The sequence below is a fragment of the Pongo abelii genome, chromosome 2 (assembly GCF_028885655.2).
Source record: "Pongo abelii isolate AG06213 chromosome 2, NHGRI_mPonAbe1-v2.0_pri, whole genome shotgun sequence".
In the NCBI taxonomy this organism is placed as follows: Eukaryota; Metazoa; Chordata; class Mammalia; order Primates; family Hominidae; genus Pongo; species Pongo abelii.
The window spans coordinates 3370772-3514950 of NC_085928.1; the positions used below are offsets into that span (position 1 = coordinate 3370772).

The 144179-nt window shown below is 33.9% G+C and overlaps 1 long non-coding RNA gene across 2 annotated transcripts; it reads left to right on the top strand.

The window, feature by feature from the left end:
- The first annotated feature begins 10514 nt into the window (after window positions 1–10514).
- LOC129058316 (uncharacterized) lies at window positions 10515–63488 on the top strand. Of its 2 annotated transcripts, XR_008523416.2 has the most exons (6): window positions 14129–14210; window positions 16363–16489; window positions 41794–41978; window positions 58200–58288; window positions 62133–62269; window positions 63168–63488. It is a non-coding gene; the product is annotated as an uncharacterized LOC129058316 (long non-coding RNA). The 2 variants fall into 2 exon arrangements; XR_008523417.2 differs by lacking the exons at window positions 58200–58288; window positions 62133–62269; window positions 63168–63488 and adding exons at window positions 10515–10557; window positions 52817–53463 and having other exon boundaries at window positions 14131–14210.
- Window positions 63489–144179: the final 80691 nt, after the last annotated feature.

A 144179-nucleotide genomic window follows, 5' to 3' on the forward strand; every position in this document is an offset into this window, starting at 1 on the left:
GTTACTTATAGATTACGGATATTAGACCTTTGTCAGATGTATAATTTGCAAATATTTTCTCCTGTTCTGTGGGTTCTGTGTTTACTCTTTTGATGGTTTCTTTTGCTGTGCAGAATGTCTTTAGTTTAATTAGGTCCCATTTATCAACTTTTGTTTATGTTGCAATTGATTTTGTTGTCTTTGTCATGAAATCTTTTTCAGGGCCTAGGTCCAGTATGGTATTTCCTAGGTTTTCTTCAAGGATTTTGTAGTTTTTAGGTATTACATTTAAGTATTAAATCCACCTTGAGTTGATTTTTTATGTGGTATAAGGAAGGGATCTAGTTTCAGTCTTCTACATATGGCTAGCCAGTTATCCCAGCATTATTTTTTGATGTGCTGCTGAATTCAGTTTGCTAGTATTTTGTTGAGGGGTTTTGCAACTGTGTTCATCCAGGATATCGGCCTGAAGTTTTCTTTTTTTGTTGTTGTGTCTCTGTCAGGTTTTTGCTATTAGAAAGACGCTGGCCTCATAGAATGAGTTAAGGAGGAGTTCCCTCTATTTTTTTGAAACAGTTTCAGTAGGAATGATATCAGCTCTTCTTCATATGTCTGATAGAATTTGGCTGTGAATCCACCTGGTCCTGGACTCTTTCTGGTTGGGGGCTTTTTAATGCTGATTCAATTTCAGAACTCGTTATTGGTTTGTTCATGGTTTCAATTTCTTCCTGATTCAATCTTGGAAGGTTGTATGTTTCTCAGGAATTTATCTATTTTTTGTAGGATTTCTAGCTTGTGTGCATAGGTGCATAGAGGTTTTTGTAACAGTCTCTGAGGGTTTTTTTGTATTTCTGTATTGGCAGTGATGTCCCTTTGCCATTTCTGATTATGTTTATTTGGTTATTCTCTATTTTTTTCTTTATTAGTCAAGCTAGCTGTCTATTAATATTATTTATTCTTTCAAAAAACAAATTTTGGCTTTGTTGATTTTTGTATTTTTTTTTTTGCATCTGAATTCCTTAACTTCCCACATACAGCCAATTAAATTAAGTTCTCAATTATAAGACCTTCAAAATAATTACAAAGAAGGAAATAATTCATCCAGCGAATCTCCTTTTCTTGATCTCAAAGGAACATTCCTACCTGGCATAGGCATTCTCACTCTGTATATGATTTATCTCAGCTCATTACTTGTTTGCTGCTAGGCTTCAGATTTCGGTTAGTATTTTCCAGGAAGAAATAGAGTGTGGCAAAACAATCAAGCTAAAAGAATCTTCACACTAATTAGTTTTGTAGCCAACAGTAAGTTTGAATAATTAAAAGTGAGGAAGAGATAGTTACCTTCTCTTTGAATATCACTACCAGGTACCATATTAGAAGAAAGTAAATCTAAGATTGATTTTTTTTCAACAAATTTAATCATTTACTTTAAAGAAGTCAAGATGTACAATGCACACACACACATACACACATACAGACACACAGAGAGAGAGAGAGAGAGAGAGAATGTGTTCATTCACTAGCCTTACATTCCCATCTAGAAGCTCCTTGAAGTATCATACTTTGCCTGTAAAGGAAAACATTTTTTGTGACAGGATTCACCAAAATTTCATGAAAATGAGATCACAATATTATCTATAAATTGCTAAATATAGGAGCAAGGAAATGCTAGACTCAGGATGACATTTTGAAGGCTATAGGCTATAGGGCTAATGGGGTTATATTATATTTATGTAACAGTGGTAAATATACTTTAGTTTTAGGAAACTTTCTGTTAATTTGTAGAAATAAGTTTATTCAAGCTTTTGTAAAATCTACCTGTAGAGTTGGCATTTCAGAATCTGTGACTGAGATTGATGTGCCAGAAGTTTATTGGGAATAGTTTCAGGAACAACATCTGTTAGGAAGAAAAGTAACCCAGTTGGGGCAGGAGTTCAATGATGATAGGCATGACCACCATCTCAGCTGATTTCATGAAGACAACTGAAAACTGCTTTGAATTAAGACAAACCTCTGGGCCTTTGTATTGCTTTCCATAGCAGTCTCTGAATGCGTAGAAATAAGGTGCAACTTAAACTGAAGAAAAGGTATACTTCAAACCAAGGGTAATTGCTGTAGAGGAACTCAGTTGTGTGCCCTCAGTAGCTAACAAATCTAGTAGGTGAGGCATGAATACCTCATTTCTGAAAGGAAATCTAGGTGGAGCATAATGATATTCACTATAGCTCATAAAAATATAAAGTTAGAAAAAAAAAATACAGCCCTCACTGCTGTAGCTGGTCTCAAGGCCACAACTGATACTCATTCTGTATCTTCTCTAACATTAATTCTAAAATCACCCAACCCTAGCCTATCATCTCTGCTGATCTAAGTGGCTTACTTGATGGAGTGACCCAGACTCTCATCTCTGCGGTGGCTGAGCCCCTGATCTCCAATCCTTCCTCATGTTTTGACTGCTACATTAAATTATTTAAGATTTAAAATGGCCAAAGGAGTACTAAGAGATGCTCCATAAACTCTCCTGGATGAGTCATATAATGGTAAATGTTTAAGAAGCAGATTTCTGTAAAGAAAAAAAAAAAAGAAAATGTCTTTCTTGAAGGTTTGCTGATTTCTGTAGTGAAATATTTCAACCATGGCTGATTTAGAGCTACTGATATTACCCTAATTGAATGAGGAGTTGAGAAGAGATGTACATAACTGGCTCTGGTGAGCAGGTTTAAGAGCCAATACCAACTACCACTGCCTTGATGCCAACCATATTCTCCTTTGTCCCACTGTGTAACAGCAGCTGTACTTCCTCTTGATGCTGAGTCAATAACCTGCCAGGATGATGTCTTATATCCTTGCCTGCTGGTCCCTTGGCACAAATCCCAGATATTTGTTTGGATGCCATAGCTTAAAGTTTAATTTTGGCTTTATCCACTTATGGAAGAGCTCTTCCTCTGGGAACAAAAACCTTTAAATCTTCTGAACCTAGAATGTAAAGACAAGAAGGACAAATCCCCCAGTGTATCACAAAAAGAAATTATAAGCATTACCTCTCCTACTTCAATCCCTTATTACCAGATCTTCGTGTTCTACTTGGGGACACAGCATCATGCAACTGTCATCTCAAATTTTCATGCAGCTCTCAAAAATTTAACTCCAAGCTTGTATAACAGTAATGCCTTCAAAACTCTCTTCTATGTTATATCAGAATGGCAGCTTCTCAAGAATATGATATGTGGTAGAAGAAGTAGATCTCATAATTATTCATGCAGTACCATACCTCCCTTTAAAAAAACAGTTTGTTGGTCTATGGTGATATCATGTAAGATCCCTTATCAGCAAAACAAATACTCTCTAAGCTCTCAGATTGTGGTACTGTCAAAATTGTGAGAAGAAAAGTCAAATTCATACCTAGAATATGTGTTAATTTCAGTCTGAACCACTCCCCCTTCCAATGTAAAAAGGACACATTACAATAAACTCATCACCGTTTGAAAGCATTTTCACATACTAAGCAAAGCATATTAAATATACCCATATCACAAGAATAGTTCTGCTAGAAAATTTAAAAATAATTTTTATAATTTTGCTTCTGAAATTATTTGGCAGAAAGATTATATTCACAGGGGGTTACCATTTTGGTCACTATTTTGCATATTTAGAAATGTTTTCAAAATAGGAGCCATTATACTAAGACTGGTTTTCAAATATACTGATATTCTTGAAGAATCAAACAATTAATAATGTTTACATCAGATCACTTTCTGTAGATCTTTTATAACCTTAAATATTCTAATTTTTAAACTTTTAGTTTTCTATTATAGAGCAAATTTAAATTCTAAGCAGGGTTTTGTTTGTTTTCTTAGAAGACGATAAAATAGCTCAGAGTCCCAATGCCCTGTGTGACTCATGAGTAAATAACACTTTTTGCAGTGACTATGACCTTTTTTCCAACTTTTTTTTTTTTGGCTAATTATTCACACTTTATTTTATTCATAACAAAAGTTCTCATAGCACTTAACTTTCTAGGCTTTTTACTTTCTGTGTGGTATTATATGTATTGTAAGGGAGGCTTGTTGACTTGTCAAATTTACTAACCCTGAATTTTTTCTTTTTATAAAACATTCTTCATAAACTCCAAAAAGTCATCTCTAAATATACACACTTGGTGAATAATTTACTGCAGTAGAATACTGTTTTTTGAAGTTGTTCATCCGTTATTTAATATTCTTGAGGTTTCTCTATATATGAAAATAAATGTACTCAAAAGTAGGAAGATTTGCTGCAGAAATAAAGTAGGTCTGCTCCCAATTCTTTCTTCCTTTGACTTATCATTTGTTGGTGTCTTTATGATGTAGGTTTGTTGATAGAATTCCACTGGATGACCTACAGCTTATGTGAAGACTTTCACATATATTATAAAACTCTCCATAAAACTGTCTTGAACTCTATAAACTCAGTATTACTCATACACTGAACATGCAAAGATGAATAGGACAATTACATAGGAAGGGTTTACTTTAGGGGGCCATTGAAATGACCAAAATATAAAATGCACAACTCCAGTGTATTTTAAATAGTATTGTGTATAATTAGCAATATCAAAATATAAAAATTAAATAATTAGAGATTATTTTTCTATTATTTCTTATCTGTGGCCGTATATATCATCATATGCTCTGTATATCTATATCTAAATCTATATTATATCTAACTCACCACCGCTGCAGAGTTTTGTGATCATTTATGATGACTGGCATAAGTAGGCATTGACTTTTTGAAGACAACACTTATCTGATTATAATTAAGACAGTCATTATTTATGACAAAGGGAAGGTTTTTGTTTTTCAATTGCTTGAATCCTAAGTTAAAGAGCTTAAAAATGACATTAACTTCAATGTAAGTTGTAATGTAAACTGGTTGTTTACATTAATGTAATATAATGTGATATAAACAATTTTTTTTAAACAACTTGTTTTAAACTAATACGATTCATCTTGTGGAATAACTAATAAAAGACATATCCCTAGGTATTATCCCACATCACGGGATAATCAACAGCATTAGAAACTTGCACTGAAAACAAACTTTATTTCAGGTATAGCTAGTGCAAGAACTAATGCTTTCTATATAACACTGCTGTAGAGATTTGCAGTGTTAAAGCTATGTTTACTAAGGGACACATGCAACCGATTATTTAAGAGCTTCTCTGTCCAAAAAGGCAAACATATAGTTTGTGTGCCTATAAAAATAAAATTATTTGTGCAATTTACATGACATGTATCACCCTATTTATAATTCTAGGTATTGAAGTAATATATTTCAATTCATTTCAATGTTCAGAATTTTTTCATTAAAATAATATTGCTTTGCCATTTATTCATCTGTTTTTCCACAACAAAATCATTTTTAAAAAATACTTTCTAGGTATTTTTTATGTATTTCACATATACAAAACAATAAATTTTGTTCTGGGATGGCTATATAAATGAATAAACTTAGTCCATTCACTTGCATTCCCTATAATAGAGTTGAAATTAAGCAGTAGCTGCTGACTTCATAGCAACATAAGTCAGAATATAATGTATCTCTTAAATAATATGATTATATCATAATGAAAACCATAAATATTTGAAAGAAAGAATTATGCAAGAATAAGGCAAATAATAAGGCTATAAATGAAGACAAAAGAATTTAATTTTGTCTCCAGATAGTTTTTTGATCACAAAGATGTTCTAAGACAAGAACACATGAGTGAATACATAGAGATGCTTAACTTTAGGATGTTTTCTAGAAAGATCAAGTTTCATGATTTGGCTAAGGTATTAGTAATAAGAAAAAAAATGGTAAATAATGGTTGAAACTTGACTACAGGTAAGGGGAGGGGAGAAATCCTTCTAAGTTAAGAATTTATCTTTATTTATTAGGTGTTGAGAAGTCACTGAAATATTCAAAGAAAATATAATGTTCTTTTATATTCCAAAATATTTATTGAAAAGACATCACATTATAGATCTTATATTTTTTTTCTGAATATAGGCAGGGTCACAAATGTAGATGAAATATGTTATTTCCCATAAGAAATTCTTACTGTGTTAGGAAAGCTAATATATTTTGTAAGTGACAATAATATAAGACAGATGACAGAAATCCCAGAAGAGAAACACACAGATACTTTGATGGAAGAAACAGAAAAAGCATCTTGAAGAATGTTTATTTGAGATGAACATTTGAGAATTTCGAAAGTCCTAGATTAGGGATAGAGAGAGGGTACATTCCAGATTCAGTTAATATATGTGTAAGCTGGCAGGAAAATAAACTTGTGTGATGATCTTAGGAAACATTTAATGGCTTATAGTTAGAGCAATGCAATTATAGTTATGTGCAGAGTCCTAGAAGGCAGCTAGTTTGTAAATTGGGATGTGAACGAACTGTAGATTTATATAGATGAGAATAAGGAAACTCACTGATAGTTTGACAGTGACAAAATTTAAAAAGTAATCATAGAAGTTTTTAATGATCAAAGAAAAAAACTATGGCTTAACTTTTTTTAATGAAAATAATACAGTAAAACTGAATCATAAGTTTCCTCTTTCAAAACCAAATGAATTAATGAAAAAATATAGTGATACTACCTCATGGCAGCTACAAATGTCTGCTTACTTTTTAAATAGAGCTCAATATATTAAAACAGTAAAAGAAAAAGTAAGAGAAGAAAAACACAGCAAGTGCAAGGATAATTAAAAAGTGATGGGTGCAGCACACCAACATGGCACACGTATACATATGCAACTAACCTGCACGTTGTGCACATGTACCCTAAAACTTGAAGTATAATAAAAAAAAATAAAAATTTAAAAAAAAGTTATTATCTTGTGCCTTTAGAGAAAGAAGAAAAACTGTTTATAATAGAGAGAAAACAATCTACAATTTTAAAATGTGCAAAGGAAAAAAAATAACTTCGGTCATGGAATAACAGGTCAAAAATAATTTGGACACAGTAATAAGGAGAATAACTACTATGGAAAATTAAATCCATGACAGTAACTAGAAGAAAGGAGACTAAAAATGAAAATGAAGAGAGAAGATATGATAAATGTGTAAGAAAACAAGGAAGATGGAGTATTTTTTAAATAAATATTTACAAAGACAACAAAACAAAAACACAGCAATTGGAACAAAAGAAAAATCGAAGACTATAGGAAAATTTGCCTGAGTTAAAGAAGAGACTTGGGAGGGGAGAAAAGAGGCTTATAAATATCCAGTCTAATTATCTGCAAGTATCAAGATCTAAACAGTCATTTCAAAAGACAAAGGAAGAGGAAATATTGTTAAGTACCAATTGTACTATCATTCAAGTTTTCTGTTATATATGAAAACAACTAAAGAATATTTTTAACATATACAGGGATTGTATGAAACATTCTACACCGGTAAACAGGGAAGTTCTTTGAAGGCACAGACAATATCTACATTATTTATTACTTTATCAACAGCAATTAATGAGGATGCTTACACATAATGCTCTTCACCAAATATTCATTGAATGAATTAAACATTCTTAAGCAAAATTAAATATGCTTGTGTGTGTCTGTGTTTGTGTGTGTGCTTATATGTGTGCGTGAGTTAAAGTTATAAGTCAGCATTATAAGAGGATTTCAGGACCACCAATTAGCTTTGCAAAAATTTAACTCAGCTAATCCTTTACCAGTAAATGAGAATATACAACCACAATCTTCACAATATACAATAGAAAAACGCTGCTATGTTCAATCATCACAAAAAGCAGTAACTGGTACTAAATTTTAAGCTCTATGATGCAAGCATTATGTTTATATTGTTCACCATGCTAGTTACAACATTGATTACAGATTAGTTTCCAGAGCTGATAGCCAGTCCATATTTCCTGAGTAACTGATATAATGAATTATCAGGGACAGAAATTTTAACACTTACCAAATTATTATAACAGCACCAGAAGAATTGCTAAACAATTATATCGATTCATTCATTTGCTAAATGTTTGTTAAATTTACCACTGTGAGTCAAACAATATTTTAGACAACGGAGAGACAGAAATAAAATAGATAAAGTCAATTCTGTCCTCATGGAGCTTACAATCTAGGAATGGGAAGACAAGGCAAGAGACACAGATGAATATTGAGAGATGTGTGTTAATGACCGAGAATAAACCTTTTTCAAGTGTCCTGATGATTCTGGAGTTTTCCCCTAATAAAGGCAGTATATACATTCCTATGAAACATACTCTGCTTGGGAAGTGAAGAGTGTGCTGTTTCTCAGTCTGTTAACAGCCCGATGGATTCTTGCTCCCTGCTGCGCAAACAAAAGCAATTTGCCACAACCGTGGCTTTGACACAAGGCTGGCCATGCCACGCAGGAGACACTTATTACTCAAATCAATCTCATCAAGCTCTCAGAGGTTTGAGTTTTTCAAGATAGTTCGGTGGGTAAGAGACTAGGGTATGGGGAGTGCTGATTTGTTGGGTTGGATATAAAATGATAGGGAGTCAAAGCTGACTAGATTCTTGTGCTAAGTGGTTTCTGTGTGGGGCCACAGGAGGGGTTGGTGGGTCCAGGTAGAGCCATCAGTTTTCAGACATGCAAAAAGCGTGAAAAAAAATATTTCAAAAGGCAAATCTTAGGTTCTACAATTGTGATTAATCTGCAGGATTAATTGGAGAAGTTCCATATCTTGTAACCTCTGGAATAATAGTTGGTAATCATTTACACCGACACTTTAGCAGAATTCAGGCTCCTGTATCCTCCTAGCCTGGTGGTGTCTCATTAGCTTTATTAAAGGGGCTAAGTTTTGGCGAAGAGCTATTATCACTTGAACCATAAATTAAATGGCTCCCGAAGTTAGCTTAGCTAAAGCGTAGGAATACTCAAGCTCAGCCTGAAGGCTAAAGGCAAGATGGGAGTTGGCCAGATCAGATCTCCTTCACTGCTATAATTTTCTTACTGATATAATTTTTGAAAAGGCAGTTTCAAGTCTAAGCCTTCAGAGACCTGGCATGTTTCCCCTTGTCTGTCCTTATGCTTCTGCCATGCTCATCACCATCAGAACATGCCCAGACCAGCCTGATGGAAGAAGAGAGCCAAGTGGACCACAGCCTTGGTCAGCTGAGAGTCACTTGCCACCATCACCAGTCCACTGACCATCTGTAGAACTGTCTAACCAATCCCAGGCTGACCCAGATTCAGGATCAATATCTGCCAATTATGTTATGCTACGGAGATTTTATTTTGTTTATGCTGCATTGTGTGACAATAGATAACTGACAGGAAGTAATTATGCCAAGTTTCAGATGGTGATCATTGCCATAGAGAAAAATAAAGCAAGGCAATGGGGACAGAGAATGGCAAGGGAAGGGGAAAGTTGAATTTAACACAAAGTGATAAGAAAAGCCTCATAGGTGATGTGACATTTGAGTAGAAATATGAAAAAAGGGAAAATTCTGATGAAAATGGCTTTAAAATTTTCTTCAGCCTGACTAAATATTAGAAAGGCTTCTTCCTGCCCCTAAGCCCCTGAACTTCCTTTTCATAGATCATTTGCTTTAGAAAATTGTAAATTCTTTCTCTACTGCTTTGAGATACAAAACCTTTTAAAAGCTTCTTGCCAACCAGTTTTGCAATGCGGAACTGAGTGTCTTTGTCAAGGATCTGGGCATTATCCCTTTGAAAAATAATTATCAAGTAAGACAGTGAAAGTTTCTCCCAATTTCTGTGGGAGGGTAGGAACCTAACTTTGCTCCAAGTTATGAAACTACCTCCTATCTTGAAGATGAGAGCATTTATTTTAAAAGATTCCACCTGATTTGCATATAGAAATTAATTTATTGTTGTTTAGAAACCCATGCTAAATATACATTAATAGTAATAATTCTTAAAGTGCACTGTGTGTTTCTTAATGTTAGAGACATGGAATCAGGGCATGAATGTATTTTTCATTGAAAGTTAAATCTTTCTAATAAGAGACTTAGTATTAAAAATATATATATTCAAGTGCAGGCAAAACTTATAAGCAGTATAGTGTTAGAGCTCTTGTATTGCTCTCTGATACAAACTCTCTTTCACAGAACTTTAAGTCTCCCTCTCTATGGGTGCATATATATATGTACACATATAAGTACACACACTATGTATAATGTATGTAATGTGTACAAATAAATATGCCTTCATATGCTTATAATACATAATAAACATTAATATGATTTCCCTGTGTCCCCACCCAAATATCATCTTGAATTCCCATGTGTTTTGGGAGGGATCCAGTGGGAGGTAATTGAATCATGGGGGCAAGTCTTTCCCATGCTATTCTCATGATAGTGAATAAGTCTCATGACATCCAAAAATGTGGAAGTGACTTTAGAATTAGGTAACAGCAGAGGTTGAAACAATTTGGAGGGCTCAGAAGAAGACAGAAAAATGTGGCAAAGTTTGGAACTTCCTGGAGACTTTTAGAATGTCTTTGACAAAAACACCAATAGTGACATAAACAATAAGGTCCAGGTTGAGGTGGTCTCAGATGGAGATGAGGATTTGGTGGGAATTGGAGCAAAGGTGATTCTTGTTATGTTTTATTAAAAAGACTGGAGGCATTTTGCTTCTGTCCTAGAGATTTGTGGAACTTTGAACTTGAGAGAGATGATTTAGGGTATCTGGCAGAAGAAATTTCTAAGCAGCTAAGCATTCAAGATGTGACTTGGGTGCTGTTAAAGGCATTCCTTTTTATAAGGGAGGCAGAGAATAAAAGTTTAGAAACTTTGCAGCCTGACAATGTGACAGAAAAGAAAATCCCATTTTCTGAGGAGAAATTCAAGGTGGCTGCAGACATTTGCATAAGTAAGGAGCCAAATGTTAATCCCCAAGACAATGGAGAAAATGTCTCCAGGGCATATCAGAGGTCTTTACGGCAGCCCCTGCCATCACAGACCCAGAGGCCTAAGAGGAAAAAGTGGTTTTGTGGGCTGGGCCCAGGTTCCCCATTCAGTGTGCACCCTAGGGACTTGGTGCCCTGTGTTCCAGCTACTCCAGCTGTGGCTGAAAGGGGCCAATATAGAGCTTGGACAGTGGCTTCAAAGGTGAAAGCCTCAAGCCTTGGCAGCTTCCGCTTGGTGTTGAGCCTACCAGTACACAGAAGTCAAGAAATGGGGTTTGAGAACCTCCACCTAGATTTTAGAAGAGATATGAAAATGCCTGAATGTCCAGGTGGAAATTTGCTTCAGAAGCAGGGCTCTCATGGAGAACCTCAACTAGGGCAGTATGGTAGGGAAATGTGGGGTTGGAGCCCCCACACAGACTCCCTACCAGGGAACCACCTATTGGAGCTGTGAGAAGAGGGCCACCATACTTCAAACCCCAGAATGGTAGATCCACTGACAGTTTGCACCGTGTGCCTGGAAAAGCTGCAGACACTCAACACCACCAGTCCATGATGGCAGCCAGGAGGGAGGGTGTACCCTGCAAAGCCACAGGGGCAGAGCTGTCCAAGACCATGGGAACCTACCTCTTGCATCAGTGTGACCTGGATGTGAGACATGGAGTCAAAGGAGATCATTTTGAAACTTTAAGACTTGACTGCCCTGATAGATTTTAGACTTTCATGGGACCTGTATCCACTTTGTTTTGACCAATTTCTCCCATTTGGAATGGTGGTATTTACCCAATGCCTGCATCTCCATGGTATCTAGGAAGTAACTAACTTGCTTTTGATTTTACAGGCTCCGAGGTGGAAGAGGTTTGCCTTGTTTTGGATGATACTTTGGACTGTGGACTTTTGAGTTAATGCTGAAATGAGTTAAGACTTTGGGAGACTGTTGGAAAGGCGTAATTGATTTTGAATTGTTAGGACATAAGATTTGACAGGGACCAGGGGCCAAATGATATGGTTTGGCTGTGTCCCCACCAAATGTCTTCTTGAATCCCCACGTGTTGCCAGAGAGATGCAGTGGGAGGTAATTGAATCATGGGGGCAAGTCTTTCCTGTGTTGTCCTCATGATAGTGAATAAGTCTCAAAAGATCTGATGGTTTTAAAAAGAGCAGTTCCCCTGCACAAGCTCTCTCTCTTTGCTTGCTGCCATCCATGTAAGATGTGACTTGCTCTGCCTTACCTCCCACCATGATTGTGAGGCTTCCCAAGTCATGTGAAACTGTAAGTCCAATTAAACCTTTTTTTGTAAATTTTCCAGTCTCAGGTATTTCTTTATCAGCAGTGTGAAAACGAACTAATACAAATATGTAAGTGTGTGTGTGTGTATATGTATATATTATATATGTATACGTATATAATATATACGTATACATATATAAGTGTATATATAAGTGTGATAGCACGTGTGTGTATATGTATCTGTATATTTGTATATGTATACATATATAAATATGTATATATATATACATATATAAATATACATATACACACACATGTGCTATCACACTTATACATTTATTATTTATTATTATGTATTATGTATAGTAAGTATTTGAAGGAATCTATTGAGACACTGGCTGAGTAAAATTTAAACTAGTTTCAGCCATTCATAGGTAGGCTATAGTGAACTTTAGGTCTGGTAAAAAGACTTATAAGGAGATTATCTTGAAGGAAAGAAAGAGAAGCTGAAATGATTAGAATATATGGTGCATAATTTATAGACAAAAGACTGAAAAGGAGTAACATAGAAGTTATTTTGGGCATTCCAGGATCAGCATTTGGAATAGTTGAGAGAATGAATTAAAGATATTAAAAAGGAGAAGGTAAAAGGAAAGAGTAGAGAATTATAGAGAAAAGCATGTTCTATATGATGGTGTTGTACTTTTTCTATCAAAAACAAAAATAAAAATAATTTTCAATGTAGTCATTAGGCTAGTCAACATATTCACCCTGTTTCTACTTTTAAGTAGTCTGTTTGGGAAATACTAATACCATTGTGCAAATTACTTGCTGGATTTCTTTTTTTTTTTCATAACTACAAATTGGTTTTCTTTCATAATATGATAGCCATTGTTAAATATATTTTTAATAAACACTGGTTATCATTTCTCTCAGCTCAAGGTTACAGATGCCTTTTAATGATATAAACAGCTATTTAATATTGTAGAATAATGAGCTGAACTTGATTCAGTTTAGGCCTCACCTAATGTTCATACACTTATCCTGCTTATTAAGCTACAGCAATTCTCATTAAAGAAACAAAGGATCTCTAGACACAATATGTGCTATGAGGAGAAATGCAGCAGAAGGACCCCTTGGGACACCTGCTCTTATGTACATTTGACTGGATCGATATATCTGTCCCCAGCCACTATGAGTATTGGCTCCTAAGTCTTCTCCTGATTGTTTTTCTCAGTTGACATAGACCACTGCACCTGTGAACATATAATCTAATTTGATTGCCTCTAGGGGAGGAGGGCAACTGTGTAGTGCTTATAGGTTGAAGCCCTCTCCTTATTGATCAGACTAAGTCTAACTCTATCACTTCCCATGTATTTCTCCTTTCATATCTTGTTCTATTCAATAATTTAGAGGTCTATACTGAAGAACACTCCTTCAGTTGATCTCCTATATCAGAATACTTATCTCAGACCCTGTTCTAGGGAACTTCATCTAAAATTATGTTTTTTCTGTTGCTTGTGGAGAGAAGTGTTTCATCTCTCACCTGCTGTGGGAGCCTCTGTGTTTTTACTCTAAGACTTCTTTATTGCTGTTAATGTGCAAAACAATCTGAGACTCACTTCCCACAGATGCATAAAAGACCTTGGAGGTAAAATGTGTGGGAATTAATGGTTTGGGTCAACTTTCACTAGTGGGGGAAGGAATGCTTTAGATAGAGTATTCTTGCTTCCCTCTCCCTCTCTGTCCTTTGCCCCATGGACTGTTGGAAGACAAATTCTTCATTTTGCTCCTCTAACTGTACTTGAAATTCAATGTAAGATCAAGCAGTCTGCTTGTCAAAAGGTGGCTATTTTAGTAATATACCTGCTTATACTCGCTCTTCCTATCACTCACTCATTCAGTCTTTCTCTTTCTCACTCTTCAGCCAGGGATAGCAAACTAAATGATGACCAAGTTTATTTTTCATAACTTTTGTGAGTATAAGAATCACATTATTTTCACAATGATTGTTGTTCTACAGGTAATAAGAAGGTAGAAGAAAAAAAGAAGGAAGAAAATTCTGGGGAAAAGAATTTAAGAATAAAATTGAAGGAAACCAAGGTAGTAAAGAAAATGACACTAATAGAGACAAGATACGTATGTATCCTATAAAAGAAAAGAAAGAGAAACCTGTTGTAGTTCTTATAGATGAAAACCAAACTGGCATTAACATGGATTCAGACACACTTAAAAATAACCAAGGACAGTTGGCTCAGCAGGACTCTTTTTGCATGAGAGATGAATAATATTCTATGTAATGGCCCATTTTTATTGAATGGAAAATTAGTGCATATACCAGCATTATCCAAAGTCAATGCCTTAATATAAAAGGTACGCTACCATTCTGAGCATAGCACAGTATCTGTTTCTCAAACCATAAAAAATTATCTGAGTCTTATGAAGACTCAAAATAAAGTTAAAATAGTCATTTTCTGGTTGGCATTGTTTAGGAGTATAATACTGAATTTCTTTGTAGCTTATTCAAATGCAGCACCATTGGCAATTAATGTATGCTTTCTGTATTGAGGGTAACAATTGCAGGAAGTGGGGAAAGAAAAAGGGTGAACTTAAAGGCTTATGTCATAGACTAGAAATCCAGGGAAATAGGAGAGTATATAAGTTTTAATGAGCTTTAAGGGGGAAATGATTGCAGTCATTTAAGTAGGCAGAGCTAATAACATCTGATAATATTAATAGCATCCTCAGTTGCTAAAGGAATATTTTAAAATTGTATTCTATTTGTTTTGTTGTTGTTACATTCTCTTCTATAGGAAGCATCTATTGTTTAGAGTGATCTGTGCAATAAGAAATTTTGGCCCACAGGAGAGCTTTGAGGTGTCCACTAAGAAACAGGAGACAGTAGTGAAACAACAGACAGGACAGGGGTGACAGAAAGTGATAGGTATCATGCCAAATGCAATAAGATTGTTTATGAATGTAGTGAGACAAATGCAAGAATTCCTGCAAAAGGAAAAAGACTGTTGCATATTATGAACAGAAGCAGTAAAACAGATAGTGAGTGGAAGAGACATCGCAAGAAGAAAAGCCGTCAGCATTGTCCTGGCAATGACTTAGTTTGAATTTTTTCTGTCTAATTTTTGAACACATTTGTTGTCAAAGGAAGATGACTAGATTGTTACCTAAAAGAGGAAGAACTTAACTGATGCTGTCATCAGGTTTCTGGCATGGAGTCAGAAATACAAAAATCTACATTTCTGTAATCAGAGATAAGAAACCTAAATAAAGTAGGCATGGCAACACAGGCAACCAGAGTACAGAATTCCTCATGTGCAGATGCAGTGGTTGGAAAAGAGATACTGTTTAGGCTAATGAAGTAAAAGAGAGTAAAGCCAAAGTAACTTAGCAGAGAGGGTCTCAAATGCACAGCTGTATGTACTGCTGTCTCTTTTCCCACCTGGTCTTCAGTTGCAGGTTAACTTTTTCTCAATGCAATCTGTTTGCTTCCCTACGGAGCCCCTAACATTTTCTGAGTTCAAGCCAAGTTGCTATCAATTATTTGTTTTGAGTGCCCTGTAACTGATAAAATTTGATTTTTTTCTATTGGTGAGCCCTGAGCTGAAATTAGCTGTATTTGTCAAATTCCAAAGTGCATGTAAGATACCTGCATCAGATTAAGTTATAAAAGTCCATCTTAACTATCAAACAGCTAGGCATGGCTTGAAACTATACTGGCACAAAAAATGTAGTTCATTGTAAAAATGTACAATAGGCAAGTTGTGTGTTGGATTTTTAAAAGACAATAAATGAAACACTTTTTTCTTCATTAGATTTGGAACAAATTAAGGAGGATGATATAGGAGATGAACAGATGGCTTTATTGCTTTAACGCTGATTGGGAAATGTGGCCTTAATTTTGTCCAAATGGGCATGTGCATACTTTGTCTCTGAATTAGGAAAACTTACTATGCTCATCACTGGCAGAACTGGACAAACTGGTTTTCTCAAGGATGTCAAAGATCGTATCACATAGTTCATTCCTACTCTGTGTAGAGAATATAACAACAACAATCACAATAACAATAATAAAATCTCACAATGTCCCTCTAGAGCATAAACATGTTGTGGTTACTCCTGTTACAATGAGATAGAAAAGCAGAGTGGAAGGATTTTTCTCCTAAAGTAGAGATGTTCTTCATTCTCTGGAACCTCTGTGAAGAAGGAACAGCTCTGATTTCCTCTCATTCCCCAACAGAGTATCCCTTGAGCATGTCTCCATGCAGAGCCATTGGCACACATGGTGCCATGCAGCAGGTGCAAGGCATGAGAAAGGATGGCTGAATGCAGGAACTCTTTCCGCAGACCTCTCTCCCATCCTCTAGGTGGGTATAGAACAGTTATTCAGGCAAAGCAGCTGACCAAGAGTCATCTTCTTATGGCCATGAGACCTTTTTCCTTGTGAGATGTCTATATGACACAAACTTATCAGCATGGTAAACCTTATTGTACACACATTGTTAGCCCTCCATTAGCATTTGTTTCTACCACTCAGAAAAGACCAGATTTCTTATTCCCCTGAGGTAAAATGAAAGTGCATCTTATTGATTTTTAGAAAGCTCTTTCACATTGAGTTATCTGAATTGTTGAGTTATGATATGGGTTGAATCTGTGTTCCCACCCAAATCTCATGTTGAAATGTAATTCCCAGTGTTAGAGGTGGGGCTGATGGGAGGTGGTTGAATCATGGGGCCAGTTTCTCATGATTTAACACCATCCCCCTTGGTGGTGTTTTCGCGATACTGAGTTCTCACGAGATCTGGTTGTTTAAAATTGTGTGGCATCTCCCCTCTCTCTTCCTTCCTCCTGTTCCGGTCATGTAAATTGTGCTTGCTTCCCTTCACCTTTCATCATGATTCTAAGAAATGTTTCCTGAGACCTCCCCAGAAGCAGAAGTGGCTACACTTTCTGTACAGCTTGTGGAATCATGAGCCAATTAAACCTCTTTACTCAGTTTCAGGTATTTATTTATAGCAGTGTGAGAACAGACTAATACAACTTCCTCAGGATTTAAAGCCTTTATTTAATTTCCTTTTTCATGCTAAAATAAAATTGAATGACTGATGCCACCTTCATTTTCTAGATAACTATCTTAAATTCCAATAGATATATTTCCATAAAAATTGCTACAGTCTATTTTTTTCTAACATTACTCTCTACACTGATAAATATTTTATCAGTTTTAAAATGTTAAAACATTTTAAGTTTCAAATTTATGGAGTTTTTGGACACAGATATGACTAGGAGAATATGAATGATTTTTCCTAAGCCTAATTTTTCTACATTCAGGTATAGAAAATGTAACACTACTTTTGATAATTTAACTTAATGTATTGAGTGCCTATCTCACCTGAGGAAAAAAATTAATCAACTCTAAGCAAATTCAGTCACATTGGTGCTTTCATGAGTATTTCTGTAATACACGGTCAACTGAGACTTTTCCTCTCTCTGTTCTACTGTCCCGGTGCTGCATCTAGTTTTCAGAGGATCACATAATTAGTGTATCTAAAGAAGTAAAGGGTCTACAACCATCTTTGTTTCAAAGCTAGTATCTTATAGAGAGATATGATTTGCTGTGTCTGGTTTTTGGCTATAGAGCCTAACTCAGTGTCACCTTTTGAGACAAATATGGAACTTACTATCATAGCCTCATCTTCAGCCCTTGTACCCTCCTTTATGTATGTAATATACATATACATGTATGTATGATTATGCCTGATGTTATATGATTTCCAACATAAGGATCTTGCAGTTATTTTCCTAATACCTAAAAGTTTTATCACTTTATTGTGTTATCATAATTGGTATTCTTAATTTCAAATTTCGTGCTTATTTCTAGTGTATGAAAATAAAATTGTCTTCTGAATATTATTATTGTTTTCTGCAACCCTCTTAAAGTTGCTTATTAGATTTAAGATATTTTTAATACTTTTGTTGATATTTTCTATTTTGATATTTTCTATGTAGATGATTATGTCAACTGCAAGTAGAAACAATGAGACATTTCTTTTCCAATGTTTATATATTTTTTACATTAAAAAATTACTACATTGTGGAGGCCCAGGAAGAGCTTTCCTTTTGTCCCCTTTGAAGATTTGCTGAAAAGTCAACTTGCCGAAGGTAGATAATTGGGGGAAAGGCATTCAAATTTATTTAATATATACATACAGGCCAGGCGCAGTGGCTCACGCCTGTAATCCCAGCACTTTGGGAGGCCAAGATGGGTGGATCACGAAGTCAGGAGATTGAGACCATTCTGGCTAACATGGTGAAACCCCGTCGCTACTAAATATGCAAAAAATTAGCCAGGCACAGTGGCGGGAGCCTGTAGTCCCAGCTACTCGGGAGGCTGAGGCAGGAGAATGGTGTGAACCCTGGAGGAGGAGCTTGCAGTGAGCCGAGATCGCGCCACTGCCCTCCGGCCTGGGTGACTGAGCAAGACTCTGTCTCCAAAAAATATATATATACATTCACATACACAGGAACCTTCAGAATGAAGACCCAAAGATAGAGGGTAATTGTCTATTCTTATGCTTAGATTCCATAAAATATGGACAGCCATGTAGAAATATGGTTGGACAAACAAGTTATGATCTAACGCTAATAGACTGAGTGGGGAAACCAAGCAAGGCCTGGTTCTTCTTGGCCTATGTAAGCGTGCACTTCTTCCTTCTGGGTATAGAGCAAGACTCTTTCTGGAATGGGAGTCTTATGACCTACAGTCAAACAAAGTAGGTCAAATAATTTCCTTATGATTAATTTTTACATGGAGAGGGTGGAGGGAAAGTTGTTGTAATATTTTTAGGTCTTATGGCTGTCTTTGGGGAAAAGGGGGTTCTGGTTTCTATGACCTGCCTTAGGGAAGAGAGATTCTAGTTTCTATGGCTAGCTTCAATAAACAATGGGAAATTGTGGAAAGGCAGGAGAAGGTCAAATAAAATATGGAAAGGCAGGAGAAGGTCAAATAAAAACTTTTGCTTCTGAGGCCTTCATTTTGGGGTATTGTTTTCTGAGCCCCAACATAGAGGCATGAGATAATTTTACATAATTAATCTCACTTTCTTGTATTTAACTTACTGATTTATTTTCCAGTCATTTTCTTTATTTTTAAAAAGCTTTATTGAGGAATAATTGATATTAAAAACTGCCTATTTAATGTATAACAATTTGATAAATTTGTACCTATGCATTTTCTTTCCTTCCTTCCTTTCTTTTTCCTTCCTTTCTTCTTTTCTTTCCTCCCTCTCTTTCTCTCTTTGTATTTGTTTTGTTTGACTTACTGCGCTGGCCAGGATTTCAGTATAATGTTTCACGGGAGTTTTAAGACAAAAACATTTTTAGCTTTTACCAGATGAGAGAGGAAAAGACTTCAACATGTAATCATATTTTTTTATTGTTTCCTTTCGTCTTATTGTAAGTAGATGATAAATTTTATTCTTCATCAAGAAGGAACTTATTTTTTATTTAGTTTCTTATTATAATAAGTAACCTATTTCTGAATGTTGAAAGTGCCTTGATTTACCCACTGTGGTGATATTGTTTTTATATATTTCTGAATTCTATGTGCTAATATTCTGTTGATGCTATTTCTGTGTATATTAATGAAGAATACTTGTCGGTAACTTTTTTCTCTTAATGTTTCTGTCTGATTTTGTTGTCAGTTTCAGGCTTTCACTCCATAAAAGACAAGGATCTCGGCTAATTTAATACTTTTCAACAATTGTTACTCTTCTCCTCCTGGAGGCCAGTACCACAAGGAGTGCTTTCTTAGGACTCCTGACTATTTTTATGAGTGCTTAATGAAATTTATAAGTAAGAGCCTTCAAATGGGGACACATTTCCCTTATATTTCTGCTCTCTAGGACTTCTATATTCTCTTATTACCCTACATTTAGTCTTCACCAATTAGTTCTTTCTTCTAGCAAGTTATCACCTCCCCTTAGATTTAAGACAGTGATTTTCCTTGAGACCTTGATTTTTGATGGGTAAAAGAAAAGCTGTGAATTTTCAGTTTGTCCAGTTTTTAATTTTATTTTTTTTTACTTTTTATATTTTTTCAACTTTTATTTTAGATACAGGGGGAACATGTATTTCATCATGTACATGTGTCACATTTTCTTTATCTAATACGCTATTAATGGGCACCTAAATTGTTTACATGTCTTTGCTATTGTGAATATTGTCCATTGTGGCAATGGACATACAAGTGCATACATCTTTTTGGTATAATGTTCTATTGTCGTTTGAGTATACGTTCAGTAATGGGGTTGCTGGGTCAAAGAGTAATTCTATGTTACTGCTCTATTTAAAGTTTTTGATAAATCTCCAAGCTGCTTTTCACAGTAGCTGAACCAATTTACACTCCCACCAACAGTGTATAGGCATTCACTTTTCTGCACAGCCTTGCCAACATCTATTGTTTTTTGACTTTATAGTAACAGCCATTCTGACTGCTGCCAGATGGTATCTCACTGTTGTCTGACTTGCATTTTTCTGATTAGTGATGCTGAGCATTTTTTTCATGTTTGTTGGCTGCTTGTATGTCTTTGTTTAAGAAGTGTCTGTTTATGTCCTTTGCCCATTTTAATGCATTTACTTTTTGCTTTTTGATTTACTCATATTGCTTATAGTTTCTGAATATTGGACCTTTGTTGGATGCGTAGTTTGTGAACATCTTCTCTCTGTAGGTTGTCTGTTTAGTCTATTGATAGTTTATTTTGCTGTGCAGAAGCTCTTTAGTTTAACCGGGTTCCACTTGTCAATTTTGTTTTTGTTGCAGTTGCTTTTGGGAACTTAGCCAGAAATTCTTGGGGAAGGCCAATTCTGAGAAGGGAATTTTGGTGGTTTTCTTCTAGGATTTTCATAGTTTGAGGTCTTACATTTAAATTTGGATCCACTTTCAGTTAATTTCTGCATATAGTGAAAGGTAATGCTCTAGCTTTGTTCTGCATATGAGTAGCCAGTTATCCCACTTATTGAATAGGGAGTAGTTTCCTATTGCTTGTTTTTGTCAGCCTTGTCGAAGATCAGATGGTTGTAATTGTGCAGCTTTATTTCTTAGTTTTCTATTCTGTTCCATTGGTCTATGTGTCTGTTTATGTACTGGTACCATGCTATTTTGGTTACTTTAGCCTTATAGTATAGTTTGATGTCGGGTAGGGTGATGCCTGTAGCTTTATTTTTTTTGCTTAGGATTGCTTTGGCTATTTGGACTATTTTTTTGTTCCATATGAACTTTAGAATAGTTTTTCTCTAATTCTTTGAAGAATAACATTGTAGCTTAAATAGCAGTGAATCTGTCTACTGCTTTGGGCAGTGTGGCTATTTTAACAATATTGATTCTTTCATTCCATGAGCATGGGATATTTTTCACTTATTTGTGTCATCTCTGATTTCTTTCAGCAGTGTTTTGTAGCTCTCCTTACAGAGATTTTTCACATCCTTGATTAGCTGTATTCCTAGGAATTTCCTTTTCTTTGTGGCTATTGTAAAAGGGAATGTGCTCTCAATTTAATTCTCAGCCCAGACATTATTGATGTCTCAAAATGCTACTAATTTTTATACACTGATTTTTCATCCTGAGACCTTACTAAAATTGTTTATCAGTTCTAATAGTCTTTTGGCAGAGTCTTTAGGGTTTTCTAGTATAGAATCATATCATCAATGAAGATAGATAGTTTGATTTCTTTTAGTTATTTGTCAGACCTGATTGCTCTGGATATGACTTACAGTACTATGTTAAATAGAAGTGGTCACAGTCTTGTCTTGTTCCAGTTCTCAAGGGGCATGATTCCAGCTTTTACCCATTCAGTATGATGTTGGTGGTGGGTTTGTCACAAATGGCCCTTATTATTTTGAGGTATGTTCCTTTGATATCCAGTTTGTTGAACGTTATTATAATGAAGAAATGTTGAATTTTATTGAAAGTTTTTTTTCTGCATCTATTGAGATGATCATATGGTTTTTGTCTTTAATTCTGTGAATCACATAATGTTGATTTATGTGGTGTTGGTTATGTGGTGAATCACATAATGTTGATTGATTTGTATGTTGAACCAGCCTTGTATCACAGGAATAAAGGCACTTAACGGTGGAATTTTAACTTTTTGATGTGCTACTTGCTGGTCCAGCTCTTTTGCTGTTGTTATCAGAAATAAAGTTATGCACATTTTTATCTTTTTAAATTCTGACTCTAAAAAGAAGTTTTTAAAAGATACGTGGTTAATTTTCTTAGCTCTTGGCATATGCCCCATTGTTTAGGAAGATTGCTAAAACATGGAGGTTCTAGAATGTGAAGGGATCATCAGCTCCCCTCCAGCCTGGATCTTAGATGGGCTAAACAAATATATATCCCTCACCTCCAACAATTGTGAAGTACCCCTCATAGTCACTACTACCAAGTGGCTCGTATTGAGAGGTGACAACATGCTAGCAGCCCTTGCTCACTCTCGGTGACTCCTCGGCCTCAGCGACCACTCTGGCTGCACATGAGGAGCCCTTCAGCCCGCCACTGCACTGTGGGAATCCCTCTCTGGGCTTGCTGAGGCCCGAGCTGGCTCCCTCTGCTTGCAGGGAGGTGTGGAGGGAGAGGTGTGGGTGGGAACTGGGGCAGCGCACAGCGCTCATGGGTCAGCATGAGTTCTAGGTGGGTGCGGCCTCAGCGGGCCCCACTGTCAGAGTGGCCAGCTGGTGCTGCCAGCCCCGGGGACTGAGGGGCTTACCACCTGTGCCAGCAGCTGTGGAGGGTGTCCCGGGTCACCCAGCACTGCTGGCTCACCCACGACATGCTTGAATTCTCACCAGGCCTCAGCCGCCTCCACACGGGGCAGTGCTCAGGACCTGTGGCCCGCCATGCCTTAGCCCCACCTCCCCACCATGGGCCCTGCTCTGTAGAGCCCCATCCCATCAACTGCTCAAGGGCTGCAGAGTGTGGGCATGCTGCGCGGGACTGGCAGGCAGCTCTGCCCATGGCCCCAGTGCTCTTCACAATAAATCTTGCTGCTGCTCACTGTTTGGGTCCACACTGCCTTTATGAGCTGTAACACTCACTGAAGGCCTGCAGCTTCACCCCTGAGGCCAGCGAGACCACGAACCCACCGGGAGGAATAAACAACTCCAGACGGGAGGAATGAACAACTCCAGATGAGCCACCTTAAGAGCTATAACACTCACCACAAAGGTCTGCAGCTTCACTCCTGAAGCCAGCGAGACCACTAACCCACCAGAAGGAAGAAACTCCAAACACATCCGAACATCAGAAGGAACAAACTCTGGACACACCATCAATGAGGCAATAATTCCTCTATATCTAGTTGTACCCAACCCCTATACCTTGCTCTCTCAAATACCAGAGGAAGCAAAATGGTTCACAGTTCTGGACCTCAAGGGTGCCTTATTCTGCATTTCCCTGCACTCTGACTCCCAGTTTCTCTTTGCCTTTGAGGATCCCACAGACCACTTGTCCCAACTTACGTGGACGGTCTTGCCCCAAGGATTTAAGGGCAGCCCTCATCTGTTTGATCAGGCACTGGCCCAAGATCTAGGCCACTTCTCAAGTCCAGGCATTCTGTTCCTTCAGTATGTGGATGATTTACTTTTGGCTACCAGTTCAGAAGCCTTGTGCCAGCAGGCTACTCTAGATCTCTTGAACTGTCCAGCTAATCAAGGATACAAGGTGTCTAGGTTGAAGGCCCAGATTTGCCTAAGGCAGGTCAAATATCTAGGCCTAATCTTAGCCAGAGGGACCAGTGCCCTCAGCAAGGAATGAATACAGCCTATACTGGGTTTTTCTCTCCCTAAGACATTAAAACAGTTGCAGGGGTTCCTTGGAATTATCAGCTTTTGCTGACTATGGATCCCCAGATACAGCGAGATAGCCAGGCCCCTCTATACTCTAATGAAGGAAACCTAGAGGGCAAATACTCATTTATTAGAATGGGAACCAGAGGCATTAACAGCCTTCAAAACCTTAAAGTAGGCCCTAGTACAAGCTCCAGCTTTAAGCCTTCCGACAGGACAAAACTTCTCTTTATACATCATAGAGAGAGCACGGATAGCTCTTGGAGTCCTTACTCAGACTTGTGGGACACCCCCACAACCAGTGGCATACCTAAGTAAGGAAATTGATGTAGTAGCAAAAGGCTGGCCTCACTGTTTAAGGGTAGTTGCAGCGGTGGCTGTCTTAGTGTCAGAGGCTATCAAGATAATACAAGGAAAGGATTTCACTGTCTGGACTACTCATGATGTAAATGGCATACTAGGTGCCAAAGGAAGTTTATGGCTGTCAGACAACCACCTACTTAGATACCAGGTACTACTCCTTGAGGGACCGGTGCTTTAAATACGTATGTGTGTGGCCCTCAACCTTGCCACTTTTCTCCCAGAGGATGGGGAACCAATCAAGCATGACTGCCAACAAATTATAATCCAGACTTATGCCACCCGAGATGATCTCTTAGAAGTCCCTTTAGCTAATCCTGACCTTAACCTATATACCGATGGAAGTTCATTTGTGGAGGATGTGATATGAAGGGCAGGTTATGCCATAGTTAGTGATGTAAGCATACTTGAAAGTAGGACTCTTCCCCCAGGGATCAGTGCCCAGTTAGCAGAACTAGTGGCACTTACCTGAGCCTTAGAACTGGGAAAGGGAAAAAGAATAAATGTGTATACAGATAACAAGTATGCTTATCCAATCCTACACGCCTATGCTGCAATATGGAAAGAAAGGGAGCTCCTAACCTCTGGGGGAACCCCCATTAAATACCACAAGGAAATTATAGAGTTATTGCACACAATGCAAAAACCCAAGGAGGTGGCAGTCTTACACTTCCAAAGCCATCAAAATGAGAGGAGAGGGGAGAACAGCAGCATGAGCAGCTGGCAGAGGCAGCTGAAAGGAAAGAGACAGAAAGTCAAAGAGAAAGAGAGATGGAAGTAGTAAAGAAAAAACTGTACCGTATTCCTTTAAAAGCCAGGGTAAAGTTCTGTCTACCCAGCCAAGGTATATACTTCTTATGTGGAATGTCGACCTATATCTGCCTCCCCACTAACTGGACCAGCACCTGCACCTTAGTCTTTAACATTGCCCCTGGAAATCAGACCCTATCAGTACCCCTCAAAGCTCAAGTCTATCAGCGCAGATCCATTCAACTAATACCCCTACTTATAGGATTAGGAATGGCTACTGCTACAGGAACTGGACTAGCCAGTTTATCTACTTCATTGTCCTACTACCACACACTCTCAAAGGATTTTTCAGACACTTTGCAAGAAATAAAATCTATTTTACAATCCCAAATAGAGTCTTTGGCAGCAGTGACTCTCCAAAACCACCGAGGCCTAGACCTCCTCACTGCTGAGAAATGAGAACTCTGCACCTTCTTAGGGGAAGAGTGTTATTGTTAAACTAACCAGTCAGGGATAGTACGAGATGCTGCCTGGCATTTACAGGAAAAGGCTTCTGAAATCAGACAACACCTTTCAAACTCTTATACCAACCTCTGGAGTTAGGCAACATGGCTTCTCCTCTTTCTAGGTCCTGTGGTAGCCATCTTGCTGTTACTCACCTTTGGGCCCTGTATTTTTAACCTTCTTGTCAAATTTGTTTCATCTAGAATTGAGGCTATCAAGCTACAGATGGTCTTACAAATGGAACCCCAAATGAGTTCAACTAACAACTTCTACCGAGGACCCCTGGACCATCCCACTGGCACTTTCACTGGCCTAGAGAGCTCCCCTCTGGAGGACACTACAATTGCAGGGCCCCTTCTTTGCCTCTATCCAGCAGGAAATAGCTAGGGCAGTCTTCAGCCAAATTCCCAAGAGCAGTTGGGGTGTCCTGTTTAGAGGGGAGATTTAGACGTGAAAACATGCTAGCTGCCCTTGCTCACTCTCAGTGCCTCCTCAGCCTCAGCGCCCACTCTAGCCATGCTTGAGGAGCCTTCAGCCCACCGTTGCACTATGGGACTCCCTCTCTGGGCTAGCTGAGCTGGAGCCGGCTCCCTCTGCTTGTGGGGAGGTGTGAAGGGAGAGGCGTGGGTGGGAACAGGGGCTGCAGGTGGTGCTTGTGGGCCAGCATGAGTTCCAGGTGGGTGCAGGCTTGGCAGGCCCCACTGTCAGATCAGCCAGCTGTCTCTACCGGCCCTGGACAGTGAGGTGCTTAGCAGCGGGGCTAGCAGCTGTAGAGGGTGCGCTGGGTCCCCCAGCACTGCCAGCCTGCCCACGCTGTGCTCAAATTCTCACCAGGCCTCAGCCACCTCCCCTTGGGGCAGGGCTCAGGGCCTACGGCCCACCATGCCCTAGCCCCCCAGCTTCCCCTGTGGGCTACCACGCAGCCCAAGCCTCCCTGACAGGCGCGGTCCCCTGCTCCACGGTGCCCTGTCCCATCAACCGCCCAAGGGTTGAGGAGTGTGGGCATGCTGCGTGGGACTGGCAGGCAATTCTGCCTGCGGCTCTGGGGCAGGATCCACTAGGCAAAGCCAGCTGGGCTCCTGAGTCAGGTGGGGACCTGGAGAACTTTTATGTCTAGCTAAAGGTTTGTAAATGCGCCAATCAATGCTCTGTGTCTAGCTAATCTAGTGGGGACTTGGAGAACTTTGGTGTCTAGCTAAATGATTGTAAATGCACCAATCAGCACTCTGTTTCTAGCTAAAGGTTTGTAAATGCACCAATCAGTGCTCTGTGTCTAGCTAATCTAGTGGGGACTTGGAGAACTTTTATGTCTAGCTAGAGGATTGTAAACGCACCAATCAGCACTCTGTGTCTAGCTCAGGGATTGTAAATGCACCAATTAGCACTCTGTCAAAACGGACCAATCAGCTCTCTGTAAAACAGACCAATCAGCTCTCTGTAAAATGGACCAATCAGTTCTCTGTAAAATGGGCCAATCAGCAGGATGTGGGTGGGGTCAGATAAGGGAATAAAAGCAGGCTTCCCGAGCTAGCAACAGCAACCTGGGTCCCCTTCCACCATGTGGAATCTTTGTTCTTTCGTTTTTCTGGATAAATCTTGCTGCTGCTCACTCTTTGGGTCTGCACTGCCTTCATGAGCTGTAACACTCACCGCAAAGGTCTGCAGCTTCACTCCTGAGGCCAGGGAGACCATGAACCCACCGAGAGGAATAAACAACTCCAGACAGGAGGAACGAACAACTGCAGGCCTGCCACCTTGAGAGCTGTAACACTCACCACGAAGGTCTGCAGCTTCACTCCTGAAGCCAGCAAGACCATGAACCCACCAGATGGAAGAAACTCCAAACACGTCTGAACATCAGAAGGGACAAACTCCGGACACAGCATCTTTAAGAAGTGTAACTCTCACCGCGAGGGTCTGCGACTTCATTCTTGAAGTCAGTAAGACCAAGAAATCACCAATTCTGGACACACTATTCTTAGACAACTTTTTGCCTTCTCCTATATTCGTGACTCATGTTGAAACCTGCATGTAGCAGAATACCCAATTGTTTTTTTGGAAAACATTGGGAATAAAAGGTAAATGTTTTCTGACTGATAAAGATCTTGCACTGCTGAACAACTGTTATCCACAATTTATCACTACTAATAAACTGTGTTAGGGTTCTTCAGAGAAACAAAACCTATATATATATATATATATACACATATATATGAGTTTATTAGGGAGGATTGGCTCACATAATTACATGACAAAGACCCAAAATAGGCTGGGGAAAGAGAGAAGCTGGTACTGGCTCGGTCCAAGTCAGAAAGCCTCAAAACCAGGGAAGCTGAGAGTGCAGCCTTCAGTCTGTGGCCAGAGGCCCGAGAGCTCCAGGAAGGCACTGGTGCAAGTCACAGGGTTCAAAGGCCAAATGACCTGGAGTCTGATGTTCAAGGGCAGGAGAAAAGGAAGCAAGCATCCAGCAAGGGAAGAAAGAGAGAGCCAGAAAAACCCAGCAAGTAAGCTTATCCCTCTTTTTTCATCTGATGTTTTCCAGCTGTGCTGGTAGTCAGTTGGAATGTGTCCACACACATTGAGTGTAGGTCTTCCTCTCCCAGTTTGCTGACTCAGTTAGTCTCCTCTAGCAACACCCTCACAGACACACCCAGAAACAATACTTTACCAGGCATTTAGACATCCCTCAATCCAGACAAGTTGATACCTAATATTAACTATCATAATAACCAAAACGAACATGACATGGGAAGGATAAAGGGTCGTCCTACCATCTTTGAGGTTGTCAGTCCCGCTCCATGAAACCAACCTTGTATGTGAATTTAAACAATTTTACATTTCATACAATTGTATCAATATCCTACACATTGTTTAAGTGATAGAAACAAGGCTTTGGTTTTTAGAACTATGAGTATTTGCCTTTCAAATGTTCACATATGCATTTAAAGGAAAATTGGAAAATGATGTTTTTGAGCTGCTGGCCATATGTTATTTCTAACAAGCTAAATTTAAAATAGGTATAGAAATGAATTTCTATACCATTATTCAGGTTTCTTAATACCTTTTTATTGTCTAAATGTCAGAAGTGAGATAAAATAGAAAGTCTTTTCATTAGTATTTATTTCAGTTGATGAAACATCTAACAATTTATTTCAAATTATAAAAATTATTTTTAAATCCCTAATTTTTCTATATATATTATTTAGATAAATTGAAAAATATGAAAATATTTGAAGTGCAGATGTACTTTAAAATAACTGCACACTTTGGTAGTATATGATTCAAAGGTAAGTTTTCACTGTAAAGCACAGAGGAGGATTTCATAAAATTGTAAATGAGCACCATTTATCTGGGTTAGATTTTGCAGATGCATATAGTAATATTGTATACTTACTGAAGTGTTATAACAATATTTTTTATTATTTATTGCCATATAGTCTTATAAAAACTGTTTTTTCCTATTGCAGAAACATTTTTATTATGAGTGCCAGAAAAAAATGAATATTAAATGTTTATGTATCTATCTTGCTCTCAAGTAGGGTTTTGATAATTTTTTAAATGACATATCAATATAATTCCTAAATGAATTTTTAGTAAGGATGATGGATCCTAGTAATGTACCATAAAGAACAGGGCAATTGAGCAATTAGATTAGTATGTAGATGGTAAAATATTCAAAGTTTTGCCATGCTTCATGAAGGCCTATCATTCTGTAGTGAGTTGTTAATGTAAATTCAACTTCCATGTGGACCTCCATAAAGAATTGCTTCTTAGAATCACAGAATAGTGTAGAACATTTTAAATAATCTGCTATAATTTTCCGTTTTGGAAAAAAACAACTAAATGCTGACACACTAAAAGCATACTTAAATCCACATTGATATTTGTGGTAGAGTAAGGTCTCCCACATATGTAATTTTACAAGTGATAATGTTTTAGATTATTTATTATGCTACTTAAGATATATATGTTAGTATATATAGAAACACTTTGTGAAATGCATATATTGTCGTAATATGCCAATAAAATCTCTCTAGAATATATTTCAATGGATCATTGACTATTTATGAATCAGTGACTGGAATTATTAAAATTAATAAATGCAATGCAACCCTTTAAAAACATATACTCAGTAAAAACTTGATTAATAAAATATACAATATTCATAATATTCATTTATATTTATTTATCTCTACATGTATTATATTATTAATAACCTTCTAAAGTTGTTTTTAACATTTAGATACTTAAAAGTGCTTTTATTCAAAGTTATCAATAAAAATACCCCAAATGCCTATGCATTTAATATTTATTAATCCTTTTGAAAAATGAAATATAAATAGTAATTCAAAAATTTCTAAATTTTCAGCAAAATTAATTTTTGAGATTAGCATGTTTAATATATATTTAAATATTTTTAATATATGTTATAACATGTAGTATAATTATAACATAGTTTATAATGATAACTGAAGGATGTGACTTAAGAGAAATTACTAATTGTGGCTATTAAGTGAATGAAATAGTTGGATTCATTTACTAGTCTATGTACTCACATCCTTGTTTTGTTTGGTAAGTTTTAGTTACAATGTCTATTTTATTTTGTTTTTCTAAAAGATGTGGTAGCCTTTAACAGAGTAGTACATGGTTGTTGTTTTCAGGATGGCCTCCATGTTTCCGTGGATATGGAGACGTCTCATCTCAGCCAACAGAATAATGCAAAAGGAGAAAGAGAGGAAGAGAGAGAGAGAAAGCAAGGGAAAAAATACATTTTTAAGAGGAAGTAGTTATATAACAATGTGAATTATTTTCCAAGAGTATCTCATTGAGCATCACCTGAAATGCAGACATTTCTACTACAATTTGTAGATGCCGTGTGGTGGAATAAGTACTGCAACTGGAGTTAGAGGACCTGCTCCAGAAATACCTGTCATCTTGAGTGTAAATTTGGGCATCTCATGAATTATCCAGTCTCAGAGTATTCATATTAAAATGCATATAATGGTACTGCATTATTTTTACCACAATCTTGTAATTATTGTGTGAAATCAAGGATATGAAAATGCTTTATAAGATAAAATCTGGAACTGTGTTTACCATTAGAAGTTTTATAAATGTTAAAATTTATTCATCTTTCTGTAGATCTATTTAAGACATTTGTATATTCTTGGTCACTGAAAATAAGAAGATAGTGTATGAAAATTTTCTTACTGGAAATATCTGGTTTGATGTTTGGAACATAAGATACATGGTATATTTAGATATATGAAATTCCTGAATCATCTGGTTGTTTTATTAAAGGAAATAACAACATATATAAATTACATCAGCTAATACCTTACACATATTAGATACTCAATAAAATGTTGAAATCACACTAAATATCAGTCCTAACAGAAAAGCAGCTTTTAGTGCTTCTGCCAGTACTATCAGACTACAATTCAGCATTTTATCTCTTTACTACATAAAGCACTTCTTCCTTAATCATTGTTTCCTCTTCATTTAAGACCCTGAATAAGAATTATGCAAGTGTGGTGAAATGTACAAGGGAATTTAAAAATGCCTTCAGTATTTTTTTGTTTTCTTTACTACAAAACAAAAAGCAATACTAGGAGTTAGCTGGCATATGTAATACTTTGACATTTGTAATCACCCTTGTTCTCTAGGGCCAGAATTATTTGGTGAGGGTATTGCATTTTGTGATTTGGTAGGAAAATTAATTCTCTTGAACGTCCTCAAACATATTTTTTTACCTGAAGTGTGAATTTAGATGGCTCTATGTTATGTTGTATCATAAAAAATTTAAGAATACCAGCTGGACCCAAAACCTGCTTAGACTTTTTACTGAGTGTGTTTTCTGTTGTTTACCAGATTATCACCACTTATAAATTCAGTTTATGCAAAACAGAAAGATCTTAAAATGTAAATCAAAGAGACTTAATAGTCCCTACAATTTTCTCGGCATTTGCATGAGAATCGTACATGTTTTAGTGTTTAAGGAAATACAATTTATATTAAATAGGATGCATTCTTAATAATAAAGTTCATCAGTTAATTTTTGAAATAAAAATATCTAGTACTTGTGAAGTTCACATATGCTTTGATATCTAATAAAATAATATGTTTTAAATGCAAACTGTTTTTGAAATAATTAAACATAAAATGAGATTTGGATCAAAAAATGCTTTCGGTTGGTAAAAAAAAAAATATTTCATTACCATAATGTTCTTCCTATATGAAAATCTTATAAGCGTGGGTGTTTTATTTACATCATCTTTTAGTTTTTGCTATTTCTGTGTAGTTACTACATATCTGCCCCCCAGTGATGAAACTTGCTGGGCCATATTCTCCTCTCACAATTAGAAACACACTTGACAATGTAAGTACCTGTTGAAAAGTCATAGGATCATAGAATGTTGTACTCAAAGAGACTTGTAAATTGATGATGTTAAATTTTTTACTTGAATGAAAACATCATTATTTCCATCACATAAGAGCAGTGCAACTGTAATTGCCTAGTTGCCTATTGTTAGAAATGTAATTCTAACAGGGGGGTTAGAATTCACCTTTCTTATTGTTCTCCTTTTTATCCACCTTCTTATCCCCATCTAGTGTGGTCTGAAATGCACCAATTCCAAGAACAAGCACTCTGTGGTAGATTTGATTTAGCTGAAGCTCAGAGAGATAAAGTACATGTTAATAGTCACACAGCCATTAGTGACAACCTTGATTGGAATTCAATTGCCTAGTGTCCAAATATATTATCCTTACTTCTTTATTGCATAATGTTAGCAACCAATACTTTATTCTTGTAGACAGTATGTTACTTCTCAGCACACACTGGCCCCTATTTCAGGTTTCCTGATTTTGACTGTGTGGGGACATTGCAAGAAAGAAACAAAGTAGAAATGAAATACATAGTATATGGCAGAGTTGGTAATACATTCTCTAGAAAACCCCAATTTGCTGCACAGACCAGCATTAGTAATAAGTTAAAAGATAGAACCGTCAGTGTATTTAAATGTCGACACAACTGTCTCTTTTCTATTTGGGCAATTCAATTGCATTCTGTTTCCCAGGTATCATGCTCTAGAACTTACCGCTATATCCCCCAAACCATGTTTCCCAAACTGAAATATCTTCTATGACAGACACTAAATTGTTTCCTATTATATATTTTTTAATCTTCCTTGGTTACAGTATACCTGATTTTTTTTTCTTTTCAGAATGTTAATTGTTCAGGGAAAAAATAACATTCTAATATCACTTAAAAATACATTTGGCCCTGCAACTTAGTTGTAGGCAAACAAAACACTAATAGTAGCTGTTAGGGCTTGGGGGAAGTCTGGCTAAAGAGGGTAAGGAAAGCTGGGTCCTCTCTTCTTCTGTCCTCTCTTCTACTTGCACTTTCTATTTATCTTCCTAATATCACGTGTGTCTTTGTACAATCCATTCTCAACACAGCAGCTATATTAACTGTTACACATGTAAACCAAATGATCATCTCACTTCTCTGCTTAAACACTTTCAATAGTTTTCAATCACACTTAGGTTAAGATCCAAATTCTCTATCTTGGCAAATAAAACCCACTTGCTTTCCCCTTCTCTATCTCTCTGAACCCTTATTAGTCTTTCATTGTCCTGGTTCACTAGGCTTTAGAACTTTTTCAGGTTCTCACATGTGCCAAGATTCTTTCTACTCATTTTGCCCTGAATGATCTTCTTTTGATCTCCATGGCTGGCTCTCGCTTGTGAAAGTCACCTCCTTAGAACTTTCCCTCTGCCCAATTTAAAAAACCACCCAATCACTCTTCTCTTGCACTGTTTTTATTCATTATGCAGTGTGGTGTTCTCTATGGACAACAGTGCTTCATTATGTGCTTATTCACTGTAACTAGTCACAAGAGCAAAGATCTTGGCCATTCTGTCTTCTGCTGAGTCTTAGACCATGGTAGCTCTCAATAAGCATTTGTCAACAAGAGGTATGCATAAATATCTGTGTGGTTTGAAATGGCACTCATCATTTTCTACCTGAAATGTATAGTTATTCGCATGTATCTCCTACCAATGATATTAAGGTATAACTCCAACCTGGAGCCATATTCCATATCTGTTTCATTTTTAGATGCCAGTTTTTTTAGTGGTCAATTATTTTAACCCTTGAGTCGTGTCCCAAAATCATTAGCAGCTGGAATAAGGCAAGAACATTCTGCTGCTTTCTTTCAATATTTTTCAATTACACTTAATTCACACTCTCATTTTCTTCACCCTCTTAGGAGCTCTTTTTAGTATATTAAATGAATGCCCTCCCAATTTGGGAGGTGCTCCCTTTAAATTTAAAATATTTATTTATGTATATATTATATACATAATAAATCTAATATATAATATATTTATTATATTATATATAATATATAATATAATACATAATATATATTACATATTTATTATGTATTTATAAATATGTTTTTATTTATATATTTAAATATTTATAAATAAATATATTTACATATTTATAAAAATATAAATATATATTTTTATATTTATAAATATATACAAGATGTATTTTTATATTTATATTCATGTATATATTTATAGGTATGAAATATATAACACGTATATATCCTTTAATAAAAATAACATCATTTTATACGTTTGTTTAATTTACATAAATTCTATTATATTAAATATCTTTACATTTTCTCTTTGTAATACTCAGAGCAATGCTGTGAGGTCTATCTGTATTACATTAAATAAATCCAATTAATTACTTCATTTTACTGCATGGTATTCCATTGTAAACAAATACCACTTTATAGTTCACTTATCTATAGATAAAAACTAATTTGTGTTTTTCTTTTATACCATGCCATCCAAAATTTTATATCTCAAATTTTTTTCTGTAAGTCCTATACTGGACAAATTATAACTGAAAATGATGGATTTACAACATCAAAAATTAAAGATTTGTGTTCAATAAAGGGCACTATGATAATAATGTGTTATTGGCTGGATAATGGACTAGAAAAAGATATTTGTAACATCTACAATCTGCGAGGAAAGCAAAGGTATAACACACAAGAAATTTAAGCACCCCATAGGAAAAACATTTATAAATGGGTACAGAATTCGTGAGTACCCATCATGAATTCATCAGCTGTTTTGCTTTAGTTTTGGCCTGTATTTTTTACCTAATGCATTGGCATTCCATTAGAAATGTCTCAAATATAACACACACTACACACCACACACACAAACACACACACACACACACCACTCAGTAATAACTGAGTGAATACATGGAAAAATTAATGTACATATGAAATATGTCATTATTATGTAGTCTCTTACATATACACAGGTATATGTAAACCTAGTCTGTAACTCAACATAAATATATATTAAAATTGGATCTATGTCATAAAAAAATCAAAAAATAAAATCTTGGGCTAGAATATCATTCAATTCCACATGACATCCACTTAAAAACATAAATTTTACACATAAGGAGGCCGAGACAGGCAGATCACCTGAGGTCGGGAGTTCAAGACTAGCCTGACCAACATGGAGAAACCCCGTCTCTACTAAAAATACAAAATTAGCTGGCGTGGTGGTGCACGCCTGTAATCCCAGCTACTCAGGAGGCTGAGGCAGAAGAATTGCTAGAATCTGAGAGGCGGAGGTTGCAGTGAGCCAAGATTGCGCCATTGCACTCTCCTCTGGGCAACAAGAGTGAAACTCCATCTCAAAATATACAAATTTTAATGTTTTATTAAAGAGAGCAAAATAGCTTTAAAATTGTTGTTTTCATAAAATGAAAACTGTTCGTTTATTCACCTCCTTCTTCATGATACATAATGCTGTGCATGATGACTCTACATATGCATAATGTTGTGCATATCTTTTGTTGTATACGATTTCGCAATTTAAAACTATTTGGTTTATATGTTATAATTTTTTATTTGTTATCTTTGCCTTGGTACTGTTAAAGTGTGCATGTTTGATGTACAAAATGGACTCCCCATGTCTAACCGTGATGAGTTAAAATAGAACTAGTCTGCCAGAGTTGAGTGAGCAAGTGGTTACATACTCTGTGTTCTCAGGTGTTGTAAAAGTGTAACAGGACTGCCCTTTCTATATAAACAAGCCAACCAGTTTCTGCTGTAGGTGCTAAGAAAAATTACAGCAAAGTCTCTCTCATGATTTTAAGAAAACATCAAGAGAGACTTCTGGTTTAGGGCTTGTAAATCAACCGATCAGAGCTTAACGTGAACCAACCAATCAGAGCTCATCTGAACCAACCAATCAGAGCTCATTGTATTGACCAAACAGGACCCAGTTAGAACTAAGTAAGTTGGATTCTTTCATTTGCATAAACACACTTGATTGGGAACCTGGGTAAGAACTATTGCTTGAAAACCTAAACCCTCTCTTTGTTCTCTAAAATACACCTTCACTTTACTCTGAAGGCTGCATCTGTTTGCTAACTGTTCACTGGAATAAAGCCTCTTTCCTCCAAATTACTTTTCAGATAAATTTGGTTCACTGTATTCATCATATTTTAATTTTATTACTTGATATTGCATTGTATATCCTAATCCTGTAAATGACTCTTTTAAAATAGAATATCCCTTTGTGTTTTACTCCGGCCTCTTGACCTTGGTTCTTTGAATTCATCACTGCTTGATGCTCTTGAACAGAGACACAGAACATTCTGTGGTATATAATGGCACTTGGAATAAGTCTATAAGTGACAGAGTTGATTGTAAGTTATTGGTCCTTCCCTCCCCTCCCAGCAATGTAGTTTGCTGTTAACAAAGCTAAACAAGCAAGTAGCATACAGTAAAAGGAAAAGAAAAATAGCTTCATCTTCGTCATGAAAATGCCAATTTTTAAGGGATTGTATTTATATAAACAAAAGAGCTAAGACTTCTACAGGTAATAGAGCAGGCTGTTAACCTTGGGCTATATCTTTTGTGGTGCTAAAGAAAGTCAGTTTGTTTCAAAATTATTAAGTTCGTTTTTCTACCAACCTTCAAAAACAAGACTGCAGATAAACTTCATAGCATTTTTTGAAGAAAATATATCATGTCTTTAAAAAAGAATCTGGATTCTCAGGTCAGCAGTAAAGCAAAGAAAATTACCTCTGAAGCAAGACCCAAACGGAGGTCACTAGCAATTCTCCTATATGTTTTTCCTAAAATTAAACTACAAATACTATAAATAATCGGTCATGAAACTTGAAGGAAATATTGCTTATCTAACATGGTGACCCCTGAAGTGACTTTCTAGATCAAAGTGGCACTTTATTCTCAGAAATAGGACACAAACCGCATGCTTGTGTTCAAGGGGGAAAAATAAGGTACTCTAGTGTCAAATAGAACCAACTAAAATGAATGTAGCTGTGAATTAAAACTGTTTCCTTAAAGCAGAGAGCCAGGTTTTCTTAGCTAATAGGTTTCTCTGCATATTGAAACTTTAGTATTAATTTTTAAAATTTATGTTTGCTCATTTTAAAAATAGGTATTAATATTCATAGCACAAAATTAAAGGTCTACAAAAAGGTATTATGGAAAATAAATTTCCTTACCATTTCTTCCCCAAGCCATGTAATTCCCTACCCAGAGGCCACTTTTAATACCACCTCTTGTGTATCCTTTCAGAGAGATTCTATCTCATATGTTAGAACAGGGATGCATGGCAGTACAAACTCAGCACTGTACAATCCGGGGACATTATTTATATGTATTAGGATGTAAACGATGCTTCTAAAGTGGTGCAATCGAGGAGCTCTTTTATCAACAGACACATATTTACACACATTGTAGTATAAACTTCACCCTGTTCTCCATTTTTTCCCCTCCACTTACAGTATTTCATAGTAATAGATATAAAGTTACCTCATTTTTAGTAGCTTTGTGGTGCTCCAGTTTATAGATATACTATAACTTATTTAACCAACATTTACTTTATTTATTAATTGATTTAAATTGACAAAAATTATCTATACTTATGGTATGTATAATGTTTTGAGATATGTATACATTGTGGAATGTCTAAATGAGGTTAATTAACGTATGCATTACCTCACATACTTTTCTTTTTTTGTGGTCAAAACACCTAAAATCTACTGTCTTAACAATTTTCAACATATTGTTTCAAACTGTAGTCACTATAATATACAACAGATCTCTTGAACTTATTCCTCCTGTCTGACCAAAACTGTGTATCTTTTGGCCATCTCCCAATCTTCACTCCCTCCAGCTTCTGATAACCACTATTCTGCTTTAACCAACTTTTAAGAAAGGGTTAGTTTTTTATATTTAAAGCAATGCTGTTATAAATTTCTTATACATATTTATTTCACATTTGCTGGCATATCTACAGGACAAATTCTAGTAATTTGAACTTCTGTCTCAAAGAGTATATGTATTTTTGATATTGAAAGTTATTATTAAATTGTTTTAATAGAGCTTACCCAGTTATAGTCCTACTGACCAACAATAGAACATTTTAATTTTTGATCCTCATTCTGATAGGCAAGAAAGTGTATTTCAATAAAGTTTTAAGTAAAAATTATAAAGCAGCACATCCAGGAAATTCAGCAATCCCTCAAGGCAAGAAAATAAAGATAGATGTATATGTATATAAAGAATTACATTTTAAATTATAACTTCACAATTTACAAAATTTTACCAAAAAAAATATACATTTTAAATATATGCAATTAATTGTACATCAAATATATCTTCAGAAGGTGTTATATAAAAAAGAGAATATTCTATAAAATGGTTATTGTAAGTATGGCATTTTATGTAAGAGAACTTACTCTATTTGGCTTGTCTAGAATGGCCTTGTCTCTCATCTTTTACCTAGCTATCCTGGGCATGTTTTCATTTTTGAAGAAGCAAGAGTCACAATAGACCAAGACACTCTCAAGTTCCTGCTTGCATCCTCACTTCTAACATTATATGAGTTAAAGAAAGTCAAATGGATGGGAGAGACCATCCCACTCCCAATGGGAAGAGTGCAGAAAAGAATGACCAAAATTACCTGCTTATTTTGAGGCTGACATTAAAGCTCAAGTCTTACAACCATAATATGAAATGGGAGAATACGTTTATGTGGAAGTCTAATATTTAATTCACATTAATTTAAAATCATGGTGACATGATATATAGTTATAAATCGAGTATACAAATTATAATTGTTCATGGAACTAAAAATTGAAAAAAAATTACTCCATCCAATCTAAATGAGAAACAAAATTTCAATTGGTATTTTTTCTCTTAGATAAAAAAATCAAATGTTTAAGACTATGTCCTTTTCTGTAAAACATCTGTTGATTTCTTTGGACATTTTTCTGTTGAGATGTTTTAACTTTTACTCACTGAATTACTTTGCAAACAAATTTATCTAATTCCTTAGATAAGGATAACAGCCTTTTATCTAGGAGTTTCAAGCATTCTGTTTTTCTTTGTATTATTTTAATTTTGACATTGTGGAGTTGTTTTCTGAAATGTTTTAATCTTTTTAAGTCTTATTTTATAGCTTTTGATGGGTTTTGGATTTGAGTCAAATGCAGAGAGGTATTATCTAAGTTGAGAATATAAAGAAAATATCTCAACTTGTTTCAAACATTTTTATGACATTTTTTACTTTATTTTCTTCATTCTGATTTTTTTAGTAAGATCTGTTGTAAGTATCCAGTTTTACTATTTTTTTTGTATTTCTATTTGTCCCTGAAACTTATTGAATTATGTATATCTTCCTGACATTAATGAGATGCTTTTAAGTATACATTACTTTTAGTACATTTTGTTTTTTTATTGACATTTTTCAGTATTCTTGTACCATATAAAAATATTATCATGAATTTGCAGTTTAGTATATGGTGACAACCGTTCTTACTACCACTTTCTTTTCAGAAAGGTCTTTTTTCTCCTTTTTTAAAATTTTTTTCAAATGAATTTTGTAACTAACTTCCTTCCCTACTTCCCCCAATTCAGTTGTTTTGCTGTTGTTGTTGTTTGGTATTTTTATTGAGATGGAGTTTCACTCTTGTTGCCCAGGCTGGAGTGCAATGGCACAATCTCAGCTCACCGCAACATACGCCTTCTGGGTTCAAGCGATTCTCCTGCCTCAGCCTCCCGAGTAGCTGGGATTACAGGCATGGGCCACCACGCCTGGTTAATTTTGTATTTTTAGTAGAGACAGGGTTTCTCCATGTTGGTCAGGCTGGTCTCAAACTCCCAACCTCAGGTGATCCGCCAGCCTCGGCCTCCATAAGTGCTAGGATTACAAGCCTTGAGTCCGTGAGCCACCACGCCCAGCCTCAATTTTTTAAATTAGACAATGATCATTCATAGAACAAGATAGTGGAAGAGAAATCATTATGATGTTAACACTTTCTCTTCGGATGTTCTTCTATGTGCCCCAGCAGCATTTCAAACAAATCCTTATATACACCATCCACATTTCTTACAAAATTTATTTCTGATTATTTTTGCTAGTTTAATACCCATTTTTATCATTCAAAGAATAGTGCATCAAATTTTGTGTACAAGACACTGTTCTAGGCAACAGTTGAGATTTTAGAAGATAGTCCTCTGATAACCAATGCTTCTGCTCTATTTAGTGTACCACACAACACTATCATTTCCATGCTAAGAAAAGTAAATATAATTCTTTCCATATTGATGGTTTTTAGGAAGTAATGATTAAGTCATTTTTTAAAGTTACACATGCTAATGGAGCCCTAATAAATAGACTTCTTCCGTAGTAAGCATAACTCTAGTAACAATGAGTTAAAAAGAAATTTCCTAGATCAGAGAGACAAAGTTAGAAGGAAAAACACACAAAAAGAAGGAAAAGGATAACTATCCCGTGAAATTTTGTCTTTATTTTTTTAATGTGCCCAGAAAAAAAAATTAGAATAAAAAAGTACAGTTTTTTTGAATTCTATATACAAAATAATTATATAATTAGAATACTTAATCATTCCAGCTCAAATCCAGGAAGCAAGAATATATACCTTCCTAAAAAATGCAGTTTAGGTTCAATAAAGCATATTGACCACTTAATGATGTGCTAACTACCTGTGCTTCAAATACTTATAGTGACTCCTTTTAAAAATATTTTTTAAACTATTAGTTTAGAGAACTGAGAATCAAGGTGATTAAGTAATCTGAGGACATCACACTAAGGGTCTCTGAACTAGAACTGCCACACCTAGATTTTGTTATTATGTTCTAATATACTTGATTTACCATATATTTATACATCTATTTATCCGTTCATTTATTTTGTGGGTTTTTTTTGCATATATATCAGTACATGTTATGCAAAATACTTCATTGTGCATAATTCTATTAGAAATCAGTATTTGCACATGCCTTTTCCTTTTGAACATATGATGAAATAACTAGATAGTTTGATGAACAAAATCCTAACCTCCAATCAAATATGAAACATCGCCATCACCCCAGAAAGCTACCTCATTTTCCTTTGCAGTCAGTCCTTACTCCTAGAGGCAATCACCATCTGATTTTTCTCTTCCATGTATTAGCTTTGCCTGATCTAGAATTTCACATGAATGAAAGCATACACTATTCAGTCCATTCCATAGAGCTTTTTTCAGTGTAAGACTTTTCAAGATTCATGTATGTTGTGTGTGTTTCCATAGACCTTCCTTCTTGTTCAATATTATTTATTATTTTTAGGATGTATATATATATGTGTGTGTGTGTGTGTATATCTATCTATATATATATATATAGATATACACATCACCATTTGTTTATTCGTTCTTCTGTAGATGAACACCTGGAATGTTTCCAGTTTTTATTATAATTAGAGCTGCTAGGAACAATTTTGCAAACTTTTTGAAGATAAAAGTTTGCATTTTTCTTGATAAGTATCTATGATTAGAATTGATCGTGTAGCTGCAAGATGGATAGTCTGACTGCTCACTACCTGTACAAGAAAGCCAAAGTAGCAAGAGCAAGTTATGATAAAAAGAGTGAATTTTTAAATCTGTTGCCAGCAAAGGGTAATATGACTGGAATCCTTTCCAAAAATTGCCACTTTCCAATTTCTGGAGAGAGTGCAGGAGTTTAAGGAGAGGGGCTTGGAATACAGGAGAGGCAAGGGCGCTATGAGGTGCTGGCTGTGTGACTTGTTCCTATGGCTTATCTTGAATTATTGTTTTATCTAGTGAAAGGACCGCATCATCTTGGGCCCAACCAGGTTACAAATCAACTGCAGTCAATTTTGCAGTCGATCCCTAGCCAGAGGTGAACTTTGGCTTTGAAGTAATCTTCTACTAGGGAGAGAACTCTCCGGGTGTCTGGTTCATGTCAGCATTTGGCCCCTGAAGCTTCTAAGGAAACATATGACCAGGTAAGTGAGCATAGTGTGAGCCTAACAAGCATCCAGGTAAATAAATGTGCATAAAGCATGGAAGCATAAGGTGGGAAAAGGAATGCAGCGAAGTTTTAAAACACCTGGGAAGGCTATATTTCCAGACAAAAGAAAATACACGTGTAGTTTGTCTCAAAGCTACATCTTGAGACTAGGGAGAAAGGAGGAAAGATCAAGTATTAAAACACAGCTGGAAGCTAAGCTGCTCTGTTACAGTTGGTCATAGTGTAGTCATAAAAGATTACACCGTGTTACACTCCCACCAACAATGGATCAGAGAAAACCCAAAGTAGTACAGTCTAGAGTAACAGTTATAACTGCCATCCTGTGTGTATATTTTCCAAGTCCGCATGCCCAAACCCATTCTTGTTGTTCAGTTTGTTACTCCCACATTTCAATTTTCTCACAAAAGAAATTCTGTGCCGGGTGCGGTGGCTGACGCCTGTAATCCCAGCACTTTGGGAGGCCGAGGCGGGCGGATCACGAGGTCAGGAGATCAAGACCATCCCGGCTAACATGGTGAAACCCCGTCTCTACTAAAAATACAAAATTAGTCGGGCGTGGTGGCGGGCGCCTGTAGTCCCAGCTACTCGGGAGGCTGAGGCAGGAGAATGGCGTGAACCCCGGGAGGTGGAGCTTGCAGTGAGCTGAGATCGCGCCACTGCACTCCAGCCTGGGCGACAGAGCGAGACTCCGTCTCGAAAAAAAAAAAAAAAAAAAAAAAAAAAAGAAATCCTGTGAGCCTAAGTCCCAAGGCTGGAAAGCCCCCAAAGAGAAAACTACTGCTTGATGTTTCTTGCCCATTGCTTCTCAATAGGTTGCAGTTTTGTTCCCCAGGGGACATTTAACAAGGCCCGAGAAAATTTTTGACTGTGATAATTTGGGACAAAGTGCTACTAGCATCTGGTGAGTGGAGACCATGGATACTGCTAAACATCCTGCTATACATAGAATAGCTTCTGAAAATGTGAATAGTATAGTCTGAAAAATCCCACTTTACTGTGAAGATTATTTCTTCCTAGATTTCTGTCTTAACATGCCCTTTTCTCAGAAAGAATGACATTAAAAACATTGACTGTTTCAGGAAATCGTCCCCTCTCCACCACACATACCATCATACATTGGAGGAAATTAGGATTTCGTTTCATTCTTTGGTCCCCAGGGAACTAATTACTTCAGAAACAGTTCAACATCTGTACTTTGGGGGTCCTGAATTAATACCAATAATTGTATTTAGTTCTTTTTTTAAAATGTTTTCCATCACGAAATAAAGAATGTGCTCTTTGAATTCTCTGTAGCTCCCTTTGTTTTAGCTCTTCTTGTACTGGAAACAATTGCTCATAACGTTTAGAGCACACTCTTCCCCCAATTCAGCTTTCAAAATGAAAAGATTGGGTACAACAATAGAAAGATATTAGCAAAACTAAGAAAACAGTACTGAAGTTTTAGATTTGTTTTACTCCATTTAAATAGGAACTGCATAGATTTTTTTTCCCAAAGCAAGTAAATATGGTTATAATCCTTTATGTAGACCAATCAAGTATTTTTTATCAGAAAAAAAGATAAGTGCATTCCAAGATGAGTTTTTGTATCCTTGCTATTTAGGACTTCAGACTGCCTGATAATATGTGCTAATTCCTGATCCAATTCAATTTTGTCAATCTGTCTTTGGTTGGTGGGAAAGGTGTTTTGACTAGAAAATAGAAAATAGGTGTACCAGCCATACCCTGCTGTCTAACAGACATTCTGATTCTCCATGGTTGGTACTCTAGGAAAACAAACAGGCTATCTCTGCAAAAATGAACTTGCAACTAAGAAGTTGGATACTGAATTCTTTCCATCAGAGAAATTAATACGGCATATAACAGCCTGATGCCCTAACCCTTTAGCTGAAACCCTCTCTCTCTAGTTTACTTAAAAATCAACCACTTAGGCAGTTAGGTTCTGTTAAATACTCTGTTAAGAGTGGAGAATAAAACTTTTAGGGTCTGTAAATCTAAAATCTCTTCTCAATCCCTAATTTTGACTTCTGGTGTTTATGAAAATGGCTTCACAAAACTAATTTCAGCCTTCTCTGTAGCTCTGCTGTTGTACTTCCAGTTTGATAACTTGATTCCAGCTGTTTATCTTGATTTGTTTGTTTATTTGATAATTTGCTTTGGAATTTCAAACCCTAGTGCATGACCTGTTTTCACTTAACCACAACTAAGCTGTGACTAGCAACTTTCTCCTAAATTGCTATTTTTATTCTAAGATCAAGATTCTTTTAGTGCATAGGTTGCAGATGTTACTTTACAACAGTATTGATTACATGTATGGCAAATATAGATAAACGTAGGTGTTAATAAATCTATCATTTTTTATCTCATAAGAGTAAGAAGTAAGATTATTGGTTTTAGGTACTTACAATTTTATATTCAACCTAGTTTTTAATTTGCTAGGTCCTTCTTTGTTTTATTATGATTTACAATCAATTAAGAAATATTGACATAAAATTGATAATGAATGTGAAAATAAATACAGCTTTTTCCACTTAAAGTGTTTTTTTCTAAAATTTTGCATTAGAAAGGAATTTGACATTACTCACTGCATGTTGCTAGCATCGCTGGAGGAAGGTAGCTTGATTAACAATTCTCAGTCTCCACTTGTAATTTATAATCTGACAAAAGCAACAGCAAAAATCAAAAGAAGTTTTTACAGTAGATTGCCTTTTACAAAACAAAGGACTACTTTCCACAGGAAGGATGATAACTCAAGACACCAAGTATTTTTAGCAACCGGTAACTAACATGAGACTTTTCTCCCTGGAGCAAAATAGATTCCTGACCAGATAGGATAGCAATGAACTTCAGATAGAAGACTCAAGGGAATCTAAAATTAACTGCATATAATTTTCACACCTGAACTCAATCTTAGCAATTGATTAGTAGAACACAGAAGACCTTTAACAAAGGATATTAGCAAAGGAATCTAAGAGAGAAATAATGAATATTTATTTGTAGTCTTTTATACCTATTGTTTGTATTCTAAAATTGCACTCATAAAATAAATCCAATATATTTAATGTTAAATGATTAGTAATTCACTATGTGGGAACATGAAGTAAAGGTGCAATGTATGTTTTGTAGATTGTTTCTATTCATGGCAACATATTCACAAAATAAATAATAAGCATTTCAAAAAACACAATAATAATTATTATGAATAACTACTGTTGATTGCTTACTTCACAACTGGCATTGTTCTAAATGCTTCATGTGTATTTATATTCATTTTTCACAGGAACCCTGGTAGGCAAGAACAATTACTACATACAATTTACAAATTAGAACACTGGAAATCACAGACATGGAATTTTAACAAATTCTGATATTGAGTTTTGTTATTTACACAATAAAGGAGTTTATTTGGAAAGCTTGTAATTTCCAATATAAAATGATATTATTTAGATTATATTGTTTTTCTGTTATTTGTTTTTGCAAGTGATTATTTGTAAAGTGATTATTTTAAATAATTTAAATTACAAATAAATAATTGTTCTAATAAAAGTTTGAGGAATTCAAACAATTTTGAAAATAATATTTTGTGTGAATCATGGTAATATAGTGCTTTACTTAATAAAGATATTTTATTCCTAGAATGTGAATCTTACTTTTCACAGATTCAAATTTTAGAATTGGTGATTAGAATAAACAAGCACTAAGTGACAGTGATATCTTACTTTTGGCTTTACTACCTAGTTAACAATTTTATTTTTTTGCTATAAATCTAAGAGGTACAACTGCAACTTTGTTACATGGATCTATTGTGAAATGATGGATTCTGGGATTTTAGTCTAACTATCAACCAAATAATGTTCATTTCACCCATTAAGTCATTTCTCATCCCTCACTCCCCGTCCCACCCTTCCATGTCTCCTGTGTCTATTATTCAACACTGTATGTCTATGTGTGCACATTATTGAGCTCTCACTTATAAGTGAGAACATAAAATATTTGGCTTTATGTTTCTGAGTTGTTTCACTTAAGATAATAATCACCAATTCAATCTATGTTGGTACAAAAAATATAATTTATTCTTTTTTATGGCTGAATAGCACTCCATTACATTATTTGATGTGTGTGTGTGTGTGTATATATATATATTTACATTATATATATATTATTCCATACATATATACACACACGTGTATGTGTGTATGTATATGTATATGTATATGTATATATATATGTATATGTATATGCTGTTTTAGGTTGATTCCAAATGTTTACTATTGTGAATAGAGCTGCGATAAACATGAGTGCCCAGATATCTTTTTAATATAATGATTTATTTTCCTTCAGATAAATATCCAGTATTGGGATTGAGGGACTGAATTGTAGATCTGGTTTTAGTTCTTTGAGAAATCTCTATTTTTTATAGAGGTTGTACTAATTTAAATTCCCATCATCAGTTTCTAAGTGTTCCCTTTTCTCTGCTTTGTCACCAACATTTATTTTTTGACTCTGTAATATTAATTTGTCTTTCTGATTGGTATAAGATAGTATGTCATTGTGGTTGTAGTTTGCATTTCCCTGATAAGTAGTGACATTGAACATTTTTGAGTATGCTTGTTGGCCATTTGTATGTCTTCTTTGAAAACTGTCTATTCATGTTGTTTGCTCACTTTTTAATGAAGTTATTTGTTTTTGTTGTTGTTGAGTTGTTTGAGTTACATATAAATTATGGTTATCAGTCCCCTGTTGAATGCATAATTTGACAATATTTTTCCCATGCTGCAGGTTGTCTGTTCACTTTCCTGGTTATGTGTTTTGCTGTGCAGAAACTTCTGTTAAATGAAGTCCCATTTGTCTATTTTGTTGTTGTTGTTGCTTGTGCTTTTGAGGTCTTAGTCATGTATTCTTTGCCTAGATCAGTGTCCAGAAGAGTGTTCCCTAAGTTTTCTCTCAGGAATTTTAGAGTTTCAAGTCTCATATTTACATCTTTAATCCATTTTCAGCTGAGTTTTGTGTATGGTGAGAATCAAGGGTCCAGTTTTATTCTTCTGCATCTGACAATTCCATTTTCTCAGCATCATTTATTGAAAAGCATGTCCTTTCCCCAGTGTATGTTTTTGTTGACTTTTTCAAAGATCAGTTGTCTGTAAATATGTGGATTTATCTCTGGGTTCTTTATTCTACTCCATTGATGTATGTGACTGTTTTTATACCAGTACCATGCTGCTTTGGTTACTATAGCTTTGTAGTATAATTTGAGGTAAAGTGAAGTGATGCCTCTAGTTTTCTTCTTTTTGATTAGATTGCTCTGGCTATTTGGGGTCTTGTTTTATGTTCCATATTAACTGTAAGATTTTTTTTTTCTAAGTCTATAAAGCATGGCATTGGTATTTTGAAAAGAATTACATTGATTCCAAAGATTGTTTTGGGTAGTATGGTCATTTTAATGATATTAATTCTTCCAACCTATGAGCATGGGATGTTTTCCTATTTGTTTGTGTCATCAACAATTTCTTTCCTCCAGGCTTTTTGGTTTCCTTGCAGAGATCTTTTACATCTTTGGTTAATATAGCCCTTGTTATATTATATTTTTGTAGCTATTGTAAATGGAATGGCTTTCTTGATTTCGTTCTCTGTTTGATTGCTCTTGGTATATAGAAATGCTAATGATTATGTTGATTTTGTGGCCTGAAACTTCATTAAATTCATTTATGAATTTATGAGCTTTGGGGAGGAGACTTTGGGATTTTTTAGTTATACAATAATATCATCAGGAAACAGATATAATTTGACTTCCCCTTTTCTGATTTGGATACTTTTCATTTCTTTCTCTTGTTCAATTGCTCTGTTTAGGATTTCTAGTACTATGTCGAAGAGGAGTGGTGAAAGTGAGTGTCCCTGTCTTGTTTCATTTCTTAGAGGAAAGGCTTTCAATTTCTCCCCATTCAGTATTATGTTGCCTGTAGGCTTGTCATATACGTCTTTTATTATTTGAGGTGTGTTCCTTCTACGCCTAGTTTGCTGTGAGTTCTTATCATGAAGGGATGCTGAAAATTTATTAAATCTTATTTTTGGCATCTATTGAAATCATACTTATTTTTCTTAGTTCTGTTTATGTGATGAATCACATTTATTGATTTGTGTATGCTGAACTATCCTTACTTTCTTGTAATAAAAACTCCTTGATTGTGGTGTATTATCTTTTTGATGTGCTGTTAGATTTAGATTGCTGGTATTTTATGGAGGATTTCTGACTCTGTGTTCATCAGAGATATTGGTCTGTAGATTATTTATTTGTTGTGTCCTTGTCTGGCTTTGGTATCTGGGTGAAAATGGCTTCACAGAATGAGTTAAGGGAGGATTCCCTCCTTCTGATTTTTGGAACAGCTTCAGGAAGATTGGTACCAGTTCTTCTTTGTACATCTGGTGGTATTTGGCAGTGAATCTGTCTGGTCTTGGGCTTTTTGTTGTTGTTGTGGGGAAATTTTTAAATTATTATTACTGATTCAATCTCACTTATGTTATATTAGTCTGATCAGGATTTCTATATCTCCCTACTTCAACCTCAGGAAGTGGCATGCTTCTAGGAATTTAATCATTTTCTCCAGGTTTTCTAGTATATGAGCATATACTTGCTCATAGTAGTCTTTCATATGATGATCTTTTGTTTTTCTGTTGTGTCAGTTGTAATGTTTCCTTTTTCATTTCCGACTATGTTTATTTGGATCTTCTTTTCTCTTTTATTGGTTAGCCTAGCTAGTGGTCTATGAATTTTATTTATATTTTCAAAGAATCAAATTTTCAATTTTATTGATCCTTTGAATTGTTTTCGGTCTCAATTTTATTTAGTTCTGCTCTGATGTTTGTTTATTTTTTGTCAATTGCTAAATTTGAGTTGGGTTTGTTTTTTGTTTTTCAAGTTCCTTGAGGTGCAATAGATTGATAATTTGTGATTTTTCTACTTTTATGATGTGAGTATTTAATGCTATTAAGTTCCCTCTGATCACTATTTTTGTTGTATCTCACCAGTTTTGGTATGTGTGTTTTCATTTTTATTATTTTCAAAAAATGTTTAAATTTCTGTTTTAACTTCTTCATTGACACAGTGATCCTTCAAGAGCATGCTGTTTAGTTTTCATGTATTTGTATAGTTTCTGACACTCCTTTTGGTATTGATTTCTAGCTTTATTTCACTATGGTCTGAGAAAATACTTGATATGATTTCAACTTTTAAAAATTTATTAAGTCTTGTTTTGTGGCATACATGTGATCTATCTTGGAGAATGCTCTATTTGCTGTTGAGAAGAATGTATATTCTGTGGTTGTTGGGTAGGATATTTTGTAAATATCTGTCAGGTTTATTTTGTCTACAGTGTATAATTTATATCCAAAGTTTGTTAATTTTCTCTCTAAATAATATATCTCGTGCTCTGAGTGGGGTCTTCAAGTCCCCTACTATTATTGTATTGCTATTCCTTTAGGTGTAATATTTGTTTTATGAAACTGGGTGATCTGATATTAGGTGTATATATACTTAAGATTGTTATAATCTCTTATTGAATTGATCCCTTTATCACTATAGAATGACTTTTTTTAAATTGCTGTTAATTTGAAGTCTGTTTTATCTAATACAACTATAGCCACTCCTGCTTGCTTTTGGTTTGCATTTGTATGGAATATCTTTTTTCATCCCTTACCTTCAGTCTGTAAGTTTCTTTACTAGGAAGGTCTGCCTCTTCAAAGCAGCATATATCCATTCCATCTATCAATATATTTTTAGTTGATCATTTAATCTATTTATGCTCAAGGTTAGTCTTGATATGTGAGGTTTTGTTTATATCATAATGTTAATTTTTATCTAGTTGTCTTGTAGACTCTGTTTTGTTTTTTTGTATGTTTGTCTTTGAGGTTTGGTAGAGTTCTGTCATGATATCATTTTATTTGTTTTTTATCCTCATTTGTGTAATTGTTTTATAAGACCTATTTGTTTTGTACTTTGTGTGTTTTTATAATGGCAAATATTGACATTTTGTTTCCATGTTAGAACTCCTTTGATCATCTTGTAAGAACAGTCTAGTGGTGATACATTTCCTAAGTGTTCTCTTTGGGACTTTCTCCTTCATTTCTGAAGCTTATTATGATAAGAACAAGTTTATTATGATAAGATAAGAATAACCGTGCCAACCATGAACTTATGATGAGATAAGTTACACTTACCAGGTATTACAATAAGATAAATTCTTGGTTGGCAGGGATTTTTACTTTAAGTACTTTGAAGATAATATTCTGAACTCTTCTGGCTTGTAAGCTTTCTGCTTAGAAGTCCATTGTTAATCTGATGGGGGCTTTTTTTTTTTTTTTGTAATAGGTGACCAGATGCTTTTCTGTCACTTGACTAGATGCTTTTCTCTTGCTGATATTTAGATTTTTTTTTTCTTCATCTTGTTTTACACAGTCTGGTGACTATGTATTATGGTGAAGTCTTTCTGGCAATATATTTATCTGGGGTGTGTTTTTTGAGGGCCCTTGTATCTGGGTGCCAAATATCTTGCTAGACTGGGGAAGTTATCATCAATTATGTTCTTAAATAGATTTTGTAAGCCTTTTGATTTTTCTTCTTCCTCAGGAATGTCAATAATTTGTAATTACAATCACTTTATATAGTTCCATAGTTCCTGAGGGCATTGTTTTTTAAAATTTTTTATTTTTGTCTGATTGAATTAATTCAAAAGATTTGTCTTCACGTTCTGAGATTCTCTCTTCTGCTTGATCTAGTCAATTGTGGAAGCTTTCAACTCGAATTTGTAAGTCCTTCAATACATTTTTTTATTTCCAAAAGTTATATACGCTTTTTTTTCAATATCTATTTTCTTAGTAAACTTCCCATTCATATTCTGAATTGGTATTCTCATTTATTTGTACTGGCTTTCAGATTTCACTTGCATCTCATTGAATTTCTTTAAAATCAATATTTTGAACTCTTCATCTGGCATTTGTAAGATTTCTTTTTTGGTTAGGATCTACTGCTAGAGTACTATTGTGTTCCTTTTGGAGTGTCATAACCCATTGCTTTTTTATATGTCCAGTATTATTCTGCTGAATTATTTGCATCTGGAGAAAGTCACTTCTTTTTGTTTTTGAATTTGTTTTTGTTGGGGCAGTTCTTCTGCTTTTTATTTTCTCCTTGAGTCACAGCCTTGAGGCTGTGACTATGATGTGTGTTGAATAAGGTTGTTTGGCTTTGCTTCTTAATATGTTTAATGGAGAAGATGCCGTATAATTTTGTTACTTATAAATAGCCTTTGTGTGGTGGCTTGGCCTGCTATTTAGCTGAGTGGGTTCTCTCCCTCCTTGGTAGCCAAGTTACTATGGGTAATAATGGTAGCAGAGGTATCAGGAAGCTTGTCTATTTCCTGAGCACTGTGCACTACTGTCAACAGATGTAGTAATGAATTTTGTCAGTGGACCTCCAAGCCAGTAGGTAGAGCTTGGATATGACAGCCAGATGCAGTGGCAGCAGTATGGTTTATACTTAATCTTTGTTAACGAATAGAAGTACCCATGTCTCAGGTGATTAATTGGGCTGTGAAACTCTCAGTTGTCTGGAACATATGCTCTGCATCTAAGGTAGTGGGTGGGGCAAAGATGGTAATGGTTGGGTTGAGCAAGACATCGCTTGGACCCCAATGGTAGGTGCAAGTGTTGGCCCTGACAGGGGTCAGGGAGCAGATCTCAGGCCCCTGGAGAAATGCCCCAGTGAGGAGGAGAACAACAATCACTGTTGTGCCAAAGTTCCAGCTTGGGTAAAGAAGGGCAGTCCTAGCTTCATAGCCAAGCAATAGGAAGTGCTTTACTCTCATGCTCCAGACCCAGGGGATTGCCCCCAGTGGGCCAATTCAGATAGCAGGTGGTGACAGTCAGCCAAGTCACATGCAGTTTGCCTTCAATCCGTGAAACTGCCCCAGGTTGAAACCATGCCTCCCAGGCAAATCTCCTCCCACTCTAATCCCAGGAAGGAAGGTGACCAACTCCAGCACACCTGGTCTGTGCCCATTCTACTCTTGCTTCCCAGTTCTGGCCATGGAGGCCCCTCTCCTGCTTGATAGAATCCAGATTGCCAGTCCTTTTCCTGAGACTCTCAAATCAGCGGCTGCCACCCTGGAGAGGTGACAGGCTCCCGGGAAGCCTGATATGTGCTAGGATGAGAAATGGCTTCCTTCTCTCAGTGCCTACGTCTGGAAGTATACGTGGGACACATCCCAGTACTCTTCTTTCTCACAGTTTCTCTGCCACTCCTCAAGTTAGTTCCAGGGCTTAGGAGTATCAGTGAGCTTCCCTATGGCCTGGGATGCATGATGCTCAGTGGAAAGTTCAATCACAGAGGGACACTCACTCACTCACTGCTGTACTGGGGCTTTACTGACAGTTCTCAGCCAGGCCTTTCCATGCAGCCTGCCTGTCCAGCTTCTTTTCCCCATAATCTGAAATGTCCTTTGCTTCTGTTGAATTCCTTTGCTCTTTATTGGATAAAAGTTCACATTGTGAATCTCTACACACCACTTTGATTCTTCCAAGTGAGTGAGGGATACTAAAAAGCCTCTGTTTTGCCATATTGGGAAAAAAAAAAAAGAAACAACAAAAAAAACCCTACTTAACAATTTTAAGCAGTAGATATGTTTTATAGTTGAGACTATTTTTAATATAATAAAAAATTAAAATAGTCATCCAGAATAATTTTATATTAAAAATGCCAAAGCACAGTTTATTAATATTGCCACTGCCTTATGTGATTTCTTTTTTAATCAAATTTTACCTTTTTAGTGAAAAGATCCTCAGCTGTCTTCTGCCTATTTATATCAAGGATCAAGGACATTCCAACTGTCCTCTCTGGAGAGACATATGCTGGAGGAAGAAGAGCAGGAGGGACAAGCTAAATGAAAGTTAGAATTTCTCCGCCTGCAGTTCACTGTTCTTGATTTTATGATTATCTACCACCAACTAAGAAAGCAAAAATCAGAAAGAAACATATATTATAAATTATTAACATTATACTAACCAATAAGGATTTTGTTGTATTCACCTCTAACTATTCCAGCATTTCATTAAAGTAGGTTTTTCAGGGTTTTAATTCTCTTTTCAGATCTTCTTATGCAGCTCACTTTGCAAATATGAGCTACTGACTCAATATTCCCTTATCATTTTAAAAAGTAAATATTTTATGCAAAAACAAAGATAAATACCAATATAACAAATACTTACATCCACCATAGAGTTTAATAACCAAAACATTGTAGAACATTCTGTAGAAGCTTCTTGTTTATACTTAATTGATCTCAGTCCCCCACAATGATTCCAGAGATAACTACTATCCCAAATTTAGTGTCTATAATTCCTACTGTGTGTTAATTTAAAATATATGTATAAATATAAAGAATATATGGTATTTTAAAAATATATATGGTATTATTTTGCATGCTTACAAACTCCACGTAAATGGAAATCTGATGTATTTGCCTTTTTACCTCTGACATTTTCATGGAATGTCATTGTGTTTTAAGATCTTTTTCATTTTACCAATATTGTTAGTTTAATTATCTTGTAGATTACATATAGGAATATACTTCAATACAAACATTTTTATGGTAGAATTTCTCTAGGGTATATATCTAATAGTATACTTTCTGGGTTATAGGACAGATTCAAGATTCATATTAATACGTATTACTGAATTGTTCCCCCAAATGGTTTTTTCCCTGTATTTATTTTCACTTCTGTCAGCAATATTTCTCGGCATCAAATCTGAAATTTTATTTACGTTAGTAAACTTTTCTTTTTGGTTTGAAGTGAGTAATATAAAATGATATCCTTTTATTACTTTAATGTGTATCTATCTGTTAGACTAGTTAGCTTTTATGTAGCTTCAAACATGTATTGGCTATTGGAACTCCCTCTACAAGTTGCTTGTTGTTATGAGTTGTCCTTTTTTCCTATTTGGATTTTAATTAATTTTTGTAACTTATTTATTTTAGAAAATAAACCTTATTTCTGAGATATTTTATCTATAAATGTATATATGTAACTATCAATATACTCATCTATGAATAACTTCATTAAATGTAACTATTATTTCACAAGTCTGTTACTTTTCACTTTTTTTGGGCATGGATGGGGTGGAGCGAGTCTTGCTCTGTCACCCAGGCTGGAGTGCAGTGGCATGTTCTCCCTCACTGCAACCTCCACCTCCCAGGTTCAAGCAGCTCTCCTGCCTCAGCCTCCTAAGTAGCTGGAATTACAGGCATGTACCACCACACCAGCTAATTTTTGTATTTTTAGTAGAGGCGGGGTTTCACCATGTTGACCAGGCTGGTCTCGAACTCCTGACCCACCCACCTCGGCCTCCCAGAATGCTGGGATTACAGGCATAAGCCACAGTGCCTAGTCAATTTTCACGTTGTATTTGGTGTTTATATTTTAATGTACTGTTATTCTCTTCAGAGCCTCTTTATGTAGGTAGTGTATCTGATATAATTTTCAGGTATTTTGTATTCTAAGGATACCCGTGTTTTGACAATGATGAAATTTAATGTGAATTAAATAAAACTCCTATTATTTCAGGATTTGGACATCAATCATTGCTCCATTTCTTCTTGTGCAACAAACTCCATGGTAGCTCCCAGGGCACTTTGTTTGTTATTTCATTTATTCATTCACCAAACCTATGGGGAGAAACTTAAGAAGAGGGGTCAGAGAGAAGCAAAAGATACATACAGTGACTTTCAAATTCATTTGCTGTGACATATTTTAATTTGAATTATAGAATCAAAATGATAGTATTATTATTACTGGTGATATACATGGGTATTATTTGGAGCCATTGAAAACAACATCCCAGTGGCTCACACTTGTAATCTCAACACTTTGGAAGGCTGAGGCAGGAGGATTGCTTGAGCTCAGGAGTTCAAGACCAGTCTGGACAACAAAGTGAGACCTCTTTTCTACAAAAATATAATAACAATCAAAAACTTAGCTGCATGTGATGGCACATGCCTGTGGTTTCAGCTACACTGGAGGCTTAGGCAGGAGGATCTCTTGAGCCCATGAGGTCAAGGCTGCAATGAGCTGTGATCATGCCACTGAACTCCAGCCTGAATGACAGAATGAGACCCTATCAAAAAAAAATCCCCCCAATATGCATTTCATTCATTATTTCCCCAGATACTTGTTATCTTAATACAAGGTAACGAGAGCTTGGGACACTCTGTGGAATGATAGTAAAAACTAACTGACCATCTGCATGGGTGGGGAGTTTGAGAGGAAATTACTGAACATCACATCAGAACACAGACACTCCAACAAGTTTTTGCAGGTTTACTCCTTTCAAATACAATCTTTAAGGCTGACAATACCTGAATATAACTTTTTTCACTTAAAAATTAAATCTACTTGCATAAATAGGCTGAAAGTGTTCAATTATACTTTGTGATTTAACTTTTACTGTGAAAGTTTTTTATGAGGAACAAATATTATTTCCCAGCTAGACTGTAATGAAGGAAAAAAGAAAGTTGAAGACTAGACTGATCCAACCACAATATTTTATTTGAATATTTAGCTAAATAAGACCTGTTTCGATGTTTCAAATATAACTATTACTAGGTATAAAAACATTTATGTTCATGTAGCAATTTGATACTTAGAACTAGAGTATGATGATAAGTGCATAGCATCTAAGTCATTATTATTTTCAATGATTTTTTTCTTGCCTATATTCAAAAGCATTTTATAATCACAAGTAAATATTTTGCAACAAATGCAGATGATTTTAAATTACTCTTAAAAGTTGGGGCTTCAAACTCTGGTTCTTACTTTTCTAACTGTGGGTCTCCTTCTATGGTCTTGTTCTTTGTAAAAAAAAATTGTGAGCTCACACAACAGTATTAGTGAAATTTAAGTGAAATGTTGTATTTGTTTTGTGTTCATATGTATACATAATTCATTTTGTGTAACAACTTTAACTTGCAATTTGGCTTATTTGAAATCTTTAAAAAGAGTTATAGAAACGTTAATTTAAAATTGTTTAGATTGTCTATCAAAAAAGGAAGTAAATAATTTATAGGTGTTTTTATCTATAAATATTATGCAGCCTAGGGAAAGATATATTTGCAATTAAAGGGAATGAAAATATCTTTCAAACATGAGTGAATCTAAGTTATTCATAAGAACATAATGTGTTTGAATTTAGGTGGATTTAATTTACTTCTCTTATTGTTAATATAATTAAAAAATAAAATGAAATTCTTCTGACGAAAATAATGAATCATTTCTACTTATATAATTTTACATTAAGATTTTACATCACATTACAATTTTACATGAAGAACAATATTCAGTGTGAACTGTGCATACAAAATGTTCAGTAGTGGATATTGACTAAAATACAGTGTAACAAATTTATCTGGATTACAGAAAACCAATTAAATTATAAAAATAAAATATTTTAAAATAAATTTCGAAACCAAGGATCTTTTCTGGCTGGTTATGATTCAAATTCTGGCAATTTGAATTGATGGTACAACAGCACCAATCAATATAGATAGATATTTTTGATTTAGTATTTAAACCATCCACATAGAACATAATGCAGAGTGTACTAAAAAGGCCCTCCTGGAGAGCTTCAGTGATACAAATGCCTTAACTTTAAAATGCACTGCTCTCTTCAAGGGACTTTTATCATGTGTACATACAAGTTACCATACTTTTGTATTTCATATGCCTGCTTCTCCATTTGACTCTAGCCTCTTTGAGGACCTTCTGAGTCCATCAGTGAATAATCTTTGTTTCTCAAGAAACCAGCTGTGTCTGGCAAAAAATTACCAGTAGAACTAAACTGAAGCACATCGTAGCAAGCGAGACTACTACAGTGGTAGATGTCTTCAGAGTTTTCAAGAAAAGATGAATCTGAAGAAAGAGGATGATTTATTGAGTTATATATGTGGGGGGAAATATCAGAAAGAGAAAGTCCAGGAATACTTCGTAAAAATCTCATAATTAAGTCAGGAATTTGAAGGGATGAAGCAATACTAAGATATTGGAAAATATTATTTGAGCTTATAACATTCTCATATTTGTTATATATATTCTCTATTGGTTTCTCTGTAGTGATTGGGGAAAAACCCCAAAAACCTAAAAGCCAAACATGACTTGTGCTCATTTGTAAAGAAAGCAAATATGTATGGGACAGAGTTAGCATATTTAACATTAGACATTTTCAAACTGTGCCACAGAGGACCCTAAGTGGCATCTGAGAAGCCACTGAAGTCCAAAAATGCTGTCCTAAGCCTCTCATCCAACCTACTTAATAAGTTTTACTTACTGAACATCAGAGTTAAATTTCATTTGAAGAAAGCATTCCCTATCTTCAAATTTTGAAATCCACTATGCTTAATGAAAGCAAGTAATTTTGTTTACTTAAAAAAGTTTACTCTTAGTATGCTTTTTCTCTTGTCATTTGTTCTCCTACAGAACTCAATATTGTACATGCATACACACACACACACACACACACAAACACACATAGTATATATATATATGTGTTTAGGTAAAGGTCATTTGACACTGTTGAGTTTAAGAAAAGAATTGCAAATATATGTCATTATTATTGTGATATAAGATCTCAATTTTCTTAAAGCAAATTGTATCTGCAATCCCAAGTGTATTGTTTAATTATATCTTGTAAGACTATTTTCTTCAGATTTTTCTTATATTGAAATAAGAAGAAGCTCATTTCAGTTGTATCAAATCACCTAGTAATTGTCAAATGCAACTGTCTTCATTCGTGAACTGCTGTGGGGTATGTAATCAAGGAACATATATAATTAGATTATGTAGATCTATGTAGATTTTTCTTATAAAAATGACTTTCTTCTCATGGTAAATTGCTACATTTAACCTAAGGAAATAATAAGAATAAAATAGTGCATCTTTATCAGTATCCTCAGAAGAAGTTGGTATCAGCTTTGAAAAACGTTCACATATCACTGATAATCTGCCAGAGTGTTGAACAAATGTTTCCACTCTTAACAGTATTAAACATATTTATGCAAATAATGTAGAGCCTAATGTAATTAATTGAAAATTTAAGTAGGAAATAATTGTCACTCTGCTTAATATACTGCACATATTAATGCAAATATTGTTTTTTCTTCAGCTTCCTATTGTATGAAAAGTGAAATACGAAGTGCTTTAAGAAATCATTGATTGCACCAAATAAAAAGAGAGACAGAGAGGGAGAAGTCAGTATGTAATTTTTTTCCAATGTAAAATTTTTCCAAATTGATTGCAAACATTCAGTGATTATACTAAAACTTAATACTAGTTTATCAGTTTCCTGTGAATGATAGGGTTCTTATTAAGATTATTGGTTTGTCACACGATAATAAAGCCCTGTCAAATTACATTAATAGATTTATTCTTCATTAGATACAGGACGTTCTTTTAGTAGTCATTTAAAGAGCTTTGAAAATATGCACTAAGTGAAGTTGAAACCTATCAGTTACCTCTCTACTACCCCCGCTTATAGGTTATCTCAATATAAGACAACTTGTGTTAACTAATCTTTTATAGTAGCCTCAGGGCATATAACGTAGAGTGAAAACAGGTTAAGTTCATGAATATTTCATTACTTTATACAAAAAATAGAAAATATGCCCTATCTAGAGAACTAGAAATCTGCGTGAATTCAGTGAATGGATAATCCATGACAAAAGAAATATACTATATGATAATGGATGAACTCCTACAAGTTGCTTATTAGTGTTCTCCCCAAAGGGTCTATAATTTGTCAAGACTATCTATTGCTCCATGCCACCTGTCAATATCTCAAAATGAATAGATGGCATCCACAATTGCTGATGGCATTTTAACAGATGAGAAAATTAGAGTATTATAAAGTATTTCTACTTTTTCTTATTTTCAACTAAAACTTGAAGATTTTCCAGGTGATAAAACCAGCCATTTATCTTAATTTGTTCTTTAAAGGTCAGAATAACAAAAAAGGGAATTAGTGACAATATAACACACCATGTAAGAAACAATATTTGGTATATGTCACATAATGCATATGCGCTTATTTGTGTATATCTACATATGCTTATATAAGTGTATATACTTATATGTCTTCATGAATGAATAAGAATAGAACTCATAATTTAATTGACTTTAAAATGTTATTAATACTCTGCAGAAGTAGAAACATGGCAAACTCACACAACTAAATGTAAAAATCTTTCTGATTTCCAGATGCGTAGAGAAACTCTCTCTCTGTGTATAGGCACAGAGAGTTCATAGGTTCAATGCTACCATGTGTCATGGGTCAACAGTAAATTTGGAAAGTTTTTTTTAATTGAATGTTCAATTAAGTAGCTATTCTCATTTCTGGTAGAAGTGAAAACCTTGAGTGATTTGAACTCAAAGTAGAAAAAGATAGAAACAAACAAGGACTAATAAGCCAGGTTTTCTGTAGTCTTTCACCCAAAATAAAATAGATGTCCATAACAAACAGAGCTTACCAGATGTTTAGACCATAAAACCAAATCTTCAATCTTTGCTGCCACCAGTGGAAAGTAATACATCAGTTGTAAATGAATCAAAACACAAACATAATAGAGAAAAGAATTAAAATTAGGAAAACAAAGAACCATCAATATTCTGTTTTCACTTTGGATGAGAAGTTATAAGTGATGTCAGTTGGCTTAAGCAGCTGGTGAGATACAGCACTCTGGAGATAAAGTGTATCTAGGCTTGTCAGGTAAATCTACCACGCCTCTTGGTGCGACCTCCAAACTATTAAAAGGTACATTTCCTTAAAAAACAAAATCACAACACATACATTTAAAAACAGTACATATGAATAATTTCATTTAGCTCAATAATTAATTTGGGAAATTGGAAAGTAGTTACCACTCAGCTAAAAAGAAAAAGCAAATAATAGACCTTTTTATAGATTAGGAATGGACACAAAACTCTTAAGATGGGTGGATTGTCTCTTCGTATTTATAAGCAAGAATAATTTTGCAGTGTTTTCAGTTACCTACGAGGTACAGAGGTTAAAAAAAACTCAAAATGGATAAGTACTTCAGAGCTTTGGCAGAATCAGAAGATTCTGAAGGACATGCTAAAGAATGAAGTTTTTGGGGAGGCCGAGGCGGGGGGATCAGGAGGTCAGGAGATTGAGACCATCCTGGCTAACACAGTGAAACTCTGTCTCTACTAAAATTACAAAAAATTAGCCGGGTGTGGTGGCAGGAGCCTGTGGTCCCAGCTACTTGGGAAGCTGAGGCAGGAGAATGGCGTGAACCCGGGAGGCGGAGCTTGCAGTGAGAGGAGATCACACCACAGCACTCCAGCCTGGGTGACAGAGGGAAACTCCGCCTCAAAAAAAAAAGAATAAAGTTTTTCACTGGAGGACAGCTTTTTACTTGCATGGGGAACCCTTCCTTTGGACAAGCTTTAGTTCTGGTATTCAGGGCACTAGTGCTGGAACCTGACATCCCATTCTCCGGGATGTAGAGCTGCCCCCACCTCAGTGCTCAGGATCCAAAGGGATTCTCAAAGATTAAATCCCTTCCCCTGTGCCACTGACTGAGGAGCAGCTTTAACTCAGACAGATTACTGGAAATTCCATGTGGTTACTTGCTTCAGAATGCACATTGCCTTTGCTTGTTTGGGTCTTTTGTTACCATGCAACTGTCCATAACATTGAATTTCTTAGAAATCGGTAACAGAGAAATTGAGATTAATTTTATCTTATTAAGTACTTTGACATAATTTGGTCCTTGGGTCACCTCGGTGGGGAACAAATCCAGTCTATCAATCCACATTCCTGGTTTGATCTCCTTCTTGCTGGCCAAACATCCTTGTGTGAATAGACCACAAAGTTGAGTACAGTCATTCTCCATATGATGACATTTTGCTTTGCAACAGATCACATATATGATGGTGGTCCTGTAAGATTATAATGGAGCTGAAAAATCCCTTTTGCCTAGTGACGTCAAAGTCATTGTAACATCCTACTGCAATTATTATATGTTTTTAATAAATACAGTGTAGACTAATGTACAATGTTTATAAACTCAAGAGTGGTGAAGAATAATACCCTAGGCCTTCATATTCACTCACCACTTCACTGACTCACCCAGAACAACTTCCAGACCTGCAAGTTTCATTCAAGGTCAATACCTGATACAGATGAACAATGTGTTATTTTTTATACTGTATTTTTGCTGTACCTCTTTTATGTTTAGATATGTTTAGATACACAAATACCACTGTTATACAATTGCCTACAGTATTTAGTACAGTAACATGCTGTATAGGTTTGTAACCTAGAAACAATGGGCTATACCATTTACCCTGGGTGTGTCATAGGCTATACCACCTATGTCTATGTAAGTACACTGTGTTATGTTCACGCAACAATAAAATAATCTAAGAGGCATATCTCAGAATGTGTCCCCTTCATCACACAATACATGACTGTACTTGCAGTCCATGATTGAATTAGAACTCTAGTCTATTAAAGAATGAATAAATTAAACACTATGAAACTGTTAAATGGTTTGTTCAGTACAAAAACTGCAACTAGAACTCAAATTGTATTTGTTCTATGATAGCCTATGTACTATAACAAGTACTGGATCAGATATCAGAAAAATGATTATATCCTCATCCTTTGAAACAGTTATTATGTGAGAAAGACAGATAATAAACAGTATGTAAAATAAAAGATAAGTGCAATGTACCATAAACATCTATTCCAAGTTTCATTACATGTTTCTCAAATTATTACATATAAGGATATTGGCGTCTGAGAAACTGAGCAAAAATTTCAAAATCATTAGTCTACTAAGTGAAGAGCCAAAACCTAGAACAAACGTTATGATTCTGATTCTCTAGTTTACATTTCATTTCTTATCTTGATCTCAATATTTTAATAACTTGAACTCATAAATATCTAGTCCAATCATATTTTAAACATACAAGACAAAAATGAGCTAATTTATGCTTACCAAATTGTATTGCTTACTGAAAATGACATATTTAAATAAATATATTTTTTAATAAATATATCTCTCTGCAACAGAATGACTTATGGAAAGCACAGCTATTATAATTCTGAATCGTACTACCATTGTATCACATACAACACATAGAACTTGAGAACTGGAAACTAATCATTGTACCTTTTTAATTACTCACTTTGACTCTATTTAAAACCAGGTATGTACAGAAACTTAATTTTTACTGTCTGTGTGTCCCTGCAATTTCCAGAATTTCACAATAAAATTTTCTAATGTAGCATACTGAGCATTATTTATAGTGTCTCATGTTTTTTAGCTAATAAAGTTGTCATAAATTCAGAATAAAATGCATTTAAAAGCCTGATTGTTATTACAATAAGAAGACTTAAGAATTATATGAGAAAAGATGAAGGGGGGATAATTTGTGTTAGAAACCAAACTTAAGCATACTTTGCTTTACTCATTTTTTCCAGGTTTTCTAACAGCCATAGCAAAAGGAAAATTAATAGATTATGTAGATGCTATTATCAGTTTTAATGAGCACATTTATTTTTCAGAATAGACAAACATTTTTACCTTTTCACTAAACTCAAAGACTAGTATTCTGTATTAATTTTATTTGTAAGTTTAGTCAGAGTTTAAGACATCTTCATCAATATTTCATTTATTGAATTCTTATATAGCTTCTGTTAACATCTGAGAACATATTACATTACAGCCTTATGAAAATATTTTTCTATAATTACATATTAATATGTACTTTTGTTTGTAATCTAGTTTAGTAGAATCACAAATTTTATTTAATACAACAAAAGAATTGATGGTTAGCATGACCAATTGGCAATTTTGATCATATGTTTCTAGAGAGCCATGCAAACAAGTCTTAAGATTAAATAGTGGCATTTCTATTAATTTCCTGATGTAAAGATATTTGTTCTAATAGAAAATTATTACTGATTTATAAATGCGTACTTCATTATTGCCTAATAACAGTTATAGGATAAAAATCAAAGGTGGTCCTTTTATTGAGCCTACTTTGTTATCCTGTTGGATTATTGACCAGTTCTTTCACTAACTCAACATTCTTGCTGCTGTAGGTGCTTCGACTAATGACCTCTCGGCTTTACTAGACAATAATCACTTGGAAATTGGGACCACCTTTCCTGGAGGTGCCTGGCAGTTATGCCCTTCCCCTATGCATGATGGTTTGTGTTCAATGATTTCCTGGTGCAGTGACCGACTCCCTGCAAGGGGCTACAAATTGCCCTTCCCCTATCTGAAGGTGGGAAAGACACTGGAGCTCCATGTGAGATCAGAATAAAGCCAGACCTCACCTCAAACCACAGTTTTAAGGAGCTTCATCCCCACCTTCAATTCTGCTTCCCTCCTCCCAGTTTCTCCTGGTAGTGCACTTTCAAGAAATCTTTACAAACGACTCCCATTTTAGGTTCTGAAGCTAGTAAATCCAATATAAAATATTCATGTTCTGAAAGATTTGAATGTCTTCCTCTGGTTCCATTTTGTTCTATTATGGTGTGCTTTTCATACATCAGGAAAAGTTATCTTTTTAAAAAATTAATTTTCTGATTAAAATATTATTACAATAACAATGTCATAAATGTTCTTACCATGGTTTATAAGGATTGGTAAAATCTGTTCCCTGGTGACTTCACCATACAAATATCCCACTACTGTTTGAAGTCTCAAAATCTTATCTGCAGATTTTATCTTATTTCTGAAAAATAAATAAAGAGGCAAAATCTTGGGAGAAGAGTTCACTAAGCATAATACAAATGACCCAAGGTAAGAATAAGCTTCTTATTTTTCTTTACTTCCTTCTCACCATTCAGATTTCTCTTCAAATGTCACCACTTTGAAGTTAGCACTCTTGAAAATGGTGTATAACGTATTAGTTATATACCACTGAAAGTAATGGCAAAAACGACAATTATTTTTGCACCAACCTAATATTTTCATATACCTAGTAATAATCTGTCATGTGATGACACTGAAGAAACATAATTTATTCAATTTGTAAGAACACATATGATAGCAGTGGTGATGAGGGCAGTTATTTCTATATCCATAGACCACGTAAAGAATGTTAAATGACGGTCCATAAAAATACGTATTTTTGTCATTATAATCAATAATAACATATCTTTTCCCCCACAATTGCAGTAAAAAGTCTGTCAGTATCTCTCTCATTTGTTTTGTTTTTAAGTATAGAATGCAGGTACTGTCATTAGTTTCTAATATCTTCATACTTAAAAAATATTTTTATAAGAAGGTCTAATTATGTTATTCATTATACATACAGTATCAATGAATAATTATGATATCATTTATCTTATTATTATTTCTTAATAAAATAACTTTTTCTTTCAAAATTTATTTTTCTGACCTTCTGGTTCAAGCTGATAAATTGATTCCTACACATTCAACTCTAATCTCTACAATATTCTTAGTGAAATAATAAAGGACAAATGAATACTTGAATAAATATATCGTACACTGAAGAGAAATCAAATGACATCGATTTTGAGGATCTGTTTATATAATTATTTCTTCAGGTTTAGGTAATTCTTTGTTATTGTCTTTTAGGGCTAGTAATGACTCCAGGATTTTACTATCCTTCTTGGATACTCCACCATCCTTTGTTGCTTTTCCTAAATTCTGGATTCACTTTCATAAAGAATCCCTTTTTTTTTTTTTTTTTTTTTTTGAGATGGAGTTTTGCTCTTGTTGCCCAGGCTGGAGAGCAATGGTGTGATCTCGACTCACTGCAACCTCCACCTCCCAGGTTCAAGCGATTCTCCTGCCTCAGCCTCCTGAGTAGCTGGGATTACAGATGTGTGCCACCATGTCTGGCTAGTTTTTGGATTTTTAGTAGAGATGGGGTTTTGCCATGTTGGCCAGTCTGGTCTTGAACTCATGACCTTTGTAACCCCAAAGTGCTGTGATTACAGTCTGGAGCCACCACACTGGCCCATAAAGAATCTCTTTATTAAATTACCTTAAAATAATCTCATTTGAATGTGTCATCTGTTTCCTGCTGGGACGCTGACTATTGCATTATGACATTGATACAGGTTTAATATTCCTTATCTGAAATACTTGAAGTTTTTTTTTTGATTTTGCAATATTTGCGTGTACATAATGTGCTGTCTTAGATACGGGACCCAAGTCTAAACATGAAATTAATTTATGTTTCATATATATCTTACACACATTTTCACTGCAGTCCAGTTTTCCCAGAAGCTTAATTGTGGGAAAATTATCTGTGCTAAAAAAAAAACATAAATACTTTTCTTTCTACTTTTCTTATCATTATTACCCATAGAGATATCTGCAGGCCTTTGTGACACTTTTGATAGTGTCTTTATATCACCACACATAGAATAAGCAGAAAAACACAATGAATAATATACATTGGTCTTGGCCCCATGTGAGGCTTCGTGGGGAACTTGCTGTTGGTGTGTTCAGCCTGCACATATGCCATTTTATTATCCTCTGTGAGTGTGCTTAAGTGGAGGAATATAGGCATACACAGAACAGATAAATCAGAACTGAAGGGGGTTGGGAAGGTCTTTTTTCCCTTGGGAACACTGAATAAGATGTATGTTGCCTTTTGACTACAACCCATTATATGTGGTCAGGTGTAGAATTTTTCACTTGTGGCATCATATCAGCACTTAAAAAGTTTCTGATTTTGGAGCATTTTAGATTTTGAATTTTTGGATTAGGGATGCTCAACATACACTTCTAAAAATTATTATCATTTCCATTAAGATAAGAAAATTAACACCATGTATGAGTTCTAAATTATACTTCATATGAAAATTCTCTCCCATATAATAATAAAATGAATCCCACGTAGAAAAGACTCATTATAATAAAAGCAAAAACATGCTTTTTATCTTAATAAGATATATTTAGCTAATGAGAATATGTTGTTGGTCTTTAAAATTAGAAGAGGTATCTTTTCCTAAGAGAAGCCTTTTAGAAATTAATTCTTCTTAACATTATGTCACTTTATATAACCTTGTTTATATTTGTCCAACCAAATACTCTAATTTCAGACAATTTAACAGTATTATGTTCATATATTATGCTTGTTTTAAACTGGCTTAATCAGTGATTTTGAAACTGTATTTGTCGTCAAATCTATTGTTTAAATAAAACTTTTTAGTCATATGCAATAAGAAAAAAATTTGGTAAAATATTATTCAGTTATTTTCTCTTCAGTACTTTTAAAAATAATTGCATATTTAATTAAATATGATTTTATGAGAATATGAATTAAATATTGATACCTACAATATCAGAGATGACATAAGTGCTTGATTTTTATTTTAGGGTAATATAATATATGTTCTTGCTATAGGAAACCCTTTTATTTTGTTATAATTCATGTTAAACAACGAATGTTGCAATACTCAATATATTATCATGATGAAACATCAATATTCCCTAAGCTCATTGGAAGACACATGAGATTTTTAACAATTAAATGTAACCCCCTAATGACAGGGCCTATGGGTTGTTCACCATTGAATTTATCATGCATATCAAAATCATGGTACATAGAATGTGATAAACATATAAAAGTATTGAGAATTAAGACAAGATTTCTGTCTTCCATGAGTTTATAATCGAGAGACAATTATATTGTGATCTAATCATGATGTTACAATATATAAGGACATGTCTAGTCTGATGTTTCTAGTTGCATGTAACAAAATACCAAGATAATATGGTTTAAACCATGAGTAACTATGTGTATGGATTAGCTGTTGCACTTTTTACTCTTAATTACGACAAGACTACTTGTGGTTGGAATACTCTACCATTCCAGTACCAAGCCTGACACATGAAGGACTGAGAATACTAATGTCTTATCAACTCTGGAATCATTCACAGTCAACACCTTGGTGATCAAGTTTAAATAAATGGGTTTTTGTAATTGGGTTTTGATATGACATCAAGTACAAGCATTGCTAATCAAAAGATGATTAATTTAATAACATAACAAATTCGGTAAGAACACTGGTTTTTTGCAATTCTCAACTCTGTTAACTCCATGTTTTTCTCTTTATCTCATGTTTGTCTTATTAGTATTTCAAGATATCCACAGCTTCTGCCAGCATCATGCTCACACACAAGTATTGCCAAAAGAAAGAAATTGGAGAGTTTCTACTTATAAACTATGCATCTAATTTTACTGGGGAACACCACTTTTCCCATAAGCTGTCATATAATCTTCTCTTCAAGTCATATTGACCAGGAGCAGATCACATCAATGAAAGTTCAGGTACATGAAATACTAGGAAAATATTTAAACTTCCATGAAATCAACACCTAACATATATTGATTTCTGGCCAATATGAAATGAGTGAGAGGGATCATGTGAAGAGAAGAAAAAGAAGTCTAAGTTTATTCAACAATTTGTACTATTTCCCATGAAACCCTAAGAAGAATTCAGTTCACAAATAGAAAGATGTAAATATATTGGAGTAGCATACTGGAGATTAAAATCTTATTTTGGAGACTTTTTTTTTAAACCAGAAAATTCAACAAATAAATGCAATTTACAAGATAGTATTTTCATTTGTGATAAACAGAGCATAAAAGAGAACAGTTTTAACCTAACACTTTAAAGAACCCCAATAAAATGTCAGACTACAGTGCACTCAAACTAGAACTCAGGATTAAGAAACTCACTCAAAACTGCCCAACTACATGGAAACTGAACGACCTGCTCCTGAATGACTACTGGGTACATAAAGAAATGAAGGCAGAAATACAGATGTTCTTTGAAACCAGCGAGAACGAAGACACAACATATCAGAATCTCTGGGACACATTTAAAGCAGTGCGTAGAGGGAAATTTATAGCACTAAATGCCCACAAAAGAAAGAAGGAAAGATCTAAAACTGACACCCTAACATCACAATTAAAAGAACTAGAGAAGCAAGAGCAAACACATTCAAAAGCTAGCAGAAGGCAAGAAATAACTAAGATCAGAACAGAACTGAAGGAGATAGAGACATTAAAAAACCCTTCAAAAAAATCAAAGAATCCAGGAGCTGGTTTTTTGAAAAGATCAACGAAATTGATAGACCACTAGCAAGACTAATAAAGAAGAAAAGAGAGAAGAATCAAATAGATGCAATAAAAAATGATAAAGGGGATATCATCACTGATCCCACAGAAATACAAACTACCATCAGAGAATACTATAAACACCTCTATGCAAATAAACTAGAAAATCTAGAAGACATGGATAAATTCCTCAACACATACACCCTCCCAAGACTAAACCAGGAGGAAGTTGAATCTCTGAATAGACCAATAACAGCCTCTGAAATTGAGGCAATAATTAATACCTTACCAACCAAAAAAAGTCCAGGACCAGATGGAATCACAGCCAAATTCTACCAGAGGTACAAAGAGGAGCTGGTACCATTCCTTCTGAAACTATTCCAATCAATAGAAAAAGAGGGAATCCTCCCTAACTCATTTTATGAGGCCAGCATCATCCTGATACCAAAACCTGGCAGAGACACAACAAAAAAAGAGAATTTTAGACCAATATCCTTGATGAACATTGATGCAAAAATCCTCAATAAAATACTGGCAAACTGAATCCAGCAAACCTTATCCAACATGATCAAGTGGGCTTCATCCCTGGGATGCAAGGCTGGTTCAACATACGCAAATCAATAAACGTAATCCAGCATATAAACAGAACCAAAGACAAAAACCACATGATTATCTCAACAGATGCAGAAAAGGCCTTTGACAAAATTCAACAGCCCTTTATGCTAAAAACTCTCAATAAATTAGGTATTGATGGGACGTATCTCAAAATAATAAGAGCTCTTTATGACAAACCCAAAGCCAATATCATACTGAATGAGCAAAAACTGGAAGCATTCCCTTTGAAAACTGGCACAAGACAGGGATGCCCTCTCTCACCACTCCTATTCAACATAGTGTTGGAAGTTCTGGCCAGGGCAATCAGGCAGGAGAAGGAAATAAAGGGTATTCAGTTAGGGAAAGAGGAAGTCAAATTGTCCCTGTCTGCAGATGACATGATTGTATATCTAGAAAACCCCATTGTCTCAGCCCAAAATCTCCTTAAACTGATAAGCAACTTCAGCAAAGTCTCAGGATACAAAATCAATGTGCAAAAACCACAAGCATTCTTATACACCAATAACAGACAAACAGAGAGCCAAATCATGAGTGAACTCCCATTCACAGTTGCTTCAAAGAGAATAAAATACCTAGGAATCCAACTTACAAGGGATGTGAAGGACCCCTTCAAGGAGAACTACAAACCACTGCTCAATGAAATAAAAGAGGATACAAACAAATGGAAGAACATTCCATGCTCGTGGGTAGGAAGAATCAATATCGTGAAAATGGCCATACTGCCCAAGGTAATTTATAGATTCAATGCCATCCCCATCAAGCTACCAATGACTTTCTTCACAGAATTGGAAAAAACTACTTTAAAGTTCATATGGAACCAAAAAAGACCCCGCATTGCCAAGTCAATCCTAAGCCAAAAGAACAAAGCTGGAGGCATCTCGCTACCTGACTTCAAACTATACTACAAGGCTACAGTGACCAAAACAGCATGGTACTGGTACCAAAACAGAGATATAGACCAATGGAACAGAACAGAGCCTCAGAAATAATGCCACACATCTACAACCATCTGATCTTTGACAAACCTGACAAAAACAAGAAATGGGGAAAGGATTCCCTATTTAATAAATGGTGCTGGGAAAACTGACTAGCCATATGTAGAAAACTCAAACTGGATCCCTTCCTTATACCTTATTCAAAAATTAATTCAGGATGGATTAAAGACTTAAATGTTAGACCTAAAACCATAAAAACCCTAGAAGAAATCCTAGGCAATACCATTCAGGACATAGGCATGGGCAAGGACTTCATGTCTAAAACACCAAAAGCAATGGCAACGCAAGCCAAAATTGATAAATGGGATCTAATTAAACTAAAGAGCTTCTGCACAGCAAAAGAAACTACCGTCAGAGTGAACAGGCAACCTACAGAATGGGAGAAAATTTTTGCAATCTACTCGTCTGACAAAGGGCTAATATCCAGAATCTGCAAATAACTCAAACAAACTTACAAGAAAAAAACAAACAACCCCATCAAAAAGTGGGTGAAGGATATGAACAGACACTTCTGAAAAGAAGACATTTATGCAGCCAACAGACACATGAAAAAACACTCATCATCACTGGCCATCAGAGAAATGCAAATCAAAACCACAATGAGATATCATCTTACACCAGTTAGAATGGTGATCATTAAAAAGTCAGGAAACAATAGGTGCTGGAGAGGATGTGGAGAAATAGGAACACTTTTACACTGTTGGTGGGACTGTAAACTAGTTCAACCATTGTGGAAGACAGTGTGACGTTTCCTTAAGGATCTAGAACTAGAAATATCATTTGACCCAGCAATCCCATTACTGGATATATACCCAAAGGATTATAAATCATGCTGCTATAAAGACACATGCACACGTATGTTTATTGCAGCACTATTCACAATAGCAAAGACTTAGAACCAACCCAAATGCCCATCGATGATAGACTGGATTAAGAAAATGTGGCACATATATGCCATGGAATACTATGCAGCCATAAAAAATGATGAGTTCATGTCCTTTGTAGGGACATGGATGAAGCTGGAAACCATCATTCTTTTTTTTCCTTTTTTTTTTTATTATACTTTAAGTTTCAGGGTACATATGCATAACGTGCAGGTTAGTTACATATGTATACACGTGCCATGTTGGTGTGCTGCACGCATTAACTCGTCATTTAACATTAAGTATATCTCCAAATACTATCCCCCCTCACCCCCACCCCACAACAGGCCCCGGTGTGTGATGTTCCCCTTTCTGTGTCCATGTGTTCTCATTGTTCTATTCCCACCTATGAGGTAGAACATGCAGTGTTTGGTTTTTTGTCCTTGCGATAGTTTGCTGAGAATGATGGTTTCCAGCTATTCAATATGTCCAAGAAGATGAAGGAAAAATTGAGTATGTTAAGTAAAACCACTAGCGTACAAAAAAAATCAAATTTCCAGCAGTGAAAACTATGATATCCGAAATGAAAAAAATGTGAGGGTATGGAAACTATAGAAATCAATGTAAAGGCTCTCTTTTAAGTAGTTAACATTATAAGACAGTAAATGTTAAAAAGCATACACTAACCATATTTTGTGGTGTTAATGACTTATATAGTAAAAAACCCTGAAAGACAACACTAATATAAAGGGTGGGAGGGAGAACTATAAGTATTTTGGTTCATGAAATAAATATAATATTGTTTAAATATTATTAATATTTTATGTATATATTTCATAGGAAGATGTGATAAGTTAAATATGTATACTTTAAAACAAGCTCGAAAAAATAAAGAATTATGTCTTATAAGCCAATAAATGTGATAAAATAGAATCATAAAAAGTACCCAATTATCCTTAAAAAATGGATGAAAATGAAACAAAGAACAGATAGGAAAGTAGAAAACCAATAACAAGATGGTATATTTAAATATTTAAATAGTGATTCAACTGTATATCACCTACCAAAAGAGAACTCACTTTAAATAGAAAAATAAAAATAGATTATATGTAAAAGGACAGAATATAATATATCACGCATATGCTAATTAAAAGAAAACTGGAGTCCTCACATTAATATCAGATAAAGCCGGTTTCAGATAAAAGAGTGTTACTATGATTTTTAAATTATGTCATTTCATAATGATAAAGAGGTTTATACATCAGGAAGATATAATTCTAAACACATATGCAGCCAATGTCGGAGCTTCAAAATACTTGATACAAAAACTGATAACCTGTAAGGAGAAAAAGGCAAATTCAAAATTGGAGTTTCAGATTTCAAAACCATTTTCTCAGTATTTTATAAAACTAGCAGAGATAAAATTAGTGAAGACACAGGAGATCTAAACAACACTACTAATCAACTTTACCTAATGGACATTTGCAGCATACTTCACCCAACAACAGCAGAATAGAAAATCTCTTTAAGTGCACATAAATAGACCATATTCTGTGCCATAAATATCTCAATGGATTTTAAGATTCAAGCAATCAAAGTATCTGACCACAATGTGGTCAATAATGAAAAAGTAACTGGAAAAGTTTCAAATATAATAGACTTAATCTGCTTCTACCTGATCAATAGGTCAATTAGGAAATAGAAGTATAATTTCAAATAATTTGGAACCAAATGAAAATTAAAACACACCATATCCAAATTTGTAAGATGCAGCTACAAAAAAGGATTACTTAGAGAAATCTATAGCAATTGTATCTACATTAAAAAATGAAAGATCTCAAGCAAAGGTCTCAGATACTCAAGAAATTAGAAAAAGGAAAGGAGACACAAATGCTCAATGTTATGAATGAGAAGACATCTCTAAGACATTAAAAGAATAAAAGATTATAAATGTTATTCCAATACATAGAAAACTTAATGAAATGAACAAATTACTTGAAATATGTAAACTATTAAAGTCAACTCCCAAGATAAGCATATACATATATATTAAATAAATCAAATGTAAGAAGTATTCTATAAATGTCAATTACATCCAGTTGATTAATGGTGCTGTTTGTTCAACTATATCTTTACTCATTGTCTGCCTGTTGAATCCATAAATCACTGTAGAGTGATGATAAATTGTTTTAATATCCATATTTAAAGGGTCAAATAATACTGTACCTCTTCAGAGTAACTGCAGGCACCTTGCAATAGAGTTTTACAAATTCCTCCCTTCTATCCATCTTAATATTGCTATCATTAATTATACTAATCCATCCATAGGATATAATCCAAAATATCTTGTTGCTGTTATTACTTCAAACAGTTTTCTATTAGATCAATTATGAATTTAAAAAATTAATGTTTTTTTAATTTCAACTTTATTCTTTCTCCAACTTTTTCCCCCTTTTTATATAGATCCAAGTTTCTGACATATTTTTTTCCTCTGAACTGTTTCTTTTAACATTTCTTGCGAGGTAGGTTTACTGGTACAAAATTTTCTCAGATTTTGTCAGAGAAAAATCTTTATATCTCCTTCATATTTGAAAGACAACTTTGCTGGCTACAGAATTCTAGGTCAGTATTTTGTTTTTTCTTTCAGTGCTTTAAATATTTTACTTTACTCTCTTGTTGCTTTTGTAGAATTATATAAAAAGTGTAGTGGAACATTTTCCTTGTTCCTGTAGAGGTAACTGTAACTTTTTTTTTTTTTTTTGCTCAGGCTTCTTTCAAAAATTATTTTATTTGTGTTTTCTGCAGTTGGAATATGATTTGCCTAGTTGTAGTTTTTTGCTATTTATCTTTGGCATTCTCTAAGCTTCCTAGATATGTGGTTTTGTATCTGTTATTAATTCTGAACAATGCTCAATTATTTTTGCTTTATTTATTTATTCTATTATACCTACTCTTTCTCTTCCTGTGGTTTGTCATTTTCAAATACATTTATGTTACACATTTTAAAATTGTTCCACAGTTCTTGGATATTCTGAGGGTTTTTTTTCCTCATTCCTTTTCTCTTTGCAATTTAGTTTTGGAAGATTTTATTGATCTCTCTTCAACTATTTCTTACGTTATCCATGTCCAGGCTACTGATGAGCCCACTAAGGTATTCTTTATTGCAGTTACAGTGTCTTTGAGTTTTAGAATTTATTTTTGAATCTTTCTAAGAATTTCATAACTCGTATTATTCATTTATTCTCAGATGTTTTCTGCTGTTTTCCATGAGAGCCCTCAACATATTAATTATAGTAATTAAAATTTCCTATGTGATTATTTTAAAATCTGTTTCATATTTGAGTTTGGTTCCGATGCTTGTTGTATCCCTTCAGGCTTTGATTTTTCTTGGCTTTTAATGTGCCTTATTAATTTTTTGTTGAAAACTGGACAGAATGTATCTGGCAGTAGTTTAATGGTTGCTATAGTTGTAGGTGCCAGTGGTTCCAATTTTTTTGTAATTTCCTTTTTTTTCTCCCTATTGTCTTTAGATGTTCCTAATGACTTCTTCTTAAATGATGTCTGTGTCTTACAGCTTCTTAGTTGTAATCTATTGTTATATACTAGACCCCTATTGATGAGGTAGTAAGGTGATGGGGAAAGAGTTTTCTATAAACTTATTATAAAACTCAAAATTACCGTGAGTCCAAGTTCCTGGGCTGCGACCTTCAGAAAAGCCTTTCTTTGACTCTTTTTTCTCCATTTGGGTGAGACAGGAGAGCTAGAATGAACGAGTTAATTCTAATTGTCCTTTTCTCAGGTAAGGCAAAGCTCTCATAGTTTCTCTTGTGTACCAGCCTTTGTTATGGAGAATGTTCTGTGCTTATTTCAACATAGTTACACATATCATATTCTTGCTTGGTGCACATGAGAGTTTTTCTCTGATTTTCACGTGAGAACTTACTGGGGCTCCTGAAAGTAAAATGTACGAAAGCATGGACTCTCCTTAAGGCAGGAGCCTCAAGCAGTTTTTAACTTTAAGGTGGCACATAATTATCCTCTTGCATTTATTGACTGCTATTTAAATGTTCCTACTAGTTACTGGTTCCAATGGCTTTTCCTCCGGGTAATCCGATCTGTGCTGTGTAATTTCCTATATTTACCTTTCTTTCCAGTTTTTTGAGTGATAGTTTGTCTGTGACCTCAATTCTCTGAAAGATCTAAGAAAAGATGTTGATTTTCAGTTTGTTCATTTTTTTTCTTATTGTGAAGACAGATATGATGACTTCTAAGCTCTCTACTTGTCAAAGCTAAAACTGGAAATAAAAAATACACAAACTGCCCCAGAAACAGAGTAGGAGGAAATGTTTTTCAACTGTGCTATCAGCCTACCATTATAATGATAATCACAACCAACGACATGAAAGAAACAAAACTATGAATTAATATCTTTTATAAATACAGATCCAAAATTTTAATTAAAAGTTAGAAATGAATAATTTATATTATGTAAAATGAATACTATATTATGACTCTGAGAAGTCTATCCCAGGAATGGGATATCCAGGAATATGACATCAATTAATAGGATTCACAATGTTACCAGAGAAAAAAATAAATCCATATGATAATCACAGTGCACAGAAAAAAGTGCTTAAAAATCCAATATCAGTTGCTGTTTAAAACAAACAAAAAACCTCACATCTAGTGGGCTGATAAATGACATCTAAGGAAAACATATAGCTAACACAATTAATGGTGAAAGCTTAAAGACTTTTTCCCCTAGGATCAAGGACTAGATTAGTTCAAGTTATCATTTTCAGTCAACATTTTAGTGAAAAGTCTAGCTAGGTGCAATTGAGCAAGAAAATAAATTATGTGCATCCAGGTTGAAAAATAAGTATTAAAATTGTACTAAATCATAGAAAACACACATTTTTACATAGAAAATGCTAAGAAATGCATAAAGAAGCTGCTAGGATTAAGTAAGTTTAGCGAATTTTAAAGATATAAAACTAATATACAAGCGGGTGCAGTGGCTCACACCTGTAATACCAGCACTTTGGGAGGCCGAGGTGGGTGGATCACCTGAGGTCAGGAGCTCAAGACCTGCCTGGCCAACATGGTGAAACCCCGTCTCTACTAAAAGTACAAAAATTAGCCAGGTGTGGTCGTGGGTGCTTGTAGTCTCAGCTACTTGGGAGGCTGAGGCAGGAGAATTTCTTGAACCCAGGAGACATAGGTTGCAGTGAGCTGAGATAGTGCCATTGCCCTCCAGCCTGGGTGACAGAGTGATATTCTGTCTCCAGCAAAAAAAAAAAAAAAAACTGATATATACACTAATTGCATTTCTATAGTGTACATAGTAAAAAAAATAAACTTACCTGTTTACAATTGAACTTTTAGAAATACTTGAAATACTCAGGGATAAATTTGACAAAAGATATGCATAACTTGTACACTGAAGATTATAAAATGTTGCTGGATAAAATTATGCAGGAACTATGTAAATTAGATTTACACATTATTAAGGGATTGGAAGACTCAATATTTTTAAAATATTGGTCATCCAAAAATTGATCTGTAGAGTCAACACAATTCTAACCCAAATCCCAATTATTCTTAATTTTTTCATTTGACAACATCATTCCAAAATTCATATGTAAAAACAAAAGACCTAAAAAGCAAAAACAACTTTGAATGTATGTATCCAATTGGAAGACTGACTCTACATCAATTATAAAGCTACAATAATTAAAACAGGGAGAAGTCAGCATAAAATTACACAAATAGATCAATGGAACAGAATAGAGTTCTAAAAGAAACTTACCTATATGTGGCCAACTGATTTTAGATAAAAGTACAAAAGCAATTTAATGAAAAAAGAAAAAATTTTCTACAAATTATGGTGTAATAATTTTTTACATCAGAAAAAATACACTCCATCCATCTCTTGTTAAAAATTTAACTCAATGTTAATCACAGACTAAGTTTAAAAACATTATAAAATTTCCAGAAAAAAAAACAGAAGAAAGTATTTTAGAACATGAGTAAAGCAAAATTTCTTTGATACATTACCAAAAGAATGTAAAAGAAAAAATGAACTTGATAAAGTAGACCTCACCAAAATTATAAATTATGCTTTCAAAAAACATTCTTAAGGAAGACAAAAGATAAGCCAGAAACTGTAAATTAACATATCAAATAACAGACATATCCAGAATATAAAAAGAACTCTCATAACTCAAAACAAGAACACAAACAATATAAAAACAAAAACGTAAAAAAGAAGATATAGAGGTGAGAAATGTTGAAAATAATTCATACAATTTACTACAAATATTCAGACCATTAATTGTTAGGCAATTGCAAATTAATATACAATGAGATACCACTACTGGCCTATTATAGAATCCTAAAATAGAGAGATCATTATGCCTGGGTTTGGCAAGGATTTGAAACGATTGAAATTCTTATCCAGTATTCATGGGAGTCTAAAAAATCAACAGACACATGAAAAAATGCTCATCACCGCTGGCCATCAGAGAAATGCAAATCAAAACCACAATGAGATACCATCTCACACCAGTTAAAATGGCGATCATTAAAACGTTAGGAAACAACAGGTGTTGGAGAGGATGTGGAGAAATAGGAACACTTTTACACTATTGGTGGGACTGTAAACTAGTTCAGCCATTGTAGAAGACAGTGCAGAGATTCCTCAAGGATCTAGAACTAGAAATACCATTTGACCCAGCCATCCCATTACTGGGTATATACCCAAAGGATTATAAATCATGCTGCTATAAAGACACATGCAGACGTATGTTTATTGTTGCATTATTCACAATAGCAAAGACTTAGAACCAACCCAAATGCCCATCAATGATAGACTAGATTAAGAAAATGTGGGCACATATACACTATGGAATACTATGCAGCCATAAAAAAGGATGAGTTCATGTCCTTTGCAGGGATATGGATGAAGTTGGACATCATCATTCTGAGCAAACTATCGCAAGGACAGAAAACCAAACACCGCATGTTCTCACTGATAGGTGGGAACTGAACAATGAGAAGACATGGACACAGGGTAGGGAACATCACATACCAGGGCCTGTCGTGGGGTGGGGAGAGGAGGGAGGGATAGTATTAGGAGATATACCTAATGTAAATGACCAGTTAATGGGTGCAGCACACCAACACGGCACATGTATACATATGTAACAAACGTGCAACTTGTGCATATGTACCCTAGAACTTAAAGTATATTTTAAAAAAAAGTTGAAGGGAAAAATAAATAAATATTTTAAAATTCCTTGAAATTCAGTAACACAGACTGAGTTATCAAACTCATACACTACAGAACCATCTTATTATTCAATATTGTCAGATTTTTTGGTTAAGTGAACACTTGAGAAATTTTTAATGTTTTCTGAGTATACCAGGTGGGTTGATTGAGGTTTCTTTCTATATATTAAATATTTTTGGTGAATTTGAACCTTTCATCAAAATCACATGATACGTCCCTTAACTTAAAATTATTTTAATAAAATCTCTGAGAGATTTTAAAATTTTTGGTGTAAAGTTCTTGCACTTTATCAATTTTTTCTGTTTCTATGCTTTTGTAAATATATGGTTTTTATACTCAGTCGATTGATGCTGAGATATATAAATGCAACTGATTTTTACACTGTATTGATCTTGTGGCCTCTGACCTTGCTAAATTAACTTCACAATTTTGATAAGATTTTTGCATATTATTTATATTGTTGGTGTATAAAATTAAGCCATCCCCAAATAAATAATTTTATATTTTAAAATATATTTTAAAACCTTAATCTGTATGAGTCTTTTTCTTGCTTCATTTCACTTTCCAGGAACTCCAGTATAAGTGATAGTATAACAGAGATGAGACTGGACATCTTTACCTAGTTCCCAAACTTGAGCAAAATATTTTATTTCAACATTAAATATGATGTCACCTTATGTTCAATAAGTATTTTTTCATGGAAATTAAAAAAATAAGTTAAATTACTAAATTACTCTTATACTGTACCTAGAATAATTTCAGGATTCTAAGTATGTGAATAATTTATTATTTACTGCAAAATAGCGTAAGAAAAAATAGCATTTACTTGATCAATATATAAATGTCCTATGTATGGAAAGTTGTTGTTTTTCTCTGAATTTTGAGATTTTCAAATGTTGATTTATAGTTTTGCTTAATAACCATTATGAAAACATGCTCAATGAAATTATAGTCCGTAATTAAAAATTATTAACAATAGTAATTGTACAAAAAATCAGCATAAATTGTCCCTAAAGAAAACTGAAAAAAAAACTTCAAAATTAGGAGAGTTACAAAGTGACTCTAGCATATACTACTAACACTCTCCCATATCATAGTCCTCTTCAATCACCAACACTTGAGTCTTTGTGTTGATGGACTTTCCCTGGGATACTGGGACCTATTTTACTTATGGGCACAAAGAGGCCCTAGGAAATAACACCTTTCCACCAGGTTACCACAGCTCTTGAAAAATGACTGGAGGTTGAGTGATAATTAATGTATTATCTCCCTCATCCCCTAATGGGAACAACTCAGAGGTGTGAACTGAATTTTATGGTCTACAGGGCTGGTTTTAGATTCCCCCCCTACTGTATTGAGTCTAAGTTGACCTCTATGCTACTTTAGCTTCCTTTACTTCCTGAGGCTCCAGTTTTCTACCATCTTTCAACTAAAGAAACTCCTTAGTAAATCTTCTTTTTTTTTTTCTTTTTTTTTGAGACCAAGTCTCACTCTGTTGCCCAGGCTGGAGTGCAATGGCACGATCTCAGCTCACTGCAACCTCCACCTCCCAGGTTCAAGTGATTCTCCTGCCTCAGCCCCCAATTACAGGCTCCCACCACCACGCCCAGCTAATTTTTTTGTATTTTTAGTAGAGACTGGGTTTCACCAGGTTGGCCAGTCTGGTCTTGAACTCCTGACCTCAGGCAATTCATCCACCTTGGCCTCCCAAAGTGCTGGGGTTACAGGTGTGAGCCACCAAGCCCAGCCCAATAAATCATTTTCGTATGACTCCTGCATTAGTGTCAGTTTCTGGGGCCCGAAACTGAGACTGTGGCCATCTTGTAGTTATTAGCCAATAAGAAGTTACTCTAATTCATCTGTAAAGGATTAGTGTCTGGCACCAATCAATATTCTGCTAAACTGTTGCTCTTTTGATACATAACTAGAGCGCCCTAACATATAGTGCATTTGCTGAAAACATTAAATGATAGTAGTGCTAGAAAAAATATGATTAATAACATGCAGACGTTGGCTAATCAACCAATGCCACAAATATTAATATTATCTATAAATTGTTTTGTGCTTTAACATTCTTAAATAGTGAATGTAGAGTTAAAGCTCTTTTCTGTTCTTCCAAATTGCTCTTTTAAATATCTATAATATATAACATCTTGAATAATATTCACAATAATTTTAAATTATTAACTTACAAAATTATTTCTTTGTATGTGACTATTAGACACTTGGAAGCATGATTCCTTTAGTTGAAATTCAGTAGATTGTTAAAAATAAGAGAAAACTTATTTTTGAAATAAATAATGACATAAATGAATGAAGAGATTGGTATTTGTGGCTTAGGTAGTGTTAACAGCTAACAGACAAAATTGAGTCTCAAAGTCATAAATCCACAATTAATACAATTCATAGTAACTTGAGTGCTCAGTTAGCCCTTTGCTTTTTCTTTAGACAGTTATTAAATAAAACTGTAATAAAACTATAACAAATGAAATATTTCTTCCCCTATTTTTATAATAACCAAATGCTCACAGGTGTACCTCATCTGTATGTATTATGACTTTAATGATTTATCATCATACTACTTTTAGAACTTAAATTTGATAACATACGGATTGATGATAAAAGGTTGACATTTCTTAGTCTTTGACTAATATCTGTGTTGGAGGTAATAACATAGCAGCAATAAGAAAAAAAAATCAAAATATTTAGTACTTCCCTAGTGCATCTCTGGTTTCAGTGATATCCTCACAGCATCCTGTTAACAGACTGACAGTAAGCTAATTTTAAGCTAGTAAGATACAGTAATGTCATTTCAAAGCCAAGAGAATGTCAGAATCATTGTATATTATGAAGCTGAATTGAGTCATGGGAAAAATTCTTTTAGTGAAAAGAAGATAAATAATTCTGAAAGTATCATTTTTTACAGAAATGCAGGGTGACTCTATAGCGGAGTCAAATGTTTCTGACTTTATCTTACAAAGGGACGCATATGTCTATATCATAAACTATATTTAGAAGAGGCCAGTATATCTCTTCTCTTTGACTGCAATCACACAATATAATTTTACGCAACACACCAAAATGTCCCGTTATCGACTTTTCTATTTATATTGAAGCAGGACTTTGATAATACAATTTTTTTCTAAATACATTTCTTTATTACATTATAAAATTTTCATAATTGGGAAACCCATTTTACTCTAATCTTTTTTTAATTGAAAGTATGTGAACTATAAAATAGCAAAAAAGGAATGTATCTTCATGAACTCCTCTTTTATCTTTCTGTGCACAAACCAGCACTCCAATACTCTAATTAGTAATTGTGCTAATAGTTTTGGGAATATATTAAAGCACTAAAATTTTTGGTAGGGCTTACAAATAATGACAGCTATTTTACAAATGTGTAAAGCTGCTGATTAGTATTTGATTCTAGTGAGTAATTCTAATTGAAAGAGTGGATAGATAATGTGTGTATATTTAAAAAGTTAAGAGTGTAATTACAGAAATTGTCCATGCTATAAAATATCCTTTAAGCTGTCCTAGATTTTATATTTTTAAGAGCAGTGTAAAACATGCTCAACTGTGCAAGTTTGCAAGCACATACACATACATTTATATATTTAAAACTTAAAACAACTTGCTGCTTGTAAGTTCAAATATTTCTAAAAGGAATAAAATATAAATATTCAGAAAATTCACATAACCCTGTTGAAGGAAAAACTAAAAACCCCAATCTGTTTTTTCTTATGCCTATTGGCCATTTGTTTCTTCTCTTTGGAGAAATGTCCATTCAGGATTTTTGCACACATTTTAATCAGATTATTTGGGGTTTTCTTGCTATTGTGTAAGCTCCTTGTAAATTCTGGATATTAACCCCTTGTCAGATATATAATTTATATTTATTTTCTCCCATTCTGTAGGTTGTCTCTTCATTCTGTTGATTGCTTCTTTTGTTGTGCACAAACATTATGGTTGGTGCAATCCCATTTGTTTATTTTGCTTTTGAGGTATTAACTAAAACATCTTTAACCAGTTCAATGTCTTGTAGCATTTCCCCTTTGTTTCTTCTAGTAGTTTGATAGTTTGGGGTTATACATTTAAGCCTCAGTCCATTTTGAGTTGCCTTTTGTATATGGTGAGAAATAGGATCTGGTTTTATTCATTTATCATATTTATTGCAGCACTATTTACAATAGCCAAGGAATGGAATAAACTTAAGTGCCCATCAATAGATGAACAGATAAAGAAAATGTGGTATATATACACAATGGGATACTATTCAGCCATAGAAAAAGGATGAAATTCTGTCATTTTTGATAAGATGAACAAGCTTGGAGGACATAATGTTAAGAAATAAACCAGGCACAGAATAACAAATGCTGCATGATTTCATTCATATGTGGTATCTAAAAAAAATTACCTTATAAGAGTCGAGAGTAGAACAGCAATTACCAGAAATCGGGGAGAATAGAAGGGAAGGGGAGATGGGAAGATGTTGGTCAACAGGTACAATGTTACAGTTAGGAGGAAGTTCTGAGACTCTATTGAACAGTAGGGTGACACTCATGCTAACAATCATGCATTGTATATTTCAAATAGCTAGAAGAGAGAATTTCGAATATTTTTAACACAAAGAAATGACAAATGGTTATGCTGATGGATATGCTAATTATGATTATTTGAACATTATACTATGAGTGTAAGTATCAAACCATCCCATTGTGTCCCATAAATATATGCAATTATTATGTGTCAATAAAAATTACTATTTAATTTGCTTCATTATAGCTGCAAATATACTTTATTTGGTGAAATGTGACGAAACATTTTTAAATGGAAAGCCATTCTTTAAGGCACAATGTTATCTGGCTTTCCTTATTTTCTTTAACTGCATTTACCACTACTCTGCCTAATCTCTCTCTTACTCAATTCTTTCTGCCTCCTTTCTCTTTCTAGAATGGGAGAGACATTTACTTTGCCTCAGAACATTTTACTAGTTCTACTCTCTGTCTAGAAGAGTATTTCCTGAGACAGCCACAGCATAGTCACTTCTGCTTAGTCACTTCTCAATGTAAACTTTCTTAAGCTTTATATTTTAAATTATGACCTATTTTATGCCCACATATTCAAATCACTTTGCCATGCTATCTTTTTCATAGCGCTTGTCCTCCCCTTACATATTGTACCATTTACTTATTCACTGTGTTTAACGATTTAACGATTATCTGTTCACCCCACTAAAATGTAGATTCATGATTATAGAATAATTTTGAAATAAATGTATCAGAAGCTTTGAATAAAGTATCTGGGAGATAGCAAGATGCTCAGATAACTTTCAAATGCATAAACTGAACAACAACAATGAAAACACAGATAAAAAAATCAAAGCTTAAGGCAAACAATAAATAATGGAAATGTTATTATAACAAGTCCTATGCTAAAGACTTGATACTATATTAATTGCTTAGTTCAATAAATCAGGCATATTTAGGAACTAAAGCTAAATATATTTTCAAACTGAGATTACTTACTTTCGTATACATTCATTTTAGTAGCATTACAAATAAACAAATTACTTATCATTGGAAAAGAGTGTAGAGGAACAAGCCTTGCATTTCTTTGTGTTTTGATGTATAGGTTGAGGGGATAAGTCAACAAATTACCCAAAAAGAAGCCCTCAAATACTTTAATCATAGATGTGCAAATATTAAATTCTTTTTTTTGTTTGTAAATGTGAAAGCTGCGTTCACATTTTTCTAACCGGAAATATTCCAGAGCAAATTAGAGATACTCAGTCCTGGTTCAATTCTATTTCTAGTGAATGTGGTAACAAACAGGTCACTTCTGATATAGATGTAAAAAAAAATTTTGGAATATAAAAAGGGTATGCCTGTTAAGAGGAAGTTTTTGAAAAGGCTTGAACACTTACAAAGGCATGGTGTGGTCAGGGAATGGTGAATCCTCCAATAGAATTATTTGATAAGGAATTTGCAATGAAACATTAAGTAGGAAAACAAAAGGGTGAGAATAATTTTATGCGAAAGTAGCTTTATACTGGGTTTATCCTGGATGTTTTTAAACACAACAAGGGGAGAACTAACTGAATAGAACATAAAACAAAATATGTTTTCTTGACAAGCATTTGTTAGTTACACTATATATATTTCGTATGAGTTTTTACTTGTGCACTTCTTTTATTAAATATAAAAATGCTGATTAGAACAAAAATGTAAGGCACATTTAAAGACAAAGATGAAAATGTAACATATTTCTACAAAAAGAAATTATATTTTTTAGAATAGAAAAAAGCTGAAATTTCTACTTGACAAAAGTAAAAGTTATAATACTAAAGTTACCATTTGCTAAATTGCTTCCAGTATTTTAAGGAACTTGTATGTGATTATAAAACCATAAAATTCAGTGGTATAAATAAACATTAAAATTCATTATTTATCTCAGTAGAATGCTTTTCAAGTTTATTTTAATGCACAGTAAATTAGAAAATTCACTTGCTGTTAAGTGATGTGTCTGTTTCTCTATTCTGTTTATTAGTTAATAGTAAATATTTTTACTACACACTATTAGTTTAATCTCTGGAAAGTGATGATATATTATGACTTCACAAAACTATTTCATAGTTATCAAATATTCAAAAATGTATTAATAATTATTTTATTGGTATTTATCTTTTAAAAATTGGTATAAAAATTGGCATTAAATTATTTTTATTATTTAAGACAATATATCTGTAGAAAGATGATAAATTGAGCAGTTTTCTGCTATAAATTTCAAGTGGGAACTCTTTGGAATCACCATGGATATGAAGTTACTTTTTAAATTTTATAAGTGGATTTTACAAATGTGCAAGATAATAGGCCTTTCATTAATTATTATACAAAACACACACATAAGACTGAATTTTTAAAGGAATGCCCATTAAGAAAGAAAATAAACTTAAGAATTAGGGGGAAAAGAGAATAGAGTGCTTATTTTGTATTGTCAATTCAGTATTTTCAAGGAAGACCCTCTTTGTGAGGTGAATAAACATCAGAATGTTGTTTCATTAATGCGGAAAGTAGACAAGAGGAATGGAACAGATTCTCTTCCACAGTCCTCAGACTGAACCAATCATACTGACACCTCAATCTTGAACCTCTAAGCCTCCAGAATTATGAGACAATGAATTTCCCATTTTTAAGCTACCAACCTTGGGGTGTTTAATTACAGCAGCTCTAGTAAACTGATACAGTTAGTCTGAATACTTTGTTCTTTAGAGGAGAATATTTTTAATAAAACCTCTCTTTCTCCTTATAAGATAAGTACAGCATTAAAAACTTTGACTTATTGATATATGTTGGTTGCTGGTGATAATCTCTAAATTCTGAAGTCTTAGTCTGTTGACACAACTCTCTGGCTGATTGCCCCATTGCTAATCAGTCAAACAAACAAAAAACAACAACAACAACAACAACAAACAACAGAAAGAGACACGTCTTTGGAAAGCTTTATTCTGATAATATCTTTTTTAAGCAGGTATTATCATCTACAAAAATAACGATACAAAATTTTAAACTTTGAACTAGAAAAAGAAATTAGACTAGTGTCAATTTTTATCAGGACACATATTAAAGCACCTTTTTTGTCCAATATATTGGGTTAGCTGTTTTTATTTTCCACTTCATAGCATATAGCAAGTTATTCACATAAATGTACAATAAAGTATTTTATTTAAAATAATTTATGTAATTAATGACATTTTATTTGCGAAGCTAAATTAAATGAATTAAATTTATCTAAAGGATATCAAATATATTGAGAATACACTCTATGTTTACTTTCCAGATGAATGCTTGTTTTTACCTACACTATCATTAGCAGCAGTATTAATATTGCTAACCTCCATAATGAATGCATATTTATTTTTGCTATTGCCACACTACCTGTGACTATATATTTGCAAGGCAAATGCAAACTTTATAGTTGGCACTAAACAATGAACAACTAGAGATTAATTTGATAGCAAAGTGAAGAACAAGTTGGCAGGTGAAAATGAGAGGGCAATGGCACTATAGAAAAAGAACCATATGGCATTACATAATTCCCTTCATACCCAAAGGCCCACTCCACAAACTGCCAAGACACATTTATTCATGATTCTCACTTGAAACTTTTTTGGGGGGTATATAGATGGATAATAAAGCATTCTGAGAGATCTTAAAATGCAAAATACAGAAGACTGTTGGCACTCATTACAAAAATGTAACATAAATAGTATTTTAAATTCATGCAATGACAGGCTGTTAGGAAATGGAGAAATACATGAGCAAGATCATTGTTATAACAGAGACAGATGTTACAATCTGTTTCTTCTTTGGTCATTCACTATGAAGATACTTAAGAAAATGCTATAAAAAGAAATGTCTTTGATAACTATTCATTATGGTAACATTAATCAGAGCACATATTAGTTAATACTCTACTAGTACTAAAAAATGCTTAGTTAATTAAGAATATTTGAAAGATAATCAAAGGTGGCAAGTAGATAGAGAAATGAATCATCTTTATTAGAGAGAGAGAGAGAGAGAATAGATAGATAGATACATAGATACATAGATAGAAAAGGATAGAAAAGAATAGGGAATTTGTAGTGAAATAACAAATGCAATTTTTAATTCTATTCTTTAAGAGTTGGATATCCTTCTGTATTCACAAATACTTTAATTCACTTAATATATGATGTGAGAATTCTTCAGAGAGTTTTTTTTAAATCAAAGAGTATGTGTAATGATATGAATAAAAATGTTTAATCCTCAAATGCTTAATTAGCTAGTACTGCCAAGGGATTTTTAATGGCTTTACAGAGAATGCATTAAAAATGAGTAGATTTCAGCAACAACTCTTACAAAGCAGTGACTTTTCTTACCAACTGAATTTTTAAAAAGCTATTTTACTAAATTTGTCAAAAACAAATTAACCCAGAAAAGAGAATGTGGACATTTTCGGTGCTCATTCAGGTTAGAAAGAAAGAGACTCAGGCTTTGTAAACAAGCAAAACAATGATCAAAGTAAAAACAGAAAGAAGAGTATTAATTTTACAGCAAATATTATGGATTTCAAACCATACATAAACATCAACTAGTATAAATAATATGAGAGAGAATTATTGAGAAAAATGCAGATAAGTATCTATTGCGTATCTGTTAAGATATAGTTTTTTATAACTTACTATAGAAAAGTTAAATCTACAGAATCAAATCTGATTTATTTGGCAAAATAAAAACTATAAGACAACAGTATACTGGAGTAAGGATACTCTAACACTGATAATGGTTTTATACATACACAAAGAGAAAGAAAGAAATATAGTGGGCTTAAAGGTATAAGGACTTAAGTTCTTCTGTTTCTAGCCAGGACAGAGTAACAGATTTACCTCCCTCATCACACAACTAAAAAATGGACAAATTATATTAAATAATAGTTCTTAGCCATGAGAAAATAACTATCACATAACAGCGATTCCTGATACAAGGAAAAAGAATCAGCTGTAAACGAACTACTTGAGAGAGTTATCAGGCCTCAATACAAGTATATAGAAAGTTCACAGAACACGTCTTCACTCCGAGTTGAGAAGACAGAGGTGAGTATTCAGGAAGTCAAAAGTAGCTTGAATTGGCAGACTGTTGTATTAAAGTTGAGGAATCTGTAAGAGATGAGAGGGTGGCCAAAGTCAGAGCTGCATATATCTGCATGGGTTTCTCCTCAAGTGTACAACTGAAGACTGCCAATAAGCAAAGAGAGCATCAGTGTATGTGGGGAAACTTCTACTATTATAGATGTAGACAGAGTTACTGAAAGAGAGGAGAGAATGGAGGGTGATAAAAATGTTAAAAATAATAATAAAGACCAATTTTTTTCAAATTTGATCAAAACTCTCAACCTACGTATTCAGGAATACGAAGAAACATAAAATTCAATAAACATAAAGAAAACAAAATGAGGGTACGTCATAATCAGACTGTTCAAAACAAGTAATAAAGAAATCTCAAAAGCAACCAGACAAAAAGGACACATTACCTACAGAGGAATAATGAAACAATGGTAGCAAATTTCTTGTAAGAAACAATACAAACAAAAAGACAGTACAGCAACATCTTTAAGTGCTGAGTAAAGAAAACAGAAGAAAAACTGTCAACCTATAACCCTACAGTGTATATAAGATGTACGTATCTTTTTAAAATGTAGGTAAAATGAAGGCTTTTTTAGATATAAAAAAGCTGAAAGAATTAATTTCCAAAGGATTTTTACAAAAAAAAAAAAAAAAAACTAGCAAAAGAAGGTTCTCAGACACACAAAATATAACAGATGGAAATCTACAACTACATAAAGTAATCAACTGCAACAGAAGTGGCATATATATGTGAGTAAATGAAAGGTACTATTTTTTTATTTTAAATCTCCTCAAAGATAATCAAAAACAAAAATGAAAATGGTATTTTAGAATTTATGACATATGCAAAGTAAATGTAAAGCAAAAATAGAATAAAGGTTTGGAGAGGCAAGAAGGAAGGAAGATTAAAAGGACAATTTTGACCAACTGCTGGAGTCAGTGTGGACTAAAATGAATACTTCCAGGGTCTAAAGTCTTGGAGGAGCTGCCACAATTATACTCAGAAACCCCACTAGGTTCTCACATTGAAATCTCAAAACAGTTTTCTAATTGTGGAGGTAAGGGAACAAAAATTTAGCCATTTGAAATACACCCAGAGCATTATCTCCATAAGAAGCCTAATCTAAGAGGAAAGAAAATTTTACAATAGCCTTAACTTAAAAAAAAAAAAAAAAAAAAGCAAGCTACAGATGCAAATGTTATTTTAAAAGATATTCTGAGGGACTGAAAAAACAACAGGGAGATCAAATGAGGACAGTACAGTAAAATAAAACCTCAGGCATTCATATGCGCACTGAAGATAAATACATCAGTTCTTGTAACCAATATCCCAACTGCTAGCAAGGTAAATGTAGAACCTCATAATAAAGACCTGTTTAGCTCAGTTCTTACTACAAGTTCAGCATTTTCAACACCCAACCAAAATTACAAGGCATGTTAAAAGGAAGAAAAAACACAATCTGAAAAGACAAAGCAAGCATCAAAATTAACTTACAATGAAGCGTGTGAAGTGATCAGATAGGAAGTTTAAAATAAATAATAAGGTGTTCAGTTGAAAAATTAGATGACATGAAAGACAGGTGTTTTCAGCAGAAAAATATTTCCTCTAAGAAATAATCAAAAGAAAATGCTAGAAATTAAAAACATAGTAAATGTGTGCCTTTGGTAGGCTCATCAGTATCCTGAACATAGACAAGAAAAGAATCATTGACTTGAAGATAGGCCAAAAGAAATGTCCAAAGCTGAAATAGAAGGAGAGAAAAGAATGAAAAAGAAAAGGACCGGAATCTCCTAGAACTATGCAATAATTTAAAAAGGAGTAGCATAAATGTAATGGATTACCAGAAGAGTATAAAGATAGAAAGGAGACGAAGAAATACTTGAAGTAATAATGGCTGAAAGAATTCAGTAACAATGTAGGAAAACACACCACAGATATAGGAAGCTCTGAGATTACCAAGCAGGATAAATACCAGAAAATCTACACTTAGGCATGCCATATTTAAACTGTGTGAAGCCAAATTCAAAGAGAAAATTTTAAAAGAAGCCTAAGCAGAAAATAAGCCTTATCTGTAGAGCAACAAAGATACAAATTACGGCAAACATGTCAGAAACCAGGCAAGAAAGAGAGTAGAATAAAATATAAAAAGTAAGAAAACATCAACCTAGAATTCTATATCCAGCAAAATTATCCTTTATAAGTAAAAGAAAAATAGAGACTTCATCAGTAGAAGTCGTTTCAGTAAAGCTAAAACAAGGTTCATTTTGGTTTTTGTTTGTTTTTTCTTGAGACTGAGTCTCGCTCTGTCATCTAGGCTGGAGTGCAGTAGTGTGATCTCGGCTCACTGCAACCTACACCTCCCGGGTTCAAGTGATTCTCTTGCCTCAGCCTCCCAAGTAGCCAGGATTACAGGCGCCCGCCACCACGCCTGGCTACTTTTTGTATTTTTAGTAGAGACAGGGTTTCACCATCTTGGCCAAGCTGGTCTTCAACTCCTGACCTCGTGATCCACCCGCTCACGAAGAAAAAGGTACAGGTCACAAACTCTGATCTACAGAAGAAAAGGAGATTGCTGGAGTAGGAGTATATGAAGGTATATAAACCCTTTTATTTTTCCTATTCCTAACTGACCTATAGATAATTATTTAAAACTATAATAGTAACATTAAATTTTGTGATTATATCATATAGATAAGTAATATGAATACCTGCACTATCTGTGAGCAGTATAATACGATTTTTAAAAATCAATTAGCTGTAAATGGATATCGCATACTCTAGGGAAACTACTAAAACACATCTTTTATACAGAACTATAATTGATGTGCTAAAAAAAGAGAGAAAAAGTAATGATAGAAAATTATCATTTAAGACCAGATAAATCAGACAGAGATGATAAAAAGGAAACAAAGAAAAAGTGCAACAAACAGAAAATAATTACAGGCATGGTAGATACTATTCCAACTATATTAACAATCAATGTATCTATGAATGCTTGAAATACACCAATTAAAGATAGACATGGTCAGAGTGAAAGAAAAAAATATATTGTCTAGAGGAAACCCACTGTATATATAAAGGCACATGTAGATTATAAGTAAAGGGATAGAGAAAGATACGTCATACAAACACTAATTAATAGAAATATTGAGTAGCTATACTAATTTTGGGTAAAGCAGATTCCGAACATGGGGAAATTTCAGAGATAAAAAAGGGCATTATATAATGATAAAGGAGTCAATTGTCCAACAAGATGTAACAATGATTACGATGTATGCACCTAACAACAGCATGCCCAAATATGTGAGACAAAACTGATGGATCTGCCAGGAGAAATAAACAAATCCACTATTACAGTTGGAGACTTCAACATCTCTCATACTATAATTGATAGATCCAGCAGGCAGAAAATCAATAAGTATATAGTTGAACTCAACAGTACCATTAATCAACTGTATCTAATTGACATTTATAGACTAGCTTATCCAGTAGCGGTGGAACACACATTCTTCTCAAGCTCACGTGGAACATTTACCATGATAGACCAAATTCTGGGCCATAAAATACACCTAACCAATTTAAAAGAACAGAAATCTTAGAGTATATTCTCAGACCACAATTAAATTTAAAAAGATATTAATAATAGGAAGATAGCTAGAAAATTACAAAGTATTTGGAAATTAAACACCATACTTCTAAACAGGTCATGAGTCAAAGGATATATTACAAGATAAATTAATAAGAGAGCAAAGTTGGTATAAAGCATATAGGAACATTCTATTATATTAGCTTTGAAATTATTTGGTAAATCTAAAATTATTTTTTAAAATTAAAGCCTTTAAAAACAGATGTAGCCAATGGACTGATAAAGGATATAAAAGATAGTAAAAAAGATACTCAGCTAATAAAAATAATGCCAAATGCAGGAAAAGGGAGTAAATAGATGGGACATATAGAAAACAAATGGCTAGGTATGAGATGTAAACACACCTATATCAATAATTATATTAAATGTAAATAATCTAAAGGCAGACAGATTAGATTAAAAAAACAAAATTTCACCACATGCTGCATAAACTATTAAATAAATTAAATTGAAAATAGAAATTCATCTACATAAAAATAATAGGAAAATACACAAAGCTAACAGTAATCCATAGAAAGCGATAGTGGAAATGGCATATTACTATAGAACAAATTAGACTTTAGAGGAAATAACTTTATCAGGGATAAAGAAAGTTGGTCCATAATGATAAAAGGGCCAATTCATCAAGATGATATAAAAATACTAAATATTTATGTATCTTATAACAGAGTTTCAAAATCAAGAACCAAATGTTACAGAAATGCAAGGAGAAACAGACAAAATCAAATTATGTTTATATAATCTCATACCTCTCTCAATAATTAATAAAATTAATTACAGAAATCATTCAGAATGTAGGGGGCTTGTATAATACTGCCAATTAATTTAACCTAATTGATAACTATAGAACATTTCAACCAAAATTAACAGAATACACATTGTTAAGTTTACTTATTGCATATACCAAGATAGACCATATTCTGGGCTGTAAAACACCTATCTATACATTTCAAGGATTTGAATACATATAAGATATTCTCTGACACAATCCAAAGAAAGTAAAAATGAGTAAATATAGAAATCTAAAAAATCATCAAGTATTTGAAAAAAATTACACATATTAACATAATAATTGGTTAGTAAAGCTATATAAATAGTAATTAGAAATTAACTGAACTGAATGAAAATGAAAAGGTGACCTGTCAAACCCTGTAAGACATCTGAAACACTGCTTACAAGAAATTTCATAGCAAAATATGCCTCTATTAGCAAGAAAGGAAGGTCTTAAATCAATGACCTAAGCTTTCACCTGAAGAAACTAGAAAAAGAAAAGCAACTTAAATCCAAATAAGCAGGAGCTAGTGAAAAAAAATATTAGAAAGTAGCACATTAAAATGAGAAAAAAAATCAATGAAATAAAAAACTTCTTTGAATAGTAGCAATGAAATTGATTAAACTTTAGGTGGATTAATTTCATAAAATAAAGAAGACATAATATAATGGAAGAAAGACAGTATTACTTACCTTATAAGTAGTATAGACATAAGAAGGATCATAAGGGATTATTATGAATAAACTGTATCAATTAATTTGACAACTCAGATAATATAAATAAATTTCTTGCAAACAATGTGAACAGATTAACAAAGCTCACTCAGAAAATTTGAGAACCGGAATAGCTGTGTTAAGGCAGACTTTGTAACAACCTGCATAGCCTTGTGTCTATCAAACGCATTGAACTTCTGGTTAAAAGCTTTCCCACAAAGAAAATTCTTATGTATATTGTTTCAGTTGTGAATTCTATGAAATATTTAAGGAAGAAATAATACAAAATGAAACAAACTTTCTCCAAGAAAATTAAGAGGATAAATCACTTCCTAATCTATTTTATGAAGTCAGCATTGCCACAAAAGATATTAAAAGGAAAAGAAAACATCAAACCAAACTCTACATACCAATAGCCCTCACGATGAAAAAAGCAAATATCTTCAACCAGATATCAAACTGAATTCAGCAATACATACAAAGTATAATAATACATCATGATAAATCACGTTTCATTTCAGTAAGTCTGGTTTAACATTTGTAAATCAATCCATATAATTTATCAAATAAACAGAGCAAAAAAAGTTTTAAAAATTATCTCAATAAAGGCTGAAAGTACACTTGATAATATTCAACAGTCATACATGACAAAAATCCTCAGGTGAACAATGAATAAACAAACACACTTGTCCTTATGAAAATCATACAAAAAAGACTTGGCATTTACATCACTATAAATGGTGAAAGACTGGTGTTTCTTCTATGCTTAGGAATATTCTACAATATATAAAATGTGACATATATAGGAATAAATTTGGATAAGCATATGGAAGACATACATCTTGGAAAATAAAATTACTGCTGATAAAAAATTTTAAAGACCCATATTGATAGATGGGAAAACTCTTTATTATTAAGATGTCTATCATCTCAATAAGTTATCTATTTATTCAAGAAAACTTCAACCAATATTCCAGCAGGCTCTTAGTAGAGATTAACAAGGGGATTCTGAAATTATACAAAAATGCAAAGAGTCTAATATAGTCAAAATAACATTGAAATAGAGAAAAATAAGAGGATTTACACTACCTAATGTTGTCTTATTTTAAAGCTTATGGTAATGAAGACAGCAAGCTATTAGCATAATAGTAAACATATTAAATACTTAGTTTTTTATTCTGTAAACAAAATACAGAGTCCTTAAATTGACCTATAACCTATATGATCAATTTTCCACAAATATGACAAAACAATTCATTTACAAAAGAATCTTTTCACTAAAGAATGCTGAAAAGAATTTGATACATAAACATTGAGTAAGCACCTTGGCCCTTAAATAATATCACATGCAAAAATTAGCTCAAAATGTATCACAAATCTAAATACAAGGACTAAATCTCTAGCAAGTGTTAAAAAAATAGTGAAAAATGTTATTAATAATGGTTTTTGCAAAATTTCTTAAATACAGCACAAAATGTATGAACTATAATAGAAAAAAGCACTAAATTAGATTCTTTAAATTAAAGATATTTTCAAAGCATATATTTGACAGTGGACTGATATTTGTAATATATAAAAATTCTTACAATTGATGTCAACAGAAGTCAAACCATGCAAATTTTAAAACAGAAAAACTATTTTAGCAGACATTTTACCAAAGGATATATACAGATGGCAAATAAGCATGTGAAAAGAATGTTGAACATCTTTAATCATTAGGAGAATAGAAATTAAAATTATAATAAGAGACTACTACATACTCCCAAGAATGGCTAAAATTTATATATACACACAAACACACATATATATGCACACACATATTTTATATATATATATATATACAAATAAATATAAAAATATAAATTATAGGTTAACATGTAGAGAAACTAGACCTCTTTTACATTGCTGGTTGAAAAGTAAGATTGTGTGCTTTGGAAAGCACTTTTTTTCACTTCGTAAAAAGTTACAGGTATGTTCACCATATAGCCATTTATTCCATTTCTACAAATTTACCAATGGAAAATGAATACACATGTCAACACAAAGACTGTGGGACAAATGTTTACAGTAGTTTTAATTTTAATAGCCCCAAACTGGAAAGAATCCTCATGTTCTATAGTATATTGACAAAAAAGAAATACTACTAAGCAATAAAACATTGAATCACATATTGTTTCATGAAATATCAGTGAATCTCTAAATAATTATCATGTGTGAAAAAGTGAGTCTAAAACTACTACATATTTTTTATTGTTTTTATATAAAATTCTGGAAAATGCAACCTAATCTAAACAGACTAATGGTTGATTGAGAATGAAGAGAGGAAGGGAGAAAGGTTGAATTTCAAAGAAACATGAGAAAACTTCTCAGAAGGACATATATATGTTTCATAGCTTATGTTTTGAGGAATTCACAAGTGTTTACACATTTTGAAATACATGTGGTTTATATACATCATTATATCTCAATACAATTAAAATGTAGAAATACAGGCATTTTCAGTCATTGTGTGAGTATAAATTGCTACATTCTTCTGTAAAGTTATCTAGAAACCATAACAAAGGTTTTAAATAGCATTTATTCACTTTGACCATTATTTCAACATCTACAAATTTAATGAAAAAGTAAATAATAAATGTTCATAAAAAATTAGGAAAGAGTGCTTTGCCTTTTTATCTGAAAGTATAGCCTGGTTTAACCATATACACATAGTGATTATCTTATTTAAATTTAATTTAATTTGATTTATTTATATATTTATTTTGAGATAGGGTCTCATTCTGTTGTCCAGGCTGGAGAGCAGTGGCAAAATCACATCTCATTGTGGCCTTGACCTCTCAGGCTCAAGTGATTTTCCTGCCTTGAGTAACTGGGACCACAGGCTCATGCCACGATGCCTGGCTAATTTTTTTTTTTTTGGTAGAGACAGGAGTCTCCCTATGTTGCCTAGACTGGTCTCAAACTCCTAGGCTCAAGCGATTCTCCCACCTCAGCATCTGAAAGCGCTTAGCCTCTGAAAGTGTGAGTCACTGTGTCTGATCTCATAGTGACTACCTTTACAGTGATTGTGATTATTAAGATAGTCCAAACAGAATCCACTAAATTATACCCCCAACTCAGGACATACACCTGTTTATATTTATTTTAAAATATTAATTACCATTTATATCACAATCAATGTTTTTCAAATGCTTAACAGGCATCAAAAAATTAAATATTTAAAAATAACACTAAGTGGTACTGATAAACATATTTTCCCAAGGCAGTTACCAAAATATTGGTACCTTCCATAAATGTTTTAAGTACCACAATGAGGAAGAATTGTGTTAGGTAAGGATATAGTTAAAAAACTGTTGAAAGTAATTAAATGCAAATATATATATGTATGTGTGTGTATATGTGCGTGTATACGTGTATGTATATGCATACATACACGTACACGTATACACGCACATATACATATACACACATATATATGTATACACACACACTGTACATATACACACGTATATATGTATACACACGTATATATGTATACACACACACATATATGTAGCAATAAATTATATGTTCTTTTTATTATCTCTCAAAATAACTTGTAGAATCCAGTAATGAGAGTGGGTAAGAGAACATTTTTTATACTCGTCTAATTTGAACCCCTCCTCATATTGTCCAATTGTATAAATCATATTTTCTTCATCCAAACTTAATTTCTCATGCTGATTTGTACTGAGATATTACTCCCATGTTGGTGAAAAAAATGTACAGTGACAAAAACATCAAATATGTTTTTAATCTCTGGTGTTTCAAGAGGAATTTCATTTTTATAATTCAGACTACCAAGCTCTTTGACGTGAAGGTCTGGTCCTAAATGACCTGACATGAGAATCAGATATATGAGTCAGATGGTGGGAAGAGAAAAGTAAGAAATGGTTATAATACTTAAATAATTAGAATATCGATTTATATTTAATAAAAATAAAAATACATTTAATTATTTTATAATACTGAAACAATTAGAATATCTAATCTAAGTAGATTAGAAAACTTTACTTCATCCTAACAGTAAGAAAACACTGGTTGAGGCCAGGCGCGGTGGCTCATGCCTGTAACCCTAGCACTCTGGGAGGCCAAAGCAGGTGAATTACCTGAGGTCAGAAGTTCAAGACCAGCCTGGCCAACATGGTGAAACCCCATCTCTACTAAAAATACAAAAATTAGCCAGGTGTGGTAGGGCACACCTATAATCCCAGCTACTCCGGTGGCTGAGGAAGGAGAATCGCTTGAACCCGAGAGGTGGAGTTTGCAGTGAGCCAAGATCACGCCACTGCACTCCAGCCTGCATGATAGGAGCGAGACTCTATTTCAAAAAAAAAAAAAAGAAAAGAAAAGAAAACACTGGTTGAACCGATAAGCAACATCTTTTTTGGGGGCCATCAGAGAACTGAGATCACTGGAAAACCTGCTACTCTAAATTCCTACAACAGACTCATCCAGAGAGATGTAGAAACAAAGATCAAATTATTTGGAGCATAGGCACAGCTTCACATGGCTTCAGAGAAATAGATTGGGAATGTAGCAGCCAGGGAAAAAAGTAGGGGGCAGTGAGAAAAAGCTGTGGAGAAACACTTGTAAAGAACAGAGCTCTCAGACACAGGTGCACTAAAGGACTGAGTTAATCGGAATTTTAGAGAATGCTTCCCCTCCCCTTCAAAGAGCAACACAACACTCACAGGCTTACAAAATTAAAAAGTATTATATATTACAAGTAATATATAATAGCATGGCATATACTATAATATGCAACATATCAATATTAATATGTTATATAATATACACCGTAGCATATACACTATACTATTGTATATTATATATTCTAATATGTACTATAATATATTAACATAATATGTCATATTAATTAATATAATAGATATATAGACATATATAATCGGAGTGGATTATAGCTGAAGACTCTCTGCAAAGTACATAATAAAACAATAAACATAGGAGACAAAAATAAAAATTATAGAGCAGCACCTGGTGTTGTCAAAGAAAGATTGCACCAGATGAAATTTTATAATTTCATCTGGTACAGGAAAGACAGGGTTTATTTAAGATTATCACAATAAAAGAGATAATCTTAAAGACAGCCTTTATATAAGATTATCACAATAAAAGAGAGAATTAAACTCTGTTAAAACAAAAAGCAAGAGAGTTTTTAAGCATTCACGTGAACTAGTGGAAAAGTACTAGTTTTATTGTCTATTTAAAAATAAGCTTTACTTATTTGATAATTTATTCCAAATAAAGTAGATTCATTGTTTAAAAATCAATCAATGCAATTTACTATATTGTATCAATTGAAGTAAAGCAATCATATGACAAAATCTAACATCCATTCAAGATATAAACTCTCATTAAATATGAGTAGGAGGAGATTTTCTGAAGTTTATGAGGAATATTTACAAAAAAACTGACAGCTAATATTATGTTTAATGGTAAGAGATGAGAATTTTTACCTTATTATCGAGAAAGAGTCAAAGATGTCCCCTCTCATCACTCCAAGCCAACATCACATTGAAACCCCTAGCTAGTGCAATAAGATAAGAAAAATAAATAAAATATATGCAAATTGGAAGGAACAAAATAAAACTACTTTTGATTCATTGTGTAGAAAAAACCGAATAATTTATACACAAACAAATTTAGAAAACTCCTGCAATGAATAGGTAACTAGAGCAAGGTTATATGAGATACAAGGTCAATATGCAAAAGTCAATTTGTTGTCTACCTGCCAGCAATGAAAAATTTAAATTTAAAATTAAAAATGCAATACTATTTGCAATAGCACCAAAAAAAGTAAAAATCTATCAAAATGTCTATAGTTTATAATGAAAAACTTCATAACTCTGATAAAATTAATAAAAGATTTAAATAAATAAGTTATTCTGTGTTCATGGCTTAAAATATTTAATATTTTTGTAATTCTTCCCAATTTGAATCCAAAGAAATCAAAATTCCAGCAAATTATTATATAGATATTGTGAAACTCTTCTAAAAATGCATATAAACATATATATCAATCAAAAGATCTAGAATAGCCAAGGGAATATTAAAGAAAAATAAAATTGAAGATGTCACATTTTCAGATTTCAAGACTTATTGTTCTGAAGTACAGTAATGTAGGCAGCATAGTATTGGTGACAGATTAGGCATATAAATTAATGCAACAGATCAGAGAGCACCGAAATAGACTAAGACAAACATAGTTAATTTCTGACAAAGGCACAAAGGCAATTCAGTGGAGCAAAGGGTAGTTTTTAACAAACGTTCCTGGAAAAATAAGCAAAACAGAGACAGACTGCCCAGACATAGAACTTACTTTGACAAAACTTAAAATGCATCATAGAAGAAATTGTACGATGAAAAATTATAAGCTTCTAGAAAACAACAGAGGAGAAAACCGTGTTGACCTTGGATTTGCTCCTGAATACAGTAAAATAACAAAAGCGCAATGTGTGAAAAACTAGGATGGACTTTTTAAAAACTGAAATCTTCTGCTCTGGGAAAATACGATATGAAAGACAAGTTAAAATTGGAAGGTAATATTGCAAAGCACATCTGATAAAGGACTTATATCCAAAATAGTCACAGGTTCTAAAGATTAGGAAAGAAATCCAAAATAGAACTGGAACTGAAAGAAAATCAACAGTAAGAAAACTAATTGAAAAGGGGGCCAAAATCTCAACAGACATCTCTCAGAAGATATTCAGATGGTATGTTAGCATATGAAAAAATACCCAATGTCATTTCTCATTAGGAAATTGCAAATTAAAACATCAAAGTGATACCATTATACACACATTATAATACCTAAAATCCCAACAACATAAATATCGATTGCTGGTGAAGGTGCAAAGAACAGAAACCACCCATTCCCTGCTGGTGGGAATGCAAATGACACAAGTTCTTTGGAAGACAGTTTGGCAGTTTCTCATAAAGCTAAACATAGTCTTAGCATATAATCAAGTAATCCTGCTCTAACGTCTTTACCTAATTTACTTGAAAAGTTATGCCTGCACAAATAACTGTGAGAAAATGTTTATAGCACATTTATACATAATTGCCCCAAACTAGCAGCCATCAACATGTCTTTCAATTCAGGCGTGGTGTTTTGCACCTGTAGCTTGTAGTTCCAGCTATTTGGGAGGCTGAGGTGGGAGAACTGCTGGAGCTCAGGAATTGAAGGCTGCAGTAGGCTATAATTGCACCATTGCAGGCCAGCCTGGGCAACACTATGAGACCCCATCTCTAAAAAAATAAAAATACTTAAATGAAAATGTCATTCAATAAGTGAATGAATATGCATACAGTGAAATGCTGTTCAATGATAAATAAAAGACTGTTCCATCAAGACACACAGAAACACAATTTTTTTTTTTTTTTTTTTTTTGAGATAGAGTTTTCCTCTTGTTGCCCAGGCTGGAGTGCAATGGTGCAATCTTAGCTCACCGCAACCTCCACCTCCTGGGTTCAAGCTATTCTCCTGCTTCAGCCTCCCGAGTAGCTGGGATTACAGGCATGCACCACCACACCTGGCTAATTTTGTATTTTTAGTACAGACAGGGTTTCTCCATGTTGGTCAGGCTGGTCTCAAACTCCCGACCTCAGATGATCCACCCGCCTCGGCCTCCCAAAGTACTGGGATTACAGATGTGAGCCACCGAGCCTGGCCGAAAAACAAATAAATCTTAAATGCATAATATTATGTAAAAGCTGCCGGTCTGAAAATAGTGCATATAATTTCATTTATATGACATTTACAACTCCCCACTGTTGAGTATGTGCTACATATACTGACTTCCTTTTTACAATACAAAATGGAAATGGGGTGAAATAAGTTATGTACAATGAAGAAAATTAACAAACTGTATTCCAGGAATGGGATTGAGTAAACATGAAGAATGATTAAGTAATGATGATAGTGTGTTTCCTGATATGATGCAATTAGAATGGCACTTTGTGTGGTCTTGTTCCAAAAGTCCATTATTATACCCTAGTATAATAATGAAATTTCTCTATTCAGGAACATTCTATAAAATGTCTTAGCATTTATCAAAACCTTCAAGGTCATCAAAACAAGGTAAGTTTGAAAAACTGTCACAACCAAAAAGAGCATTGGAAGACATTAAGACTGGTTTTAATTTTATTTTATATGATGCATGGGATGTAGGAACAACAAAAAAGACACTGTGTAAAAACAAGAAAATCTGAATAAAACATGGATTTTAATTAATAATACTATATCTTCAATCATTCATAAAAGGTGGTAAATATATCATATATTGAAAGATTTCATAGTAGAAGATACTGGGTGTACAATATATGGGAACTTTCTGTTATGATTTTCTGTAAATCTAAAACTGTTCTAAAATGAAAAGTTTATTTAAAAAACAAAAATGTGTAACTCCGAAAGGAATAAGCTATGATACTCCCTAAATGAACCCCAGGTTGAGGGTAATAAAATTAATGTGCAAATTGTTTAACAAAAACCTGAAGATTTTTAAAATATATTTTTGGTGGCTTTTTTCTATACCTTACTGCTTCTTTGAGTTCTAATCCCATAATGATTAACGGTCCTTAACATTAGAGAATTTTCTGGGAACCATTTATTTAGCAACAGTACCAAAGAATATGGTATAATGAACAATGGTGAAATAACAGATAATTATTTCTTACTTTTCAATTAACATGGGGTAAATTTTTTGGCAACATGGGATGCGATAAGTCTAAGTTAATTATTTAATCATTTTTCATGTCTATAATATCTATATATGATATAGATATTAATACCATGGTTGCACATCCTTTTTTCTGCTAGCTGAAATATTTTTTCATAAAATCTGCTAATATATAGCTTTTATGGAAAATTTCCATTATATCTTGTTTTAGAAAACTGTAATTAAGGTATATAACTTATTTACTCCTTAGATAAATATAAAAATCTATACCAACCCTTTAAAAATATTTATATGTAATTGTACTACCTAATCCAAGTATTTTTCTTTGTGTGACTCAAGTTTTATGCTTCATTCCTATTTTCCTCAAGCAAAATGAATGAATAGCTCAATCAAGCAAATTATTCTTCAGAATGATTAATACTAAAGATGAGTGCCTAAACACACACACACACACAAATGCACTCTCTCTCTCTCACACACACACACACACACATAGAAACCCGCATGCAGAATCCTTAAACATAATTCTCTCTTAACTTATCTTTTGGAACTGACCTTCAATGATACATGGCACGAATGGTAAATAGAAGTAAATTGTTTTATTACGTGTATGTTTATCCTGTCATCTAGAACTACTCTTTCAAGACTTTGCTCATACAAGGCAATTTATAAGTAGGGCTTTTCTCATTTTTTTCTGTAAGCTCTGTCTTTTCTACCAGATCCCATTATCTACTTGAGGAATGAGGAATCCTTAAAAAAAAGTGTAGCAGTAGGTGGTGCATCAGAGTCAATTTGGGGGCATTTGTTTCCTTGCCTGTTATGCCAGAACATCTAAGAGGATCATATTTATGCCACTGTACTGAAGTTTTATGAGTCTGTATAACAGTGGTACATAGTTGAGATTGATTCAACACATTTCAAAGTGGGAAAATAAAAACTTTATGTTAAAATAAGAAAATAGTATAATAGAGCCATCATTTCTAGGCAACCCAAAGCAAAATGCATTCTACATAGATTTGCAAGTAATTTTGCAGCATAAGGAGGACAAAAAAAGAAGAAAAAGACACAGACATACATACATGCAAATGTATATATTTTTTTACGTATGCTATACTTCTGAGGTTAGAAGGCAATTTCTCTGTGTGAATGTATTGATTCTTTTGCCTTTTGAATAGCCCAAGCCCTTTCAGCTGTCATTAGTGAACTGAGTTTTTGTGGGATGACAGTATATTATGTTTGAAAACCTATATGCAATCCTATGAAACCTAAAGTTAGACCACCTAGATTTGAATTCTATCTCGTCTATTTACTATCAGCAAAACCAGAGGAAATTTTCTCAAATTATCAATTTTCTCATATTTAAAGCTGAAATACAAATAACTTATTCATAGTGTCATTGCATTGATTTTCTGAATACAAGGAACTTAATGCATTGTTGAGCATAATAAACATATAAGAAATGGTAGGTACTCAATATTATTGTCTACTAGTAGACTGCCTCTTCAACAAAATAGTCAAGAGACTCATTTCTATTGAAAATCTGTATTTACGATGATAGGTACATTCTTAGGTAGTACTGAGGTTTTGGAATACTTGATCTAAAGTATTATTTTACCATAACAAAGCCATATCATTGCCAGATAGTAGGGATGCATAATGTTTGTGTCTACATTCTGAAACCAGAGAAGTAAAAAAGTTTCTGTCACATTCTTACATCAGAATGAAGTGATAGTAATGGAAGGTTACTGCAATGAACATATTAGATTATTATTTGTGACTAAAAAAAGTTGTAAGTACATAAATGACAAACAATTTATGTGGTCGTTACTTAAAAAATGAAATACTGGTTGGGCATGGTGGGTCACACTTGTAATCCCAGCACTTTGGGACACCGAGGCAGGTGGATCACCTGAGGTCAGGAGTTCGAGACCAGCCTGGCCAACATAGTGAAACGCCGCCTTTACTAAAAATACAAAAATTAGCTGCGCATGTTGGTGGGCACCTGTAATCCCAGCTACTCAGGAGGCTGAGTCACAGGAATCGCTTGAACCTGGGAGGCGGAGGTTGCAGTGAGCTGAGATCACGCCACTGCACTCCAGCCTGGGCGATGAAGTGAGACTCATTCTCAAAAAAAATAAATAAATAAAAATAAAAAAGAAATACTATTAGGATGCAAAGATAAATTAATCACAGCCAGGAGTACCAGTTATTATTAAGGATTATTTGGCATCAAATCTTGCTTTGTCTATTTGTCAAAAATGGCATTTGTCTAAAAATCTCTTTAATAGATTATATTAAATATCATCCTAAATTTTATAATGCAATTTTTAAGATAGTAAAATAGTCACATTTCTTTTTATTTCCAAGATGTGAAAATCAAGTGTGAGATGAATTATTTCCTAATGGCTTCCTCCATTGACCTTTTTGCTCAGCATCCTATAAGAGCAATTGTTTTGTGTGTTTCTGTTTTTATCTCACTTACACTGTGTAACAAAGACCAAAGCTTCTTCTCATATATACTTTCCTCACTTCAGATCTTAGTTATTGGAAATCAATTTTGTTACTGTTTTATTTTCTCTTTCCTGTATAAAGACAGAGATTAGTAAATGTTTAACTGACATTCCAAGGAAAAAAGGCCCTGATTTGTAGTGTTTGCTGATTTCTGTGGCAAAAATGCTCTCATCTGGCCAATTTCAAACTACCAGCGTGATGTTGCTGAACTAGGAGTTCAAAAAAGATGTGCAAAATTGAGTTGTGTAAACTATTAAAATCCAGCTCCAGCACATTTTGTGTGTGTGTGTGTGTGTGTGTGTGTGTCTGTCTGTCTGTCTGTCTGTCTTGATATGCCAGGATTTGTTTCAGATAATGGGAAGAAAACAGACAAGAATATAAAGTGTCTGTTTTTTGTGGTATGCATAATTTAGGGAGAGATACAAACATTGAATTACTAAATAAATTAATAAGCCCAATGATTTCCAAAACACTAAGCAGGGAAAAAAATAATACAAAGATATGTTGGAGAGTGACTTGGGGGATTTGATGGTCAGGGGAATTCAGACAGTTGTGTCAGTAAATCTCTTTTTAAGAAAGGGGCGTTTGAACTGAAACATATATTATATCAAGGAAAAACCTTACAAAGTATTGTGAGCAGTATGCTCAAAACTGCCCTGAGGTAAGAACATGCTTGGTGTGCCTGAGGAGCAGAAATAAGCCCAATGTGACAACTGGGAAATGAGCGAGGTGAGATGTAAAAGATGAGGTCAGAGAGATAGGGTACACTATGTAAAGCCCAGTTGTGTATGATACTACATCAGAATTTTAGTGTTACAGGCCATAGTGTATTAGAACTGAACATTTGCCTCTAGAGGAACAGTTTTAGGCAGAGACTTCAGAAAAGTATGAGGATGTCTGTACTTGGCATTGAGAGAGACAGCAAGTTAACATAGAAGCCCTTCATCTCAGTAATATTTTGACTTTGAAATACTGCTGTGGAAGTCTTCAGATTTTTATGAGGAGGCAAAAGTTGCATTTTACATTCAAGATTAAAAGTTAGGACTTTTCCAATTGCTATGGACAAATTATACACTGTATCAAGATAATGAATATCAGTGACTTGCATTTGTCCACATGTTGAGATTTTCAATAACTTTTCTCACTATTTATTTTCTTGTATTAACATAATTATTCTTTGAGATAGTCAGGTATTTCTTATTATTCAAAATTAAAGTGTAGAAAGTGAGAGTCAAGGAATTCTGGTGACTGGACCATGCCTGATACAACTTTAATTCTTATCTTTTCTATTTTGTTCCCATGTTAATTATTGCTTCCATAATTTTTATTTATTTGAGACATCGTAATTATTTTTTGAGTGTTATTCATCTCATTAAATATAAATTAATGAAATTTAATAAGCCATTAAAAATACATTCAATTGTCATATTTAAAGCTTTAAGTCATAGCGTAGAAGCTTTTCCTCATAATACTCTACTTCTATGTCCTATTATCTCTGTGAATTTTGGATCTGTAAAGATCCATAAGTACTATTTAAATTATAAGAGCCTGTTCAAATATTAATACAATCTCAGAGAGTATTGAGTTATAAAATGTATAATATATAATATACAGTATGGTACAAAAACAGCAACTTTTTTCCCTCGATCATCAGTTTGATGTATGATATTTCTGAAGAATTTTATTTCAGTTTAGAAGTAGCCTTCACTAAGAAACTTATTAATGTCACTTTGATAGCTCTGTTCCATGCTTTAATATTTCAATTAGATAACATATAATTAAGTTATCTTAACGGTCTTTCAAAGAAATAGAGAGCTCAAAAACTTAGTGCATTAATGGAAATAATTTAAGAATTATGGAGGAATAAACTAGAAAAAATTTAAATGTGAATGATTTTCAGTTACTTAATTTATAATACTCGATTGTTTATAAAATAGATATTGTCAATTTATTACGTACCTATATTTAGTCTTCACTAAATATAGATGAAATGAATAATTCAGTAGCATAAAAACATTTATTACCACCAGAAGAAGAAGGACTTTTTGACTCTCCACTGCTGCCCAGGCCTACATACAACAACTCCTTAGCTCCTCTTACCTTTGGGAGATGGAGTTTGTAGTCTGATTTGTCAAAGTTAAGGTAATCTTATAGCTATTATGGTACTTTGATTTTCATTCAGAGATTCTCCCTTATGTGTAGATTTCCCTTGAAAGCCCTCCAGGAAAGTAATATAAATGGTAGGCTAAATTTAGCTATCCTTAGACCCCTGGCCTTCATGCCATTATAATAGCACAAAAAGAAACCCGGGACTCTTTGAATTTTTTACATCCTCATAATTATGGTGTTCAGGAGGATAGTTATAAAGATGGAGGACAGTTTATCCGCCATCAAGAAGTTCATAGTCTAACATAGGAGGCACTCATATAAATAATGAAATCTTGTTCCATAGGGACAAAAATGTAGGGCATCATATTTGATTCTGGTCTGGTGTACAAAGCAGGAAAATTTTTCATGGAATGTGATATTTGACTTAGACCCTGAAGGGTGAATTAATTTATTTCTAGGTGTAGAATAAGAAAGCACATAATAGGATACAAGATGCAAGCTTGAGTAAATATTTGAATGTCCATGACTAAAATACTCAGATAGTTAATATAAGTGTTGGGACAAGTGAAGATGAAATTTAAAAAAAATGCTTTATATAGGTAAGAAACAAGATTGGGATAACTATAATGTTTGAATTGAGAGGGAAGAGTGAGGTGAAAAAAACTCAAGTGTCTCTTTGTGGATAGAGATCATGTTGGGCCTCAAATGGGAAATGAAAGTAGATAAACATATTTGGAAGGTGAGTTATGAGAAACATTTAGAGATTGGTTTGAGGAATCAATACAGACGTAAGTAGAGAAGTATAGGGGACAATCAGACATGAATATGTGTTGCTCAGGGTAGAAGGCAGGTTTTAAGATATGACTTCAAAAGCCATCATGGTATAGAAAATACCATGTAAGTTGAGAAAAATATATACTGACAGTACACCTCCAACAATCTAGCTAGTGAATTGTGGTTTAAAATTTCCCTTTATTTCTGCAAAAAATATGAATGTTGAGTTGAAAGATGGATAATGAAGAGTGGGAAGGATGCTGATAAAGCCTTCAGAGACTTGCTGGATGCTCCTTTCTGAGATTCAAGCGACCAGAGTCAGGCAGATACACAGGGAGGGACAGGAAATAGAAGCTTTAATAAAAATCATTATCTAGTGAAAACAAATGAGACCAAAGTTCAGTCCTAAGCTGAACAGGGTGATCAATTAGTATTTCTGAGTCTACTGGTGGTAAACGTAATAATCTCACTGGAATAAAAAGACTTTACCTCATGTAAATGTCTCAGGAGCCCCAATACTGTCTGAAACTCCAGCCTTTCATGGATATAGAGCACTCAGCTGAGCACAACACCAAAATCACTTGCTGCAAGCACAGACATTTCTTTGGCCGTAGTATCTGTGCATATATTTCCTCTCTGCATTGCCCATATTACAGCTGTGTTAGGAGGACAGTTCATTTTCAATAACCAATAAATCACCATGCTTGTGTTGTTTCTAAACCTCTGGAGAGAATTATCTAAGTACAGTGATAGAGCAGCACATCAGTTCCAGTAAATGCCTCGTAGAACAGAGGAGGTACCCTAAAAGAAAAACTGAATTTCCTGCTGTGAGAGGTGGCAGTTATATCATTGCTCTTTGCAGTATTACGGTGCATGGGAGAGCGTTTTATTTCCTTTACTTTAATTTCAGGTTACTCCCATATCATATAATGTTAACACTAGCTACTGTATTAGTCCATTCTCACATTGCTGTAAAGACATACCTGAGATTGGTAATTTATAAAAAAAAAAATTTAATTGGCTCACAGTTCTGCAGGCTGTATAGGCTTCTGCTTCTGTGGCAGCCTTGGGAAACTTACAATCACTGAACAAGGTGAAGAGGAAGCAGGCATGGTCTTCACTTGCCCAGAGTGAGAGAGAGAGAGAGAGCAAAGGGTGAGGTGCTATACATATTCAAACAACCAGATCTCTTGAGAACACTATCACAACAGCAAGGGGGAAGTCTTCCCCATGTTCAAACACCTCCCACTAGGCCCCTCTTCCAGCACTGGGAATTACAATTTGACCTGAGATTTGGGTGGGGACACAGAGCTCAATCACATCATTCTGCACCTGGCCCCTCACAAATTTCATGTCCTTTTCACGTTTTAAACACAATTATGCCTTCCCAACTGTATTAGTATGTTTTCATGCTGCTGATAAAGACATATCAGAGACTTGGAAGAAAAAAAGAGGTTTAATGAACACTGCAGGAAAGGCCTCACAATCATAGCAGAAAGCAGCGAGGAGCAAGTCACATGTTACATGGGTGGGAGTAGGCAAAGAGAGAATGCTTGTTCAGGGAAACTCCCTTTCTTATAACTATCAGATTTCATGAGACTTATTAACTATCATGAGACCAACATGGGAAAAACCTGCCTCCATGATTCAATTACCTCCCACCTGTCACTCCCACAACACATGGGAATTCAAGATGAGATTTGGGTGGCGACACAGCCAAACCATAGCACCAACAGTCCCCAAAGTCTTAATGTATTCCAGCATTAACTCAAAAGTCCAAGTCCAAAGTCTAATCTGAGACAAGGCAAGTACCTCTTCCTATGAGCCTATAAAATCAAAGCAAGTTACTTACTTCCAAGGTACAATGGGGGTATAGGCTTTCAGTAAATATTCCCTTTCCAAAAGGGAGAAATAAGCCAACAGAAAGGGGCTACCAGCCTTATGCAAGCCTGAAACCCAACAGGGAAGTTATTAAATCTTAAAGCTCCAAGATAACCTTCTTTGACTCCACATCTCACCCTCAGATCACACTGACACAAGGGGTGGCTTGCAAGGCCTTGAGAAGCTCTGCCCCTGTGGCTCTGCAGAGTACAACTTCTGTGCTGCTTTCACAAGCTGGTCTTGAGTGCTTATGGCTTTTCTAGGTGCATGGCGCAAGCTGTCGGTGGATCTGCAATCCTGGGGTCTGGAGGACAGTGATCCTCTTCTCACAGTTCCACTAGTCAGTGCCCCAGTGGAAACTCTGTGTGGGGGGTCCAACCCCAAATTTTCCCTTCACACTACCCTAGTAGAGGTTCTCCATGAGGGCTCTGCCCCTGCAGCAGACTTCTGCCTGGACATTCAGGTATTTCCATACATCCTCTGAAATTTAGGTGGAGGCTCCTAAGCCTCAACTCTTGCCCTCTGCACAGCTGCAGGCTTAACACCATGTGGAAGCCTTGGCAGCTTCCAGCTTGAACTCTCTGGAGCAGTGGCCCAAGCTTTATTGTGGCTCCTATTAGCCACACCTGGAGCTGGACCAGGACTAGCTATGATGCAGGGCACCATGTCTCAAGGCTGTACAGAGGAGTGGGGCCCTGGGCCTGGACCAAGATACCATTTTTCCCTCCTAGGCCTCCAGGTCTGTGATGGGAGGGGCTGCCATGAAGTTCTCTGTTATGCCCTAGAGACATTTTCCTCATTTTCTTGGCTATTAACATTTGGCTCCTCCTTAGTTATGCAAATTTATACAGCTGCTTGAATTCTTTCCCAGAAAATGGGTTTTTATTTTCTACCCATGGCCTGGCAGCAAATTTCTCAAATGTTTATGCTGTCCTTTTAAATATAATTTCCAGCTTCAGGTCATTTATTTGTTTATGCAAATGAGTACAGACATTTAGAAGCAGCGAGGCTACATCTTGAATGCTTTGTGCTTAGAAATTTATTCTGCTAGATACCTTAAATCATCTCTTTCACATTCAAAGTTTAATAGATCCCTAGAGCAGGGACACACTCCCACCAATGTCTTTGCTAAAGTATAGCAAGAGTGACCTTTATTCCAGTTCCCAATAAGTTCCTCATCTCTATCTGAAATCCCCTCAGCCTGGACTTCACTGTCCATATCACCATCAGAATTTTGGTCACAACCATTCAACAAGTCTCTAGTTAAGTTCCAAATTTTCCCTTATCTTCCTGTCTTCATCTGAGCCCTCCAAACTGTATCAACCACTGCCCATTACCCAGTTCCAAAGCTGCTTTCACATTTTCAGATATCTTTACAGCAATGTCTCACTTCTCAGGTACCAATTTTGTTGTATTAGTCTATTTTCACACTGCTATAAAGGCTTACCTGAGATGGGGTAATGTATAAAGAAAAGAGGTTTAGCTGGCTCACAATTTTGCAGGATGTACAGGCTTCTGCTTCTGAAGAGAATTCAGGAAACTTAACAATCGTGACAGAAGGCAAAGAAGAAGCAGGCATAGCCTTCACATGGTCAGAGCAATAGAGAAAGAGAGCAAAGGGTGAGGTGCTACACACTGTCAAACAAATATCTCTTGGGAACTCTACCACTAGAATGGCAAGGGAAAGTCTGCCCCATAATTCAATCACCTCCCACCAGGCCACTCCTCCAACACTGGGTATTACAATTCAACACAAGATTTGAATGGGGACAGAGAGACAAACCATATCAGCTATCAAGCTAGAGAATTTTTCTTTATCATAAGTTAAGAGTTCATCTGGAACTTTTATTTTATTTATTTATTTATTTTTATTTTGAGATGGAGTCTGGCTCTGTCACGCAGGCCGCAGTGCAGTCGTGTGATCTTGGCTCACTGCAACCTCTGCTTCCCAGTTTCAAGCAATTCCCAGTGAATTTTTGTATTTTTAATAGAGACAGGGTTTCCCATGTTGTTCAGGCTGGTCTCAAACTCCTGACATCAAGTGATGCACCCATCTTGGACTCCCAAATTTCTAGGATTATATGCATGAACCACTGTGCCCAGAAATCTGGAACTTTTCCTGAAATACTATCCATAAAATAAAAGTGACAGTGTTGTTACTATAAAATTAACTAGAGATTTTCATAATACAAATGGTAACAGAAAATAATGACATTGTGTTTCCACATGGTTATAGATTTCACAAATTGTCATAGTTTCGGACAGACATTAGTTAGCCTTCTCTTTTTATTTTTTGAGATGGAGTCTCGCTCTGTCAGCCAGGCTGGAGCGCACTGGCACAGTCTCAGCTCACTGCAACCTCCACTTCCCGGGTTCCAGCAATTCTCCCGCCCTGCCTCAGCCTCCTGAGTAGCTGGGATTATAGGCGTGCACCACCACGCCCAGCTAATTTTTGTATTCTTAGTAGAGACAGGGTTTCACCCTGTTGGTCAGGCTGGTTTCGAACTCTTGACCTCATGATCTGCCCACCTTGGCCTCCTAAAGTGCTGGGATTACAGGTGTGAGCCACTGCTCCCAGCCTAGTTAGCCTTCTAATGTCAAATATAGACAGTTCTGCAAAGGAAACAAAGAGATTTGCCCAACTTTAAATAACAATGGTTTAGGAATACATATTACATTTGATAATTATTCAACAACTTCTTAATTTGAGGAAATAAACTAGAATTTATTAATAGTGCTTACAGAACAATTTCTACCTGTTATCATGCTGAAGGTATTTTAAGGCCATTTTATTTGTTGTTTTTCATCAGTCACTAAGTGACATTTTTCTGCCTGGCCCTCAAAGCAACATAAAACATACTTGCACAGGTAGTCCTGTTCATTGCCAACTCAAAAAGGGAAGATGATAATGTTATAGAGAATACCCAGGGTTTACTTTTCAAACAGCAAGTCAAATACTTATACTTTTTATAATAATTAACAGAATAAAAATGTCTTTGAAGGAATTAGGTTATGAATGAGTGATAATTAAGTTTACCTTTACATAGATATCAGTATGTTTATTCTCTGGACACTGAAACAAAATGTCTTTCCCTGGCTTCTAGTAGATTAAATTTCATAGCAATAATTTAAATAAAAATATTTAATGAGTACAATTTCTGGAGAGAAAATGAAATATCCACATTAGGACGGTTGTTAGAAGCTATAGCTGTTGAACAATTGCTAAATTGTGTCAGGCCATCTTCAGCAAAATACACTGGGATATTCGTTAAAATGCATGTTTCTGGTGTACAACCCCTCCTGATGATTGACTCCTATGAGTAAAAAATTGAATATGCACTTTTTAATGAGCTGAGATTTGTATGTGATTTTTATGCAGACAAAGACTTGAGAATCTCTGATATAAAAGTAGGCTCCTCTTATTTTTGATTTGTTTTTCCTCCTGAATCTTTTATAATGTAATAAGTAGTAAGTATAAACCTAGGAAGACCATATTCTCTGTAAAATGAGACTATGTTAATCAATCACGACATTCAATTATTAGGCAAAGGTCAACATTAGAACGTACAAAAGACGAGGCTTGAAAAGCAGTTTATGTGAAGGGCTAGTGAGCTGACTTTGTATAAACTATGAAAAAGAACAAGGCACAATGAAAACTAATCTGATTGCAGTTTGCAGGTGGATTGGGGTGTTGACAATAGGAAAAGAAAAGAAGAAGAAATAGAAAAGTGTTGGTCAGAGTGTGCCCTAAAACTTCTCAAGGAAAATGAAAAAAAGAAAATAAGCCATTATCGAAGTTCATGAGTATGAACAAGAAATGTTGAAATAAACATACTGCAAGTAAAAAAATTAACAACAGAAGATCCAGAAAGAGGAAAAGAATTGCTGAGAAAGCTTCTTATATACAAGAATTTAGGGGGAACACAGCTCATGCATCATCAAATTTTTATTCATTTAGGAAGGAAGTAGAGAGAACTGGAAAATAATTCACTGTAATGTTGGGTGTGGAATGTTGTAAAAGTTATATCACTATAGGAAATATCATAGCAAATTAGGCCATTGAAAATGTGGCCTAAATGTCAAAAATATAATAAATGATATAATGATGTTTTGCTTCAGCAACTAACAAAATGCACATTACACAGAATAGTCATTTTGTACAGGTGAAAACTGTGCTGAGGGCTTGCTACCCAGTCAGATGAGTTATAGAGACATGACTGGTTTGCAATAAATTACTTTGATAGGGAAATGCCTTGGCATTTAGGGGGCAAGCAATTAATCCTATACAAGTAAGAAGGCTATATTTTAAAGAACAGTGAGTAGGGAAATGACAGAGTTGCCAGAGCTAAATTCTAGAACTTGAATGCATTTCTACCTAGTTCCTGCTTTAACCCATCCATAAATATTTGAAAATATTTTTTCATTTTCCAATACAATTCAGATTATAACACTATCAAAGCTGGACTACTAGACATACAAACTGCTCAGCTGCAGTCCTTGCAGAAGAAATAGAGCTTCACAGATGTAGACATTGATTATCTTTTTGTGTGCTTTTGGTCATTATGCAACTTGTTGTGTGTGTGATACACAATAATATATATAATATAATATAATAATGTCACAGTTCATATCATTGTACCTGTGAGCAGTAACCAGACTGCTTTACAAAATGGACATGACATATATGAAATTAATGGTTGACTTCATCTTAAAAGATTAGTAATGTAGAGAAATTTTCAAACCTGTGTCTACTCTGCCTTACTGTCCGTGAAGATGTTTGAAACTGGTGAGTGTATGCAACTGACCATGATAAGAATCCATTTTACATAATAAAAGAATTGAAGTTGTTGCATTACAAGCATATATTATGTGCATCATCAAAAGACAATTCTATTTAATACATAATTACTAAGGATTATGAGAAAGAACAATTCTGAAAAATTTACTTGTTGGACACCCGCTTAAAACAATTGCACTCTTTTGAAAAAACCAATTGAGAACCATAATGAAGATTTTACCTAATCTTCCAATGATCAGAATTGCAGTATCCTGGTCTTCATAGGAACAGAAAATAATTCTGATATATAGCTTACGTATAATCAAATCATAATATAAAACAATATGGATGGTTAGACACAAAAGGTAAGGATTTGTTCTTAAGGCCATTCAACAATTACTGTTATGTTTTGATTATCCCAATCTGCCCCCAGGTATTTCAAATGTATCTTAAACTCATTCCCTAAAGTAAAAAATTTGAATAAATTATGTAAATCATTAAATAAAGAATATTTTATGTTTGGAAGAAAGATAAGCCAGGATACTCCTTATGTACTTACATGAAAATTTAGATTTTAAAATTCAGGCACTTAGCACTTCATTTAACTCACTTCATTAGACTAGGAATATAATTGTTAAAGAAGGAATGTTTTATTTATTTTTTATAATTTTTGTAGTACTTCACCATACCTATTATGAGGATATTGTGAAAAATATCTATAAAACACACATTGAGTGATATTTACATTTATTATATAATCAATGCTTTTCAGTAAACCTTGTATTCTAAAATATTTTTGGTCACGTTTTACAAAAAAGTAAGAATTACTTTTCTTGACTATATTTGAAGAGGGATTAAGTTCAAGTTCATTTTTGATTACAGAACAATAATCCTTTAAAAAACACATGAACACACACAAAACACACAACCAAAAGTAAAACCTTGAAGTGTACTTTCTATTTTATTTAAGCCCATCAGGAGAACGTAAAATACTTTTTCTTTTATTCCACAAGGCATATAATCCCAAGCCTTGATGGTAAAATCAGATACTTTGTGTTTCTCTGGAAAAAAGTGAGTAAAGTAAAATCAGTCTATCAATTCAACATTATTTTAGAAATATAATAATATATAAACAATCAGCAAATATAGAACTTCTAAAGTGAGTATAAAATATATTTTTGAAAGTGTAAAAAAAGGAAAGGTGAAATGTGATAAATAAGTTAATATTGTCAAAAACTTTGAAAAGTTGATTTTATAATAGTAATGGATTATAAATTCAATAGTAAAATTACATATCTATCTATCTTCCTGTGAATGGTATATAGTATGCAAACATATTTGACCTTTAAAAAGATATTTTGATATTTTATCTATGCAAAACAAAACAAAAATATTACCATAGATGTAAATGATTATCTTAGCATTGTTTTCTTTTTTTCATTTATATAATGAACTGTTCAATTTATGTGCTGTGTTAACTAGCAGAAAATGCTTTGGCAAGATGTATTTGATGATGTAGTTTGCAGGACAGTAATTTATGTGAAATACAAATGAAAAAAGTGGCTTTATTTCAGATGAAATAATGAGTAGAAGTTGCCACTGTAGAAGTCATATAGACTACACACACACACACACACACACACACACTTATATTTTAAATATATATATACACACATATATATTTTATATATATATACACACATATATATTTTATATATATATATACACACATATATATGCCATCAAGAGATGCTCTATTGGCTTAGAATAAACTTTATCTATTTAACCAGCCATAGAAGACATTTTATATGTGACCCCTGCCAAAATCTGATGAGCTAATTTATTACTATATTTATGGAAACATGCATGTCCATAAATATACAGATCCCTATATTTACAGTCCCAAGAGCATATTCTCACAATTGCTAATCTTTATACATATCCTTCCCATCCCTGCATTGTTTATCGAAAGTCTCTTTTAAGCTTTAAGACTCTTCTTTAATGTCATTTTTTAAAAATTTTTGCCATTGACTACAGCTTAACTGCCCTATTTTTTAAAATAATTCCCTATTCATATCTCTGTCTAGGTGTTATTATATCATTTTGTGATTAATTTAGTTTGATCCCACCCTTCAACAAAACAGGAACAGTGTTATGTATATCTCACTTTGTATCTCAGGGAAAGGAACAGAAGAGATATGTACTCCAAAATATGTGAACAACAAAAATATATATTTATTAAGCACCACCTTTACTCCTTGCAATGTCTGTAAGGTTGTTGATTATCACTGTCATTTTATAGATGGAGAAAATATTTATTCAAGGTCACATCAGTAACTGGAATTTCTGGGATTTGGACTTAATTTTTTGATAATTTCCTAGTTGTCTTTATTTTATATAACATTGATAAATTAATCTAACTGGGGAGTTCCAAGATGGCTGAATAGCATAAATTAATCTAACTGAATAATATTTTACAACTTTTCTTTTTGTTTTATTCATTATGCTACTGCATCATATGAAAATAGGCTTTCAGAGGCAGTATTAGGGAGGTAACTCTTCCATATTTTTCTAAACTATATACTGTTTGTAAAATTATGGTGCATCATAGTTAAGGCAAAACCATAGTCATGGTTAGAGGCAGTAAATCAAGGCTGATCCACTTATTTATCTTTGATTTATGATGGATGAGCTCTTTTTCCATGGATGTTTGAGCAAAGTTGTTTCATTCACCCACTGATGATTTATTTTGGGTGATCTACTTGTCCAATGAAGATTTATTACAGAGGATCCACTATCCACTGCGATTAAATATGTGCAATTGGCTTGTCCAGAAGTAAGCAAGAAAAACGGAGACACACGTACATTATATCCCAACCTAAATCACTGAACCTAAGTACAAAGCAGAAAAGTAAATCATAGCTCGAGAAATTATAGATGGCCCCTTTGTTATTATATATTTTTAAATTATTTTATTACTCTGTGTCAATATAGGATTATACCATTAGAAATATATTTTTGTGAATATAAGTGGGCTAAATTATTACTTTGAATAAAATCTTGAACAGATGCTATTCTAATTTATATTGTTCAGAAAATTTTAAATGGATTTTATAATTTCTGATTAGGAATCATCTGAGTCAAGTCGGTTCAATATGTGAAGTAATTAACAGTTTCATAAACATGTATTAAAGCTTAGAGTAATATTATATTTTTATTGCACCTATTTTTCTAAATAAATCAAACCATTTCGAATGTTAATATATATTTTATTTTTCCAAAAACAGCTCACCTGTAGTCACATATTTTTTCTCCGAATAGATAATTATCATAATTATTCACTTCTTCCTGTAGATATTTATCCAGTTATTACAAGGGTCATAATCTCCCTTAAATGTTTAAGCTCATTTAAAATCTCTTTTTATCTCTTTTATAAGATAATCCTATTCTGAATTTTTCCTCAAAAACTAGATCCTTAAAGCCGAGGCAGAATCACTGATAACCATTAAGATTGAGGCAAAAGTTAATCATTCATTCAGTCATTAGAAATGGTCAATAATTGTGCTTAGCTAGCTTGTGAAAAATAATTTCATATGGCATGGGATAAAAATATTCTTAAAAATATCTGTACAGATTGTCACTGTTCTTTCCCTTTGTCTATCTGATCTCTTTATTTATCACATGAGGATATTAACTGAGGTTAGTACAATTTCTCTTCAGAGAAATAAAAAATTCCAGTTTTTTGTATTTGCCTAGATAACTGCAATGTTATTCATGTCTTATTTTAATTTACTTGCAATGCTCCATGGTATGGTAATCTATCTGTAATTTTTTTTTTTTTTTTTTTTTGACGCGGAGTTTTCTCTTGTCACCCAGGCTGAAGTGCAATGGCATGATCTCAGCTCACTGCAACCTCCGCCTCCTGTGTTCAAGCGATTCTCCTGCCTTAGCCTCCCGAGTAGCTGGGATTACAGGCATGCCCACCACGCCCAGATAATTTTGTATTTTTAGTAGAGACCGGGTTTCTTCATGTTGGTCAGGCTGGTCTTTAACTCCTGACTTCAGGTGATCTGCCCGCCTCAGCTTCTCAAAGTGTTGTGATCACAGGCATGAGCCACCACACCCGGCCCTCTATCTGTAATTTTTATGTCTATATATATATTGATGTATATATATATATCTTATTGGAATCTATATCCACGTGTTTCTATCCATTTTTTATTTCTATTTAATTTTATTTATTTTGAGACGGAGTCTCACTCTATTGCCCAGGCTGGAGTGCAGTGGTGCCTCCTTGGCTCACTGCAACCTCTGCCTCCTGGGTTCCAGCAATTCTCCTCCCTCAGCCTCTCAAGTACCTCGGATTACAGGCATCTGTCACTGGGCCCGGCTAATTTTTGTATTTTTAGAAGAGATGGGGTTTAGCTATGTCGACCAGGCTTGTCTGGAACTCCTGATCTCAAGTGATCCGCCCACCTCAGCCTCCCAAGTTGCTGAGATTACAGGCGTGAGCCACTATGCCCGGCTCATTTTTTATTTCAATCAGAAATGCATCAAAGTTCCCATTGCCCCACATCCTGACTAAAATTTGGAATTTTCAGTTTTCTAGATTTCAGCCATTTTAATGGGAATGTAGTAGTGGTTTTAATTTTTAATTCTCTGCTGGCACATGGTGTTTTCTACCTTTTCGTATGTTGATTTGTCATTTGACAGTCTTCATTGGTGAGATATCTGTTCAGATCATTTGCCAATATTTCGTCGAGTTTAATTTCTTATTGTTGAGTGTTAAGAATTTTTTGTATATTTTAGATAACAGTCTATTATCAGATATGTGTTTTACAAATATTTTCTTTTTGTCTTTGCCTTGTACTTTCAGTCTGAGCAGTGTCCTTGGCAGAAAAAAGTTTTTAAATTATCATCAAGTTCACTTTATAAAATTTTTATTGTGCGAATGATAGCTTTGGCCTTGTATCTAAAATGCCATCACTGAACTCAGTGTGACCAAGATTTTCTCTTATGCTATATCCTGAAAGTTTTATACTTTTGTGTTTCACATTTAAGTCTATGTAAAATGTATAAAGTTTGTTTCTATATTCATTTTTTTATGTGAATATTCACTTGTTCCAGTATCAATTAGTGAAAAGACTATACTTTCTCCCTTGTCATTGCCTTTGATTCTTTGTCAGATCAGTTGACTATATTTTTGTGTCTATTTTGAGCTATATATTCTGTTCCATGGATCTATTTGCCCATGCTTTTGAAAATACCACACTGTGTTGATTATTGTAGTTTTATAATAAGTCAAAGTCAGTCATGAAAGTTTGTTCCCCTCCAATATTGAGTTGGTTATTCTGCATCTGTTACCTTTCTTTATACACTTTGAATCAGTTTGTCAGTATCTCCAAAGAAACTACTGAGATTTGGGAGGAACTCCATTGAATCTATAAAGTTTGGAAGAACTGACATCTTCGTGATATTGAGTTATTCTATCCACGGGTATGAAAAATATCTCCAGTTATTTGATTGCTAGTTTTCTTTCATCAGAGTTTTGAAGTTTCCCTCATATGGATTTTGAAGGTTTTTTTTGTTTGTAATTTTTTTTTTTTTTTTAAGATTCATACTTCCTTTTTTTGTTGTTGTTTTTTGAGACGGAGTCTCACTCTTTCACCCAGGCCTGACTGCAGTGGCACTCTCTCGGCTCACTGCAAGCTCCGCCTCCTGGGTTCACGCCATTCTCCCTCCTCAGCCTCCCAAGTAGCTGGTACTACAGGCGCCCGCCACCGCGCTTGGCTAATTTTTTGTATTTTTAGTATAGACGGGGTTTCATCCTGTTAGCCAGGATGGTCTTGATCTCCTGACCTCGTGATCCACCCTCCTCGGCCTCCCAAAGTGCTGGGATTACAGGCGTGAGCCACCGAGCCCGGCCTTAACTACTTTTTTTGTGCTAATGTAAGTGGTATTGCATGTTTTACTTCAAATTTTACTCTTTTATTGCTGGCATATAAAAATGCAGTTGAGACTGGGCACAGTGGCTCACGCCTGTAATCCCAGCACTGTGGGAGGCCAAGACGGGTGGATCACGAGGTCAGAAGATCGAGACCATCCTGGCTAACATGGTGAAACCCCGTCTCCACTAAAATTACAAAAAAAAAATTAGCCGGGCATGGTGGTGGGTGCCTGTAGTTCCAGTTACTCGTGAGGCTGAGGCAGGAGAATGGCGCGAAACCAGGAGGCGCAGCTTGCAGTGAGCCAAGATCACCCCACTGCACTCCAGCCTGGGCGACAGAGCGAGACTCTGTCTCAAAAAAAAAAAAAAAAAAAAAAGCAATTAAATTTTGTCAATTTTCTTTTATTCTCCAAACTTGTATAACAGCTTATGACTTCCAGGATTTGTTTTTGTTAATTATTTTGGGTTTTCTACAGATGATCATCTCATCTTCGAATGACATAATTACACTTTTGGTTCACTTCTCAATAACTACACTTTTGCTTCAAATGCTGCACTTTTTGCTGCATCTAGGACTTCCATTACAATGTTGAATAGGAGCAGTGATGGTGGAGGACATTTTTGCCTTGTTCCTGATCTTAATGGGAAAGTACCTAGTTTCTCTCTATTAAGTATGATGTTAACTATAGGTGTTTTGTAGGTATTGTTTATGAAGTTAAAGTTCATAGAAGTTTCCCTCTATACCTAGTTTTCTGAGAGTTTTTATTACCAATGGGTGTTGGGGATTTTGTTGTTGTTGTTGTTGCTGTTGTTGTTTTGTTTTGAGATGGAGTCCGGCTCTATTGCTCAGGCTGGAGTTTAGTGGCGTGATCTCAGCTCACTGCGAACTCTGCTTCATGTGCTCAAGTGATTATCCCACCTCAGCCTCCGGAGTAGCTGGGATTACAGGTGCACAACACCAAGCCTAGCTAATTTTTCTATTTTTGTAGAGACGGGGTTTCACCATGTTGGCCAGGTTGTTCTCGAACTCCTGACCTCAAGTGATCCACCTGCCTTGACCTCCCAGAGTGCTGGGATTAAAAGATTGTGCCACCATGCTTAGCCTGATGTTGGGTTTTGTCAAATATTTTTCTGCACCTATTATGATCATATGATTTTTCTTTCTGAGGCTATTGATTTTATGGATCATATAAATTAATTATAAAATGCTGAGCCAGTCTTGCATTTGATTAAAATTCAGTTGGTAATGGTGTATAACTATTTTATGTATTGTTAGATTAAATTTGCTAATATTGTATAGATTATTTTCATGCCTGTTTATGTTGTATATTGGCATGCAATTTCCCTTTTTCCTTTTGTATAATATCTTTATCTAGCTTTGGTACCTTTTATTTTTATTTAAGAAAAAGCAACATAGTAGATATTATCTTTCTCTGTGTTTGACTGTTTAAAACGGTGGCTTTATCAAAATGTAATTTTTCACTGGTTTAAATTTATAGTTAAATAGGTTTTGACACAATAGGTTTTATTATCATTATTTTTAATGTAATTTAATTTTTTTTTTTGAGACAGAGTCTCACTCTGTCGCCCAGGCTGCAATGCAGTGGAACAATCTTGGCTCACTTCGAGCTCTGCCTCTTGGGTTCACGCCATTCTCCTGCCTCAGCCTCCAAAGTAGCTGGGCCTACAGGCACCCGCCACCACGCCCGGCTAATTTTTTTGTATTTTTTAGTGGAGACGGGGTTTCACTGTGTTAGCCAGGTTGGTCTCGATCTCCTGATCTCGTGATCTGCCCGCCTTGGCCTCCGAAAGTGCTGGGATTACAGGCGTGAGCCACCGCTCCCGGCCTAGGTTTTGATACAATCATGTAACTTAGCACTATAATTAAGGTAAAAACATTTTTCTCCTTTCAGCATGTTTCTTCATAAGTTAATTATTTTCATCTGCATACTCAGTTACTAATTTACTCTCTATCACTATAGTTTTGCTTTTTCTCTAATTTCATATGTGGTATGTTGAATCCTAGAACAAAAGAAGTCAGTCTTTTGTCTGACTTCTTTTATATGGTAAAAACTCTTTTGTAAAGCTGAGTAGAATTTTGTGATATGAATATATCTGTTCATAGCCTATTGATGGATGTTTAAGTTTGATCTATTTTTTGTTTTAAATTTGCTACTATGAATAACGCTGCTTAATATTTGAGTTCATTTGTGTCCACATACGTTTTCATTTATCTTGAGTAAGGACCTAGGAATGGAATTGATGAATCATTTACCAAGTGTATATTTATTTTTTGTAAGAAGTTGCTAACATAACTTCCAAAGGAGTTGTACCATTCCTTAACTCCACCAGCAAAATTTGAGAATTCAGTTTCCTCATAAATACTTGAAATTGCCAGTCTTTTCCATTTTGGCAATTGTAATGTATACAATAGTACTATTTCATTTTGGTTTAATTTTAAATTTATTTTATTAAATAATATTATTGAGTTTTTTCTTTTGTTGTAATTTCCATTCCTGTATCGCTTTTGTTAATGTCTTTTTCAGTCCTTTATCTTTTTTTTTTTTAATGAGTTGTTTGTCTCTTTGCCACTTAATTGGAAAGTATCTTTATTATTCTGGACATACATCCTTTAACAGATGCATGTTTTATAGAGATTTTCTTCCCCCATTTTATTTCCTTAACCTGTTTTAGTTCCTCTTTACTGCACTATTACAATCTTGTAATCTGCCTCAAGGCAGAAAATCGGAGTAACCTAACAGATCACCTGTCTTTCTTTCCCCTTCTCTTAGACACCATATTCCTGCTCTGCATGCTGTTCACCACCTTGAAACTTTTGTTTTTTTTTTTATTTTGTACAGTTTTCTAGTTGTTTATAAAGGCATGTCAATTTCTGTAACAATCATTCATGAGTGTAGAATCCCTTCTCAAATTTCAGAGGTTGATATTTTTAAATAAAAATAATGTTAATTGGGTATACATGGACACAAACATGGGAATAGTAGACACTGGGAATTACTAGAGCAGGGAAAAAGGGAGAGAGGTAAGGGCTGAAAAACTATCTATTTAACACTATGCTCACTACCGGTATGATGGGATCATTTATACCCCAAACCTCAGCATGACATAATATACCTATGAAACAAAGCTGCATATGTACCTGCTGAATCCAAAATAAAAGTTGAAATTATAAAACAAAAAAAATCGTGCTTAAACTTCCTTTAAAATAGAAATAGTGATTCAATAACTGATGTTGTGGCAATTGGCTATCCATTTGATAAAAGTAGTTATCTCCTTGCCTTCTGTAATTAAATCATTTATTGTTAATTTCAAATGGCCCCGAAAAATAAAGAAAAATTTATAACAATGTTAGAAATAAACACATAAAAATATGTTTAAGATACTGGAATATTTAAGGACTTCTTGAACAAATATACAAAAAAAAAAGACATTAAAAAGAAAAAAAGACGAATTTGGTCATATTGATTTCTTAAACAGATATATTCATATAACAAAATTCTACCCAATCATAATTACAAATAATCCTTTCTTTCACTATCAACAACATTCTAGTTTAAATAATAAATTATATGGTTGCCATATGCAAAAAGGTAGGTAAACTCATAGGAAATTTGGATGTATTTATTAAAATCAATGTGCCAACTTTTTACTTCTTTGCATTTATTCCATAGAAATTTTTACATATGTGCCTAGAAGACCTCTAAGATGATAGTTTTGTAAACATCATTTATAACATTTGAAAAAGAAAGTCAGAGAAAATAAAAATTGTGACAGATACTTTCAGTTTCTTACCAAATAACCATTTCCTCATTTCCCTTGCTATATAAATTAATAAATTAATAAATAAAATTTAAAAAAAAAAACTATTTTTTTTCCCCAGATATTGAACATGTGTTCATGAGCACCTTCTGAGCCACGCCTTCTGAGCCAAAGCAGGAGAGGAGCGTGGGTGGCATAAATGTTGATTAGTATGTTAATGATGTTAGTTTCATTCACCTTGATGGCGATTACTGTAAGTATAAGAAGGTAATGCCAATATAGCTAGTGAGACCTGAGGTAAGTTTGCTGAAAGTATTCTAGGAAAATAGCACTTCATGTGAATGCTGATCATACAGAAATGACTGGTCATTTTCTACCTATGAATATGGATAGGTGATGAGGTAATGACAGGCATAATTGCATTAACTTATAATGATGAAATAAACCTTAAGAACAGTGAAGGTGGGGCCGGGCACGGTGGCTCACACCTGTTATCCCAGCACTTTGGGATGCAGGTCAGGATCACTTGAGGTTAGGAGTTCGAGACCAGCCTGGCCAACATGGTAAAAAACCGTCTGTACTGAAAAAAAGAAAAATTAGCTGGGTGTGGTAGTGTGCACCTGTAATTCTAGCTACTCAGGAGGTTGAGGCAGGAGAATCAGTTGAACCCAGGAGGTGGAGGTTGCACTGAGCCAAGATTGCATCACTGCACTCTAGCCCGGGTGACAGAGCAAGACTTAGTTAAAAAAAAAAAAAAAAAAAAAAAAAATGAAGTTGGCTAAGTTGGCTAAACACAGATATAAATGGTAACTTGGGAATTTGATGATATAACAGTGCTCCTGGTTTACTTATGCTGGAAAACACATACCTGTCACATATCTTGCCATGTGAGATAATACCTTTTTTATTGTTTAAGCTTCATCACAGATTTCAGTTGATCCAAATGTTCATCTATAAGGTAAGGAAAAAACAAATTATAGTTTATCATTATGCAACCTTTCGCTTAGGTAAAAAAGATTGAATAGAATACCTAAATAGGTCATTTTGTTGTGTGAAGGGGAAATACAGAGATTTTTATAAACTCACATCACATGTATCAATAATACAATGTCTTCTAAGATATATATGCGTATGATATGCATTTGCTATGCACGCAGGCATGTGCATTGGATGGTACAGGGCATTCTTTGGATGAATATGCACTAAATGGACAACCGTGATTATGTTTAGAAAGGGTGGTGGGAACTGGTATGCAGAGTTGTTCAATGTTGTCCTTATTTGATCTATAATTTTAAAAATATTTATTGTACAGAACATATTTATATATAAATGCTATAATTAATATAATTACAGAAAATAAAGAAACAAAATATATTGGATAAAAATGAAGAAAACATATAGAGATTATTACTTTGTAGAAAATGTGCTGGTAGTAGATTGCACATTTATAGAATGCTTCAGGCACAGAATAGGGTAGGAGGAAAATCTTTTTTATGTGACAGTGAAGCAAATGTCTCATCTCATCTGTAGAGGTTTGGCAATATACCCTGACTGAGTTATCATGAAAAAGAAGGCCTGCCTGACTCTCAGGGATCCATCAACCTCTGCCCATCATTAGCCTCTCCTTTGATATTCCAACATAAAATACCCTAGGCTACATTTATCTTTAATAGTTGAAAAGTTCAGGGTTAACATAAGAGACAAGTTAGTGCTATAATGATTTAGGTACCATTTAATACACTAAAGCAGTAATTTACCAAATGGTATGCTAGAGGCTTAAAAAATTAATATATTTTTTAAAAGTGCCTAAATTAATCCCAGGGTATAGTTAACATACTGTGAGCCATTATTTCAATGTTTCTATAAATTCTGGAGGGATTTAATTTTTGTTATTAATTCAAGTGGAAAAAATATTTGTTTTACCTGTGTTTGAATTTAATTTTTAAACACTAATTGTTAATGTTTTATTAGAACTTTATTTATTGGCACATTTTTCAAACTAAAAATTTGTTAATACTATTTAAATTGTGAGGAAGAAATAAATCATTACATTACCAACCTCGTGCTCCTTATATTATCTTACAAGCTAGACGGAATCCCTACAGTTCAATGAATAAACCTTTTTTTTTTTTAACCATTTTTTCTATAGTCCAGGTTGGAGTGCAATAGAGCGATCTCAGCTCACTGCAGCCTCTTGCTCCCACGCTCCAGCAATCCTTCCACTTCAGACTTGTGAGTAGCTGGGACCACAGGTGTGTTCCACCATGTATAGCTTTTTTTTTGCCATGTTGCCAGGCTGGTCTTGAACAACTGGACTCAAGGGATCCACCCGCCTTAGTCTCCCAAAGTGTTGAGATTACAGACGTGAGTCACTGCCCCTGGCCAATAAACCTATTTTTAAAATAGGCTAATGGAATGTGAATTCTGCCACAACTTCTCTCTGGAAACTGCAAATGAATTGGTGGAAATATGGATGTTCCAAGTGGTTTGATTTGTATTAGGCAAAAAGACAAAGCCTTGTCAGAATAAAATAAAGAAAATCACGTATAATATAATTTTAAAATATATCCCTAACATTGAAAGGAGTGAATATAATTACAGAATCCAAATTAATACAATCCTAATATTTAATAATCCTTTTGTGTACTTGGTAGTATACAGATGCTGCCTCAATTATTTTGATTATAGAGTTTTCTGTGCATCACAATTGCTCCATTTGTAATTTAAAAACACCAAACTATACAGACTATATAATATCAATAACCTGCAATGTAAATTTATATAATACCTTCAATTTTTATGCTTGGTTTTGGTAAACGAGTTACTGAGGAGGACTCAACTCTCTTTCCACCAAATATTCTCCATGTCACAAGTAGTATCACTCTCCAGCCTGCTAGTCTACCCTGAAGATTTTTGACTTGCCAGCTTTCACTTGTGTGATACAGTTCCCTAAATCTCTCTCTCTTTCATATCGGTGCATATATATGTATATACATATATTTATATATTTTGTTTGTAATGCATTTATCTCTATTTTTTTCCTAATATATCTATCCTTCATGCCTCTTGTCTCACCATACATAGTTAATGGAAACACACCAGTTGATTTGCTATTTCTTGACATCCTATGATCTTATATTTCATTGTTGATTCACTTTGTTCACTTTATTTGTTTTCTTATTCATCTATACATACAAAACATAGCTTTGAGGAACTGCTATTCAATAGAAATTGAACGGAGTTCCATGCTTGGGAAAGTAAGCCAGTCAGGTGATAGAAGGAATACATACTATCACTTCTGTTCATGGTTATGCAATATGATAACTGCTAGCCTCATGTATCTAATGAGCACTCAAAACATGTCTCCCAAAATTGAGATGTACTATGATTGTAAAATACACACTGGACTTCTAAGACTTAGTACAAAATAAAAAAATTATTCTCATCATTTACTTTTTACTCTTTTTAATATGTTTACTAGAAAATTTAAAATTCCACATGTGACTCTTCTGAATTCTATTGGCAGTGCTGGGTTAGACCATCCTATCTTCTCCATCATCCACACATCCTTTCTCAGATACAATATTCTCCATCATTGACATGTACTTTCTCAGACTAATATAAGATTTACTTTACTGTGTTCCAATAGGTATATCAATAATTATTATATTATAATTTTTCATAGTATATTCCAAATTACCATTTGACAAACATTATCACATGAACATCCTTGGCAAGTAGTAGATACTCAAGAAATGTTTGCCAGATTCATTTTATTAAGAAATAAAACAGTGCATATTTCACTTACAGATAATAAAGAGATCTTGTAGAAGTCTTACAGATCATTCTGTTTTTCTAGTTAAAAATATATTTTTGCTATCTGAATCCTTCTTCTTTCTCTATGTAATGTCTTCATTCTGTGTTTTCTTCAGACAGCAGTCTCCATTTGCCTTAATTCCTGACGAACAATTCATGCCGTGCTAATTTCAACTCCATTCATTCTGCCATTATGTAGTTAGCAACTACTATGTGTCATGCTCTATGCTAAAAGTGGAGCAGTGGACAAGAGAGAAAATTTCCTTGCTCTCCTGGACATAAATTTGAGATATAGTACACATGATGAAACCAGAAAACAAATACCTTCATTAAAAAAATGTGTCAAAGACAAAAAGATTAGTAAAACAAGGGAGTAGTTTTAGATTATGTGAGTAGGGATGTGAGCTGAGAACTCTGTAATGGAAAGAAACAGCTAATCAATGATGTGAGTTCAGAGGTACTGAATCATGAGCAGGCTTGGAGTGTGTGAGGAATAGCAAGGAAACAAATAAAGCTAGTATATAGTAGGTAAGAGTGAGTAGAGCAGGAAACGAGGTCAGATGAGTGGGGAGTCCCAGCTCAAGTACTGCCCTATGCAGAAGGCAAGCAGTTTGGATACATCTTATAAATGCAATGGGAGGTCATTGGAGTGCTTGGCACATGTGGGTAACATGATCTAACATACATTTTAAATATGTCACCTTTTTGCATAAAGAATGGATTTTAAAGCAGTAAGTGTAGCTTGCTAGAATCAAGGAGACCATTTAGCAAGCTGTTTTAGTTATAAAAAAAAAAAAAGGGAAGAAGTTGATGTCTTGGAAAAAGAAGTTTGCAGTAGAGATGAAATGCAGAGACTGTGGTTTTATATGCCAATTTCATCTTTGCCTTACACATAGTTTCTGGCACATTCTAAGCAATGATAGCTATTTTTCTTGAGTGCATTTAGAGTGTTCCAAGGACCATTTAAAGCACCACACACACACACACACACACACACACACACACACACAGGCACGTACACACACACACACACACATATATATAAATTTCTATTCATATTTAACAACCTAATTAGGCAAGTACTATAATTATTGTTAAGGAAATACTGACTATAAAAGAGTTTAGTCAATTATTTTCTTAAGAAATTGTTAAGCGTTGGGGTGAAATTCCTCAGACAGTTTGGCAGTTTGAAACCATAGAACTACTCTTAAAATATACTATCACACTTATTTGTCAAAGAACTTATTGGATATAATAAATTTAAGTCTGAGGAGCAGATATAATATTTATATACTGTGATTTAGGTATGTAGAAATGCAGCTTCCCAGATTTCATGCATGCCTTGGAGGACAGGAAGTGCTATCTTGGCCTCTCTCTTCCGAACCAAGCATGCCGCTCTGTCTGCTCTTCTTGGTCTGCCTCCTGTTTCTGTAGGAGTACCTGGTAAGCATTTGGTTCCCACAGTCAAAGTGGGCCACTAAGCAGAGTCTCCTTCAAGTTTTAAGTTCTTCATCAAAATAGCTCAGGTTTCTATATCCTTACAACTTAAATTTCCTTTTCCTGTGAACAAGATCCTAGAGGGTCAGATGCCTACATCCCTTTTCTGAATTTATCTATCTATCTATCTATCTATCTATCTATCTATCTATCTGTCTCTCTCTCTATCTCATCTATCTATATCAAGTATCTATCTATCTATCTATCTATCATCTACCTACCTACCTATCCATCTCTATCAATCTATCTACCTATCTACCTATCTCTATCATCTATCTATCTATCTATCTATCTATCATCTACCTACCTACCTATCCATCTCTATCAATCTATCTACCTATCTACCTATCTCTATCATCTATCTATCTACCTATCTATCTATCTATCTATCTTCTATGTATCAATTGATCTCTGTCATCTATCTGTCTATCTATCTACCTACCTACCTACCTCTATCATTTATCTATATATCTATCTATCTATCTCTCTATCTGGCATCTATCTATGTATATATATTAGTGCATTGCATCTCCAAAACTTCTATATTTGTCCAGGTTCTCTCATTCCCACCCAAGCAAAATAACAACGTTTTTTCCTTCATAAATGACAGGAATTTCCTTGATGATATATCCAACATGACTACTCCATGAGTAAACATGCCTTCTGAATTCTCTAGTTTGTGCATTCATCTTTTGTTTTCAACTTTTATTACATAGATACAAATGAGAAAACAATAGCCACCGGGGCCTACTTGATGGTGGAGGTGGAAGGAGGAAGAAGATTAAAAAACTACCTCTTGGGTACTTGCTTATTACTTGCATGATAATTCTTGCATTGGAATACATCAGTTTTTTTCTTCCCCACTGAAACTTAAGACTTAATTTTTGAAATCATCCTGGGTTTTTGTCTTGTTTTATTTTCTCAGTTTAAGTAATATATGCCTTATCTTTAATGGCTTAATAGGTTGAGAAGTACAGGGCAAAACAGTAATAATTAACAACAACAAAGAGTATGAATAAAAGACACATTGGGCAGTGTTTCCAACTGTCTTTTATCCTTGCAGGCTGTTTTGTGACTCTCTTTTACTGTTTTGCTTTCCATCTAAATATTAGAGGATTAATTATCCTGCATTCATTTGTACTGGATAGTTTTCTTTTAGTTTTTCTTTGTTGTAATTACTTTAAATAGCCTTTCCTCACTGTGCAAAAAAAAAAAAGGAGTGTATTGAATGTTGGAAAATGCTATTCATTTCCTGAAATTAAGTTTTTGGGTGGCAGAAACAACCTGCCTCTCCATAATTTGTATTCATCTCACAGCTCACAAGAACTGGATTAAAATACTAATATTGCCTGCTATATTTAATGACCAGGGAGAAAAGAGAGAACATCATCTAATCTTGATGGTCTTCTCAATTAATAATTATTAAATGTGATCCAAGACTCTCTTCAGCTCTTCCCATAAGTTGACTCTAAGCTTGGAACATCATCATGGTTACCTACAGTCACCTTTCTGTGTAGTTTCTTACAGTTTTATTTGCACATAGAGCTGTTCATTCCAATCAGTCTTCTTTCAGTAACTGTTCAAAACTATATTTTTGGTGACATTTTGTTATTTTCTAGCAATGCAATAAATTTATTTTGAAATACTTTTTTTTCCCAAAAAATTAGAGATTGGAGAGAGAATAGATATATGTACCAATTTTGGAGTATTGATCCATTCGCAAAATAATTTGATTTTTCTTTCCTAAAACACAAAGTTGAAATTCCCTCTTAACAGTTTAGAATCCTTTATTGCCTGCTTATAACCCCCAGGGCAATAACCACATTTATTAACACATCACTAGAAGGCCTTTATTATTATTATTTATTACTTTAGCTTAAACTCTAATCAGTCTCATCCCTCTACCCTGTATTAGTCACAGTGGAAGATAGAGGTTATAATACTTGAAATCAATATGCCTCTTTTTACCTTTCACTGCAGTATTTTTCACTTACTCTTTGCCTGGCTTGAGTTTTCTCAAGCTTTATGATACAACTATAAAGTCAATCTAACACTATACAGTGAATTCTTTGACTTTCCCCTCAACCTAATCAGATGGCTTCTCTGTGCATTCTTAACATTGTAGGCATATATCTATTTCAATTCTTGTTATCGCATTATGTTACAATTTTTCACATAAATGTCTCTCTTCCAGGCTGTTAGCTCCTTAAACAAAAGCTATATCTTCTTTATCTTCATAGGTTCAGTGCCTGGTGTCTTATAATATGTATGCTAAAACATTACTGTATAATTCAATGAACCACAACATAATCATGAAATATTATACGTCTTTTAATAGTATCAGCAAAGGAGAGCATAGTATCAGTAGCTCAGTGACAATTGATTTTATAAACACAGTATCTTTCCAAAGTTAATCACAGGAACTTCACCTTAGGCCAAGCTCGACTTTGGTCTTCCTTATGAAGACAGAAAAAAACTTTGATCAAACTTGAAAAGCATAATTAAATCACTCTGAGGAGTTATCTTCCCACTTGGAATAGCTTAGACATGTTTCATCTTTGTACATAAGTATTCCTAAAACTTAGTCATCTTACACTTCTTCTCTGGAATGTATTTGAATTCTTTATCCAAGTCTTGTTAAAGGAAAATGGAAGCAACCACAAATTTTAAGGTTTAAATTATTATCTAATAAAATGAATTATTTTTCATTGTTAAAGAACAGAGTTTCTATTTTCTCAATGACTGTATATGATTTTTCTCTATCACTTCAAATTTTAATTAAGTTTATCTGAAATCTGTTTTTCTATTCCTAATGAAATTTTGAATTTCTCATTTGCCAGCTAATCTCTTACCAAGGAAATGTGTCTTGTTATCTATTAATTTAATATCAATCCCTTATGAAAACAAAAATTTTTAACACTGATTGTTAATGCTTTGACTATTTGGAGATAAAACCCTTAAAATACAAACTATTCAGAGACAACATATTAATATTATGTGAAAGCTCCCTTCCACAGATCTATGAATAACATTTAAGTTTTAAAGTTACTAAATTTAATTAAGCAATTAATTGGCATTTTCATGGTCAGAATGAAAGATTTCCTTAGGTTTCATGACATATAAGTTGTAGAGTTCACTGCCAGCCACCAGTGAAATTAACCATCTCAATTTTTTCTGCTAATCATTTCCAAAGCAAACTCATGGTAGAAGACTAGCTAGCTCAGTTATTCTATCAAGTTCAAAAGTTAAACTCAAAGAAAAATTAAAACTGGCAAATGGGAGCATAATTTCTGATGTAAACGATACCCGAGATTACTAGAAATGGGGTTGTGCAGATGATAAACTTTTCAAGGTGCAAACATTATATGTAATACTGTATGATTTTGTGCTGTCATAAAATAATTATTGCCAAGGGAGGACACATTTATTCTTCTTTCTTTATACACTTTTCTAATGTCATAGTCCTGGATCAATTATTATATGTACATTCTTTATCATTTTTTTTATATAGAGTTCAGTCCAGGTATAGTAAAAGTCTTGAACACAACAAGAGAAAGAGAATATAACACTGATGATGGAGAAATTCAATGAAATATCGAGGATCTAGTCTAGGCCGAACCTGTGTGTTGAGCAAAAACAATTTTATCTGGTGTGTACATAATAAAAAGATCTAGCAGTTTCATAGTGCTTTACATGTGCCCACTTATGGTCTAAGAATTTTCAGATGTCAATTCATCATTTAATTGATTTTTTTAAGTGAGAATTGAAATTACTATCATTTCAGATAAGTGAATTAACTCAGGTAGCTAAGTAAATGGTAGAGCCAAGGATTTAAAGACGCCAAGGAGTCTATCTTCAGAAATAATGCACTATTCCTTAAACCACACTCTCCTTCCAATCTATCGATGATGTAGCTAATTAGAAGGGACTAAGTTTAGATTAAAAATTTCTCCCTTCAATTCCTCCCTCCCTACTATCTAACTAAAATATTGAATAAAAGAAAGCAAACAAACCAAAACCAACAGCAATTTTATTAGATTAGCTGAATCTTGGAGGAAAACTTGAGAGATATAGTATATAAACATTCAAATAAATTTATTTTAAAAATTAAACTTACTTCCCAAATAAAAATTCAGCAGGATCATCAGTAATCAGTATTCTGTTTCTTAGTCACACATGTGAAAGATATACTTAGGCATACTAATTTGTTTAACCAATAAAGATTGAAGGAACTTACCCATATTTACCATTGTGACTAGTAATTTTACCTCAAGAAAAAAAGTTACAATAGTAAACTGAAATTATTGAATTAAACATAGAAATATTTAACCTTTTGTCCTCCAAGTAATATTTTTAATCCCATCCAGATGTCCATTCATCTATTGATTCATTTTTCTTCATCTAGAACAATGCTTTCTAAACTTATACATGGAATAGCAAAAGTAGAAAATGTCAGCATGTGTATGTACATGGGGCAAACTAGTGAAGATTTTGAAGCATCTATATGTAAAAATATGTTTCTTAATGAAAGAAACATTTTTTTCTTGCAATTATATAAAGAGGTAGAGAAAAGTGAAGCACACATTTTTAGAGAAGATGTTAAATACTAAGTCAGTATACAATTTTCAAAATAATATTTTATTTTATAAGGAAGTATGTTTGTATACCTTCAAAGATCAAAAATGTTTTATTTCATATTTTATGCTTGAAATGCTGTCTTCAAAATCTTGATTATGCAGTTCAATAATAAACTTTTTCAAATGTAAATTTTAAGCAGCAAATGGAAGAAAAGTCAAAATATAAGTGATAAAACAGCAACAAAAATTATTGTTAACCTGATTTCTGAAATAAGGTTTGACTTTTGTCAGTAAATATTAGCATATATTTTAAGCAGTTATTGAACATTTCATTACAATTAAATTTCAGTCAATACAATTAAATTTCAGTCAAAACAGTATATTTTAGTGATTAGTATCATTCAAATAAATTGCAAATAGAAAAAAATTCAATTTTTTTCAGGTTTTTGACTCATAACTTTTTGATAAAATTCTACTTTTGGTCATCAACCCATTATCATGTTTTATAAAAGCAATTTGTTAAGGAGCACCCTTGTTTTGATGATGTTGACACATACATGGTTGATTATGTCACTTTGGAAGCATTTAATATAGAAATCAAACCTAGAAGCAAGCTTGTATATAAGAGAACTCTTTTCCCTTTTTATGTTATCTTGTCATTGAAGCTTACTTTTACAACACACACACACATATATGTTTATCTAATTTTTTAATATTTCATTCACATTCAAATTGTTGATATATCATTATACATAATTTATTCATAGTAACCTCTTTAAGAAATTATATAGAGAATGCACAATATTCTCAGCCCCTTTCTTCAATAAATCTATTAATATTTATTGAGAAAAATATATAAATAACTGTAGATTTATCAATCTGCAAGGAAAACATTATAAATTTAATAAACTTCAAGATAATGTTGACACCCTCATGAACGCATAACCAGTATGTTCACTAATATTGTCATGTGAAAATGGCACCTTTTCTATTTCCTTTGATTTGTTGATCTCAAACATAACAGTGACAATTTCCAATATAAGGAAACAAAAATTAAACTATTTTGTTGGGGCTATTAATTGTTCAACTTTGGCTGAATCTGATACTTTAGTTGCAACTGCATAGCATATTTGTAGCTAGCTATGTGATTTATTTTTATTATTTCTTTCTATAGAAATAAGACATTTGGGCAGAAGAAGAGATGAATTTTCAGAATGTAGTAATGCATAATTGTGATGATCTTCATGCTCCTTGTTTATTGATTTAAATTATGTATTTTGACATGTTCTTTCTGTGAACTGATAATTGTTGATTTTATTTTAAAATTGTTGATTATGATGTGGAAGGGAATATCAAAATATTGTATTTAAATAAACTTAAAATATGTAATAACTGCCAACCTTCATGACCAGAAAATTCTTATTTTTACAAATATATAATAATCTGTATTTATAATAATTTTTATTTATATAAAATAACCAATTTTATTTAATCACACATTTTGAAAATACTATGTGATAAGCAAAATGGGAAGAGCTAAATATTACTTCTCACTTATTTTAATATTAAAATTTGGCAAAAATACAGATTTCAATAGTATTACCTTATAGGATGAAAACATAATGCAAAACATATTTTTGAAACTCTTGGTACTCATAGTACCTTAATAAATCACTAGTGCATAGTGCACTGCAATAAATTATGTTTTCCATTTAAGAAATATTGTTTACTTTTGAAAACAAATATTAATGTATTAAAAATTTTATAAATGTTGACATCAATAGCCAATGATTAATAAATGCTTGAAATTAACTATTCGATAAAATCAATTTTGTTCTTTACATAGAAATATCTAATTCCAGGTAATAAAAATAACAATCATAGATACTAGCTTAGAAAAATCTTTTTTAAAAGTTTTAATAACAATTCTAAATACTTAAATGCATTCTAATGATAAAGAATTTCTCTGGTGATATAAAAATCTTGACAATAATGAAATCAGATTAAGTGGTTTTACTCAGCAGAGAGTCAGAGAAACTCTTCTTATAGGCCTGGACACAAGTCCTGCAGATAACAAAATTAATTACTCGATTCATAACAATCATAGAGAGGAGTCACCTAAGGACTCTTTTAGTAGACTTTCAACTGTGTAAAAGTCAATAATACATTTTAAATATCATCTTACTATACATATTTTACACCCATCTTGGAGCACACCTCTAATCTGGGGTTCAAGTGTTCAAGTACCTCAGTGCACTGGTGAGAATTCCCAGCTTTGATCATCAGTGACTGTTATTTTCTGCAGAAGCCTAGAAGTAAATTCCATATGTGGTACTTTTTAAAAAATCAAAAATAATGTTATAAACTTCTAATTAGATTTAAAAAAATAAATTTGCCACACAGTAATGTAACAAATTACTAAAGAGGGCCACATAAAATCAGTAGATGAGTGGGATACCATCATGTGCTAAAGCAATTTTATGAAACTTCATTGCTTGTTTTTAAATCTTGATTCCCAAGCTCAAAATTATTATTCTCTTAGTATCCATTAGGTTTGATGTGCTGCCTTTTTTAAAAAAAAAACTGATGGAAGGTTTACACTGTTTGGTAAATAGATCAACATATTTCTCTCTATTCACACATTTTGGAAAATAATAAAAATAAATTCTAAATATATAAGAAAAATATGTTCATATATCATTGTATCACATAGATTAGACCATTATTTTTGTATTTAAATTCTTCACTTTCATTAAGTAGAAAGTGTCTCTCATCTCACTTCTCATGAAGAAAAAGCTGCATATGCTAACTGTTTTATTAGGGTCTGTATCTTTTAATTTGTATCTTTACTATTAATTTCAGGAACAAATTTTGGATAAATGTGAATGTTAATTTGTTTAAAGTTAATAAAAAGATAACACTCTAATTTATTGACTTGCCATATTCTGTAGTATGCAGATTTATACTGCCCTTCAGGGTAAACAAGTGTTATATCCTCCTATGGCATGTTTAATATTATCAGTTGTTGCTCTTGACCTTTGAATTAGAAGAGCTTTCAAATGTTAAATTACCTCTAAACCAGGCATTCTCAAAACTGGGTAAAACTAAAGGATAACCCGGAAATGTAAGGCCATTCTGTAGGTTCTGAGACCAAATTCTGTCTGAAAAAAAATTGGAGGAAAGACAATTAATTCTAGTGAACAGTTTGCCTACTGGGTAGACAGCCTTCAATGCAAAACAAAGGTATATTCCAGAGAACAAAGAAAGAGTATGGGTTTTATAGCAAAAATTCCTTCCCAGGCTCCCAAACAGGTCTGTTTATGCAAATGAAGGATTGAAACTATCTAAGTTCTGATTGGTTGGTACAGCTAAATTGTTATTGGTCAATGTAGCTGAATCCTGATTGGTTGACACAGCTGAGCTTCAATTGGCCCAGGTAGGTGAGCTCTGATTGGTTGGTTTCCAAGCCCAAACTCAAATACCTCTATCAGATGTTTATTTCAGATGGTGGATAGGCAGGGAATTTCTGGCCAGAGTTTATGTTGGCACAGTCATCAGGAACTGGTTTAGCTTCATTTTAGAGAGGAAGGCCCTGTGATACATTTACAACATCTTTCTGAGATCCCAGAGTATGTGACTGTTTGCTCACCAAATCATGGCTCCCTGGTTCTGTTTTAACTTTTTGCGCCTGCTTAGCCATGGGGAATTAATTTCCACTGTTAGCCAGAGACATAAAGTTCTGATACTAACACACAGAGTGGGTACCTGCTCCTCTCTCGGTTAGCCTGAACTACTTAGAAAACAGTGAACTAAGAGTTCCATGCAGGCCCACTCAGAACATCCAATTTATACCTACTCCTCTTTTCATCTTTCCATCACTTTTTTCCTTATAATACTTTTACACATGTAACCACATGAAAATTACCTCAAGATCTTGTTAAAATGCACATTGCACACATGTACCATAAAACCTAAAGTATAATAATAATAATAATAAAAGAAAAAAATAATAATAATTTAAAAAAAAATGCGGATTATTTTTAGAAGATACATGGTGGGGCCTGATTTTCTGGATTTCAAACAAGTCCCAGGATTGGTGCAGATGTTTCTTATACTTTCAATAGTGAAGCACCAAATCACTTCTAAGCTTTATTATTTACTAAATCTAAAGAATGAATAGTTCCCCTTTTATTATGCCATTATGGGCTTTTATATTTCTATAAAATGTTATGAAAAATATGGACAACCTCAAACTTTTAATAAAATAAGGATATACAGTCTGTCTTTTACATCTATGAGTTTTACATTCATGGATTCAACCAAACCTGGATTGAAAATATTTGAAAAATATATTCCATAAAGTTTCAAAGAGCAGAACTGAAATTTCCCACCCACTACTACGTTAAATTCACATAAATGAGGTGATGTGTAGGCAATGTATGAGGTATTATAAGTAATCTAGAGATGATCTAAAGTATATAAGAGCACAGATTATATACAAATACTTTGCCATTTTATAGAAGGAACCAGAGCATCTGTGGATTGTGGTATTGGGAGAGTTTGGGAACCAATCCTCTTCGGATATGGAGGGATGACTGTAATCTCCAATGATAATACTTAATATCTGATATTTCACATGTATTTCTATGTTTCTTAGTGAATGAGCAAAACTAGTTTAAATTAACCAAGCATTGTTGAGACAATTATTTTGGTGAAATGGTATGTTGTTTGAATTAAAGTAATATTTCATTAATCTTTTTATTTTAACATTTTATTTTTAACATGAAAATGATGACTGACCTAAACTCTGGGATATTAAGAAAATGCAAGCCAATTAAAATCAAATTTAAAATAGTCAAATATTAGATTTGTGGCTAACTGATAAATATATTCACATTTTTAGTTTCAGAACATTTCTATTAACATTTCAAATTTTACAAACATTGGAAATCATTTCCTAGAATATATAAAATCCATTGAAGCAAAAAGTTTAAAAATAGCACAGAACAAAACTAGAAAATAACAAAATAGGAAAATGGGCTAAGAGGTTAAAGGTCTAGTTTTTAATTTCCACTGGAAAAATCAAAGAAAATTAGATTTATGTAACTCTATAGAAATTTTACCAACTTATTTCTTGCATATGATTGCATTACATTGTGTTTCCAAAGAAGATCATTTCCAATTTGACCTCCATTAAATCTCAAAGCATCCAATTTTTTCAATATTACCATTGTTTTTTTCTTACTATGATTTCATATCATATTTTATGTCCCCCATTCTTTATATTGTTTCTACTATTAAACAACTGTAAAGTATCATCGGTTGATTAAAAATTAGAGTAGATGGATCTCACTACCCCTTGACAAGTACAAGCCTATACCAATTTCGCATATGGTGTAGATTCTCTCAATTATTTAGCTATTTTTAAACTGTGGATAAATCTCTTTCTCTACCTCAGGTTGAGTGAAATTACTAGTGCAGCAAACTTACGTCATATGAGTTGTTCATATCAAACGAGTGTGAGAAAGTCTAAAAGATAGTCTACTATAAATATATGCACACAAAAAATTATTGCTTTGTTTGTGTGGCATCAGCAAGGACAGGGATAGAGAGGAATACAGTTTATATAATCTGTGACTTCAGAAGTGACAGAGGATTACGTTGGTTGCATCAGAAGAATGTATTGTCTTCTGGGACCTTGAGTCTGAAAATTTCTTGTTTACCTATCACCAACCATGTTTCCGGAACATGGTGCTCAAGTCTGCATCTTGGAAATTCATAGTGCCAGATGTCCCCAGAAAGGGGGTAGGAAATAAAATCTCTCAACTTGAGATTTTATCCTTGTTCTATCCACCTTTACTCCTTGTCCCTTCGGGAGTTTGGCTAAGCAAGCAGAAGAATTAATACACATTTTATTGTTACTTACGGAATTCTGTACTTTCCCCACACATCTTCAGCCTTTCTCTTTTCTCATCTTTTATGGCCACTGGAAAAATAGGTAATATATAATTAATTATATATAATCTATAAATCACATAAATTATAAATAATTATATAACTCACTAGTCATTTTAAATGTGCAATGTTTTAAATTCTATCCACAATTTAAATATAGCTAAATAATTGAATCTTTACCAAATGTCAATTATTTATAATACATGTTATATCTTATATATATGACATAGTATATAATTCTACACTACTGAAGTAATGCTAGAGTCTGAGTTGATCAAGCCTGATCTTGATATGAAAGCCAAGGAAAACCTAGTGATGATAAATTTAAAAGGATAAAAAATATTTTTTTAACATGACAAAATATTATTTCTGTTCCGGTATAACTAGATACAACATTTCTAAGGAAATGCTTGAACCTTCACAAGAAGTTGACAGTAAAATTTAAATTTCAATCTCATATTCTAGCATCATTGCTGAATCCATATTATGGTTGCTAATTTTATTAAAAGTTTTTCTCACTTGACTACCGAGACTACTCCAGACCTGCCAAGGCAGATGAAGTAAAGGAGGGTGTAGCCGAATCGCAAGCTGAGGATGTTTGTACAATGCCTTGCATTTCTTGGTGAGGAGTTTAAATTTTATAGAAATTTTAGCAGGTGAGTAAAATGTTCCAATTTATTCTTGCTGCCTTTGTTAGAAAAATGTTGTAGGGGTTGGACAAAAGTTATTGCAATAATTTAGTTTGGAGAAAATATTTTAAAAAATAGTGGTTTGGACAAATGTGAAAATAATATAGTTCCTAAGAAATTGTGGCAATCTTTCTAACATTTATTTTGGTAAAAAAGATGTATTTTATAATTGTAGGTATATTGTCGTGGAAAGAAAGTAAGCAATATTGCTCCATTTTTTTTTTTTTTTTTGCCCTAGGCTATGAAAGAATGGTGGTGCCAGCTGGTGGAGCGTGAGCGTGAAAGAAAGACCTGTTATGATCCATATTGCCTCCTTGAGATTCAAGTGGAGAGACAATTCATATAAATAGATATTGAAAGAATTACAAAAGCTTCTAAAGTTATTTACCTCTTAGGAAATGCTGGATTGTATAATGGAATCTTGATTATTGACCTAAATTCTCATCTTAATCTTTAGTGGAACAGTGCAATCTATCAAAAAAATGAGTTTAAAATTACTTTATTTCTTTTTATTTGTAACTTCTATATACATTTTATAGTAAATATATATATAGAAGCCTTATAGTATATATATACTATATATATACACACTATGTAAACTATATATACACTATATATACTATATATACACACTATATATGCTGTATATATACACACTATATATGCTGTATATATACACACTATATATACTATATATACTCTATATATATACTATTTAAGCTTATAAATACTTGAAATCATTTTCATTAGCATTTACTGATATTTTAGAAGGCCAAAACTCATGAAACAATTAAATTAATCCATTTTGTAAGACTAGGTTGTTTCTTAAGTATAGATAAAATCTTATTGATTAATGGAAAAAACAGTGACACAATGGTTAAATTATAACATAAAAACTCTCCTAACAGTAGATATATGTACACAATACAGACACACACAAATACATATACATATATGTGTTTTAACATGTAGAACTTATTACTCAAGTTTGCTGAGGCCAACAGACGAGGAGATGATTGTTGCTGAAAAGATAGTTTCACAGTTCCCAGGAGCAGGGGGCACACTATGCCACACAAGGCCACACAGAGACACGCCAGGGTCAGTCAGGAGGAAGAAGGAATGAGGGAAAAGTGTGGACAGGAGACTTTCTTGTGCTTTCTGTGGGGATGGCAAGGCATGATAACAAGATTTAGAATGAGCCAGTTTCTAATAGCATTAGGGCTCTAGGTGGTAGGAGTTGTCTTGAATTGTCTGTTACCTGGCCCTGAGGTGATATTAGGCAAGGAAGATAGTGGCTCAACCTCCGAGAGCTGAAGAAAGAGGGTAGTTGGCCAATATGAGCTCTGAACTGGTTGATTTGCATATGAAGGTTATGCTCCCATTAAAGTCATTTGCTCTTTCTAGGAATTAGCTAGTTATGGGAGTGGCAGTGTTTTTAGGATTAGCAAGATGTCAAAACATTATAAAATACAAAAAAAGTGATTCATATAATATGCTTACATATTATGCATATTATGTTTACCTAGTCTATGTTATGTACATATACATTATACATATATAATAAATATGTTTATGTAGTAGATATTCTATGTATTATATATATTTATAACTACATATCTAAGGAAGCCACAGAGTATACAAATATATAGTTGAAAATTTATGGCTTCCTTACAGTTTTCTTTTAATCAAAATATGTTTTCTTAGAAAAAAGCTTTTAAAGTATTTTAAATAGACAGATAAAATTACGTGTATTTGCCATGTACAGCATGATATTTTGAGTGCAAGATTCACTTTGTATTATCCTTCTGATGCCCCTTGGTTTCCATTCATTAAGTCAGCAAAGGAGAATGAACTTCCTCATTGACCAAAATTGAAACAATATTAAAGTTCTAGCTGAGTGCTCAAATACATTTCCAATCATTATCTTGAAAATGAAATGCTGTAGCATCCTTCTGCTTTCCAATATAGTAGAAGATGCCAAGTTCTAATCAAGATCACAATGTTTAACCATGAGATTCAAGATCTCTGTGTATGTGTGCTTTCTTTTCTATTTTTAAAATTCTTATTTTAAATCAGTTAAGACAAAAAGCTAAAATATGTCATTAGAATAAGCATAACAAAAACAAACTATTTAAAGAAATTTATTTGTCTAGTGTAATTTGAATTTGCTTTCAAACCATTATGGATAGTGTTACATGACAGCATACGTGTATAAGCATTAAAAGAAATGAGGCTTCAAAATTATAGTGAAAGTTGGACTAAGAATATTATTTAAAACTTACTAATAAAGCTAATTTGAAAGTGCATTTTAAACTATGTTACAATGAATTGAAATTCAAGTATTTTTCAAACTAATTTTGCAAAATTCAAGTTTAAGTGAGGCAGGTAAGAGCCTTCGTTGGAATTTCAAATCCAAAGCAATTATTTTCCTCCCTAGAAGAGAGATAACAAATAGATTTTAAATCAAATACAACTCTAATCTATCGGTGTTTTCTCTCAGTTATGCCATAAAAGCAGTCAAAATAAAAATGGAGTCACTAATGTTAAGAAAAACCTCAGAAATAGAGCCAAGGAAGATCATGAAGAGCGTCCTCACACTTGTATGCCTGACAGTGAAAAAGACTACAAAAAGCGAAACTTCTTCAATGACATCTGCCCAGAAATTGCCTGCTCAACCTCAGACTGCTGTCATCCTTTTTATTTATCTCTGTAGGCAAAGATAATTATTTCAAAAATAATTATGTAATCTTTCTTATTTTGTCCTTTAAAAACCTTGGTCTTTCTTACCTTTCTATATATGAACATAGTTTACCATGGCATGCATATTCTTATTGCAATGCTCTGTTGCCAAATAAATATGTTTCCTTTCAGAGACCCTCTTTTTGTTCGTTGTTTTGTCATATATATGGTATCTGAAATGGGACCTGAATAAGATCACTATGAGAAGAAATTGGCAATTCTTGGAATTAGTTTGAAGGAGTAACTTGAGCCTCTGCTTCCATGCTTCACCGTATCTGGCCTTGCAAATCTTCTAGGTTCAGCCTTCATCCTTTTGGTAGAGGCTTTTTGATATAAGTTGGGGAATCTTATTTGGATAAGGCTACCTTAATAAGGAATGATATATTCCTCCAGGGATGATAAAAGATGTTTTATCTTTTCTGCTCATTCCTTTCTGGTATAAAGATAAGGATCTTTCTAACTGAGTAGTCTTATTTCTATAGGTCTTACATTCTGTCTTTAAGATATGTCTTCTGGTGAGTAATTTCAGTCTAGACTGTGCATCTGGTTTAATATTTTGTTGATCTGCACACCTAGGTTAAAATTTTTGTGCTTATCCTTATTTTGGTTTCATTGAATTCTGTTTGACTCTTTTCCCTTGCTTGTTTCTGAAAATCTTATGAGAGCAAAAATAAACGTTCAAAATAGTAAATGCAGGATAGCTAATTTAAAGCTACTAGGGCAATTGTTACAATCTAAAACACCGGTCTAAACTCTTGACATTCCCTGACAAAATTTGTATAATTTTTTTTTTTAGTATTTGTGAGATTAATAAGAAATGGAATGGGATTCTCAAACATTAAGAAATACCAGGTTTTCTGAGGCTCCAGCTGACTACATTTTATGGTTTGTTTGTGGGAATACATTTAAACTGGTGGGCAGATTACATCAAGGAAAATTCAGAGCTCAAATAATAATTACTAGAAAAATTAGCAGCTATAGAGTTAACATTCAGAGTCTTCTAAGTTCTCTATCTAGGTCTCCATATTTTTTCTGTCTACTTTGAATCTGCTGACTTTTCTAATGGCATTGAAATAAAATTCACTGTTTATGGCATTGCAGCCTATATATATACATATATATATAATGTGTGTGTGTGTGCGTGTGCGTATATATAATATGTGTGTATATATATATATATATCTATGGCAACATGGCAAAACCCTATCTACGCAAAAAAATACAAAAATTAGTTGAGTATGTTGGCATATGCTGTGGTCCCAGCTACTCAGGAGGCTGAGGTGGTCCCTTGAGTCCCAGGGTTGGAGATATATATACATATATATATATATATACACACATATATATACACACACATATATATATACAATAATAATAAAATATTTTATTTTAAAATTTATTTATAAATATGTAAATATATTTATAAATATATAAATTGATAAATAAATATAATTAAATATATATTATATATACTTCAAAGGGAATCTTAAAGGGCTTTAAAATTAACGGTTTTTTAAAAATTCTGACATCTCCATAATAACCAACAAATTGAACACCCATTAGAAATGTAATTTTAGATTTGCTTGACTAACAATTGCCTATGATGATAGAACATAATTGAATAATTAATGATCTAAAAAAAAAGAA